This window comes from Serinus canaria, chromosome 3 (genome assembly GCF_022539315.1).
Source record: "Serinus canaria isolate serCan28SL12 chromosome 3, serCan2020, whole genome shotgun sequence".
NCBI classification, from domain to species: domain Eukaryota; kingdom Metazoa; phylum Chordata; class Aves; order Passeriformes; family Fringillidae; genus Serinus; species Serinus canaria.
The window spans coordinates 96,697,693-96,841,871 of record NC_066316.1 but is presented as its reverse complement, the minus strand read 5'-3'; the positions used below and the strand labels follow the sequence as shown (position 1 = coordinate 96,841,871).

Here is a 144,179-nt window from a genome sequence, read left to right as displayed (position 1 = left end):
ATAGGAAATTGCTATATAATCATTAACCCATCAATATCTGGTAAAGTAAACCTGAAATAAGGAAAAACAGATGTTGTTTTCTGTGTTTAATGAAAAAGGCTTATGCATCCTCATGCTGTGTTGTCTGATCTTTCTTGGGTTTGGACCTTATGTACCAGACAGAGGTATTTGCCACATAATCCATGTATTTGAATGCTGTTTACAGATTACCCAGAATACATCTGGAAAAGCAAAACAGCAGGCCCTGGCAAATGTGCTGATGAGCATAACCTTTGAGGGAAGGGAAGCAGGACACCTGAGAGCTGCAGATCCTACAATGCAACTGCTCACATGCCCTGTCATCCCCTGGAGGCATATGGAAGCTTCTACCCTTAACGAGAAGCCAGAACATTTCACTTTCTTCAAAATTTCCCAACTAGGTGAAGAGGAATAAATATCACCCCATCACCAGTGCACTTTAATTATTTCATTCTGCTGTGGGAACAAAAATGCATCATTAAAAGTTTTCCAGACAGAAACAGTTTCTGACACATCCAGAGTGAATGGCAACTCTTTGTGGTTGAATACAATAAGGACTTAACCCAAAGGGCTGATAGTAAATGTGAAATTGTGGGATGATTTCTGCATAAATCATCCCACCATTTCACATCCCACATCCCATCTTCATAAATGGGGAGCACAAGCTAAAACTTTTTTCACAGGGGGCAAATCACCTTAGAGATAGCATTGACATGGCCATAAATCAAGATGCAAAGATATCTTTAAGGGTGTTTGACCTCATTTTACTGGTATAACTGAGGTAATTTCCCTCTTAAGGCAGATTTTATAGCCTCATTGAAAAAATTCTCCTATGGCAATAAAGGCTTCAACAGGGCCATTAGTCTCTGTGTGTGACCCAGTCACCTCTGGAGGGAGGGTTTACCCCAAAGAGGCAGGAATAGCAGCAAGAATAGAAGCTGCCACACCCTCACTTCAGCACTGAGAGTGTTACTCAAGTGCAGGAGGGCACGAGGGATTCAATCCACTGCTATGATTTCCAGCATTAAGCTGCAAAGTCATATAGATATGCTAAAATTAGTGCCTTTGCTATCAGAACTGTATTGAAAACCACACCTCCACCCTCTCCCTTATTGTCCTATAGGAAACCAACACCTTTCCTCTCAGGGGAAGTCTATCTACATGACTTTGACCCTCCTTATGTTGAGTCAGATCAAAGGTTCATCCAGTTAAAAACTTGACTTACAGTGAGCAGCCATGGACACTCAGGAAAGAATAAAAGGAAGTCACATGTAGAGGGATCCCTGCCCTGCTGCACCCCTCTAGTTTCTGATAATCTAGATTGAATGAAATACACAGCTTCTTTCTGTTGCAATGCAAAGTCATAGTTTTTATTTTCAGCTTTTTGTTTGCTGGCTTGTTTTTAATCTGACAATTTCACTGGTTTCCCTCATTGTTTTTTGTCTTACCATGGTCCACAGGTACAAGTGCAGCAATTTTCTAACTATGCCAGTTGCTCTAATTAAATATACAGTGTGTCTTCCTGTAAAATTTGTTTTGCCAAGGGCTACTTTCTAGTTCTTGTATTCTAAGAGATAAGTATTCAATGTATTATGTATACATATTATCCATGGTTTTATACACCTTATCATATTTTCTTCCAACTGCTCTTCTGTGGATGAAGAGTCCATTCTAATGGAAATAAGAAGGATTTACTGGTATGGCAGCTGAGACTCTTTGTCAAGCTAGTCAAGAACACTTCAACAAAGCACTTATTCTTGGAAAATGTCAGTGTTTTTCCAGGAACATTCCAGTCTTGAAAAATCTTCAGTGAGAGGTTTCTCTAGTCAGGTAGGTTCTCTCACCAGACTGAAAGCAGACAGGAGAGAATAACTGCACTTAGTTGCTGAGATGTAACACAATGGAAATGTAAACATCATTCAACCTATCTTCAGAACCACAGTGCTTATACAAAGTTCAAGAAATGATCACTGGATTAAGTAATTTGCAATTGATCCAGGTCAAAGAAGGAACCAGTAGGATGGTATAATGAACCAACAAATTTTCACATTCTGGTATTACTCTAAGCCCTCTGACACAATGCACTCCATTCCCCTTCACCCTACAGCTCTTTTACCAAAACTAGCAACATAAAGAGCCTTCAAATTGTAAAGTAAAAATAAATTATTAGCCCTTTTCATGTAGTTCTACACAAACTGTGTGTTGCTGCCCAAGAAACACTAAATTGCTCTGAAATTATAACAGAAAGGAAAATCATTCACCAGAAAAGTGGAATTTGCCTTTGCCACTGAATAGTGGCTTAAGCTGCATATGGACACCAGGCTGCGTCTTTGGTGAAACTTGCTACCATGTTTTCCTTTTAAAGAGAGCAGTGTAAGAACAAATCCATCATTTTTCATTTGGGAAGCTGAAGAAGGAGGCATCTAAGGGTCATTTCTGGTGAAAGGCAGGTTTTGGATTGTGTACCACTGTTCTCAGATACTCAGCATGTTGCTGCCTGTTTTGCATGAAGTCAGCTCTAGAGCCAGTGAGCATCAAGAATGTCATAGCCAACATTTCATTTCTTGGCTCAGTTAACAATTGCAGAGTAGATGCTGCTGACTGTGAAAAGTAGGGAGTGAAGTATTTGTGCATTGAACTCAGTCCTGAGTAGATGTTTTACTTAATTTAAAAAAGTTTCAAGATTTTCTTCTTTTGCCAAGTTTAATACTGATATTATTTCCAAAGTAACAACCAAGGCTGATTCTTCCAAGTGCTCAATCTTCTCAGCAGCAGCTGAATTCCACATTAAGCTGGTGTGTGCATATAGTGCCAACCAGAGCAATGCAAAGATACCACCTAGAGTTGTACAGCAATATTAACAGTGCTGCAGTTCCTATCAGCAAGGCAGGCTGATACATCTCTTTCAGCCCTGGATGTGATGTGGGTAACTCCAGAGCAATAGGCAATTTCTTTAACCCACCTGCCTGAAGGTATAGTGAAAAAGAAGTATGTTTTGAATAAGCACCTCTTTTCTCTTTTGGCTCCATGTAATTCTCTTTCATATTGGAATAGTTTTCTTTCCCATTCTACTGCTAGAAAGCAAGTGAGCTTTCAGTGAGGCTGCACAAAAGTGGGAAAAAATCAGTGAAACATCAGTGTTCTTTACTATTTAAGCACCATGTATGAATACAGCTCTGAACAAATGTACATCTGCTGACAGGTGGAAGAGATAGACTTACTTGTGTTGATATAGCTGTATGAGAAAGGAGCTAAATTATCACTTTTCCCTACCATTCAGTATCCATGCTGGGAAGAGAGCTTATTATCTCTATGACAATGACTCTCCTGTGCATTGCAATGTGGAGAGTGGTTCAGCTAAAGCATGTTGTCTCTGCTGAACTAAAAATGACAAATTTCACAAACTCATATTCAATGTCAGCTTCTCCTTTGTTCTTCAGTTTTTGTGATGCACAAGATTAATCTCCTGGTTAAATCACTTAACAGCCACAGTACTTACAGCTTTATTGTTTTCACATTATCCAGCACATCAAAACCCAAGCCAAAATACCCAGGCCAAATCTTTGAACGGGTGTGTCTAGGAAAAAGTTTTTCTTTGTGAATAAGGAAGCATTTATATAAGGTTTTGATTGAGAGTGAATACTGTATAACCAGTGAAAATAATATTAATTTTGTAGTGATTCTTTGAGCAAAATGTTTCCTGTTCTATGCTGCATTGATGACAAAAGTGGGGAAATGTGGTTTGTACTCTTATTTTATCTGTTTTAGTGTCCATAGTTTTTCATGTTGTAGTGTGTTCACAAAAATCCAGGGTCAGTGGAAGAAAGCTCCAGAATGATGGATGTTAAAAATATACCCTTAAGAACTGTCAAAGATAAAAAATTAATGATACATGCAATAAAAATCCTAAACTGCTCCAGAAAACAAATGAGAGAACAAGCAAACAAAAAAAAGTAAGGAAAGAACTGTGTGAAATTAATTTTTTATCAGAACTTTATAAAAAATGTACTTATATCACTAAAAAAATACTTCTTCAACCTGCTGAAAAGACCCAGTTCTTCAAGACCCAGAGATTGAAGGGTTTTTTTCAGGATAATATTACTGATTTTCACTATGACAAACATAAAACACTTATAATTCCAGTTTTAATTCGATTTTCTCAATCTAATTAAAAAATTTGTATCTGTATTTTGAAATCAGATGTTTCCATAGAATTAGAGGCTCTGCAGAAGGCCAGGTAGATTAGATTCCCCAGATTTTCTTTGTCTCAAAAATCAGTGTCTTCCCTAAGCAAGTGAACAAGCTAGTACATAAAAATTACCTTAAACTGACTTTTTTGTTCAGTTTTTAGTTGCATTTTCTGCGCTTTCCTTTGAAGTTCGTCCCACAATCTCACCTGCATTTAAGAGCTTGGCACCCCAACAGCTGCCAGATGGAGGGGAGTCCTGGCCCAAGCCCTCTCTCTGTCCTGGACTTTTGCAGAGACCTTGCATTATTTTATGTCTGTGACTCCAGTGTTATCTCTGAAGTGGAGCTGCCCTTCCTTTAAACAAGCTGTGAGGAGATTTACAGCGGTGCTCAGCGGCACCCTCGAGCTCCCCCCCAGAAACAGCTGCCTGCAGGCGTTTGCATCTGCACCCAGCTCCCTCCTCATGGGCACCCTGCAGCTTTCCAGCAGGACAGCACCAGGCAGCTTTCCTTCCCTGGCTCTGTGTGAGTGCTCATGAGGCCCCTACACACACACCTAATCAGGTACCAGCCTCTCTGATAAAGGTTCTGGATGGCCCCTTGGGAAGGAAACACGGCTGGCAAAAGGTTTCCCCCAGTTCTGCAGAGGAGCGCGCTGATGCCTCTGACTGCACTCTCTACCGGCTATTGCCTCTGCAAAAGAAGGGAAAACGTGAAATTCAAGGCACTTCTGCCTTAGAAAAGACACTGAAGAAGCAGAAGGAATAAATGTAGCCAATGTAGCTGTAGGGGATAAAGCTATCCTCCTTCCACGGAACATGTCTGCAGAAAAACACTTGAGATAAGCTTCATTATCTTTCTGTAGACACCTTGCTAACACAGGTGGGAGGCACTTAGGTAACTAGCAGATGAAGGGTTTGCTCAAGGTCAAGCAGAGTCTGTCAAAGTCACTGTTTAACCCGGTGAAAGAACATATACTGAAAGCCTCCCACAGATAAAAAAGCTCTTTTTCTCTTCTCAAAATGCAAATTTTCTCAGAGAATTTTTTTTTTCTTTTTTGTTCAGTTTTTTTATACAAGTCACCAACAAATGTTTGATTTTTTAATTGTGATTTTTAAGACCTTGCATTTTTCATGTATTTCCAATGTTTTGTGTGGACAATATTGCATCCTTCTTAGCTGTAGTTGGTGCCAGTTGTGGAATCTGGAAATACTGATTTCCAGACCCTTGTACTTAAGTATTTCATTTTATGTTTCAGTATTTCAGAAATACTATGGGAAAAAAAAAAAAAAGGAAAAAAATAAAGAAAGGAAAGGAAAAAAAGAAAAAAGAAAAGAAAGAAAACTCGCAAAATATAGCTCCAAGTGATCTGCATAAAGCAAACAGAAATGTAGATGCTGGATTGTGTCCAGAACTCCTGGTTTCCTGCGACACTTACAAGACAAAAGTTAGGGCAGTGTGCTGCAAAAAGATACCATGCTTTTCCAGCACTGATAGGCTTTCCACATCTGCAATGCCACAGCTATAGAACTCCTTTTCAGACCAAAATTATCTCTCTTGCAGGCTGTACTGTCTGGGTTTGCAGGGCCATAAATCAAGGCTGTAGTCTGGCAATTGGAAAAGGAAGGACCTTTTAAATTAATATATTTTTTAATCTATTTATTTTTTTTAAAGTAATTCCAATTAACTTTATTATCTTTCTGATATTTTGTTTGGTAGTTTGGGGTTTTTTTTTCCCCCTTCCTCTGTAACTTTTTTGTAGCAAGCAGTGGGTTCATTCCATGAGAGTTGCTGGAATAGGGATTATAGGGGAAAGACAAACATGCCTCCAGAGATTATTTTTTTAATTAATAGCTGAGGATAGTCTAGGAGCAAAGATAGACTAAAATGAAAATCTGGATTGAAATACTGCTGAACTGACCAGCTCATGCAAAAGCTTCAGGTACAGAACCTTCAGAAGCAGGTCAACCAAAACAGCAGAACTGAATTCAAATGTGGTTTGATACAGGTCTAAATTAAGCAGGTTGATCTTATATCTCATTCCTTGATCCTTGTCTTTCTTATTCCCATATTAATGGCCAGACAGCATTTCTGCTCTTTTTCCTTGATTTTATTTTTTCTTATGTAAAATAAAATGAAGGGTTTCTTGGGAGGAGAAAAAAAAAAAGTGTCTTTTAGGTATGGGGCTCCTGCTTTTCTGAGAAATCACAGTGAAAAATGAAAATTTTTGTCAGAGTTGGAAACCGGAACATGAATGCCAGCAGGAATGCAGTTGAAGTGCTACAGCACCATCTCCTGGAAGTCAGACATTTCTGAATTTCTAGACCTGATTTAATGTACAGTCACGCAGTGAGATAAAATTTACCTTGGGGTTCATTTAATACATTTCTCTTCACAAAAATGTGGAGGGTAGTAAAACCGATTCCCATGACCTATAATATTTTCAAGTAAATTTTTCTGTATATGGGTTTTCTGCCATCAGGCAGTACTTAGTCCTTAAATTCAAGCATTGCAGGCTAAATCATGAGAAAAGGGAGTCATAAAATTTGACAGTAAATTTGGTTAGAGATTGTCCTTCAACTAAAAATTCTTAGTTTAGTTTTTAGTAATTTATTCTGAGATAGAAATGAAAATATCAAACTAATTCTGCAAAAACAAAAATAAAAGTATCTAACTCTGGAAAAAAAGCACTAAAAGTAGTACTTAAAATGTTGAGAGTTTATAGTATCGATTTCTGCTGTCCTAGAATCAGCTTTATAACTCAGTAGCATAGTCTTCAAAAAAAAAGATAGTGTGTAAGTATGCATTTTTTAAAAAAATACAACTGTTATATCCTTTTGTCATGAGTATTCTTGATAATTTCCTCTGAAATATCTACTGAAATTTTTTAGCTGATCATAGAATGTCCAGGCAAGCTTTTTCCAAACCCAGAGGTTTTTCTTCATGTTAAGAGAGCGATTTCCCACTCTGGCTAAAGATATGACTCCCTGAGTAAACGTGCTGCTTCTCACCTGTTCTGGCCTGGAACCTGTCCCCAGTGTGAATGGCCCAGAGCTGCTCTCAGTTTCTGGTCCACATCTCCCTGAGCTCCTGCTGGCTCTCAGGGCACGTGGGATGGTGCAGAGCAGAAGCTGCAGTCTAAGGAGCCCGGACTGAGGTCATTCACAAACAGGGTTTGGCAGGTCAGCTCTCTTTTCCAGTTCAGGTGTTTTGTGTTGGGACTAAATCTTCTCTTACCCTGTTTTTGTTCCATATGCATTTTTTCTGCAGAGGGGTAGATCCCACTTTTGGAAAAGTGATGTCCGGCAATAGTAACTAGAGAGCCCTGGAAAGTGGTTTCCTTTGCTACAACTCAGTTCAGCAACACTGATAAGCATAACAGGCACTCAACAGAGCTCAATAGGCTTCAAGACAATTTGAACCACTCGTGCACCACTGCTGAGACATATTTTGGCTTTTTTTTCTCTGAATTCTTCCCACTTTTCTGCCTGTTCTCTGCAAGAAGCCGTGTCTTGTTGAAACACATCCAGAAACAGCTTATGGTTTTGCCGTATTCACATTTCTGTTTTAAATTTACAGTGCGAAATATCTCAGCCGAGTTTGGCAGCCGGGGCAGCTCCTCCATCCCGCGGAGCTCCGCTCCTGGCAGCAGCGCCTCCGGCCTCCCCGGGGCGGCCCCAGCCCCAGCGCCGGGCACCGCACATGGCACAAAACCCCAGCGCCGGGCACCGAACATGGCACAGAAACCCCAGCGCCGGGCACCGCACATGGCACAAAACCCCAGCGCCGGGCACCGCACATGGCACAGAGCCCGCAGCGCCGGGCACCGCACATGGCACAAAACCCCAGCGCCGGGCACCGCACAGGGCACAGATCCCGCAGCGCCGGGCACCGCACATGGCACAAAACCCCAGCGCCGGGCACCGCACATGGCACAGAGCCCCCAGCGCCGGGCACCGCACATGGCACAAAACCCCAGCGCCGGGCACCGCACATGGCACAAAACCCCAGCGCCGGGCACCGCACATGGCACAGAGCCCGCAGCGCCGGGCACCGCACATGGCACAGAGCCCGCAGCACCTGCCAGAGCCGGGGACAACGCGCCTGCTCCTTGCTGCCATGGGCAGCTCGTCTGCACCACCGCCCTCTTCCCCTACAGAGCGAGGGAGCGCGGCACCTTCCCTCCCGGAGCGCATCCTCTCTCCTCTGGCTCGCTTCCTTGTGCCAAATTGCAACATGGTCTGGATGCACCCCTTGGGACCAGGGAACACTGCCCGTAATGATGGGAGAGAAACCCTCAGAGTGTCTCAGGAGGAAGGGCTTCAAGTTCTGCTCCTCTGAGCATCGCTGATCCCATCTACAGTCGCCAGGAGAGGAACTCAAACGGGGCATAAAAATGCAACAGTGCTTTCAACATGGAAAGTAAACTCCTGTACAGACGAATCATGAAAAAATCACGTTAAAGATACCATGTAGCATAGGGCTTCTCCAAAATTATTCCACTTATGAGTGAATCATGGCTAAACACTAAACTGTTTCATATTAAAAAAAAAAACAGGACCATAAAAAAAAAAGATTTGAAGGAATTTCAAAACCCTACTGCCCTGAGATCAGTTATACTTTCTAATTATACCCTAACTACTCCCTGAAAGTATAAATATATAATATGTATGCTAAAATCTCCTAATCATCAATCAACCTCCTCCACTGGTTCACTAACTTCTACTTTATTTTTTTAATTTCAGTAAGCTTCCACAGTGTCTGAACTGAATGTCTTCTGTATTTCTTCAATTCCCTTGTTGTTCAGGATATCCCTACTGGATGTGAAAAACATTATCCTTTTGCTCTCTGCATTAGCACTTTACATTCTTGAAGCTTTAGTTGTTCTGTCTTCTTTCAGGTTTTTCTTCAGGTCGCCCTGCCCTCCCCTCCCCTTTAGCTATATATGACAGCATTTCCTCATTATTCATGCTCTTCAGACCTCGTATTCATTTCCAGACTCTCCAGAAGGTCCACTTAATTCTTGAAGTTCAGTACTCATGGCTGTGCTACTCAGCAATAGCTGTAGTGGTCCAAATCAGCCCTTAGCAGCAAGCAGAAAACTTTAGTTTGCAGTATTTATTTCTGCCTTGTTTCTTGTGGTTTTGGTTAGGTTTTCTTTTTAGATATAAAGGTATCTCCTTTCTTTTGTCTTCTTGTAGTATTTTGTCATCAAGTGTACATTCTATTTTATTATATTGTTCAAAATTCCAGAATGGATAAAAGCACACCCTCCACTTGGAAATCCAGTCTTTTTTGCATGTGAGCTCTTCAAAGTCAAAACCCACTCATCCTTGAAGCACAGACTGGGGTCATGTCAAATGTATTCAAGATTGACTTCGCCATGAATGTTACAGTCCAACAGGAAGACAGAAACCAAATGGGCTGGGAATTTGGTTCCACTTGGAACAATGGCAAAACACAGTTGGCCTGAGCTTCTATCCATCACACCTGGCTCAGAGGACTTCTAAGCTAAACAGTCATGCCGCCATCAGCTGTAGATTACATTTTTTATTATTTTTGTGAAATTCCAGGAGAAAGAATGTTGAAACACTGCATATGTTACATATCAAAACCACCTGGACATATGTTGCTTCAACTATTGACATTACATCATGACAACTGAAACAGCATTGCATAAATCTCTCTAATACCCTTCATGAAGGCCATCAATAATTTTTAAGTGTTCACAACCCTGAAGTGTAAGATAGAAAAGATAGTGTTGTTCCTTTGGATGTAGGCATGCACTGCACTTAACCACAGCATTTTTAATAAACTGTCCATAATGAGAAAGCACATAGAGACACGGTGATGGTCTTGATTTATACCTCAGTTACCTCTGACAATTTAAACATCTTATCTTTAAGCAACTTTACTTGTACTGCTTCTCATTCTCTACTTTCTCACATTTGTAAAATAGACTTACTTCAAGATGCAGTTTGAAAATTGCTTCCGGATCAGAAATATATGAGAAGCATTGAAACATATCGTTTTTATTTTCACATCTGTGTAATCAAGATTGCAAAGATTAAAGTCTTCCCTTAAACAAGTAGTTTTATGAAATTTATAGCCCACTATTTGCCTGTTTCAGGAACAGCAGAACAGGTATTACTTGCAATTTGAAACAGACTGGTAAAGGGCTTTGGGCTATCTAATGGAAGATATCAGGAAGAATATTATCTGTTAGACACGTAGTGAGGAACAATATTAAAATTAAAATTACATATCATTATATTTGTAACTTATTTCCCCTTTTTTTCTTCATCTTGGAATTTAGTATGGGAACTTGTTCCCACACCAGAGAGCCTTGCCAGCCATGGACAGACCCAAGAGCACCGACAGATCCAAAACTCCAGGTGCCACATGTAGGCCACCACTGTGCCATCTGATTCAGGATGGGAGAAGCTGGCCCTGCTTTATTCTGTGTGCAGCTGCAGGTTGCTGTGCCAAGCAGCAGGGACAGGTATTTCTCCTCAACAGCCTAGTCTCTCTTATGGATGTAAGGAATCAGGAGATGGGAGAAAAGCAAAAAGGAAGAAGAGGAACCAGTTGAGGGTGTGGTAACATTCTAAAGTTAAAGAAAACCAAAACAGCAACCATTTCTGGAGTTAAAATTCCACTTTTCCCCTTGCTCCCTATGAATAATATTTAGTAACAGCTATCCTGGTCTCATAGCAAATTTTATTTTGAGACCACTGATAGCTCTGAGAAAACAAAAGATTTTAAAATATACTAATTCTCATCACAAAGGAAAACATGTCAGCAGGAAAAAAAAGCAGAAGAGTGAACTGCGTCTTGTTCTGGAAAATCTATCATACCATGAGCATTGCATTGCTATAGAAAAATAGTCACACAGCAAGCTGGAAAATAAGGTTTGCCACTTTCCTACTCTTTTTTTTGCAATCTTTCCACATATTTCTCTAGCATCACATCTCCAGCATTTAGATGATGAATGAAAGACCCATGAGGACTTTTTAAAAACTGAGATTTTAAGAACCTTTTAAAGTACTCTGCAGAGTTTACTGACTGAAATAATAATAGTCTTAATTTTATGCCACATTTTTTGGTAATAGTTATCTGAAGATTTTCTTTTATAGATCTGTTCCTTTTTTTCTATCAACAATTAAGTAACACCTGGTTCACAGGTGGCTCTTCTTTAAAGGACTTTCCTTTAAAACTATATATATATTGACATAATATGAAAATATAATAACAGCTGACTAACTATCAGTTTGCTCTGAATATAATTGAAATTAGTATAAAATATCCCATTAACTGCAATGGTTTATGTCAGACTCAGTGCAGCTTTCCTTTAGATCCCTTTTCATGTCTCCTGCCAAAAGCTATTGACCTTGATTTGTTTAGTTTGTGTCAAAAAGGTGTCAACATAGGGGAGTTCTGGTGTTCTCCTGGAGATACTGGAGGGTGGAATGCTGCTGGGCTCAGTGAAGAAGTCAGTACCAGAAATAAATGGGGCCCTGGTCAGCCCATTGTACTTAAGCACAGAGGTTTAATCCAGACTGTTGGTCTGGTCTTAACTTGAGGCTCAGAGGCAGCAGCTGGGAGGGTTAGCTACCATGGAGAAATGCTGATTAGTAAAATGTGACTAAAAACCTCTTCAGAACATCAGCTGACATTTCGACTCAAATTTCAGTTTCATCTTTGAAGTATTAAATCAGGGACTTAATTAGAAGCCCCCTTTCCCATAGAAAGGTTGGGATCACTTAAACAGCAACAGATGGCAGCAAGAGAGACCTTCATAAGGAAATTGGAATAAACCAACAGTTTACATGCTATGGAAAAGAAGGCCATGTGACTTCTCCCTGCTAGAGCTGTCTCAGCAGCCAGCTCTTCCTCCACCTGCCCTCAGGGGAGCTATGACCAGACTAGGATCCCAACTGGAGATGCTTTTATCTGGGTCACAGTCTGGATTTTCAGGGAATGTGGTTTACAGCAGAATCCAGAAAGACAGGAAGTGCAATTTCCTAGAAATCAAATGGAAGAACTACAGGAAGAGAGGGTGGGCTGAGAAGTATGAGGGAAAGCAAAAGCTTCATAGATATGCTAGACATGGAGACTCCAAGAACAAAGAAGCTGAGGTCTGCAGAAGCCCCAGCAAAAGAAAAGGAACACATTTCTCCACAGGGAGAAAGTTGGCTGTGACCTACTATTGCTGGCAGATGGAGCTTCAGCCTCAGCTGGCAATCTATTAGGCTTTAAAAAAAGTAGTAAACTGTCTTGGCAATGAGAGGGAAGCCAACTGCATTGCTGAAGGAAGGAAAACCACATGCTCTGACAGCTTAGTAGTTCATGACCCCTGCTCACAAAAGAAGCTGGATGGTGGCAGTGGTTGGTGACTCACTCCTCTGCGTAGCAGAGACATCAGTTTGTTGGTATGACCTAATGCTTATGGAGAGGCTTTGCCCAAACCAGAGCTATTGCACAAGTTTGCCAAGCCTCATCCAGCCCTCTGACACCTCCTCCACATGGCTCAGTCACTTCAGAGCTAATGCCATTGCTCTAGGAGCAAGCAAGGGAAAACCATAAAAAACAGCAGGGATCCTGAAGCGATGGCAAGAGAATTGGAGCCTCAGCTGGTGTTCTTATCAATCCCATCAGAGAGGGTAAAAGCCCAAGCAAGGACAGACACATCCTGGAGATAAATATATGGCTGTACAGATGGTGAGGCTTAGAGTACTTGGGTTTCCTGAAGGGGGAGGCTGTATTCATAATAGGGTCATAAGAGGGATGAGAAGGAAATGACTGAATCGGTTGTAGATATGTGTAAAATGTTTTGCCTTATATGATGCAGGATGCACATGTTCACTCTGAGATCTGGAGTCTGGAGGGAGACAGAACACTTAAAATTCCCCAGGGTAATAACAGAAGGAGGAAAGGGCATATTTGGGAAAAAAAAAAATAGGATGCAGAGAATGCAAACTAGGGTGTGTTTAAATTTATTTTAGTATTTTCATAATTAGGTATCGAATTCAAACTAGTATTGTAGGCTAGTATCACAATCAGACCCTTTCACCTGTCCCAGACTGCTATTTTATGATGGGAAGGACTCCCTCTGAAGGAGTTTGTTTCTCTACAAGGACTCCTTGTTTCTCTACAAGGACTCCTGAATGAAACCTAAAAAATTGAGTGCCTAAGATAGCTGAAAAATCAGAATAAAATATTGTCTCTTTAACAGATCCAAGCGGAATCCAAATCTCTTCTTGACTTGAATCTGATCAAAAAGGAAAATAAGGAGGGGCAGGTCAATTAAGGAAGAATGAGGAGTGAAGTGGTAGAATTGATACATCTCGGAAATGGAGGAGAAGGGAACACTGGAAAAACAGGACAGTGAGCTTCAAGAAAAGACTTTCATAACTTGGTGAAATGAACACATTAGGCAACAATTATAGGGAAGAGTCTAAGGGAGTTGCAGCTGGCAGTTTCTTCAATAAGATATAAAAAAGATGAATGGCAAAGTGTAAGGAAGAGTGGCCACTGCAGGGCTTGATTTAACTTTTTTTCAGCAGCATTGGAAACTGAAGTGAAATCTTTCACTACCTCACAAGTCCCTTTCTCCCTTGTCTCTTAATTTCCCCTTAGCTGTAATGAAAAATATTCCTTATAAGTTCCACCTCAGATTCTCCTTGAAAGAAAATGAATGAACAAAACAGTGAAATGCTTTAGCTACCTCTTCAGTATTTCACTCTCAAGAAAGAAATAAATACAAAATACAAACTGGTCAAATTCTTAATGACAAGCATGACAAATGACATAAATGTGAAGAGCCAATGGCAGAAAGAACAACAAAAAAAAAAAGAAAATTTCAGTATACTTGTCTCAAAAAAAAAAAAAAAAAAGGAAAAGAGCAACATTAAAGCATTCCACAGTTTTTTTTAAGTAGTAAGATCTACTCTTCTGCTTAATGGAAGGGGAAGGCTAATGACATGTTGCCAATGGATTTGAAGAGATTCTTGGGTTTTTGGCTTTAGTCTTCACCAACTGTGATTAGATGGCTAACACAATTAGCATCAATGTCAAAGGAGTATGAAGTCTGCTGGCATAAAAAAAAGAGCATCTTGGAGGCTACCTAAATAAGTTACCTGCTTTCAAATAATTTTAAACTCTCTTTAAATTCTGCTCAAAGAAGTTAGGGCACTGTCTAGGGCAATGCCAGAAAATGTAGTCATGGAGAATAGTTGGGTTCCAGAAGACAGAAGAGAGAAAATACAGTGTAATGTGTATAAAAAGGAGGAGTCTTCAGTCATTTACAGACAGTGGAGCTTCACTTCCACTGTACAATGACCCTGGAATAAATAAATATAAAGAAAAAGGCTATAAGTGTTTGAAACATAGATTAGCAAAGAAGAAACACTGTTGAATCCATTGAAAGACCTTTGAAGGGGCATTTGGATAGGAAAGAAGATATAACCAAGTGTGACATAGCTGTGCTTCTTTAGGGTTTGACTGTCTTCTATTCCAATTTTATAAGTAGGTTAGGAATTTATGGTTAAAAAAATAAATGCAACATGAAGATGGGAAGATGCATGAAGATGGGATCTGCGAGGTTCTATGGATGGTCTGGTAGTCTCTAGATGAACATTTAAATTATTTAAACATTAAATAACTTGGACAGGTTAAGAGAAATGCGCTTTTTAAATCTGAGGCTGTACAATCCTGTAATGGTAAATGTAGTAGACAGCAAGATAAGAACTCAATATGATTTTGATAAATTGAATATTTTCTTGATGTCAAGAATGACATTAAGGTTGAGTAAATGACATGCAAAAAATGGGACACAATTCAACAAGGCTGAGTGCAAAACATGGCACTGTGAGAGATAAACAAAAGTGAAGTACAAATACCTCACTAAATTAACTGGCTACAGGTAAAGCACTTGAGGCTACAGTGAATAACACAGCACATAAACTGATGGTTCACATAAAGTGTGACTTCAGCCAGATCTTCATTCTAAATGTGTTTCTGAAAAATAGGACACTTATGGAGAGGGTCCAGAGGTCACTGACAACTCTGATCAAAAATTTGAAATGTAGAAGACCTAGCAAGGACACTTGAAATCTTTGTGTTGGGATTTTTGTTGGTTTTTTTTTAAGTCAAAGAGAAGTGAGGGAGAGACTTAAAAGTAGTTTTCAACTACATCAAAGTGTTTTGAAAAGGAGGAAGAAAGTTTTGGCATTAGTTGTTTTGAATTTTATTTTCATTCACACTGGAGACAGAGCAAGTACTACTAAATAGAAACAGTAGAAACTTTCACAAAGTTTTCACACTGTAAGGAGAAGGAAATTCCAGATTGTTTTGTCAAAGATGATTACAGTATTCTCAGAGTCTGTTGACCAAGTTAAGCAAACAGGTATTATACACAGTAACAAGGGAGGGAGAGAAGGAGGGATTTTGCTTTAGGTTTAGGCCTTTTGAGTTACTTCTTTTAGGCTTTTTCCTTCATACTTTCTTTGAACCCATAATCTTAGAAAATAAAACTTTGTGCAGTTTGCTATACAAAGGGACTGGAACTGAAAGTAAAATATGAGGATAATAGAATCTTTATAATATATCTATTGGATAAAGTATTCTGTACCAAAGTTAAAAAAAAAAAAAAGTATTACTTGGCACTTGAGAGAGTCTGTGGAATAAAAGGAAAGTCAATCCATTCATTGGTGTCTCTCAAGCATTCAGTCAACCAATGTCAGTGTTTACTAGAAGTGTGTTGAATGCATTAAACCTGGTTTCTTCCAGGTTTCTTGTGTATCTGACCCAAAACAAAGGTAAAATTCTGAGCAAATAAGAAATTCTGGGCACCTCCACCCACAGAATCACATTCCCACAAAATCACAAAATTGTTGAAATTTGAAGGCACCTCTGGAGCTCACCTAGTACAACTCAAAGCAAGGTCAGCTAAGAGCAGGTTTCCCAGGACTGTCTCCTCTCAGGTGTTAGATGTTGCCAAGGCTGGAGATGCAACAACCTCTCAGGGCACTCTATTATGGTGTTAAACCAGACTCACATTAAAAAAAGCTTTTCCTGATGTTTAAATACAATAATCAGTATTTCAGCTTGTGACATTGCCTCTTGTATTCTCACCAGATACTCCTGAGAAGAGCCTGCCTGTATCTAATGATCAGGTATTTATATACATTGACAAGATTCCCCCTAAGCATTCTCTTCTCTGGGATGAGAATCTTACTCATGTGTCAGGTGCTCCACTTCTTCCATCATCTTTGTGGTCCTTCCCTGGGTCTGTTCCAGTATGTACATGTCTGTCTTGGTCTGGGTGCAGAGTGTACTTGCAGTCTAGAGCTGAACAATGCACTCCACATATTCAGAGCTCAATAGAGAGGAAGGGTGACTTCCCCTGACCTGCTGGTGATGCAGCCCCTGATTCAGGCCAGGACATTCTGTGAGGGCATATTGCTGGCTCATGGTCAGCTTGGTGTCCAAGGGTAAGCCCAGGGCTGCCTCTGCAGAGCTGCTTTCCTGCTGGCTGGCCCCTGGTGTGTCCTGATGCACTGGGTCACTCCCCCCCAGCTGCAGGACTTGGCATTTCCCTTTGGTGAACTTTATAAGATTCTTGCTGGACCATCTCTCAAGCTAGCTGAGGTCTCTCACTGTAGGGCAAGCACCTGGTTGTGTCAGTGTGGTAACCCTAACCCTAACCCCACTCTTCAGGGTTTTTCAATGACATGGATGCAAGCTGACACCATGAATTTATGCACAGCACTGATGGTTCTTTACACAGAGACATACACACACACAAACATGCACATGATGGACTGGAATATATAAACAAGTGTCTAGGCATTGGACTGGATGAACATTCTAGCTTCCTTACAACTGAAATATTCTATTACTCTATATATATAATATATTATATATATATATATATATATAAATGTGTTATGTAAGGGGTGTATATATATCTTATATATATATTATCTATATATATCATCTATGTTATATAATATATCTCACACTGATAGGTATACATGAGGTGTACTAGAAAAAAATCATGGGGTATGAGTAGCTTTTAGGTAGATGACTGTCATTTAGAGCACATATTGGAATGTGTCTGTCCTATCCATAAATCACAGAAAATGGAGAACTATGATGGTGGACAGTGAGCCATCCCAAATCTGATCACCAGAATGTGCCAAGCACAGCACAGGGGTGGCACCTACCAACACTCTCCTGGACCTGTCAGTTCTTCAGAAGGGTGGAGATTGTTGTACCTACATAATATCAGGGTTCATTGAAGCACACACATCCTGTCTGTCATCCAGCTGAACAAAATATGCCCACCTTGGCAGCAAATCATGGAGAAGATGGCATTAAAATGCCTCTTTGCCTGCACCCAGGGCAAAACTCCTTTTAAAATTCTCTGTGCTGCAAGAACTGTGCTAACTGTAATATTCAAAATTCAGAAGTTAGTTGCATTTTGATGAGTATTTTAAACAACTTAATTCAATGGTGCCTAAAAGAGAGCTTACATTCTTAAATGTCCTTTAATAGGACATTCCAATGCCAAATCTAGAAAACAAGCTGTATTTAATGTCTTTAACAAAGGCTTTGGATGTCACAGCCACAGCAGAAAGTAAAACCTGGATTTAGAGAGAAGCAAGCTGATATTTAGATTGAAATAGATTTAGATATGAGATTTAGGCAGAGTGGACAGAAAAAGATGTAGATGGGAAGTCACAGTGCAGAGATGGAGAGATGAAGAGATAGATACAGCAGATAGATTCTCATGAAATAGCCTTTCCGTGTTTGGTGTGCAGCTGCATAGCACCTGCCTGACATTTACAGCAGATAGCTTTTATTCATTTCATGGGATATTCATCAAAATGTGGTTGAGAGATGGAGAAAATTCCAAGTATGTGTCATCACTTTACTGGTTTGTGCAGCTGTTTCCTAAAGCACACAATGATGTTGTGTTGTTAAGGAAATACACTGTCACCCTGCTGAACAAATAAAGCATTTAGTTTATTGAGTAACATTACAATAAGGATGGGAGATAATAGACTAAAAATACTGTTTATTCAGTAAGAATGGACAAAAACTTTACTGTCCATGAAAGAATCACTTCATGTACAGAAAATAAAAATTGTGTTGTTTATTTAAGCTACCTTTTTAACAGCCCTAGTGCAAAATACTTCCTGACATAAGCTTTGATCAAGGATAAGAACCAGCAAACATCAGACCAGAGCTCAAACTGGAACCAGACAGGGGACTGTATCTGCCACATGTAACAGCAAATAATTATGCTGGCAAATACATAAGCCTAAAATAGATGAGGGGTGGGGAGTGGGGTGTGTGCTGTGCTGCTGTTGGGATATTGAATGAATAAATTTCTGATCATAACAAAGGCTCATGTTATCCTTTCCTGGGAATAAGCCTGTCTTGATTTTACAACTCTTTTTATAGGATGCTGAATATTTCTCAAAACCTTTTGCTTTCAGAAATATTTATTTAAGATATTTCTGATGAGGATGATATGTCAGCCAAATCACCTGGGTCAGTTACACAGGGCTAGGCTGTTTTTGTATGAGGCTCTTTTACACAGGCAAATCTAGCCCAAAGTCACAGCATTTTATTCTGTCCTGTTTTGTTTCTTTTGATTTTGCAACTGATGCAGGAGAAAAAAAGAAAAAAAAAAAAGAGAAAAAAAAGAGAAGAGAAAAAAGAAGAAACAAAAAGGAAAAGGGAAAGAAAAAGAGGAAGAAAGAAGCAAAGAAAAACGAAGAAAGCAATAAAATAAAAAGAAAAATAAAAAGAAAGAAAGACAAAAAAAGAAAAAGAAAAGAAAAATAAAAAGAAAAAGAAAATACCGAAAAAGAAAAAGAAAAGAAAAAGAAAAAAGAAAAGAAAGAAGAAAAAGAGAAGAAAAACGATGAAATATAAGTCTCATAATACTTCCTTTAGAGAGGCATGTGGGGCTAATTTTATTTTCACTGTTTCATCTGTAATAGATTTTTCACATGTTTCCTATGTTTGAGCTTATGTTTTGGGGCTCTCACTTGATTTAGGCAAACGTTCACAAAAAAATTCAGGGACAAGATGCAAGTATTTTGTGTTTTGAATACAAGACTGTCTGTTGGTCTAGACTGGATCAAAATAAGACTTAATTTCAAGCAAGGCTCCTTTCATATGCTTTGCCTACTTCATGCTGAAGCTGTCACCACCTTCTCCTCTGGGATATTCCCCAGAGAACATGAGAAATGTGTGTCACCACACATTTTCCCCTCTGGGATATTCCCCAGAGAACACCTTACCCCTCAGTGCCCCTCAGCAGCTCAGCAGGGCTGCTGCAGAGCACAGGGACAAACTCCCCCCTGGGCTGGGGAAAGCACTCCCATGAGGACAGTCCTGGGGTGCACACAACCCACCCCATGGCTGTGGGACGGGTGCAAAGGCAACACTTTATGGGGCCAGGATTACCCAGCAAACCAGTCTGAGTTCCCCTCACATGGCCAGAGGAGATGTGCAGACAGGAATGACACAACTCTGCGCTCTGCTGGACCTGTCTGCTGGAGCAAGGGACTGGAATGGTGCTGGGAGCCAGGAGATATAAAAGAGGAAAGCTTCTACAAACAAGAGAGACTGCAGGAAATAGTGTTCAATAGATTTATTGAAATCTAAAAAAAAAAATAATTCTTCTGTGAACAAGTTGCTGCGGAGGGCTGGATGCTGAGCTACTGACGTAAGCCCTCAGGACAATCCCTGCAATCAGCCATGGTGACACACAGTTCCTGAGCTGGCCCAGGCCATCTGGGGTGGCAGCTGAAGCAGGGAGCTGGGATGCATGGCTGTAATTTATGGAGAAAGCTTCAGAGTTCCCTGAGACCCCTCCCTGTTCTAGTGGCAACCCCAACCACTGCAACCACAAGCTTTTCTGGCTTGAGCACTCAGCAGCATCCTCTCAGCTAAGAGGAAAGATGATTCAATTCATAATGCAAACTGTCTCCTGAAGCCTCCTGGAGTTAAACAAGAAACTCACAAGTGTTGGAACATTTTAGACTTGGTCCTTTGAAACAAAGTTGTTAAACTGTGATGTCATGGTGCCTCTATCTTGGCCTAGATCCAATGGCAATTGAAGTCAACTCCTATTGGCTTCAGTGGGCTTTGGAACAAGCCCCCTTCCACTTCAGCACAAGGCTATTTTCAATTAATCAGGACAGCCTCATTGGAATCCGTTCTGGCCTTTAAAAATGGAGTGCACTGTTGCCCTGGAACTGAAGGTCTCATCATGATGCTTGGCTGTGATATCAGGATGGAAGCAGAGATAAAAGCCCTTTTCTTGCATCAAGTTGCTCCTGCTGGAGCTGCTCTTTTCTTGTTTCTTGTTACTAAAATAGCAGTGCTATTGTTTGCTTCACTGGTCTCATCCTTAGGGGTTTGGAAATCCCTTTTAGGGCAGGCAACCTGCCCTAAAACACACACATGCACCCAGACCCCCCTACCCACACAGACACACACCACTCCTGTGTGCTCATTGCTGCCTGTATTTCTGCAGAGGTATTTTAAATTCATGGCCTACAATTCACTGGTTACCTATTCAAAATAATTTATTTTTATTTATGTATAATCCAGATCAGATTTTCCAGAAGAATCTGCTATCATATTGCTATACACAAGCACTTTTTCCATTTCTTAAATATGCAGCAGAACAACTTAGGTATTATTTTTTTGTGCTCAAGGGAAATTTTTTACTTTATTTCCATTATTTTTCATAGTGTGTTATCTTGCCTTAAAGAAAAAAAAACTTGTAGTAACATAAACAGAACACATTGATTAAAAAAAAGTAGAAAAAAAAGGGAAAAATAAGATATTTCATTTTTTGCTATGCTACTAGACAGCAGTCTTCTCCACAATCTAAAAAATAAAATATAAAAAAATGGATTTTTCAGTCATATTTCTATCACATTATGATTGTTAAAGACAGTGATAATTTGTATTTCAGACTGTAATTAAGGATAGATGTTGACTGTCATGTATAAAAGAAGAAAATTTCATAAGTAAAAAAGAAGAAAATTTCATAAGTAAAACATAAAACTGAAGAATGATCTCTGACTTGGTATTTCAAAATGTGAATAACTTCTTAGGTTATTATATTTTATAATATTTGTGTCATAAGGAATCAAATAATTATAGAATATGCTGAGTTGGAAGGGACCCACAAGGATCATCAAGTCCAACTCCTGGCCCTGCAGAGCACCATCCCCAAGAGTCACACCATGTACCTGAGAGCATTGTCCAAATGCTTCTTGAGCTCTGCCAGACTTGGTGCTGTGACCACTTCCCTGAGGAGCCTGTTCCAGTGCTCAAACACCCTCTGGGGGAAGAACCTTTCCCTCATATCCAACCTAAACTTCCCCTGCAGCTTCACAACATTGGATTTTGTAAATGTAAATCAGAATGAGTCAATCTTCAACATGTTACAATTTCTACCAAAATAATTACAATTTTAGGCTGCCTCTGAACTGTGAGAAGGTCAGAAGACCTGTGCTTCAAGACAAAAGCTTTTTATCTTGCTTGCTATTAATAGAACTCATAAAAGGAAATATTACAAGCTTTCACTGAGCTTTGTGGATGTAAGTTACCACAGAAATGGAAAGTATTGTTATTAAAAAGAAAAACAGTGATTTCAGGTCCTGTGCCAAAACGAGCCAGGATATGGAAAGATCCACATCCAAAACCTTCTGGAGTTAATCAAAGTCTTTCCATTGCTTGCTGTGGAACGTTATTCAAATTGTGAATTTCTCATGGTGACATCTGTGCGTCCTTCAGTGATGGATGTGGTGAAACAGTGCTGGAGAGGATCACAGATAGATGCCATTGCTGCAAAATGACAATTTCCTGGCTTTGTGTAGTATTTCTTCAGTTTTTTTTCATGCCATTCTTTGGATGTCATCATTCATCTGTTTCCCATGACTCTTTTCTGTTTCCTACTTTGATTTAATTCTCTTCCCTTTTTTTTTTTTCCTTTCACAAGGTAAAGTAATAACATATAATAACATATACAGTTGGATGTAAAACATAATTCTGGAACATGACGAATCACACTCTCTACTTTCTGATTTACCCTATGGCATCTGAAATATAATACAATACAGGTAAGGGTGGAAATGAAGTACAGTATGGCATTTGTGACTACCTGAGGAATAACACCACCACTCCTTTCCTATGTGAGATAAAATTACATCATCTTTTCATGCCGCTTCTCCATGTGTAAGTTCTGATGTCATCTTACAGTAGAAATATGCAGGAAAAATGAAAGTGCAGTTATTTCCTTGCTTTCTCTTTCATAGGAAAACACATTGATATGATTTTGTTCCATTGCTTTGGGACTAGGGGAGAGTTTAAGTCCAGTTTAGGTCTCCTAAACATGTTCAAAGTTATGTGAGCTCAACTTGTGTAAGCCTTGCATGAGTACTACAGAGCTGGACTACTGTTCCTCAGTGCAGGCCTTATCCTGCAATACAATTGTCCAGCTCTTAGCTCATAGCTAGCCCAAAGGGACTTAGGAGGTATACAACACACACCTAGAAAACAGTGCATTATCAATATGTGGGGATGGTATCTCCACTTTGATCTACACAAACTGGGAGCAGGAGCAACTTGGGTTTGTGCATTGAGGATGTGTAGGTCTAGAAAGTTTCTCTAGAGTCCAGAAACATCCTGATATGGTAGGCTTTTAAAGATTATTCCACTTCAGTAAAACAATAAGAAAACAAAGAGAGTAGCGGTTTAACCTATTGACTTCCCAAATAAGTCTGATGAGGAGAACATCACTGCCTGCTATTTCTTTCCTCTCATAAAAAGCTTAAAAATCTTTTTTGAAGCACATCAGCTGATACCTGCAAAAACCAGCAAGTCTTGTCTCCAACCAAAGTAGTATTTTATTTTTTTTTTAATCTAGTTAACCTGGCAGAGCTGGTGGGCCAACTGTCCTACTTGTGGTTATCAAAAAGGAAATAAGGTTATTGAATGTGTCTGCATCACATCTTGCCTTATGAACAAGCAAACTTGGTTTGACACAGGCCTTTGAAACAAGGATTTCCTTCACCATTGTTCTTTCCTAAATACCCTTTTCTTTGTCCTTTGTTTCTTGTACTTTCTTCACTCCCAAACTTATGTTGAAACTATTTCAAAGCCAGATACTTTTCTATCTTACTGTCTTTTCTCAAGGCCTCTATAAAACTGACCTCATTATGCAGGGTTTCATTTTAGGCTGTTGCAAGGGCAAGCAAAAGCCACTTGCATTTGTTAAGCAAGACTCCTCCTTTGCTGACCATCAGCCACTAAATGGTGACATGGGCACCTACATCCTGGTAATCATGTGAAGCAGCAGCTAGGACAAACTCAGGCTGCCTTCTCCATGTGCTGTCTTGAGTATTTGCCTCCAGGGAAAGAGATTTTAGTAGCATTCCTATGTTATAAAATACCTTAGTGACTTGCCCAAGCATAGGTCTGAACTTTCCTGAAAATTGGGAATGGGTACTCCCTGAATCATTGAAGATAACACAAGGTCTCATGGTGGATTTAAAATCACTGAACAACAGAGTTCAGGTGTTTTGTGAGGTCCCAATCCATCACCAGAACCATGTCCTTCCTAGGAAATATTTGTCCAATCTCTTATAAAAACTTCTATCACAGAGAAATCTGAAAATCTTTAGCCTGTTCTTGGGTTTCACTGGTTCTGCAATTAGTGAACTTTTGTTTCACTTCATTGTCCTTTTCTGCAGGCTAAAGCCACTGTTTACCTATCCACTACAGACAGAACATGCTTCAACCATTCAACATCTTGCTCTGAGGAAAGCAAAGCAGCTCAGGTAGTGCAGGATAGCCTGACACAGTGGGAAAAGTTGACAGGAAATTATAATTAACCCCTGCCAGAAGAATTTCGAGATAATCTTTGATTTAGCCATGTGAAGTACCTATTTTAAAATTACTCCATAACTATTAGTTCATAACTTGGAAAAGTTATAGTTGACTTCCTGTACATGAAGAGGGTCTACAAGAGAGCTGGAGAGGCACTTTCTACAAGGGCATGCAGTGCCAGGACAAAGGGCAGTGGCTTCAAACTGAGAGTAGGTTTAGATTAGGTGTAAGGAAGAAATTCTTTACTGTAAGAGTGGCGAGACACTGGAACAGGCTGCCCAGAGAAGCTGTGGATGTCCCATCCCTGAAAGTGTTCCAGGCCAGGGTGGATGGGGTTCTGAGCAACCTGGTCTAGTGGACTATATCCCTGTCCATGGCAGGGGGGTTGGAATGGGATGATCTTTAATGTCCTTTCCAACCCAAACCACTCCATGACTCTGTGATTCTGTAAGATTACTGTTTAGGTTTTCAGGGGCTGCATACCTGCAGATGAAAAGAATTGGCTGAGGGGTGACCAGTCTTCAGATGGGAACTCAACATCTATCTGGATTTTCAATGAAATGCCCAAACAGAAGAGGGCTGATGAAATCCCTTCCTCTCTTCATACAGGTACATATCTTCTCTGTTCTGCCAGGAGCTGGGGTGTATTCAGCAGACATCTCATTTGCTCAGCTCAGATTCTGGTGGGGGATGTTGCAGAACTTTTCTCAAATGCCACATATACTTCAGCAGCCTTGAAGGCCACTAATTACAGAATCCCCAGACCAAGTATAAAAAAATAAACTATTTTATATAAACTTAAAATATAAACTATTTTAACTAAACTTTTATTTTTTTATAAATATAAACTATTTTCTTTTTCATTCTGATACCCAGAACCTTGTTACTTTGAGTTAGGAAGGGACTTAGAGCACAAAATATAATATTAAAAAAAAAAAAAAAAAGAGGTTTCATCCTAGGTCTTACTACTCCAGAAATAATATCTATCATTGGTCATGGCCTTCAGATTTAGATTATGCTTTCAAACAAAAGTGAATATAAGACACAAGCAAAACTTAATTTCAGCCAAAATACATTAAGAGGTAAGACTTGCCAAAAATAGGATAATGGCAACAATAAGGGAACTTAGTTTGACCTGCATTTTTTGAACTTCATTTTCATTATAAAATATTATTTTGGTATATCAAACTGCCCAAAAACTACTTAACTTGTGTTAAGCAAGTCTTATAGAGTCACACCATACAAAGAATTATTATTTAGGATTTTTCAGTAAGAAAACATCAAAGCATTCATCCTTCATTGCGATTTTTGAAAGCAACACACCCATCTATTTTTAAACTGATGAATTGCTCTAAAAACAAAGATCAGTCAGAAACAATAAACCAGAGGGAACTATAGACTACATAGAAGTATTCAAAGTGAAGACATATGGCTTCTGGCACCAGTGTTCTGCAGTTATGCTGGAAGAGAGAAGAGAATAGAAAGAAGGAATATTACCCAAAACTGTATTGATTTAAAACGTGAATGTCCTGATATGGATCTTCTAATATGTGGGCTACACCTGGATTTATGAAGTAGTGAACAGCTATGTGGAAAAGGTACAAACCTGGTAGATATGAACAACTATAAACAGAAGAGCCACCGAGATGGCCCCATGTGTTTTAGGTGAGTTTAAGCAAGTGTCCCCCACAGATAACTCATATGACTGTTTCTAATCACAGTTCAGAACAGGCACAAAATCTTAACTATTTGCATCTTTACTCTTAATCAAATTCACTTTGAGTTTCCCACGTATGTCTGTATCAAGTTCACTGTTTTAATTTCTCCACTATCAGGTACTTCCCTCAGGAATTCAATTGCTGAAATACAGAGCATGTGCAACACCTTGTTTGCATTTCCCCAAGAGATTTCTAGACTTTTTTCCCCCCACAGAAATAACACTTGAAAACAGCAAGTCTATCCTGTCAGCTCAGAAATGAAAAACAACCTCTGAGGCAGGGAGTCAGGACCATAACCCTCTAACCTGTTCCACAAAAACAAACATACAGAACTTCTCAGAAACAATTCTATCTCAGGAAGTTTAAGAAGCTAAAACTTATTCATCTCAGACTGCAATTTTACGGAGACTCCAGTGATACTTCCAAGGGGCTGCCAAATGTACGTGTGGAAAAGTATCCCACAAGCTCCAGTGTTGGTTCTTGGGAAGAGGAAACCTTCTGTCAGGCTTGCCTGGGCTGTGGGAAACCACCCCTATGGTTCTTCAACAGCAGTGGACTGAGAGAGGGAGCATTTAAACTCATCTCACTTTTCTTAGATACTAACCTAGACACAAATCTAAAACTTGCCTAACTTGTGAGATAAGCCTCCTCTGGAGGGAACTGTTTCTTTCTGTTGGGTGTAATAGGAGGCTTTGCTGTGTAGCTCTAAATCACAGACATCCAGTTTGGGTGAGATAAAAAATGTGAGAATCAGTGTGAGAAACTCAGTTTTGGGCTCCTTATTACAGCTTTGTGAAAGGAATGAATGAATAATTTTGCAGAATTTAGTAAATAAGCCCACCAAATGTAAATGCTAGAAATTTGCAAGTTTGCCTGTAAAAGAAAGAGAGTAAAAGATTTTGAAGTAAGGCTGTCTTGTATATCTTTATTTCTTTTGGACACATTTTCACTGTTGCTATTTATATCCTAGCCCCCAGACTAAAGTGGGATGGAAACTTGCTGTGCTTCTGCAAGGTTTTGTTGCATGTTTTGCCACCACTACTAGAGCCATCACTGTTGTTTGATGTAGATTCCTTTACTGTTTTTAAAAGTCAGAAGTTTCTTCAAGATACTTAATGTTTTGGTTGTTTCATTGAAAAAAAAAGTAAAAGGAAGAGAAGATGCTGAATAATATAAAACAAATTACTTCTCTGTTTACCTTTTGGGTCGATTTCTTGACTGGTCTCAGTATTTGCTTGCAACACTGAATACAATAAAATGTTCTTAGAAAGAAAGGATGAGAAAATCAGGGTCAGAAACTTTGCAAAGGGGGAATACAAGTGTATTTCTTTGGAAAGATGTCAGGTACTATCAGCAAGGCCAGCAAAGACTGCCACCGGAATGTCTAGTCTACAAAAGGCAGCAGTTTCCAGCCCTGTCTCCTGAGAGGTCTGACCCTTTCATCAGTAGCACATTGTTTGGTTGAGAATGGTGTCTCTGGCTCCCACCAACTTCCTACTAGGATTGCTTAACCTCTAACTTGGGCAGGAAAAATACTGACTGGAAAAATACCCTTGAAAGGGTGCCAGTCCCTGATTTCACTCCATCTTCTGCCAAGGTCAAATTCCTCTCAATTTCCAAACTCTTTTCATTTAGTATTATTCCCTGTGGTTGAGAAGGATTTCCCATGGACATCTTTGGAACTGCTTCATCATTCTTTATACTGATCTAACTCTCACTAAATGTTAAGCTATAAGAAGTTAAAATTACAGTATTACAAAGGTTAAGCCCTTGAACTTGCCCAGTAGGATGATGAAAAATGACTCTCCTCAGTGACCCTGGTTGGAGTGCTGAAGGAAGGTGAGTCAGTCTGTGCTCAGCCAGGTGGGAATGCTGCTGCCATCATGGGAAAGGTCCTGCCAGCAGTCCTGCCTTGAGCAGATTTGCATAGCACAAGTAAACTAACCCTGATATACACTTTTCTACACAGACAGTTTATTAAACACAGTAGAAATAGTTTTTTACACAGGTTTTCTATGAAATAAAGAATGTCTTTTCACATAAATGTTTTACACTTACTTGATTTGGTGGTTTTTTGCTCCTTTCACTTGTATTTACAAGATGGGCTTGTGAGGTGGTTTGGTTTTGTTTTTAATTACACTGCAGTGTGTTTCCTTTTTTTATTAAGTACAGCATCCTCTTGTACCCTGCTGGACAATTCTCCCCTTATACTTTAAGCTTTTGTCCTTGCCCCCACATGAATCTGCTTTGCCAAGTTTTCAGCTGACATAACATTGTTCATATCCAGGAAGCTGCTGAGCTCCTACTGCTTTCCCACTTCTGTTTAGCTATGGATTAAACAGACAGCCTCTCTTCAGCTGCCTGCAAGGTCTCACTCTTGCTAGCTGGGACTTCATTTTTCAGAAGTGGCTGTTTTGGGAGCATTTTAGGAGAAAGGGTTCACTGGTATACATCAGGACTCTTGATTGCTGCCTGCTTGCCAGTCAGTATGGAACAAAACCTGGGTCTCATTATCGCCATGCATAAAAGAAACAGAGTAATTTAAAACAATATCTGAAATAAATAGCAATAGTAAGTTGTGGAACTGTCTGAAAACATGCCAGAGCAATCCAGATGTTAGAGGTCCTCCAGTATTATCTGTAACTAGGGCTTGGTGCAGGCAGTACAGATTCAAAACACTGAAAAAGAGCCACAAGGAAAGCACTACTCCTCATAACTGTGGACTAATAAATCTGGTTATTTCCTTGTCTCTTACCCACTCTCCTGGAGCTTCACAAATTTCTCCAGAAACCTGAAATACAAGTGGTATCACATACCAGAATACATCCTTCCTGCATTTTGGGGAATTGTCTACACCCCCAAATATTTCTGTTGAATTGAGTAACTTTCCATTTTCAAAAAATATGAGTTCACCTCTTTGATGCTCCATATGCGGACCTGGAGAATCAGGAAACGTGCCTGGCTTGTCTCTCCCATCTGGTAAGTGGATCAATTCCTCAGCACTGCATGAAGGACATGTCAAGACGTTGTTCAGTGCTTGTTGCTACTTTTCCCATATGTTCTTTAGCTGTTGAGTTAGGTGTTGTTCTGACAGAAATCAGTCACAATATTCAGAGGTTATTTATGCAATACCACTGATCCCTGATGCCAGTCTGGGAGGGCATTCGTTTCTGGAATTTCCAGTCACCAGCACATATTGTGCAGTAGCTCTAGAAATTGTGTTGAGACCCCAGATGTAAATAAGTGTGGAGAAACTCAGGATCAAACTGTCCTGTAAGTAACTCTCATGGCATGCAAAGGCTTGAACAACAGTGATGTTCACAAGCTGCAGGACTGCTGAGAGCCTAACTTCTGTGGGTGATCAGCCCAGTTAAAGAACTCTTTTACTCTTCACTAAGTCAAGAACTAAATACACTGTGACATCTGAATATAGGTTGTTGGGGGGGTTTTTGCCCCCCAGATAGATATAGTTTTTCATTCCAATTAAAAAAGCATTTCTCTTTCTCATTAAAAAAAAAAAATAAAAAAGAGAGAATATTCTGTTTAGTCAATGGTAGGTTGTTTGTGGGTACCTTATACCTGGAACATCTAAGTCAGACTGATTTGGCACAAAGGAACTAATCTGCATGCAAAATATTTTATACAAAACACAGAATAAATTTCAATACCTTGTTATCTCTATTATTTATTCCAAAATCCTACTTCTGGAGATTGTGCTATAGCTCAGATTTGATTTTTTTTTTTTGGGGGGGGGAATTTTATAAAACATATTGGTTCTGGTGATCAGAGTGAATGAAAACTTGCGGACACGGATGTTTATCATTCAAAAGACAAAAAAAGATGGACACAGATAATCCAGAACTTCCTTTTTCTTTATGATTAATGCCTTTACACCTCCCATGATTTTCCAGAAGCTGCCTCATAAATGGGTCACTCACACATCACATGAGAACTATTTCTGCATTCTGCCAAACAGAGGCTGAAGGAATCTGCTGCAGGGTCTCTGTCTTCATTTGGTCCTTCACAGGATGCACAGTATGCCTGCAGATGGAAGTGCAGAATAGACTAGCTGGTACAGATTTGCAGGTTTGCCAGAGCTGGCAAACCAGAAATGGCTTTCCGGGGTAAGAATTCTATCTAATGGTTAAAAATTGAATTTGGTCCTCTCTATGTAAAAACTATAAAATATATGACTCTTTAGCAATGCAGAGCAGAAGAGAAAAATTAATTTAGTACTTTGACTTTGAATGAGGAAGTAAAACACTTGTTAGACTGGAAAGTCTAACTGAATTTTTATTGAGTTCCCTTTGTGTTCCATCAAGGTATCTTTCAGGTTAAGGCATCACTATGCCAAAGCAGGTGCTGAGCATTTCTCAGATGAAATGCATTCTCATATCTGATTAATAAGTCATAAATCAAATCTTTTTAGGGAAATTGTCAACAGTAATAGTTTTAGAGCTGTTCCTGTTAAAAAGAGCATGCTTTGTTTTACTCCTAGAATTTACTAAAGTTTAACGAGATCTGTTTCACTTAATCACTTACTACCTCTTCCTGCTTTTCCCTTTGAATATTTTTTGTCTCATCTCTCTGTAATAATTCAGTTTTCATTGGCAGCTTGCTACATATTCAAATTAATGACTACAAGATCTTTACCAGACAAAGAAAAATCCGTAGTAGCAAAGAGCACCTCTGATATTGCTTTGTCAAAATTAAATCAGGAGGCCAAGCTAAATCAAACATAATACAAGTAGAGCCCATCTTGCCTGGATTATAATTAATTTTGAATTCCTCCTGTTGCCATGACACCATGCATGAAAAGAAATAAGGCAGGCATTGTGCAGTACTCAGGAGTGTGTTGAAATTTGGGGGTTTGCTTCTTATGTTTAAAATAGGAAGAAAATAGTGAAACAAAAGCCAGCAGTAACACAAGAGATGTTTTCCTCTCTGTAAGGTGGGAGAGGGGTACATGCCAGCTGTCTTTTGAAATTCTGCTTGTTGAAGGAAATAATAATGATTTTGAGATATTTGCTTAAATTTCCTGATTCTACTCCTGACAAATCAAGTGATTATCACATTTGCTAATATTTGTGGTCTACCTTCATTTACTATTCCTCTGTGGCCACCTCCTCCCAGCTGCTTCAGGGGCAGCAATTAGCCTGAGCACTGCACACAACCCACACACTTTCACAGAAACCTTATGTTGAGCTTTCAGTAGCTCTTCAGAGAAGCCCAGAGAGAATGGGTTCTTCAGGTGGAAAAACCTATTGTACACAAAGGATATACAGGATACTCTAGAGAGGAATGGAATTTTTTCTGAACCTCATGTTGTCACTGTATTTATGGCTTTTAAAGAGATTATGATACTTTCTTGTTAACAGAAAAAGGTTTTCTTCTCCCTACCAACATGTTGAGTGCTCCTTGTATCCAGGAGCTTTGTTTGTAGTGCTTCACATGTGGTTGTTGAACACTCAGATACAAAACCCTTCCATTGGAGCATTTTTAGATGTTTTATTGGCAAATCCCACCTGACACAGCCTCCTGAGCAAGACCAGAGACTGTTGCTTGAAGAAACACCACGATCATTTCCGTGGGGCTGCTGCCCATGCCTGTTCAGAGATGGCCATCTCTGAGCAGAGACAGTCATGACCATTGCTAGGGAGTGCTCCATGGTGCTGTGAGCTGCATGAAAAGGACAGGCAGGTAACTCTCAGCTGCTTTGCTGGCACTGCATAGCAGCTAGAGCTTCTCTGCAAGCTTCATATTTGAGTTGGAGTAAGGAAAGTCACAGTCTATGCAGCTGAGAGCAGGGCTATAACCTTACTGAGCTGTGCTGACAGGCTGCACATCTGAGGTTGCTGTCAAAACCTTTAAATACTTTAAGTACTGAGTGTCCTGAAGGGTCATTAAGGTATCCTGTGATTCAAAACAAGTGTTGCTGCAACCTCAAGCATATCTCAGTTTCCTTTCCTTCACAGCCTTCCTTTTCCCTGCAGCTTCTGGCCAGATGCTGTGGCTCAGGTTTTCTCAGGCTTAATGTTAAAAGCTATGAAAGAGAGATGGTTGCACCCAACAGGACTCTAGGTTTGAGGAGCCCTGGGATATCTCTAGAAAGAAAAAGGATGTTGCTTGCAGGTGCTGTAGCTTTTTACATTCAGTTTATTTCCTCAACACAATGGCAGAGAAAACATCTGGGTTAGTTCTCTCAGGGCACAGGAGGAGCTGAGTCAGAGGGTCAGCTCTCACATAAGGCACTCACATTTTAACCCAGTCACAACCTTCCTCTGCCTCCCTTACCCAGTCTTAGCTGTATGCTAGTCCTTGATTGCAGAACCTGCAATGCAGCACATCCTGAGATCACAAGTAAGGAAAGGATAAAAATTGCTGGTAAGGATGATTGCACTGAGCACCAATGTACATTTAGTCACAGTGACAAAGAGAAAAGTGCAATTTCTCACAGCCTCTCCCTTCTGCTGCTCTGGATGTCTCTGCTTTCTGATTCCAGTTGTGGGAAACAGCAAGATAGCACACACCCCCTTCCCCCCCTGATTTGTATCTTTCAAGGGCTTCAATACAGAGTATTCTTCAATACTCTGCACCTAGAACCACTACCCTGCTCCTGGGGAGCCAGGAAAAGCTGCAACACTGGAAGGCTGGAGGCATCTTGCACCTTGAAGATTCTCAGTCTGTAGCCCCCTGACTGATGGTGAAAGCTGGGAAAATTTGCTGAATAAAATGTATGGATATGGTGGGGGGAAAGTTTTAGTGGTCTGTAAGACAGACTGTGTTACCCCAATCCTCTAGCTGCTCTGCTTCACCTGAGAAAATTTCAAGGATATAAAAAGGAGAAACAGATTCAGCTGAAAAACATGCTCCAAACACATCCCTAACAGGCTGTAATTGGCATGAATTCCAGGAGTTCCTGGAATCCTGTCAGGGAGATGGTGGCAACCAGGACTGCACATTATATCTTTTTTATAAAAAGTTAAAGTTTGTGTTAGTATTGGCAGGATCCTGAAACAAACCTCTAGTCCACAAAAAATATGAGGAACCAACTTTTCACTTTGATCTACTCAGATGTACTTGGTGGCTGGGCAGGGGTAGGAAGACACATGAACTTTGGAATGCATATAAACAGAGAGGTAAAGGCAGAAGGACTCACAACTTCCCTGTTGCATCTGGCCTCCCCTGCCAAACACGTTGACTGTTGAATGGATGGCTGGAGTTATTGTTTGGACAGTTGCATTGTTTCTGCTGAACATCTGTATTAAAGAACACAGATACAACAGCAGGCGTGGGTAGGAAGAGAGAAAATAATTTGGCTGAGCTACAATATCCGTCCATTATAAAATATAGAGAAGATGCAGTGTTATTAGCCAAATTTTACTCTGTTTGTAACCAACTGATGTTAGTGTTCCCCCTCTTCTCCCAGTGAAATCAGTGGTTTTTGAATTTGTCATTTTGAAAGTGACCTCTGGTTTGCTCCTCTCATTTTACATTTGTAGACTAGAACATCTCTATATCTGCTTTTTAAAGTTCAACACTTGGTCTTTTTCCCTGTCAGAAAAGGTTTATACACCCTCAGAGAACAGGAGCAATAATGTATGTTAATATCCGAGACTAGAGCAGCCCCAGCAGTGTCAGCAGGCCCATCACAACATCGTTATTTTTAGCCCTATCTTTACAATTAGCTCTGCGGAGGCTTTGAAACGCAGACTTTCCAAGCTCGAGGTAGAAATCTGGCTGCCAGGGATTTCTCCTGCGAGGCAGCCCACGCCGAGCTGCGCTGATCGGCGGCTGCTCCCTGCTGGCCGGCGGCAGCACCGCTCACTGCCCGAACACCCTTCCCGGCACTCTGCTAAAGCAGCTGCAAGACTTTATCCCAGCTCCAACTCAGGAATCCCGCAGTCGACCCGTGGCCCTCGTAGCAATTACATGGGAATTCAACAAAACGAGTCCAGGCCTGAAAACAAAGAAACGCTGCGCTCTGCTCATCTGCCGAGGCAATTTCAAATGCGATTTTGCACAAGCTCATGCATTTCTCCTGTGGCCAACTCCTAAAATGACAGTGGCATTCTCAAAACAGAGTAAGACCTCAGGATTTCGTGGCAGCCCAAGTATTTCTGCCACCCACCAAAACATCATTTTCAGGGAGCAGAGAGGAAAAATAAAACGTGTGCTTGTTTGTAATTGTTCTCAAGAATAGCATACAGCAGTGAGATCTCAGGAATGGCTGAGCCAACATCTTTAATTTAGACTGGTATGAGGAGGTCAGGCCTACAGAACCTGCTAAATTATTGCATTTCCTACAAAATTATGCAATAGAATTTCTTCTTCCTGTAGTCATATATGAGTACACAGACTAGAAGACACATTTGGCATTAAAGGAGATGCTGTGTATAAAAATTAAGTACACATCAGCTAGACACAGATATGTAGATCCAGATTTTAAAATACTGCACTGAATTAGGACACCTACAATTTACTCCAGGGGCTCTCTTTATTTGGCTTACAGAGCTTATTCATTTTTGGCCTTAAATCCCAAACAAAAAACAAGGAACATGGGAATAAATTCACAGACAGCACACACAACTTGACATTGTTTTCTGTCACGCACCACAAAAGGACTCTAATCTTTTAAGTGCATTTCCATTTGTGAGTTGGTTTGTATGATTTACAGCATCTAAACATTTTGTATGTGGCACATGTGTTAAGCTATGGTCATCACACACAGAGCCATCTGGAAATACAAAGTAACCTGGCTCTGATTTGCAGCACCAAGTTCTGCCCTGGTGTCTGAACACAGTCCTTGTGATAAGGCACTCTATGACTGTGGTCCTCAGTTTTAGCCATGTAAAAGTTAGATGCCTGGACAAGGACAAGTTTGGACTTCTGTCATCAAAGCATATGGGAAAAAAACCCCACACCTGAGAAGCAACTTGAGAGGCTAAAAAAGCTAATTTGTCTAGACAGCCACCTTAGTAAAAGTGGTATAGGATGGGAAGGGAGAAAAGATGTGTCTTTGCATCAACTACCACCAGTTGAGGCCAGACACACATATGTCAAGACACCTCATACTTAAGTGATATCAGATACTACAAGCTGGTTGTAGTTGGTTCCCAGAGCACAGAATCTGGGTAGCAAAGGCTTCCTTGTACCAATAGCCTTACCTTTCTTTCTCAAAATCAACGAAAATTTCATTGGTTTCAATATATCCCACATAAAATCTTGATATAGATGCAGTGCTGACAGGTCAAGTACCCACGGCACAAAATCTCACATGAAGAACTTCCCACCTGATCTTCAATTTAAAAAAAATAAAAAAAGAAGAAGAAGAAAGGTGCATTGTAGATGCTGTGGATGCACTGTGCTCACAAGTTGGTAGTGGCAATATCTAGCACTATCCCCCATGCATGTGTGTGTACACAATACCAAATCCATTAGTACCACTGTACCTAGCAAAATGCTAGAACTAGCACAAAAGGTTTTGTGCTGTGCAATTCTCTTGTCTCAATCTTTCAGCTCTTACAGGACAGTTTCTGACATGATTTTCCATCCAATGCCCAAATACACTTCAGGAGTTATTCTGGGGCTGTGGTCCCTCCTAACAGAACTTACTAGTATGGATGTGGTTCAGCTCTGGCAACTGAATGGTCCTGGACACTGTTTACTAGAACATGCATGTGTTGTAAGTTTGCCACTGGAGAATTCAACTCAAATTTTCTAATTTTAGACAGATGACTGGTACTCTACCTAATTTATGCAGTGCTTGTCATTCTCTGATGACAGACTTGCAATGCAGAAAGCCAGTCACACAGCTGAAAGGCACAGGTTAGAAAATCCTTCTACAGCAACAGAGGCTCAACCTAGTAGAGAAATAGAGGGACTGCCCAGAAGCTAAAGGTCACTAAACTACACAGTTACTGCACTGGACTGAGAAATAATCCTACTCTGCAAAAGAAAACTGCAACACCAAACATCCGTTCATTGGAAGCAACACAATGTGGGAACAGCAGAAGCAAATAGAAAGATCATTATTAACAATACCTGCTCCTAGAAGTCAAAACACCTTGTGTCTTTTAGACACTATTTTCTGCCCAATTAATTGAACAAAATATCTAACCACCTCTTACCTTTATAGAGAAAAATCATTATGCTCCATGAAAATGAAAGAAATTAGTTAGTAGCAGCTATTACATGGCTTTTTCTAAAGTTGCCAGGTAGAAAGCACATATATGCATATTCTTTATGCACACCATTTTCTTGAAGAAATTGTGCCTCTTCTTTTTTTACAGGTATAGGCAAATGGTATCCTAACAAATGAGAAATAAACTGTGGGAACTAAAGGAAAGTCTGCATTCTCAATTACATTTAGGCAAAATCCAAAGTGCTTGTTGATGGATTCAAGAACATGAGAACTCATTACCACTGTCAGAGAGCTAAATATGCTCAGTTAGTCAGGAGATTTGGCTTCACTTTGTGGAAACCCAGGGCACCAGGAATATTTCCCTGTCTGCTCTGGGTGCCCTGACCCCCAGGGGAACACTGACTTTGACCTTTATTCATGGAGAAAGTTTCCTAAACTCCAGAATAGACTAGAATCCATTAGAGTGTGAAGTAGACTGTAGAGAGTAGTGTAGATGCATTACTTAAGTGGGAAATCTAAGGTTTAAGATTTTTAGTATGTAGTGGATGGAAGCAAGATGAAGGGCACAGGGTGTCATCCTGGGCTGCTTCTTCCTCCTTCTTCATGGGTTTGGGTGGCATTTTGTAACTGGTTGGAAAAGTTCACATTGCAGGCTGTTGGGGATCAGGTATTGGGTTAAAAGGGAAATAATCTAGGTGTCAGCTCATGGATAGTTTAGCTTTAAAAGACCTTGTAACCATAGACTGTTTGCCATTTTTGCAGTGCTTTTCCAGTGTGCTGAGCCTTGTGTGGACAGCATGCAAAACTCTAGATAAGATAACAATAAACAAGAACCTGAAGACTGAAAAGATCCAGTGTGTCTCTCTTTCCTGACACAAGACCATTCCTGGAGGGTCTCCCCCAACAGGGGAACCCCCTGGGAGAGCCCAGAGTCCCAGAAGTCGGGGAATCGGCAACAGGTACCCCAACATTACTTTTAAGTTTCTCTTCCACACCAACAAGGGGGAGTACAAGGTGCTCACAGTCACCTGCACCTAAACCGTGGTGCAAAAACACACCCACACCTCAGAGTGATCCTTGGGGCAGCACGTCCACCTGCCCAGAGTATCCATGGACTACAAACGGGAGCTGGATCAAGGATTCACTTAAAAGATGGTTAAATTTAGATAAAAGGCAGTAAGTGACTTGGCCAATGTCACACCCAACACTACTACCACTGAAGATGAAGTGGGCTGTGCTCCTGATCTCTCTCAGGACTGGCTTCAGCCCAAAGATCCAGCTGTGTCCTAGAGATATTCAGATTCCCTCTTCTAGCTAAGCTAGAGGAGATGGTGTGTCAGAAACCACAATTATGTCCAGAATTGTGGCAGGAGGTTTCCAGGTTGCAGGCTGTGCTTTCTCCAAAAGCCTAAGAGGCAGAGAAGCACAGAGAAAAGCCACTATGAAGAATCACAGGAAACACATTCATTTAAAATATCTATTGAAATTACAAATTAAACTCTCCAATATGATTCAAAGTACAAAACACCACATTAAAAGGCATTCAACAGCTCCTTTATACATCACAGTGTTAGTGGCACAAAATGCACTTACATTTCAAATACATCAACAGAACTATTTTTACACTGATCAAATACATTATTTATACATATGCATGACTCCTTCATGCTTATCCCTATACAAGTTTAAAATACATCATAATAAAATGATCAAGAAAGGTTCAGTTATGTACCATGTACCTGTACCTAATGTTCCCAGAATTCTTGTAAGATATACACAAATCAAAGCAATAATGAAGACCACAGGGCTCTAAACACAAACAGCATGCCTTACTTAGTACAAGTGCATTAGCAATTAAGGGCTGATGCAGGCTTTTTTGATGTCCTCAGTATCACTGCCATCAACAACTGTAATTTACTTGTTTTCCTCAGGCTTTTAGATTATGTACATGAAATGTACAAACTTTGGTCTTAAAAAAGCAAACCTGCACAAAGGTTTATGCATGCTGCACGTCACTGGAATGATAATGGCCTGCATTAAAAATATTTATTCCTATACAGTAAAAGGCCTACAGATGAAATGCACAGAACTTCATTCTAATCTTCCTGCCCGTAACAATATTTTTTTTTAAAAACACTTAGTATTTTTCTCACCTATGGATATTTTATTCTGTCAGCTCCATAAATGAGAGCTATTCACTAATTTTGATTGTTTTCTGCATGTCAGGAGCTCAGCTGTAAACTGAGAGTTGATTCAGTCTGCTGTTATTTGGGATTTTGCCTAATTTATGCACCAGCGTATCTGAGGAAAGATCATGCTTCTTAGTATGTGGGGGAAAGTATCCTAAATTCTTGACATGCTAAAGTCAGTAGTAGGAGGCTTCAGGATGAGTGCCAACATGAATAAAACTGAAATATTAACATAAAACTACAGTAATCTTTTATATATAATTGTTCATCATTCACAAACTTTTGAAGAGCCTCAAAAGCAATGAATTTGTCATCACAGCTCTCCTGAGGTAAGCACTGGTTCATTCACTTAAAAGATGTCAAACTGAGATAAAAGGCAGTAAGTGACTTGGCCAATGTCACAGGGGAAAACCCAACACTACCACCACTGAAGATGAAGTGGGCTGTGCTCCTGATCTCTCTCAGGACTGGCTTCAGCCCAACTAATGGCAAGGCGAGGGAGATGCACAGTCTCTGGAGTGGGACTCCACACTCCCTAGATGTGACACCACATGATACCCCAGAAGAAAATGCAGATGATGCACCAGTACAAACTCCATTAAACAGTATTAACGAACACACCATTCACTCAAGAGCTGGACTTGATCCTTGTGGGTCCTTTCAAATCAGAATATTCTATGATTCTGTGGGAATACAAACCCCCTAAAAAATAGCATAACCATAAAAATGCAGTAGAAATCATGCTGTGATACTTATTTTTCTGGTGCAAATCCGAAAAGCCATAGCTGTTGTAACAGATTTTCATTTGAAAGAAGGAAACAAACATTCCCTTTCCCGTGGCAGGGGGTTTAAATGTCAGAGTTTAAAATTATGTATTTACAATTGAGTTTTGGGGTATTAAATGTCACAGTATCAACATAATCTGTAACATAAAAGCACCCTGAACTTAATACATCACTACCAAAAGTTGCTACTTTGGAACCAAATCAGCATTAAAAATAAAAATAGTCATAATAATAAGAATAATATTAACAACCATAAAAACAAGCAAAAAATCCCCGAGAATACAGATGGAATGACATTTAACAAACCTGAAAAGACTGGGTGGGTATTTGGTAAAAATATGTAGGCATATAGTCTGTTCCAGCTGCTGGGATGTTAAATGAGCTGTCATAAAAATCACCAGTAGCAATTCAAGTATGTTGAGATCAGAGATACACTGACAGTTTTCTGATTGCATATAATGTTACCTGTGAGTATCAATTATAAATTATCATTTTAAAATTTCTGTATCTGCAAATAACTTATCTTTCTTTTTTCTTTTAAATCTGGAAATGCATTAATTCTGACATGGATTATTAACTGGCTGCACAGCACTTTGGAAAAGGCAAGTTTTGCTGGATTTTGACAAATTCTCAAAGAAAGGCACAGAGAAAATAAACCTCCTCATACCAGGGCACTCAATACTGTTCACAGGCCAGTGAATCTCTCCTGTTTACTAAGATCCCAGTAGGAGAATTGGTCATCAGTCACAGCCACAATACAGCAAAACCCCTCAGTGCCCCAGCTAGAAAATTAATAGCCCAAGAAGTCTTTACATCTTATTGTCCAGGGGTTTTTCTCCAGCCAAGCAGGAGTACAGGGCCAGGGAGGAAAGGTCATAGTTCAAGCTAACCTTCAGGAAGCTGTCCTTTGCAGAAGGGTTTCCACTAATTCTGGACAGTGAAGCTATGACTCAGGACAACTCAGGGGCGTGTCTTGAGATCCCTCTGAGAAATGGACTGAGCTGATGTCAGAGGGAGAGAAGCACCTCCCTGCCTGCTGAACTCAGCCGTGCTTCACACACCCCTGGAAGCTGGCAAACAGGGATCAAATGCACTACCAGCTTTCCCTACAGGTATTTTTTAACAAGCAATTTTTAATAACCAAGATAGCCAAAGTACTAAAGATACTCAGATAACAAAAGATCTGAACTGTGCATTGCCATAAACAATCTGAAGATATCATGAGTTCAGATTTGCTGGAAACAAGCTGTCCTTTTATTCACATTACAGAAGCTGAACTTATTAAAATCAAACCAAGTAAGTGAATTGCAGACAATCTCCCGCTCCTAGAGGTAAAACCTATGGTTAGTTAGATACAGTTTGAATTTGGATAGCACTACACTTGGAAGATAAGGGAGAACAGTTTTATAAAAAGAAATTGACCTTTTCAAAACTGTGCCCTACAATATTTTTATTTAACAGATAGACAGTATAAACCAAAAGCCAATAAAGAGTAATTTTTGATGGCTTAGCTATGAAAACATATTCCCAGTCTGTGACAGCAGCCAGAAGCAGATGCATTAAAGGATCTTAAGATATTTTCAGTGTAAATTTATCCTGGTTTTAAGATATTCATCCACGTCAGTACATTACTAAGGGCAGAAATAAATGATGAACAAAAAATGCAGTAGAACTTCAGTCCACAAGCAATTCAAAAGTATGTTTTCCTTCATATTACAGACATACACATTGTTTCAGGTGCTTCACATTTCATGGCAAGAAGTTATTAGTCAAATTCTTGTTGGCTTTAAAATAGAGCAAAATGGTTTTCAAAAAAATATTTCTAAAGAGAAACCTCAGTGATGCAGTACGTTGAATAGCACACTTTACTACCCTGAAAACAGAGCACTGAATTCTGCAAAACTATCAAGTGATTAGTTCTCAAATAAAAACTTATTTTGTCACAGTATTGTTATTAGCACAATACACCACATATCATACAATACTATCTCCGAAAATGGGCTAAGTAGTTTAAATGCAAAGCACAACGTCCACAAATATCCCAGGCATTTTCATATTAACTACAGGGATAACCATGATGTATTTTTGTATTTAAAAGGAAAGACTCATTGATAACCCAAAAGTCTGCTAAACAGTACAGTTAGTCCTGTATTTTTTATTAATTGTCCTAAAGACAGAAGCAAGCTATTCTGAATTTCCAAAATATTTCAATAGCACAGCTATTTACACATTTGGTTTAAATAGGATTTTATATATATATATTTATATATATATGTATCTATAAAAAGATTAAGATACCTGGATTAGAAGTTACATAGCCCTATAAGTGTAGCAGAACCCTAAACAATAGCAAAAAAATAACAATTCAGAAAAACACTAGTGGTCCAGGGGTAAGCAATACCATCAATGTATTTTTAAAAGAAACTTGATTAAATAGTTTTGTGTCACCACTCAACCTTACAGCTTCATCAATTAATTTTAAAACGTAGCTTTTAATCAAACAAATTTCTTATAAGACTTTATAAAATTCATGGAAGGTAGCAGGACTAACTTTGTCCCTCTGATCCTCCCCAAACTCTAAGAAAGGCATAGGATGGCCTATATGCACCTTACTAATTTTGTTCCACTGGGAAAAAAATAGGTACTAAAAAGGCCATTGTGATGGCCTTAACAAAATCAGATGTGTAATAAAGTCACACGAAGCTGACTGTCTGATTTAAATGATAGTCAACTCAAACATATGCAGGAATAAGACACCAGATTTGGAAGCAAACAGATATGCAGAAGTTTGTAGGCTTTTTCAGCTTAGTTTGCTGATGTTATTCGATACAGTCCCCAGTCCACCAGCAGGGTAGCACCAACCTTTTGCATTATTTTTAGCAGTATCACCTCTTAATTTCAGATAGCTACCCAGGTCTGTGATCTCCTTTTAGCACCAAACTTGCCTTCTATTACCCTCCTTGTCTGTTATCACGTGATCTGCAGAACAGTAGTAACAACAGTTCCTGGAATCAAGACTGTGTCAACAAAAAGCAGAATGGGACAAGTAAGGCTACAGCAATGTAAGTGCAAGAAGGAAACATAACAGCAACAGTAAAATCAAAACATGTTGTCATGAGTCCAATCTTCCCTCAGTCTAGGTAGGTAGAGGGTCATCATCTCCTTTATTACATTTGCACTTGCAGCACAGAACAAATGGTGTAGCAAGTAGAAGAAAAGGGGAGGCCACCAAAAGTAGAAGACCAAATCCTGCAAAAATGCCTACCACCTGTAAGAGAAAGGGATAGCATTGTGTCAGGACAGCATTGCCTGGATTCTGTGTCTGCTACACCACTGCATCATCTGTTCTATCACAAACAGCTCAGCAAATGCCACTGACCTTATCAGAGCCAGAACTCCCCATGTGTATACTACAGTCAGCTCCTGTGACCAGAAAACATGAGTGAAAGTAGTGTGAATGTTCATGTGTTGTGGCTCCTGTCAGAACTGTGCCACAGAACCCTGTTTTATCACACAAGGTGATGGAAAGGGCTATTTGCCTTTTTGAGTTTTCTTATATCTCAAACAACTAATGAAGCAAATCACTACTTCTTTTCTAGACCAATCCTAAATACTAAATATTGAAATCAAGGCTACAAAAAAAGACTTCCACTTTCAGGTGCTCCCTTTTTTTCTGGAGAAAGCTTCAAGAAGAATTAGTCAAGGTGTTGGCGGTTTTCAGAGAATCTGGGAAGAATCCCACAGTGTCCCACCAGCATGCACTCAAGCTTGGGAATTTCAGTCACAGATTACTAACATCAAGGGCTATAGGAAGACTTTGCATATGCAAAGGCTTTTTGCAGTCACACCTGAGCTCATGCTGCTGCTTCAGGGCAAATGATGTAACTCTAAGTGCATCTTTTTCACTTACATTTATTGATCACCTCCTTTCCAGCATGAGCAGAGGATCACAGATTATCTAACTGGTCAGTGTGACAAAGCAGTTAATTTCTACAGAGCTTAAATTTGGAAAATTATTTAAGAAACATTCAAGTTGAGCTTCATCACCTGAGAAAGTTTCCCATTTGCCACAGGCAACTGTAAGAGCAATGCTGCAATGATATGCCCACAAATTATTTAGGAGAATAATTTAGATTTATTCACATGAGAGTGTCTGTGAATAATTTTGAATAACGATGGCAAGAGTGGAATGCTAATGCAATAGCAAAACCTCACAGCAAAAGGCAAAATGAAATTAGAGTGCAGCACTCATTACGGATTCTTCTAGTCAGGGCTAGATACGCCACTTCAATTAGCTGGCAAACATTAAATTAGCCACGGTATAGATGGGACGATGCAGGAGCAATTTGCTGGCCACGGATAATCGGGTGTGGATGATCTTGCACAGGGCTGTGGGCCGTGCGGCCGCCGAGCTCTCCCGGCAGCCGCGGGAGATGGCGCTGTGGGACAGCGCTCCGGGCGCGCACCCGCCCGGCCCGGCGGGACCGGCACCCGCCTGGGCTGCCCGGCCACTGGGAGCCCCCGCTGCCTCCCCCTAGACGTTCCTTTCTTTTTCAGCTTCAGAGGTGGGTACGTTTCATAACCCATTCTCTTTTTGTTTGGTGGTGCTGACAATCTGATGCAACTTCTACTAATCTTTGCATTTATTTCCCAGAAACTAAATTCTCATCTTTAAAAAACATGAGGTGCCAGCTATAGCCATGCTGCTCTTTGCAACCCAGGCTGAGTGCACTGGTCAGACAAGCTAGAAGCTGGCAATTCAATGGACCAGACTGACTACTGGTAATAATTACAAAACATCTATTTACACCTTCCTTTCAACCTCAATATGCCATCAAAGAAATCATCAAGTTTCAGGTTTTTTTTGTTTTGCTGTTTTTGTTTTTTGATGTGGCTTTGTGTGTGTGTGTGTGTGTGTGATGGGGGGTGTTGTTTATTTTTGAGTAAAACTGCCTGCTGAGTATTACTTACTTTTTCCTTGGTTCTTTTGCTTCTGAAGAAATTGCTGCCCTACTAGGCATCAAGCCATTTTCTCTGGCCAAAACAAATATTTTTTTAAACCCACAAACAACAAACCAAAGACTCACCTCAATTTGCTTTGGATAAATCTAAGAAGAACCTTAACAACTTACTCAAAGCTAACATAAGGAAACAATTGCAGTGTTGATTTGGCTTCAGTGGGTTTAGCAGAATTACATCCTGACTAGAAGTGAATTATCACCTTCTTTCTCAACAATAACCAGATCAAACATTCCATATATCAAACACATTTGTACAAACTGCAATGGCTTAGAACAGATTCCAAATATCAGATTAATCACTTTATACTACAGGTTTATCAAGTAAACTTCATGTACCCACACACCTCCTGAGATACCATTGGCTAATCCAAGCAAAAGCCAGTCCACAGCTCAGACACCCCATGGTGTGGGTGAAAGGAGAAAGGTGAGATCCTTCTTTTATTTCAGTTTAGCTGTTTATTCAGACTTGATGATTATTCTATGGACTTGGGGTTTATGCTCACATGGAAAGAAATCTGTACTTCAAGAATGAAGTACCTCATCTCAAAGGTAGCTTTTTCCAGGCACACAGTTAATTTAGGAAGAGATGACTCAGATAACGCAGATGTGCCCCCTATCTCTGACTGTAAAGGAGGTGGATTGGACCAAGTCACACATTAGCATTTATACTGCATGCATCAAAGTGCTGCAGAGAGCTCTTTTATTACAAGCATTCTTGCTGAGTCAAGCAACACTGAATCTAGACTACAAGAGGTATTCCCACACTCTCTGCAATTATCAGTTTGAATCTGTGTTTGAAACTGCTGATAAACCCTCAGGGTTATTTCTATCCAACCAACAGGAAAGAGTCAGAGAGACACCATAGCAAGATAATGTCTGTACTCAGGTTAATTGCTTTCCAGTTCTGGATCCAGAGCTAAAACTGCCTTGCAGAAAGAGCTTCCTTGTAAATAATACTGACAGTGGCAATCTAGTTCATCTTGCAAGTTCAGTGAGAACAATCTGGACTGGCACTGAACTGGCTCTGCAAACATACCTTTTCTGGTTCTCAGTGGCATTTTGCCAAGGAGGGCCCTTCTCTAGGAGAACTAATTGTTCCACTCCAAGCTACTGCCCTCTTTTTATCTGCTACAAAAATCACTTACCATTTGGCACAGAAGTTAAAATGAGACACTATGACAGTAGTAGACCTGTAGAGAGCTTTCAAAGATGTGAGCTTTACCTGTGTCCTGTGCCAGATAACAGATGCCCTGGAGTGCCCCAGCTTGTTTCGACAAGGTCCTTTGTCATAATGTATAAGGAGAAAATCATCCTAGAAATATTAAATGAGAAGGTAGGCAATAAACAGAAGTTCTTCAAGTTACAGAACACTATATTCTGACAACTTAAACTCAGGAATCACACAGGAAGATAAAAGCAAGTGGATATGGCCATGTCCAACCTTTCCAAAGTGCTTTGTTTATAGTTAGGTGTCTTCACACGCAGGTTTGTTTGGTGTGCGTTATAGATACATAACAAATTCTTCTCCCAAAGGGTCTCAAGCTACATATTTAAATGCTAGCATGAAGTTTAGCAAGAGAATCCAAGAAGATAAGCTGACCACTGCATGTATTTTGCACACATATAGCAAGAGCAAAGGAAGATCACTTCTTGTCCTGCAGACTTCCCAAAGCTGATTCCTTAATCTAGCTGAAGAACAGAATGACAAAACAGATTTTTGAGATATTATATCCCTATCAGTTCTATCAGCCTCTCACAAACCAGACAAGATATCAGGCCTAGTTCTAAGGCAACACTGCTTTTTTTATCTGTGAAAGCATGTGAGAAGCCTGTGACTTCAGGATTGTTAGTAAAGTATTCAAATGGAACAACCACAAGATTTGAATAGTTGGAGTAGCTCTCAGGAACCTAATTTCCTTTGCTATTGTTAACAAAGTTATAAAGTAATACTGATGACATGGAAACAGATGTTGTGTATTGTATATACTCTGATCTGTGGGCATGATAACAGGCTGATTTTTAAAAAAATATAAACATATGACAGTAGCAGCTTATAGACCAATAAATTCCTGCTGTTGGGAGAACACTGTATTCCTTCTCCTATGTCAGAGCTATTTCTTGTCCCACAGAATACAATGAATGGTAAACAAATTAGACTGCTAGTGACATACCACATCTAGTTTGTTAAACATCCTCAGACTAAGAGCATTGCTAGTCTCATACTGTAATGCCTTCAAGAAAGGCAACATTGAAAAGTCATCAGTGAAAAAAAAAAGCAACACCCTTCCCCAAGTTAGGAGCCATGTAAAGATTGCAAACAAATCACTGTCATTAAGATTTTACTTTTTAATAATTATTTACTGACTCAGACCAAATGCTAAATTCACACAGGTCAGACAAGTAAAACAGAAGATACAAATCCTACCAAATTCCCAGCACCAGCTCTGGTAAGTTGTAGCCAGAAGCTAGTGAGCTATTTATTTAACTGATTAAAGAGATAGCTGGATGGCAAAGCAATGAACTCCTAAGCTTCTGAGAGCCAAGAGTGCACAGCGTGTACTCACATCAAGAGATTCCAGACAGTACCAGCAAAAGGCATGTTTGCAATTCTTACACATCATTTGGGCACAGCCTTCATCTCGTTCAATGTAAACTTTACACTTTGGACAGCGTTTGATCGGAGCATCATCATCTTCCATTTTGAAAACTGAACTGTGGGAGAGAGTGAGAAATTAGTAAAATGCATGACCACATTCAGTTTAGAAAAGACTGTCTAAGAACTGTGCTATGAAGGCAAGCCTGCTTTTTTTGCTTAAAAAAAAAAAAGAGAAATTACTAGAGATTTAGGAATTCAAGTGGTTTTATTATTCAGATATTATGCTGTGCACTACTTTTCAACTATATCTTTAGAAATATGCTAATGACTAGAGTGCCTACATAAAGGTAGGACATTTTCTTAATCATGCAAAAACCAGCTTTTTTGTTATGTAGTGATACTAACAGATATTAAAGAGTTTTCTCCTGTAACTTACCAGATGAGCAGCAGGTAGCTCACACCTAAATATTTTGTACATCTAGATTATTTTCCTTTTCTCTCCTTTCTTTCTCGGATGAAGAAACAATCCCTGATTGCACAATAACGCCAGACCACACTCCTTTGGACTGGGGCACCAGAGGGACAGAGGACTTGTCTGTGTCTTCCTTAAGCACCCTGCCTAAGAGTTTCCCTCCAAATCAAGAGCAGTAACATTTTGGATGCATGCTGCTCTTTCAGTTAAACTTTGTCTCTGTAGACAGATTCCTAATAAGTCACTGTTCATGAGTTAGGGTCGCCACTGACTGTTCTTGCACAAGTGTGCAAAACAACAGATATCCCCTGATACAATCAGCACAACACCGAGGTCTGTTGAAACAGTAGAAAAATTTTTATTTCCCTTGGGTAGCTTTCTACTGTATGCAGGTTTTATGCTCACTAACAACTAAAATGTACCTTAAATGCCAAATCCTGCAGCTACTGCCATTGTGAGATACAAGAATGATGGATGGAGAATCAACAATTTGCTGCAAAACAGGACTGATGATTGATTGATTGATTTGCCCAATAGCAGGATAAAAGGACATGCACTAATTATTAACTCTAGGGGTGACTGAACTAGAAAAAAATGCATTGTATACGTAAAATGTATATGAAACGCCTAATGCTGCTAACAGGCACATTATGCTCCAGAACAAAAAAAAACCCAATTTTTACTTTTACTTGGTAGAGTGAAAAAATTAAACATGGTATAAAAACTAAAAGCAACCAAAACACTAAGCAAAAGTAGATAGTTTGTTACCTTGCCATGAAATTTAGCAACCTTCAGTTCTTGTCACACACACACAAAAAAGCATGTGCCAAAGTTAGTGTATTTGATCACGAACTCATGACAGCATCCTAGCTAGTCAGCTGTTACAGCAAAGCTTGAAAGAAGACAAGGTATGAGTAACTAACTCCAAAACTGGACAGGGCTGTAATGATGCCTTAGAGTGCAACACAATCTTTGAAAAAGCCCAGACACGAAGTGGAACACATGCACAATGGTCTTTCTTATTCGGTGGCTGCAGTTTGCCACCAGAGACCACTTGAAACAGAACTTAAGATCATATGGCAAATGTGCAGCAGAGGGGATGATTGACAGGGCATCCTAAAAATCACTGTCTGGCATGATGTTAGCAACTCTCACATTGTCCAGGAGAGCAGTAGTAACAAAATCATCTCTCAAGTGAAGCTGATGAGCTGCCTGGATGTCATACTTTTCCCACTGGGGCAAAAGGCCAAAGGCTCAAGCAGCTCTTTTGTGCTTTGCTGGGAATGCTGGCAAAGAGTGAGGCTGCCAAGAGCTGTTCAGTTTTAGAATACAGCATAAAAAGAATAGGAACAACTAAGTGAAGGAAACAGCTTTAGAACAAAACATCAGGAAAATGCCTCTTTGAGTTTTCAGCTTCTAAATACTTAATCTTTTGCAATATCTTACCTTGTTTCTCCTGGAAGAAAAGAGATTGGCATGTTCTCTTGACAGCCTTGACCTGGATGCCAATTAGATTTGCAAGCAGAGCAGAACTCAATGTCACACACTTTGCACTGGACCAGCTGAGGGTCCTGTGGGCTTGATTCCTGGAGCTGGCAAACTGCCTGGCACGTAGAGGATGGACACCAAGTCCGGCATGGATCCAAAAGCACTTCTGCAAAGGGACATAAAGAACCAAATTCAAAGGCGGATACAAGATCAGCCTTCCATAACAATGCATTTCAGCTGAGGTTGACTGGCAGGGCATTTGAAGACACAAATTTTCAAAAGGAGCTTTTTAATTTATATGACCCACACTGACATAAACCTGGCCTGCTTTGCAAACAGGCACCAAACCAAAGTGAGTTCCATGAGTCTCAATTAATTGCCCACTTTCATTCACTGACCCAACTTGTTCTGAGAATGAGATGTATTTTTCTCAGTTGTACTTGAAGTTCAATACAGCGTATACTATGCAGTTAAACCTACCAGAAAGTGTTTTTACAATACCTTGCCCAGTAGGAAGCTATTTAAAGTTGACCTCTACCCTAATGGAACAGCATGCTTAACAACAGCATAAGATACAGTTTCATCTCTTTTTGGATACTCAGTACAGGTAACTCATTTCATGTTTCAAAGCCCAGTGAAGGCAATAAAAACCTACCAATGATTGCAGTGGTTTCTAAGCTGGTTCCTGCCCCCAGCAAAACTTTACTGTAAATTCTCTATGGCCACACCATTTCATATCTCCATAGGCACACAGTCAGCTTATGCTCTTAAAGCATTTGTGTCTTACACACTTGCTCATTAATTCTGTACCAAATGCTAACCCAGGAAATAATCTTGGCTCTGTGAAACAGGTCAGTATTCTTCTCCAGCCCCTACAATACTAGTAGTCAACTTAAACAGCAAAGCTCAAAATAGAAGTCACTCCCTCCCTTAGTTATTTAGGAATATAATACATAGCAATTTTCTTTCCTTAGTTTATTCCCAGAGTGCTGCAGTTCTGGGAATCATGCAGGCAAGAACAGTAGCAATTACTTTTTAGGTTTTGGGGTTTTTCTTTATGATGACCAAGCAATTAACACACAATGCTACTGCAAGAACATATGCAGATTCTGATTTATGGGACTGCTCTGGAACAAACCCGTTATCACAGCCTTCAATGGGTAGTGTTAACATGTGTTACCTCTTTCAAACTGTAGCTTCTTATACCTTTGCATGATTTCTGACGCAACCATGCACTCAATCTGTTGAAAAAAGGAAAAGAAGAAAAAATTCCAATTAGGAACAGTAAGAATCTGTTAAACAGAGTATTTGACCTTTGAAGAATTAATAAAAGCATATGTTGTCAACAATGAAGCTGTAACATAAAAAGCAAGACAGATTTAAACATCCTGTAAGGAAAATAAAACACTCTCTTTGCAGGAAGAGTGTACCTCATTTTCTTGGAGATGACCTCGCTTTGGGCAGGCAGCATCAGGGCAGCTGATTGCTGTTTCTAGACCTTCTTTGATCAGAAGTTCCACATACTGTTTTAGGCACTATAAGAGAGCCAAACACTGAGTTAGCTATTCTGCCAAGGTTAAATCACTCAGTATTTTAACAGCTTTAGTCTGAAAATCTGAAGAACTCAAACTTTGAAAAAAACGTGTCTGTTTTATAGCCATGAGCCACATTCATAGCTTTTGCCACAGTTATACCTCTAAGTAGAAAACAAAGTTCTTTTCCCCACTAAAACTACAGAATCATTCAGATTGAAAAAAAAACTTCTAAGACCGCTTAAACCAAAATTAACCAAATAGCTGTTCATCAATTTAAAATATGCAGCAAATTACAAAATAACAATGGGGAAAAGAACAAATCAAAGAGGATGCAGAGGCGGAAAAAACAATAAAACACCTCCATGATACAATTAGATTAACCACACTCTAAAGAAATGTGCGACTGGAAGCCACAACATATCTTAGTAAGCAATAATTCCCCATAGACAGGCATCTGTCAAGCATACTAGAACACAAAGGAAGTAGAGTATCTTGACACCTATTCTTGGAAAACAACTATCTGAACTTCATGGTTAAAGAAGTAACTTCCACAGAAAGGAAAAATGTGAGAATTAGGACTCCCTGAAGAACTATAGTTTCCATGGGGACCAAATAATAAATATTGGTAATACTAATACTTTTCTCCCCTAGCAACCACAGCATTTTACCTAACTCATAACTGCAAATGTAGCCTCCAGCACAGCAGTGCACAGCACGGCTGTCAACAAAGCAGAGAAGAAAAGTGTATCTTTTTGACCAAGGGCAAATTAAAATTAGACCTTGTTATTCTTGATGAGCAACAACTCCCCTCCACCTCCATATTTCTTACATCAAGCTGAGAGCTAATGCATAGATGTCTACTGGAAAGACAGAGGAGTGATGAAGAGATCCTGCTTTCTGCTGCTACCATGCAGCTTCTACCAGCCCAGCCCTACACAAAAAGAGCAGACGAGGGTCTGCTTCCCAGTGGATGGGGCACCCTGTGATGTTCTCACCCTGCCCATGTGCTCAGCTGGCATAAGCAAACTGGAGACAATTACAGAACGAGGTCCCTAACTCTCTGCTTGCAGATGTGTGAATAAAGAGTGAGGCTAGACCAACAGCAGAGTGAAATAAAGATATAACACCAGCTCAGCATACAGCTGTGTGGGAGGCAAGAAGGATTACACACTCTGCAGCAAACTGGCAAAACAAGGATTTCAGTCACCATTTCCAGGCATTTGCTAAAGGTATGCAGCTGCTGACTAACCACCAGCCTAGGAAAGCAAAGGGCTGCATTGATGGTGCCAAGGCTGGTGTGCCTAACTTCAGGTCAGAACACAAAACTACTTCTTCCAAACTGCTTCTTCCTTCACCCTGTGCAATCAAATAGCCCATCAACAAGCACCTTCCAGGCTAACCCTCATGCATGTGGCTTGTAGCTGGTAAAGTTCAGACACCAAACCTGATCTCTTTCTCTTCTGCCTCTCTATTTGTCTATTCGTCTCCCTTCAGACACCTCTGTTACCAAATTATTCTAGATTTTACCTCTCGCAGCTTGACTGCAGCAAAGACTGTACTTCCTGCCCACACAATCTCAGGTGCTCTGGTCCAAAGCATTTCTGGTGGCAAGTTGCCACCACCTTGATCGCACAACAAATCATTTCTGTTAGAGCTCCCTGTGTCTTCCACACATTAGAGAAAGCGGGTCAATTTTTTGGAAAAAAAAACCAGATCAGATAATTGATATTTATAACATTTTTAATTGTGCAAAGAAATCCATGTGTAACAGACTACACAGTCTTTGTCTTCCTCAGTAGGGGTTTAATGAGGACAACTGCTCATTTAGTAGATGTTGACTCGCAGAAGGTTTCCAAGCCTTTGCTCAGAGCTCTGCAGGGCAGGTGGTGGAACACTTTAGGAGAACCCATATCACTAAGCACAACAGGCTGAGCTCTGCAAGACCCAGACCCTAGGCTGTGTGTCTTGGCAAACTGTGATTTCAGCTGTGGTGAGGTATTAGTGCTGCTATAATGACACTGCTGGCTCTTCCCTTTCCTCTCCATTTGCAGATGCCAAGTGTGGATTAAAATGAAAATGCATACATTTTTAATGCCAGCACTTAGCACTTATAGAAGAGTACTTTTCAAGCTGAATGAGCTTTGCTATCATTAATCATTAATGTGGCTAATTTTCCTCCTCAGCCTGTTTAGGACTATTGCCAAAGCCTACTCAATTTGCTTCCCTTTCCTCTCATTTTCCAAGAAACTACACAATTCATTCCTGGCATGAGCAGTGTCCATGGCCTTTCCCTTCCCCTTGACGGGGCATTGGCTGCTGCCTTCTCAAAATCAGCACGGCCAAGTGCACTTCTCATGCTTCACCATCTGAGAAATGCCTCAAGGCTACAAAATATTGCTGGAAAATAGGTAGAGGATAAAACATGCTATCCACTCAAGACTCCCCTGAGACTTCTTAGGTAGAGAAAGAGGAATGCAAAGCAGTTGCAAGAGAATTTGATGCACAGGGTACCTGTGGCTTCTCTTGAGAGCAGACACAAGAACTGCAACTTGTATAGGATTGGCTACAGTACCAGAAATGCAGCAGTGTGCAAGCAACACAACAAAGCAGGATTAGGTATTCAATCATATACTATGTAAAATTAATTTTAAAACAATTAGAAAAAGATGACAAATTGTTGCAAATTTTCTGTGCAACTGGATTCAATGCTGGAAGAAAGTATTTTCATAGTTCTTCCATTAAGGCAATAAAGTACTCTACAGCATGAACAAAAAACATGGGAGTGTAGGTCACCCCAAACAACATTCAAATGAAGTCTATTACATAACTTTTCTCAGAGAAAACAGGAGCTAAAATTAGATACCTAAGGCAGGAGATTGGAGTAAGGTTACAGGAGTACACTGATGTGTATAAAACTAATATGCTGAGGAACATCTTCATTATTCCTCTGATGGATGTGTATCAGAAGAGACCAGTTAGCTCCCCTGAGCACTACTCCTGTATTGTTCCCTGTGTATGCATACTCCTTGTGCATCCCTGCTCTGTCCTCTTTCCATCCCTGTTGTCCCTTCTGACACATGCATAACTTTTTCTGTCACCTGGTAACACATGAATCCTACAGGCATTTGCTGTCCTCATGACAAAGGGCAGAAGTACATCCATTTTTTAGGAGTATTGGCCCAGATCCATTTCCTCAAAAAGATCAATTGAGACCCCAATTCAGCAGCAGTTTTACTATAAGCTGCCTATATAAATTGGGAACACTTTTTTTTCTGTTGCCTCAGAGACAGATGACTAATAAAGGAATGACTTTCTGAAGCTGCCAAGCACAGTGCAGTATTTAAAGCTCAGCAAGATGTGTTGTACTTCTAACCTCTATACATCAAGGATTGTGCCACACAGGAAGGTATGTACTGTGACTACTGAAGTGACACAGCTTTAGAGCTTCATATATTTTTGCTTAATGTTACAAAGATCAACACACTCTATATAGGAATCAAAATGCTTATTTTTTGCCTAATTTCAAAACCACAACACAATCTTGCTCTCCTGCATTTAGCTCTAACAAACCTGCACAGGCCACAGCAAAATTTTTGGATTTTCCTTTTCTTCTAGAAGAATTCCAGAAAAAATCATGCTTACTTCTGATGTTGGTGCTTTGATTTACATCTCCTGACATGAAACCCCAAATAAACCTCATCATAATTCCAAAAAAGGAATCCTGACTTTCACTGTTTACATGGGGGGGATAACACTTATCTACCATCTACTTTGACAGAAAAAAATGTGTTCACTTGGTGCCTGAGGTCATTTTTTGATACAAAATGCATGTAATTAAGAACACCTGGAGATGGTTTGGGAAAGTTACAACTAATTTATTTTTAAGAACATGTTATTGCTACCACTGCAGCAAACAAGGAGTGGTTTTCCAAGATACCACCTTTTATTTGAGTTAGGCGGACAAAAAGATAATCCTGCAGGTGGAACTTGTTAAAATGTAGACTTCTGATTACACTAATGGTGAGATGCAAGTGCCAAATCATATGGGAAATTTTTAAATCATTCCATGGATTTGGAAAGGCGAAAAACACATGACAAGAGTGAGGTATATCATCACTACATCATTTGACTTATTTCTTAAACCTTCAAATGTATTTTAGTGCTGGCACTAGGCCATAGCCATCACCATATGAAGTGTGCGCTACATGCAGAATCATCACACGCTGGTATTGGAAAACAATTTTTAAAAAACCAAAACACATGCACCGATAAAATTGAAAGGGGGGAAAAATAAAAATAAGAAATCTAGCATTTACCAAGTTCTAAAAAAACCCAGGAAATAATTTTTTACAATGTATTTAGTAGCAATAAATATTACAGTTAGGCAAAGGCATTTGCTATTGTGCACAAATATTAACCTTGGAGATAACCCTGCACTTTGGGCAGACAATCACTAGGAGTTTACACTGCTCTTCAGAAACACAAGGAAAGGCTGACATGCTTTTTCAACAAGGGAGATTTTTTAAAGCTCAAGCAGAAAATCTTTTCAAAGAGGATAATATTAACATGTAGACTAAATTGCTGGTCTCAAATTCTATATCATCTGCAAACTAGAATTAGATGAACATCTAAAAATATCATACATAAATACACACACACACACATATAATTACATAAACGCGCATTCAACCACATGAAGACTCAGGAAAAGCTGGTTGGTATTCTGCGACCCATGTTACAAGTGACATCAGGATAGGTGCAAAGATCCCTTTGGGTGTTGCATTCTAGGGTAAGAAGATTCTTCTGCATGAAGAATATGAATGTATATTGAGTGAGAAGCACTTATTTTGTGTCTTGTAGCTAAAAATCTACAGTTTGGTCTATGGGTCACTTTTATGCTAACAGGACACTAAGCCAAAGCTCAAAATTCATGTGATGGGGCTATACAGATGACCAAAACTACTACAGCATCAACTAGATTTGGTAGTATTTTTATGCTGTACATACTGGGAATTTTTCTTTACATTGATTTAAAATTAATTCTAAGAAGGTAATATCTTTTCCTTCCATAAGACAGGCCAATACCATGGTTATTCTGCTGCTCTATGCATATTCCCCTAAGCTAATTCTGCAGTCAGTCTGGTGAATATGTACAATTTATACTCGTACACAAACTGCCTGTAAATCTTTTGGGTAAAATGATGCAATGTCCTATTTTAGGTTCAGTTAGAACAGCGCAGTGAGGTAGCGTGCAATACTCACTGGGGCAGGAGGAGAAAGCATGTGTGAGAGAGAATGAATTTCTTTCACTACAAAAAAATCAGAGTGTCTGTGTCTTGGGTGAAGACTAATACTCTAGGAAAAATAGCTCGCTTCCTTTTGTCCAAATAGCAAATTCACGCTGAATGTCATTTTCTAAAAATATTTTCCATTTAGACAAACCTGAACAATTTCAAAAAGAAAAACTCTCCTAAAACAAGCAGCCTGCATCTGGGGTGTTCTCTGAAAAAAGAAGAATGATACAACGAGGCTAGAGCCCTCCCTATTCCTGAAAGAGAGATTCTTGTATAACTATCATATGCTACCTTTTTAAATATTTCAGCGCATAAACTAACAGGAATGGTTATCTGGTAATAGGATCAATCACAGAATCATAGCATAGCTTAGGTTGGGACATACCTTACAGATCATATAGTTCCAGCCCTTTTGCCATAGGCAGGGACACTTTCTACTAGACCAGGTTGCTCAGAGCTCTATCCAAAGTGGCCTTGAACGGTTCCAGAGATGGGGTACTCACAACTTCTCTGGGCAACCTGTCCAGTGCCTCACCACCACCATCATAGTAAAGAATTCCATCCTGGTATCTAAATCAATTCTTTTTCAGTTTGAAGCCATTCCCACTTGTCCAATCACTACATGCCTTTATAAATAAAGCCCCTCCAATTTTCTTGTACAGCCTCCTAGTTGGACTCCCTGTAGCAAACCCCACCATAAAGTTACCTGCCCCTGGCCTCCCTTTAATCCTGACCCATAAGCTTTTGGTTGTCTCCTTAGTCCCCAAGCGTAGCTCCACACCCTCCAGCTGGTTACTGACATACAGAGTGACACCTCCACTTCTTCTGCCTGCCCTTCGTAGAGTCTATATCCTTCCATTCCAACATTCCAATCATAAGAGCATTATAATTTAATCTTAGTGTTTTACAGAAGAAAACTACTTTCTGAGAAATTGCCATGGTATACTTACCACACACAAGAAAACACGTGCAAGAAAAGAAAAAGAATGGTAGGTTCCTCAGAGAGGTTTTAAGCTTCTTTCAAATTTACTACATGGCCTTTTTGTGTAAAGTAGTTATAATACTGCCTCAAATCTACTGTTGTTTAATAACAGGCTCAACTCGAAACCACTCCCGCACTGCTGCTCCAGTGTGCCCAATTCTCTACAGCAGACCTACAGCCTAGCTTTTTAATATCACCCTAATCCTACTTTGTTAACAAGGGACTTACTGGAAAATATCTATGCACACTTAATCACAGATCTCTTTGAGGCATATGCCTGACTGTGGGAGTGATTTTTCTTCTTTACTGGATAAACTGTCAGCTATACTGACCAAATCTGCAAGCACAAGCTACATTCAACTTCACAAACCACATAGATCTGAGACAGATGCACAATAGAAGCGTTTAATGTTTGTTATAATACTTTGAACTTAAATAATTTCCACTTCTACAGACATCTTTTCAGAAACAATTATCTACTTGCAAAGAAGTCTTCCCTATTAGAACTCAAATTTTTATTAACCCTAATTTATCATCTTAAGAATAAATCACAGGAAGAACAAATTCACTTATCTTGACATGCAGTACTTCAAATCTGAAAGCAGTACCAGAGAACTGTCTTACATGTTTATCCTTTACATCCTTTGTTTTGTTACAGAGACAAAAATTCTGCTACACAAGCATACCAAACTTTGCAAGAGAAGAACCTGCAAGGCACTCCAGAGCTACACAACAGGGAAATACCTAGAGCCTTATGCTGTGAACAAGAAGGTACACACAAAGAGAGACTTTGGCCAGGACCAGGGAGAGATAACATTACAGCTGATACATGTTTTTCCCAAATGGCAAGCAATTTGGAAGACCCCTGTTTGACAGGTTTCCTGCCTCTATCCTCCTGATACTTGGCCTAATTTAAAGATACTTTTTGTTTTAAATTGCCAAGGGTAAATGCCTCTTTTTCCCATGTTGTCAATGTTTAAAGACTCCTTCAGCTGTTCTGTAGCCCTGTTATAGACTATATTGTCAGTCTAAATACAATCACATCATCTTCCCTGTGGATGATGGCCAAACAGGATGAGGGCTGGGAAAGATAAACACAACCCATGTGCTTCCATGTTTGAGAACAAACCATCTGAGCATTCTTTCCTAAGCTGTAAAAATTATTGTTGTCCAAGAGTCATTGTGCTCCCAGCAGCTGGTATAATCTTAATATGGGGACTGGCTGCTTCCTGGCAGAAGCAGGCACTCACCCATTGCAAATTCTGCTGTAGCTAGAGCAGTGGTGGCTGTTGATTCCTCCTGTGGACAGCAGAGTAGACTTTGCTGCACTGGTTCTACCTCTGTCCAAATGCCTTCTGACAGTACACCCAAATATCACAGCAGTCCCTGCTACATGCTTCTTAATGAATGCAAACAACAATTCACAGACAAGATGTTTATATCAAGGATGAGGTGCATCACCCCCTGAGTCCAGCCCCCAAATCCCTTCTCATGAGACTGCACCAGTTTGAGTACAGGGAGCAGCACCATCAGGCCATCAGTCAACACATGATGAAGTAAGGCAAGAAGAAATGTATTATCAAGAAAGCAGAAAGAGGAGCCCTGATGACTACTTCACCTTGAGAAATGTCAGGACATGACAAATAGACTTTGAGACACCACAATCAATGGCTGCAGAAATCACAAGCAAGACCAAGCAACCAGAACTAAAAGTACTGGAAAAACAAGTGCCTTTCTCCAGCTGAGTATCTTGAAAGAGAAAGACACACAGACTAACAGCTGCCTAGCCTTTGAAGTGGTGGGCTTATTTTTTATATACACTTTTATAGCTGTGTACTGTAAAATTTATTGAAGTTGAACAATTTTTCTTCAGAAGAATCAATCACAGCAGTAGACAGCAAAAAATGACCAAATGACACAAGGACAATACCTTGTGATACCTCTTCATCTTTGAATAGGTATTTCAAGCAGATGTACATGTAAACTTTTTTCATTACAAATTTTTATCCCTCCATTACCTTGCACAAACTTTTTGTTGTCACCTATTTAGGGCTGCAATTGGTAAAAACACACAAACTTTACAAAAAATAATTTATATTCAAATGCCAACATATGTGGGATGAAAATCAAATATTCAGAAGGAAAAGACCCACAAAAATTCTTGAGAAAAGTTTATTCTATTTCAGAACAGAAATAGAAATTCTGAGTGGGAGGAAAATACACCTGCAGCAAACAAAGGCCCTTCCTTTTTCACATGCAAAACACTATGCAAACCAAAATGAGCTAGTTTTCCCAACAGCCTGATGAAGACATTAATCTCACTTAGTGACATCACACAGGAGAGGAGAGCAGAAGGCTCTGGATCAAGTTTAGTTTTCACCTAGGGTTCTGTGGTACCTCCTAAATAAAGCAGGGAGTTCTGCCATCCCACTACCTACAAGACAAATGAGAATGCAGCCAGCCATGTGAACTGCTATGCAAACACACTGGGACCTCTAACCATGAAGCCTCTCTGCCACATCACATGTCAAGATCAGTATCAGTTCTCTGCTAAGGTTGTGGTATATGAGCACAAGCAAGCTCTAAACTTTGATGGTGGGAAAAAGAAACATTACAGCTGCTAAGAAGGACCTTGAACTCCATAAAACCTCACAACCCATTAGGTTTCCCCCTCCCTCCTGTCTCCAAGCAAGTGAGGCATTTCCTTTGGTAGAGGTGGGGAACAGCCTGGTGTTAGCACAGTGCTGCCCTGCTAAGGTAGGCTTCTTTTGGCAAGCAGAGACAAGCTAACAGGAAGGCAGCCAAGCCCACCTGTTTCCATCCATGTGGCTCTTGGTGTCTGCCTTGCCCTGGGGGAAGGAGAGGCTGATGCTGCCTCTGCCTCATTTGGAGTGAGGGATAACACTAAGTAAATCACTTTTTTCTGTCCTATTCAGAGAAGCTCCATGTGCTTTACTTGTCAAGCATGACAAGAAAAAAAAAAAGGGGTGCCTGTTATCAGTTATAGGCATGAGAATTGCCTTGCTGATCATCAGCCTATAAGGAAGCTCAAATAGCAGAATGATTAAAATTAAGAAGACCTGTAAAACCGGTTATTATTAGGCAAATTCAGTAATCTTGTTTAAAAAGGACTAGTGAAAACAGCAGTCTGTCACTATACTACTGTCAAGCTACTTGGGACAGAATACAACAAACTTAGAGGGACACCTAAAGGTCCAGATAAGATTAACCAGCTGGATCAAGTGCTTAAGGCAAGAATCAGAGTATGAGTATCTACAAAGCAGTGTTAGTTTCAAACACCAAAGTTGATCCACATGTGCTATGTGACCAAAAAGAAAGCACAAACAGGAAGCAGAAGGCAGGTCTTAACCTTAGTTTTGTTATTTTCTGACTGTTGGTGGCCCTCTCCTTCATGTACCTGACTACAGTTTCTTCTATCAGAAACAAGGTAGGCTACAGAGGAGTAATTAAATTTTTTCATCAAAGACAAGTTTTCTGACATACTTCATATTTCTTCTAGACATTTGCTTGTTTGGACTGCCTACTTGACAGACTTTGGTTTTAAATTTGAGTAAAGTAAACAATGAATCCGCTAGTACCAGAATGATCAGTAGTGCATAACATCATGAAGGGAACTAAATAAACTAATGTGAGGTCAAAAGGAGCTTAGCCTGTCTTGAGTAATAGTGGCATCACTGCACTTGGAACACATTGACACATCTATGAGTGTGTTTTATATGTGTATAAATTATACAGTATTTATGTACACAGGTGTACATGTAAATCATGAACCAGAAAACATTCAAGCAACTAACTGCTTGACTTCCATGCAATAATATAAACTGCAAAAAACCTGTTGTAACTTCAGCACATATACAATTGGTAACACATCAAAGAAACATCCTGCTCATTAAGATGCACATTAACTTCATCACAGATTACAAAATAATGCAAATCTCAGACAGGAACTGGATAAAATTGCGCCCTGCTTATCTCCCGTAATGCCCTTGAAAAAGCAAAAGCTACTATGTAGTAAGTAAAAATTCAGTGCAGCAAATAATACCAAAAAAATTAACAAAAAGTGGTGTTCTCTGCTTTACTCCCTTTTTCCTTCTCTAGCTTTCTGAAGAAAACATGCAAAACCAATTACTTCTTCTGAGGCAAGCAGCTGCTAAGTAACTATCTAAGTATGTAAGATAAATAGCACACAGTACATAGCTAATAAAGTGGGGAAAAATTTTAATAAAAAGATATTTAGGTGTTTTGGTCCAAAATTACACAAGCAGACTTAAGACTGGTCCTATTGTTAACATGACTCTCTACTGGTTTGCCCCTTCAAAATACTCAGAAAAACAAAGAAAAAGCTAACAGCAGGTTAGCTTGTTTTTCTCCCTATTCTTTAGACTTATGTTTCTCTGGTACCTCAAGCAATCCAACAATGGATTTGCTTGATGTACCAGAGAAAATGCATTCTCATAACATTCCTAATGGATGAGATATACAAAACTTGAGAGCTCACAGCATTGTATGGGCATTAATGATCACAATGATAAAAACAATAATGGAGTATTGTACTAACTGGCAAAATAATACTATGGGAAATTGTAATGCCTGTGCCTTATCAGCAGAAGAGTGGCAGTCTGCTCTATTTAAACCATGCACAGCTCTGCTAGAAAGCAAATGAAAACAGTGTCCCCATTCTATCTTTCTGAATAGAAATGCTGTGCTACTGTACAAGTGTCAGGAAGAGACAATCCTTCATGGTATCTTTACTACAGCACTTCTATGATTATAAAGAGTCAAGACTTGCAAACAGAAATACAGGACTGAGAGACCTGTACATTGTTCCAAATGCTGCCAACATAGCAGTAGTACTACACTTGAAAGATCTCTTTGTGATTCATATTCATGTTATTTCAGCTTGCTGTGATTTAGACAGAAGGGCTAGAGCTAGTAGTAAAAGCTGTAGTAAAAGTAGTCCTCACAGTTTATGGACATTCCTTTTTCTTTTTTGCTCATATTCCTGGAAAGAACACTGTTAAGACCACAAAAAAAAAAAAAAGCCTGAACAAAACTACATATTGGTCAAACAAGAACAAAGCAGAGATGAACTGGATCTATTGTACATAGACTCCATGCAAAATCTTGAGTCAAAAGGCTACTCTTTTTGATTGTTTGGCCATTTACAAAGCCCAATTCATACACAGTGTCCCTGATGCTTCTGGAAATCATTGCTGAAAGAACACCAGTGGAGGATTCTCCACTGGTGTTGATATATCTGTCACACTCTTCCTTAACGGCTGTCAATAGGCCAAACAACCTTGCTAGACTCATGGGAGTATTTTCTTTAGCAATTTATCAGCCTTCAGGCTGGCCCAAAGGTAGAGATGAAGGCCTTGGGTTTCAGGTGAAGGCCTGGATGGCAACAGGTTTATAGCTATTGCCTCTTGCAATATTGGGATTGATTCTTAATACTTCCCTCACCATCATCAAGGAAAGCAAGGGTAATACTATCTGTTAATTCATGAGAAAGCTTTAGGATAAAAAATTTTTTTCAGGGCACTCAAATGTCACTGTATATAAAGCTTATTAGTGGCAAACAAGAGATAGACCAACTACAAAAATCTCTTTAAACAGGACAAAGCTAAAGAAACTATTCATGACAATCAAATAGAAGTAGGAAAAACTGGCTTATGATTCCTCCTGAACAGAGTTCAAAATGCAAACTCCATGTCATCAGTCAGATTACTATATCAGCTGCTAAGAACAGGTTATCGGTAAAGGTTACATATCTGATGTCTGCAACTGGTTATATCTTGCAAAACAGCTGCAAGAGTCAGCAACCACATTCTAACCAAAAAATCAGAAGATCAGGGATGGCAGCAAACATTGAAAGGAACAAGGTGAAGATGAAAGTATGTATTTGGTAACCCAATCCTTCTGCTGCCATGGAAATGTTACTGAAAACTGACATTTAAATATTATTTGCATTCAAGCACCAGGGAGAAACACAACACTCAGCTGTAAGCACTAGAAGAGTTTCCAGGGAGCCTATTATTTTATATGCTTTTGCATGTTGAGCAACATTTCTTTCACAGTAGATCTACCTGTTCCATTGATTGCCTCCTATATCTTCAATAACCACCAGGAAAAATGAAATCTAGTATTAAAAAAATGGTAATATTTCCATGAAGAAAAATCAAATAAACTAAAATCCTTGATCTTATGTATTAAAAACACACACCAAAAAACTTTTCTGGGAAGGACTTTTTAAATTAAAACAAAAGTCACCCAATCCCATGTCTGAGTCTATAATACCATATCATAAACTCTTGGGAAATTAAAGCCTGAGCACCACATGTCCCACAAGTCATATTCTTACCGATAATACTCAATTTTTCCTCTGCTGAACCATCATTACAAGGTTTTTGGTGCAATTGCACCCATTAAAATATTTAATGAACTAAAATTTTAATTTGATTCAGTATAAGGGATGGAACTGACTAGTAGTTTCCTTTGTTCCTAAACAAACAATATTCATTAACTGTGATGATGATGTTCTTTGTCAAATACTACACAGTTCCTCAGTGTTTTGTATTTAACTGACAAGGTTCTTGTTATTCTGGGTAGGCATTTGCACAATATGGTAATGGAAGCCTGTTTTGTGACTGTAATTATGATACAGTGAAATTAGAATCTATAATACATTAAATACCTCCCTAGTTACAAGTGTGTGCATGGCTATGCTGGGTACTATTGAAAGGCATTTAAAGAACAAGGCAATCATCAGGCACTGTCAACACAGGATCAAAAGGAGAAAGACTGTTTAACTAATTTGATAACCTTCTATGACAAGGTCACCTGCCTGGAATTAAGGATTAGGCAGTGGATGTAGTTTCTCTGGATTTTAGCAAAGCTTTCAATGTTGTCCCTCTCAGCACCCTTCTGTATAAGCTGTCCAGCTGCGAGATGACCTAAGTGTAAAACGGGGCTCCAAGGGTTGTAGTGAATGGAACTACATTTGCTTGGCAACCAGTCACCAGCACTGCTCCTCAGAGCTCAGCTCCAGTGTCAGATGCGTTCAATGTGTTTATCAACTGTTTGGACCCAAGAATCAAATGTAACATAAGCACATTTGATGATACAAAATTGGAAACTGCTGCTAATTCTGTTGAGGGGCAAGATGCCTTGCTGAGAGATCTAGATAAATAGGAGCAGGGAAATGATTAATGGAATAAAATTTAACAAGTTGGATTGCCAGTTTCTGCACCTGGTATGGAATAATGCCAGGCACAAGTATGAATCAAGAGAGGAGTGGCTGGAGAGCAGCCCTGCAGAAAGGCATCTGGGGTGCAGGGTGACAGCAGGCTCCATGTTAGTCAGCAGCGGCCAGCAGCCAGGAGGGCAAAGCCCATCCTGGGATCACCAAACCCAGCATTGCCAGCTGCTCAAAAGAGGTGATTGTCCCACTGTGTTCAGAGTTCAGCCTCACCTTCAGCATGGGTGGGGTTCTGGGCCCCACCACTTCAGGATGTGAAGGCCCTTTGATGCATCTCCAGAGGACAACAAAGCTGGTGAAAGGGCTGGAAGGAGTGTCCTGTAAGGAGCAGCTGAGAACCTGAGATTTGTCTGGTTTGGAGAGAATGAGACTGAGGGGTGATCTCATTGCTCTCTAAAGCTTCTTGAGGAAGGAAAATAGAAAGTAGAAAGCTGAGCTTTTCTCCTAGTATCCATTGACAAGACAGACGGGAATGGTTCAAAGCTGCACCAGGCAAGATTCAGACTGGGCACAAGGAAGCATTTCTGTACAGAGAGGGTGACAAAACATTGGAAAAGGCTTTCTAGAGCAGCATTTATGAGGTATTTGGACAATGCCTTTTAACACCATGCTTTAGCTTTTGATGAGCCATGAAGTGGCCAGGCAGTTGGATCACAGAGCATGGTTGAAGTGATCCCTTGGACCACAAGAGCATGGTTGAAGTGATCCCTTTCAGCTGAAAGACTCTCTTTTCAAGTTAAAAAAAAAAAAGAAACACCTCAGCACCCAACAAAAACCCAGTAAATCATAAAACCACTGTCAGTAGTCTTTGATATTCAACTAATTGTGGGCATGACTCCACCAAGGTCTCTAACATTTCTGAAAGAAAGTGAAGATTTTGTCAGCCCTCCCATTCAGTCCAACTCATTAGAAGATGTCTTTTATAAGGTACATAAGGAGTACCAAAACCACCCTCAGATCCAAGCCACTGATAGATAAACGGGAAAGTGTGAATAAACTTGGTAAGCAGGTAACTATACAGTATACCGAAGTGCTGAATAATTTATTTTTTTATTGCAGGTAAACAAGGGTTTACTTCCTAGCTTTTGTGTCAAGTACACAGCAACAGTATTTATTTCCACTGCAAGATCAATACTTCAGGGTGAGTCCCTCCCAGCAGAAACATCCTATTTCTGCACTTAAACCCATGTCTTGTTTTTTATGTCTAATAACGAACACAAACTCACCAGGGTACAGAAGATGCATTGGCATTGTGCTATTGTTGTCATCTGCTCCACGGGGTATTCACCAAGGCAGAGCTTACAGGACACTAATGGGTCAAGTACCAAGTCCCAGGTAGGCCTGTATCTTGCTGTAGTCATTGCAGAGCAGTCTGAAGAAGAGCACAAAAAGTAAAAATACTCCATTATTTCCTTATATTGATAGTCAGTACACTTTTGCCATTGAAAATCACATTGCCAGGTATTGCCTGTTGAGTTTGTTTTTTACAACAACCACACTACCCAGCAATAGTTAACTTGACAGTGCCAGCACTTGCATTCCCTCAGATATCCCCTGCCTGATAGAACTTGCATATAGAAAGCAGAAGGAAAAATAACCCCACACACAATACACTACACATATGAAGGCAAGCAGGAATACCCTTAGGTCACAGGCTTTTGTCACACATTACAAACACAAAAATCCCATTTCCAATTCCTGAGATTTTCATCACTAGTTACAAGCTCTCTCTCGCAAACATTAAAATTTTCTCATGACGTTCCTTAACCTCAGCTACCCAGGCAAGACTCAAAGGGTCTTTCATAAGCCAGGCATTTATTATGCCCTTTTCCAGCATGATGATATTTCAACTCACAGAGCCAGATATTTTTGTTCCCAGGAGCATGACAGATCAATCAGTTTGCTGTTAATTTTAGCAAGAACAATAAATATTTTGAGTACACTGCAAGTTTTAGCCTGCAATTTCCTCCAACCCGTTCAATATGCTGAGAACACAACTTTGTTGTAGCAACAACCATCTGGGGCAAATAAGAGCACAAAGTGAGCTACAAGAAGAGGCTAAAATAACCTATATATCACCTTCAAGACAGTGATAGGATAGGATCATGCAGAGAATCTTTATCCTGGGCTTCAGGGCCCAGATGGTGTGTTGTCAACTGACTAAGCAGAAAGAAAATCTCACACGTAAGAAATGAATTCCCAAAGAGAAAAGCTAGTTTATGAATTTTACATGAAGAAAAACAAAACAAAAACCCACACACTCTCCCCTAACATCTAGGGTAACTTATGGAGTACATCAAATTTTAACAACATATTTACTAGTAATGTTTTATCACTGTGACATTGACCTCCCAAGCATAGAAAATTCACATCCCAAGCTGTTGAAAGGTTCACATTATCATGCCTTTCTCCTTCCCAAAATTAGATGGTTCCTTACCATCATTACACCAGCAGTTACATTACTCAAATCACGGTTACAGTTTTTTTGGGGTTTGTTTTCTTTTTTTTTCCTCCATTTTTCCCCCCTCTGCCTCCACCACTCCTTGCAGGAACTGCTAATTTTTAAGTCATATCTGTTCACTTTGCAAGCCTCCAGGACTGCAACAAACTAATGCTTACTAGACTAGATTTAGGCAAACGTTCAAGAAAAGTGTGCTTTCTGTCCCCCAAGAAATCACATGCAGACTTCACAAACATTTCTTTGAAGTCCAAGTCTTTGATATCCAATTAATTGTGGCACTCCACCAACGTCTCTAACATTTCTGAAAGAAAGTGAAAATTTTGTCAGCCCTCCCATTCAGTCCAATTCATTAGAACACGCTTTTTATGATGTACATTAGTACCACTCAAAGATTTTTCTTCCTAGTGCAGTCAACAGGGAGAAGAAGGGGAAAGACAAAGGTTAAGCAACCCCATTTCCAGGGCTGCTCTAGAGCATTTCCTCTGAAAGCCCACACACAAAACTCAACACTGTTTCAAAGCAAACACATGGAACAGCCCCATAGGACAGCACATGAATAATGGCTCCACTTCACAAAATACAACTTGTGCTGTGCAGTCTCTTCTGAGACCTCAACATGAAAGTCCAACATGGTGATATGAATGAAAGCCCATGATTTCTAAAGCTACTGGACTGTTTCTATACTTCACCACTACTTTTTCATTTCACTCACAAATTACTAGCAAAACCCATTTCCATCTTCCAAACTTTGGTTTATCTGACATACACAGACAGATTCATGAGATATTTGAGAAATAGTGACCAAACACATCTGAACTGTCTGCTATTAGTTATTTGCTTGTCCTGGCTAGTTTATTGCATATCTGATGCTTATGATTGCAAGTAGATGAAACCAGGAAATGAACAAAGGATAGATTACCTAAAGGATGCACTTGTGTACATCAGGCAGATGAAAACCACAGCAAGGGTCAAAGAGTGACAACAAAGGGAAAATACCAAGCTTTCAGCCCCAAGGCTTAGCCTCATTTTCTAGGATAGAGGCTTATTCAATAGAGGCTTACTGGTATCACTGTGGTAATTCCACTTTTGCAGAACAACTATACTGGCAATAACACCTCACTGGCAAATATTTCTCCTCTTTGTCTTTTGCAAAGCAAGAATGAATCAAATTAAAATGCCTTTCAAGTTGGTTTTCAATAGACCAGCAGAAATCAGCTGCCCCATACAGCTGGCATGTAATCCATGCTGAATTCAGCCATGGTGATAACTGAGCAAAATCTGAATTTAGCCCCAAATGGTAGCAGAGCCATTCCTTCTCTCCCCTCCTTCCAAACACCTTCTTTTAATGAAGAAATTTTACATTCATTATGGGGCAAGGAGAGGACACAATGTCACTGGTGCCATAAAGCAGGGACCAAGAAATTTGCCACCTATCCTAGAAAGGCTTGTACAAAAAGCTTCCATACCCCATTGAATCATTTCTCCCGAGTGCCCCTGTAAAGGAACAGAGAATGAAGTTTTTCAATGCATGGACCAGGTCTTGTTTCATGATCATCCAGCACATTGCTGCACTAAATAATAAGCTTCTCTGTTTACATCACAACACTTAAAAAAGCTTAAAAAAATAAAGCATAAAACCAAACAACAAACTTGTAAGAGAAAAGTGGAAAAACAAACACCTTCTTTCAAAACCAGATTAAAACTCCTACTGTTCCACAACTGTGGTCTCTTATAGCTTCAGACTGTATTCTCATGCTTTCTAGTGATGTGTAACATGTCAGAAAGAATAAGTAACTGCAAGAAAGACAAGGTAACTAAAAGGATTTCTAGAGGAGGAACAAGACATTGAAAAACAACTTGGTGTGCCATTGTATTGAATGACAGCACTAGGTTACACAAACAGCCAGTAGAAAACATTACCCCATGGTTTGGCTATTTACTAGGAGGTCCCAAGAAATAATGCTAGTGAAGGTACAGCTCAACAGACCTCAGCACACTAAATATATAGTTCACTGGAGATTGTGTTGCTTGCCAAAGTCAGTCCAAACATCAATACTGCAGCAGATACACCAAATCAGATTTAGAGGCACAAAAAAAATCAGAAGTGAGGTTGGTAATCAGTTCAAACTCCCAATTCTACTGCAGTCAAGGTCAATCCCATTTATATGTTTTTGCTGACTGTGGTCAGCCAAATGGTAATACTGAATTTGTAATATATATGGTAAGGCAGAATGTGATTTTCTGGGACAGCATTCCAAAGCAAACTCGAAGTCAGAAGCATAGGAAATAGCTTTAGTAAGAGTTTGTTCAGAGCAGTCTTGTCATAAATAATTAACAACCTGACTAATGACTGTTTAATTCTTCAATCATGTGCATGTCCACACTGAAAAGGAACCTCTGCATAAAGAGAGAGAAGGGACTGAAGTCTTTTTACTGTACTAACACAATACATATGAATGCGACTCTTAGGCACTCCTGCAGATGTGCATGGAATGAAAAGGAAATTTCATTCTTTATTTCTGAAGAAGAATTAATGAATTAAGTGAACATGAACTGTATATTTGAACAGTAATCCCTCAGCTTTTGGTCCACCTACACAGACTACATTTTCTAGTGAGAACAAGTGGCTGATAACATCTGAATAGAACAATTCTTTTTAGGCCTCAAAGAGTTGCAGAAAACAGTGAAGCAGAAATACTGTGAAAACTTCTATGAAAGCAGAAAATAATGCTACTTTATTCATAAAAGTCATTCAAGAAATCATAAAACAACATAATTTTTCTTATTGCACGCTAGTCAAGTGTTTCAAAGCATTGTACATTTAAACTGCAATTGCATCATCAACACTTAGGATACGTGACTGCCTATGTGAGATGAGTGACAAGAAAATAGGGATGAATAGAAGTCATATGCAGCACACTAGCTGGCGGGTCTTTTCCACCAAGTGAGACTCAAAATAGAGATTTCAGCAGAATCTCAATTTCAGCTTCAGGTCAGGGATGAGTTTAATTTCTAAATAAAGGGCTTCAGTCCCCACTCCTACCAGACAGATAATTAATCAGGTACACTTAAGTCATCTGCCTTAAGGAGTTAACTCCTTGACATGATGAAAAGCATGAAAATAGAAATCAAAGGAAGGCACTTAAATGGGATTTAAAATTTGGTCTCAATCTTCTTGTCCTTCTTTATCGAAATAATTCAAATGAAAGTAATACAGGCTACTAGATGAAATCAGACATCTGCTATAGAACAGTTTTAGTATTGTGTATAAGTATTTATAGATTAAAAAAGTATATAATACAGACTGCATTTTCTCTTATATAAAGTCAAACACATCTGTTAGTACAATTTTATGGGTTTAATATATGAAGTATGCTTCTATACGATACATTTATACCACTAATATTTATAAAAATATAAATCTGTACAAAAACCTACATATTTTTACTTACATGGAAGAAGCCCACAGATGTCTGAAGTACAGTCATGTGTAGAAAGGCTAATACACTGCACACTGGAACTGACACTGCCTACCACTTCTTTTAAGTCAATATTTTTGACTTTGAGCTTTCAGCCACAGCTGTGGCTCATCACACAATCTCACAGCTATGGGCATAGCAGGGCAGCAGGGACTACCCCCCAAGATCCAGGTGGCTGAGGGCATTCAGCAACAGTCCTGGAGCTTACATTATTTGCTACCCCTCTGTCAGAGCTAGAACTTGATCCCATTTTTCACTGCTCCTAAGTTTTTCCAAAGATCTTCAGAAGGATCATATGAAAGAAGCCTACATGACATAACTGACCACTTTACAAATATTCTGTGGTGGTGGCACCAGTTTTTATTATGCAACTATATCACAGATAAGGTCATTTTAAAGTCACTTTATATAGCAAATTAATTATTTCATCCACTCACCACGTAGATTTTACAATAACAAACTGGCAGGAAGACTTCATATCTCTCACTTATCAGTCACAGTTAGTTACTGGCATCTATCACTGTAGTAGCTGTGTCTCCAAGTCTGCAGCTTCACACAACTGCCTGGTAAAGCAGAATCACTCTCTGATAGGTGTCACTCACACTAACACAAGACTGATTTACATGGATGTTTAGGGATTACTAACTTGAGTTTTGATGCCTGCCTTCCTTACGTTCTTAAATCCTGTCAACCTGTCAAATGCCTACTGAAGTCTCCAAACTCATTCATAAATCTGATCCACAATCAACTGCACAAGTCCAGCAGATAGGTATCATCCTTTGAATTCCAGAAAACCCCACTAAAGCCACATTCTTTATTCCAGCAGTATAAGAGACTGCTGTTTATAGACATAACTTTTTTCTACATGTACAAAACTTCAACTTAGAGTAGTGCAGAAAGTCATGTCAGCTTTGTCTATTGAGCTTTGTCTATTGTCATGTGAGCTCTTCAGACCTAGCCTTAAAGTCCCTACACAGACTAACCACCAACTTCAACCTCTCCAGGTTCTTATCTTCAAGCTATTCCAAGGCCCAAGCCCAGAAGAGATTAAAAAACCCACGTGTAAAAGCTTTAGAACACGGTCAGCAACTTCAGCCTCTCGGACAATAAAGAGCATGGGAAACAAGCTCTTACTTTGAGTTGAAACAATTATTCCAGAAACTTTAGTCCACTCATGAGTAGCTACTATGTTTCTTTGCTTTACCTCCCTGACTGATATCATCCTGTATTTTAAATATTTATATATGTATCATATACACACACACACATTTGTATATACATATATGTGTACAGATAGAGGTGTATAAATATATACATGTATAAAGATTACATTGAAACATTCCAATGCCAAGAAAAAAATAAAGAATGTGTCTTTCCACTGATAAAAGGTATATCTGAACAGTAACATTGAGTGCAAAACAGAAAAAAATCTAGCGAATTGCTTCAGGGACAAATCACTGTTAAAGCATGTTAAAAGAAGAAAAAAAAAAGCCCCACAACAATTTCTTTGGTAAAAACCTGGGTAAACTTTTTTCTTGTTTGTTTTCTAGAGAAATTAGAATATTATATACAGCAACCACCCCTGCCAAAACGTTACACAATGGGGTTTGATTACTGCACAGACCATGAAAGATTTTAAAGATTAGAAAATCAATGGACAGTTTCTAGATCTGTGGAAATGAGAATACTGCCTATCAAATACATGGGTGGGTAGAGAGGAAAAGATATTATCGAGACAAATGCAGAAAACAAGAAATTGCTAAAACTCCTTTTTCAAAAGAATACTACAAATAGACATGCCATAAGCTGTCCATGCAGAAGTGCCCCAGAGAGCTAGATCCTTGCACATATTCCAAAAAATACATTCAGCAAATGTGACAGAGCCAAAGACTTTCCTGACCTTGCACTTTCCTATGTTTGTCACCAGCACTGGTGCCACTGTGGCTTCTTGTAGCACTGCCAAACAGCAGCAACCTGAAATAAACTGGGTGAGGTTGTTATTCAGATCCTGTAGGCAAAGGTGAAAACATTTCAAAGAAAAAAAGAAAATCAGTTAATTTCATCTGAAAGAAACTGTAGATGGGACAGGCAAACAGGCAGAAGGGAAAGAACTGAAACAGAGTCAAAGGTAAGGAAAAAGAAATGTAATAAAAAGAAAAATGGTGTAATAAGTAAGACAATTGAAAACATAGGAAAGACGGGAGAAATCTCAAGAAAATAGCTGAAACAGATCAACTTCCCAGCTCATCTCAGAAGTAGTGTACTTCTATACAGAGTAAAATAACTGAAATGGAATCCCACTGCAATATGACCCAAACATTCAATATTCCCAAAAGAGGACATGAACAAAAGGACAGGTGTGTAACTGCTAAAGAACACTGCTCAGAATTCATGCATCTAATCAATGTTTGCTATCCAAGAGATTATAAAAGCATTGGAGCAGATGACCTCAGGCAAAAACTGGGAAGCCCTTGCACTATGCCATTTCCCAGTAATAGAGCTCTAGATTCTGCACACCTCAGAGCTCTCTCAGCAGTCAGAGGCACAAGGCTTAAGGTAATTTGAAACAGTGAGGTCAAGATGATAGGCATTTTAAAGGCCTCTTTATCTCTGCTGGATGGGAAAACTCCATCCTACATAATATGGGAGAAAAGCCTGGACATTGTAGAACTGGTTTTGCGACTGGATCTAAAACTGGCATGAGTGCAATACATTTTGGTCTGGAGTGAATGAGCCTGTCTCATTTTCTTGCTTGAAGAGTCATAAACCTATTAGATCCTTATTAGAGACTTCCACAAACTTTACTGCAGAACCATTGCTTTTGAATACTGGGGCCAATACCAAGGCACCATCTGTGAGTTACTGTGTACTGTAGATATAGGTGTATAAAATACAATATAAAAATATATACAAAAGTGGGGAAAGTCACAGGTTAAATCAGTAACAATCAAAATGTTTAAGCTCTGAGTATTTTAGAGAAGGGCACATCAGCTGCATACAGAACAGGTCTTAAAGTGAGGCAAGATGAAGCCAACCTAAAGCAGACTGATCTTAAAGTCAGTTATAACCTAAGCACAACTGCAAAAACCCCTCAATGTAATCTGGCAGTCAGAAGTGATCTGAGACCAAATAGTGTCCTAGCTTGTAAAGGCCACAGATAATTCCACTGCTTTCTAGGGAAGCACCTTATTGTTCTCCAGAAATTCCTAGACCACCCACTCAAAAACAACCCCTTTGTCTTTCCTCCCATCCCTTATATTTCTCCATGTTTTTATTTTCTCTTCCCCAACTCTTTTCCCCTCCACCCCATTTCTTGTTTCCTCCTATTCTTTCCCTCCTCTCTGCTTACCAGAACTGATGAATTAATACACTCTGGGCTGTCTCCACACAAGCAATAAATCAGTAAGGAGCAGTCTGAAGCTCTGACATATCACAAGCTTTTTCCTTCTCCACAGTTGACTCTCCCAGAAAAGCAAGAGCTATGTTTACACTAAGTCCAAATAACAACAAGTTTGAGCTCTGTAACAGCTTTCTTCCTGGGGGAAAAGAGAAAAGCCTTAGAAGCTTCAAGCTAGAAAGCACATTTAAAGCTATGCAAAGTTATTGGGAAACTGAAAATACGAGCAAGGGGAATGGAGCCCTAGTTCTGACTGAGACACTTGGACCACCTCTCAAAAGGAAATCAAAACCGTTCTTTTACTTGCAACTATGACAAAATGCATGCTTAAGGCATGCTGTATCTCCACTGTGCTTCACAAGTCTCAAATGAGGAACAGAGTACCTGGGATTGAAAAACCCACCACAAACCCTCTCTAGGTGTCACTTGCATACTAACAGTGGAGCTCAGGTTTGAGCAACAGCTCCTGCACTACTTGTAAGGCAGCACATATCTAAGCACCATCCCTTCCTATGCTTGATCTGAAATGGAAAGCAGATATGCTGCTGGCTGAAAGCAGCATTCAGAGTGGGGTGAAGTATGGTTTACTTCCCTGTAGCTCTTTGTTCTTTTGACTCAGTAACAATCACAAAATTCCAGGTAGGTGGGTACTGATAAGAGACAGCAGCTTTCGCACTTCTCAGTATGGACAAGTTCCTGGTCTCATGTCCCATGTCTACCCCTCAGAGATCAGAGTAAAGGTTTCCCTTGCTCTGAGGGTTATCTTCCACAAGCAGCCTTAAGAGGGAGAAGAACCAAGAGAGCACATTTAACCAATAGGAGTAGAAAGAACATATTGCCAAAACACAGGAAAAGAGAAAGATTCTTCATAGAGTAAATCTTTATAGGTGTGTTTTGTGCACTCATTACAATCACATGGAAAATTACTTTTACTTTTTCCAAAACTATTCCTAAAACTGGAAACTCTAGTGAGAAGTCATCTTCTCTCCCAAACCACTAGCTTGTGTCAAACCATTTCAGCCTGTGAATTAGATGGTATGGTACATGCACTCATTCACCACACAGGACTGAGCATAAGGAAAAACTTAGGATGGGATTTAGACTGCCCAAGATAGTTATGCTGCTGCTGGTGCCTAAAGAAGCAGATTTTCAGATAACTGCCTACACTACTTATTCAGAGAGAGGAAGGAAAGTGATTCTGAAGACCTTCGGAGGTAGACAGCATTTCTAATACCAGACATCTCAGCCAAGGGGAAAAAACCCACCCAAACAGGAAAAAAAAAAAACAACAAACAACCACAGATGTTTCTGTAAGAATTCTGTCCCCAAATAATAAACCAAATGGCTTGAGCTATGCAGTGGTCTGAATTATATATCAGTATATATACCCTTCCAACTGAAAAAACTGATACAGCCTGCTCAGTACATCCTGCAGAGAGGATCTAGTCTGATCAACACTAGCTGCTACTCACTGTTTTTCTTAGTAGTAGTCCTAAATTTAAAAGTAGATAAGAGAACAAAATATTTTTATCATTATTCATATAATCTGATGCTTTACATGACAAAAATTACAACTATCAGCTAGGACATTTTACAACAAATCTCTGGCCTGAAACACTGATGACTCTGGAGTCAAATCTCTTTTTGCACGGTTCAAATCCAATTGATTATTCCCCAGCATCCTCCTAGAAGTTTTGTCTTTTTATCTCCCATTGTTCTAATTTCCTCCTGCTCAAAGGAGCCTGCCCTCTTCCCATCATATCATCTGTAGCACAATCCAGCTCTTCGTTCTCACTGTCCTCCTAGGCAACTGGCTGTTCCTTTCCTCTCTGGCAAAAAGCATTTTGCCTCTAAGCACAGTGCTACAAAATTTAATTATATTTTGGTCTGTGTCAATATCTCAGCCATGTTAGAGTGATGAATAAAGTGGTGCTTGTTTCCAAGTTTCTTCTTGCACATCCAGAATTCCATGTTCCAGCTATGAGTCTCCATGTCTTTGTATGACAGCCAGCACATGCCTGTGCACAGATATGTCACACACACAGGCCAGAGAACTTAAAGACAGATGATTAATATACAACAGTGCTTGGATTAGGGACAGATGCTTAGTTTCTCTCTCTCTTCTAAGTGTAAGTCATTTAGCCCACAGGCACACTGGTCAAATCATTTAGCACACAGGCCTTGCCAGACCTTCAACAAACACATTCAAAGTTCTTATGTCAGTGTGAACCACTAAGTTTGTAAGCACCACAAAAAAAAAAAAAAAAAAAGAATCTGATGATTAGAACATCACCTAAGTTATAAGGAACAACTGATAACCTCTTCTGTCCCAAATTTACTGCATAACTGAACAGCTCATGCAGCTTAGTCACACAGACACTTCAGATGGTACCTACCACACCACATGGGCTGAGCAGAGGATGGGGGGATGAGCAGTGCATTAGCTGCCTGAGTACATCTTTTCCTGCACTTCTCCCTCTGCAGAGAATCAGCATGTAACAGTACTCTCAGGGGTACAATATATTAGCCTCAACATCAGCCCCAGCCCTAATTCTTCACAGTAATATTACTATTGCACAGTAATGCTTCCAGCTTTGTTGCTGTTTTTTCCTCCCTCCTGATCTTAAAACAACATTTGCAGTACAACACATATACATAACCCTTGTTTACTGCAGAAAGCAGCAGCACATGGCAGAGACCATGCCTAAGGCCTCTGGAATCACACAGGCAGAGATACCAAAACCAAGGGCTGAAGTACTAAGGGCACATACCGATAACTGAAAGCATAACAGGGAAGGAAAAAAGAGCACAGAATCACTACAGTGATGGAAATGCTCCCTTCAGGGCTTCCCTTGTCTAGGTAATAAATACAGTAAGTTACAGACCTCTTGATTTTGGGAACATATGCAGAGAAATTCTATTGTGATTTCCTCTGTACCACTTTCTACACTTGAGGACAGCTCAAAAGTCAGTAGTCTGGTTTATTACTTCTAGTTTACATTTAGTTTTCTCCTTTTACTCATGAATAATTGTAGCAAATTAAGATCAAAAATGAAATTTTGGCTCTTGAACTATAGTTTCCTTCCTCATTTACAACAAAATGTTAAGAACAAGCTTCTGAAAGGTCTACAGTGGCAAATCACTTTCCCTAGCGATTAATTAATTTAGTAAAGATAAGAGGCAGTAGGCAGAAACTTATGCACAGAAGATTCCACCTGAATATGAGGAAGAACTTCTTTATTGTGGAGGTAACTGCAAAGGAACAGATTTCCCAGAGAAATTCAATAACTGTCATAACTGTGCTGCAGGATGATCTTGCTTGACCAGGGAAGTTGGACTGGATTATTTACTGCAGTCCCTTCCAGCCTGACGCACTCTTATTTCAACCTTTAAAATTAAGGTTGGGATTTTAAACCTTTTCTATTATGGAAGAGACTTGGCTTTTGAGTTACACAAACAGAAGAGATGCTAAAAGTTATTGGAACATACCAATAGAATAAGCTATCAAAAAAAAAAATAAAGCTTTTCTAACATGGAGTTAGCAAAATCAATTTGAATTGCAATAAAAATATAAATAAAAAAGGAGGCTACCTTACTGTAGCATAACACTCATAGTACTGTATTGCTATGAAGAGAAAGCTGAAGGTACTTAAGCCAACCCCTTACATCTTCTACATACTCCCATAATTCATCCTGTTCAAGAGGGAACACCTCAGGTACCAATGGTGCAGGCATTAATACCAAGTGCACCAGAGTACTTAACTGTGCTGTAGATTAGGTATGCAGTGAATGTGACAGCCTACTCAGGACAGAAATTGCCTGCTACCATTTTGCATCATCTCCTAGCACTCCTAGACCATATTAACCCCTTCCCCAAATTAACACAGATGTTGTAAATGATGGTCAGTCCTGGTGTTCAGGATACACCCCATGCTGAACACCCATTGGAGGACTTTTGGGTTTTGTGTCTGTACAAACCACCTGCATCCTGCTCAATCTGTAACTTTGATGTGCTCATGCACATGAGCAGGAAGGATGCTGAAACACAGCCCTCACTGCTTGTCTTGAGGGTCATAGTGCTGACCTGCTTACTAGCAGAAAGCACTCTGGGCACACAGATGGAAAACACCTACTTACTCTTCAGTTTCCCAGCAGAGAGATCTGGATTGCTGCATAAAGTGACTGGAATTTGCATAGGCTGATTCTGGCAAGGAGAAAAGCATTTTTAGAGCAGCTTAAGCTTGTGGCTATTATTCTAGGGGTTTATAAAAAAAAACCTTTTAAAACAAACAGACAAACAAAGAGCTTTTTCAGTGAGTCCTGATGGTTTTTAGAAGAAGTCAAAATTATCAGAATTAAGTACTTTTATTTCCTAAAGAAGGAAATAAAATAAAGCAGTGATACTTTTATACAAAGCATTTACATACACAATATTTTCCCTAAGCCACTTCATAAAATGAGCTTCTTCCACAGGTAAAAATGATCAGTCTATGTCCATTACCAAAAAGGTAACTAAAAAGGTAACTAAAGCTTGTCCCATGAAAACAATATCCAGGAAAAGGCTAAGAGTTCTTTGAAAACATACTTCTCCTTATGGAAAATAACTATGTCAAACGTTTTACCTTGGACATTGGTTATGTCTGCAAAAAACCTTTTCAGGACCTTGACATATATTCATATGGGTACTCAGAACAGCCCCAAACAGTTTAATAACAGAAATCAACTGCAAATTCCTCTGTGGGTAAAAGATCCTCTCATGTTTGCATGGTGCACACTGCAGTGGGCCAGAGGTTACAGAAGTTTACATCAATACAAACAAGCTGAAAGACAATTCAACTAATATCAATAGCCTTGGTACTAAATTCTCTGCCTCAGAAAACATGAGTGGCTGAATTTAGTAAGCAACCTTTTTTTTCTTTTTTGGTTTGGGTGTCAGGAAGTATCCTGATACAGTATTTTTCTGAGCAGTTCTGATTCCTGTTGCTTCCATCCCTTTGTATGCAGCCCAAAAAAAGTAGACCAATCAAGTCAAGTTAACACTGAAATAAGGAATAAAGAAAAAAAAAAGATTTTTTTTCTTAAAAAGTTATGACTAAAAGACTGAATTTTAAAATGGTAGGCAAAGATACTCTACACTTTCCAGAGGTCAAGTGTATACTTCAGATAGTAGGAAACTTTCCAAGTTCAACTCATGCTTTCCCAAACCAAACAAGACACAAACCACAGAAGCCTGCCTTCTTTCCAGCTGCTGGGAAGATCACAGATGAGGTTGTTCATTATGATCCCAACCAAGTAACATGGCACACACACCACCACCCACCTCTTCAAACATACCTCTCTATTTAAAGGGAATCCACTGCACTAAAAAAAAAATATATATATATTTTTTTAAGTTCTTTAGTTGTTACTTTTTCGTATTTACTTTAATGGTCAAAATGTTTTATGTTCAGGACATCATGAAAAAACAGAGAGAGGTCAGACATACTGGTTTAAAATAGACACTTAGAAAGGAGTTGCTGAAGGGGTTCTAAACCAAACAGCATGGATTACAACCCACTGTTTAAAATTAGGTTTTGTGGTTGGTTTTTAGATATTCCTAGTAACAAACTCAATCTGATTGCTCTTTCTTGGCTGAAGTTATTGCACCTAGCAATCTAGGAGGCCAATAATAGAAATTTCATTTTAAATATGGCTATTAATGTTCCTAAATACAGTCTACCACATGACTGACCTGTGTAACAGGCCTTAAGTCATTCTCTAGGTTTTGTTGGGGGTGTTTTTTGACTAAAGACAATAAATGCCTGACTAGAACTTAAAAATTTTACATGCTATTGGGATTAAATAGTTTGTCAATATTAAAACTACTCATTAAAAAAAAGCTTTCAGAAAGGAACTAAACTTGGAACATGTTGCATGTTTGATGACAAGAGCCACCACCAAAGAACTGCTGTTCTTTGAACAAAACAACTGTTAAACCATCAAAGGTATCACACATTTCTTAAAATGAAATCCTTGGGTAAATCCTACATTGTCTTCTAACAGAGTGTTTTGTCCTAGTTAATTGGCAAAGGCAGTCCTTGAGTTTCTTTCCAGCAGGAAACCAATTAAATAGATGCAAGAGCAAAGCAGTGCTACTCTAAAAAAACAAACAAGAGGGAAGAGCACAGGAGCTGGCTGCTGCTTCTCCACAAGAGTTGGAACAAGCCATTCCTTTAAAAAGAGGAGTCACAAAGCAGTGCATGTCCTTTATAATGGTTAGCACAGATGGGAGCAAGAGCAACTCCACTTGAACCAAGGCACTTGGTGGCCTTCAGAACTCACTGTGCTGGGAAAGGCTAGAGCAGAGCAGTGTAGGAAGACCCTATAATGCAACAGAATAAATACAGGGTTGTTTTCAGCCACACCAAACTCTGTTCTAGATGGAGAATAGGGAGGATTTAGGATCAGACACAGGGGATCAGCTGTAAGCCAAGGCAGTGCTACATAAACTCTAAACCCATGAAGTCTAATAGCTGAAGTCATGCAGTTGAGTTAATGAGGAGTTTGGGAATATGACTGACAAAACAACTAGGTCAGTAACTACCAGCACATTCATAATCTATCTGTACTTGAAAAGAACAAAAAACCCCAAACCCCAGTAAAGAAGGCCCATGGGAGACTGTGAAAATGAGAAGGATATGTAGACCAGGAGTCATCCAAATATTAGATTTAAAACATTAAGCAAAAGCTGAGCACATGGGACTTCTAACCATGTGGTAGTTGGAAATTAATAAAAGCAACCAACCATTTGCAAAAATAGCTAGTAAAGATTTAAGAAGTTTAAAAAAAATTGAAGCACTATAAAAGTAACAAATATGGACACAGATAAATGGAACTAGAGTAAGAATTCAGAGTGCTGGGCAGAGACCCCTTCACCCAGGTATTGAACAGCAATACAGGCTCTCATACTTGGGCACAAAATTTTAATACTGGGCAATGAACTGATCTTAACTTCTAACCACAGATCTGAATCACCTGAACTGGCTTGAGGAGGATGCTACAATATCTGCTAGTGACCTGAAATAACCAGGAGGTCTGGGTTCTTGCAAAGACAGCAGTGGTTAGAGAGTTAGCAGATGGAAAAAGCAGGCAAAGTGGTATGTAGTGCATAAGACAATATAATTATCCTGTGACACAGACAGTTTGTGCTCTCTCCTGCCTTCCCTACTAACACTCAAAATGAAATGTTTTCTTCTGTGGAGACTGGCTTTGCTGTTTGGTTAAAGAAAGTGGTGTTGAAAAGTAGCTGTTGGGCTTGGAACAGAAAGAGCTGAGGTTTGAGAGGGCTCCCAAGTGCTTGGAGAAGTTCTTTCCATATCCCCTGAGAAAACCAGCTTGCTTGTGTAGTTCAGTTTATGCCTGACAGACCAGCCACCAATCTGCTTCCTCCCCAGCCCTGAGCTCAAGGCTTGAAAGAAATGGCAACCAGCACCTCAATTTATAACAGAAATATTAAAAGGACTGTTGAATAATATGGCAAGCTGTAAATCAGCCTTTTACTATAACAGAAAAGGAAAGGGATTTTGGGCAGTTTCCCTCTTTGAGATCGCGATCTCTCTAGCAGTTTCACTCCCATTATCAGTCTTTATTCTGCAGTATTACTCCAAGCCAACCAGCAAATTTTATAGAAAAGTAAAACTGGAATAAGATATGCAAAATGCAAGAAGAAAGTAGGTAGAGCTGAATTTGTAACTGCTAGGGATAGGAAGAAGATTTAGTAATACTGACCCAACACAGAACACCAGAAAGAGCTATCAATTCTTGTTAGGATCAATACCTTACCAGGAGAATGGAAACCTGATCAGAGAAAATTAGAGGCTCAACTGTAATGTCTGAATCTAGGGACAAGAAAAATTCTCACTGCTGCAACGGAGTTGTGTACATTGCATATAAAAAAAATATAGAAAAAGTGGAAGAAAGCTCATGAAAGCTTAGGAACTGACTGTTATGCAGCAACGAGATTCTTTTGCACAAGACAAATAATTGCTGAAAGGTGTGCAGTGGTTACTTCACTTTATAACGTTCAAAACACACAACAGCAGACAAGTGTCTTGACTTGTGACTCTTTCACTGCTTCATGCATTGCCAGTACATTCCATTGAATACTCTGTACATCTGCAGTAGTCAGTGTCCACTATTTCCTTTCTCATATGCTGAGCTGGAGAAAATTAACCATCCCCAACACACTAACTCTTGCAATCCCCTCTTAACAGAAAGGTGATCAATTTTCAGAACCTGGAACAAACTACAAAAAGGAAATGTCACATATACATAGCACCCATGTAAAAAGTAAACATCCGCAGCCAGACTTAGTTCTACAAACTTCAAAAGAGATGAGAAATAACTCCTAATCAGGTTTTGGTATCTGGTATGACCCCAAAACATTCCTATGTTAGAAGCTAATACTGGTTTGAAAACAAACCTGCCTGCAACAACAAAAATGAAAAAAAATAAAGGAAAAAAAATCCCCAACATTTGAAACAAAGCCTCAGAAATACAATCTACAGCTATTTATTTCAATAGGATGTTAAGTTCTTCTTCAGCACTAGACTGCAGCACTAGACTGCAGCACTAGCATTCAAAACTAAGAATTAAAAGCAATGAAGGCTGAGAAGGCCATGCCTGGTCAGAACCACTTCCGTGTCAATCTGAGGTAGCCACAGACCCAAACACAAACGAGCAGGTAAACAAAGAAACACAGATGGATTAAGAATGAGCAGAGATAATTTACTTTTAAAAATTTTGCATACTGATAAATATTTCCCATCCTCAAACCCTTCTTTATTAGAGGGGAAGTGTTTTGTGACTAAAGCAAATAAATACATTTAGTTTTTCATCTTGTTTCATCACAGAATGAGTTTGTCACCTCCACAATGTAATTCTTTCTTTGTGTCACAGGCTGAAAAGACACTTTGACTTTTGTATACAGATATTTACATCTTTATCAAATTTTATTTTAGTTACCAGTTTCCTATGCTAGACTGAGCTAAGTTGTCTCTTTGGCTACTGCTATAAGACAAAAAATAATAATGATGATTATGATAAGAATTCAAATTATTTCTGTATCACTAGATCTTGATCACACACTTGTCACTAAATTATGGTACAATGATAAAGTCTATAAAGGTGACAACTGCCATTAAGGTTACAGACAGCTACTTAGAAAACATCTTTATCTGAAGCAAAGCCAAAATATTTTGATTGTTTCCTTCCACAGTGAAATGAAACATTAGAAATATTAAGGTTATAAACAATGGAACAGAAATTATCAACTCTAATAGAAAATCTGACAATTTCAAGTCAACACTAGATCATTAGAGAAGAATTTTGCATTTTACTGGCAATCTCTGGCTTTCCCCATCTGCTCCCTTCTCTCCCTATTAATGAGCAGCAGCAAGCTATGAAAGCATGTCTAAAGAAGATGACAAGAAAACAAGCCTCTTTGGATACCTAGGAAAGATCAGTGAGCTGTCCCCCTATGTTCACTATCACACAGACAGGAGTGGCAGGATCCTGCCTGCCAAACGAGGAAAATCAGAGGGCAACGTTTCTCTGCTTTGTATTAATCATCTCAGCTATGTATGGTATGTTCTTGTTCTTTACACAAATACCTCATGATCATCTGTATGCCACAAATATTTTCCAATACAGATCTCTGCCAGGACATGCTCCATTTCAGTAATCCCTCAGAGCCATTTCAGTGAAATAGGGTTGGAAAACAGCAGAATGATTCAAGAAGTCAAGGCACATTTTAACCGTCTATGTTCACAAGATGTCAGAGCTGCCCTCACACTGATCAGAGACCAGGAAAAATCATACAAGTTCACAGTTGTTTGACTTTTGCCAGAACATAACACACTCAACTTCGGTTTCCACTTGTTTGAGGAAATGAAAAAAAGACTGACCAGTTATGCATGCCTTTCCAAGACCATGGACGCAGATCCTGAGAGTACATTACACCTGTTTTTTCCCCTTGTGTTTCAGAAAATGGGACATGGTGCCTGGAGAAGTTTGAGGATCTTCAGAGGCACCTTGGCAGAAAACTAAACAAACAGCAAGGTGAGAACAGAACAAGCTGCACTGCTAAAAGAACACAGTGGTGAATGGGTGCAGAGATAGATGACTATGACAGGACTCTTCAGGAGAGGGATGGAGAGCTGAAGGAAGGGAGAGAGAGGCTGAGGGACCTCTCATTTACCTTCCCATAAGGAGATCAAAAAGAGCTGTAGTCACTCCCTGAATACCCATGATGCAGAGTAAAGCACATCACTAAATGGGAGAGGAACTATTTCAAGAAATCCTTGACCCCAAGGACAGACATGTATAAACTTGCCATTTCCCACCTCTTATAAGGATTTTCTTCGAGTTTCTAAGTATCAGGAATGAATGATATGTTTCTAGCATAGTTTTCTAAAAGTAGGAAAAATGCTGATTACTTGTAAGCAGAAAGTTTACAAAAGGCATAGTGTAAACTATAGCACTGTGAGAGACAAAAAAATACAAATCTTTCTGCTTCTTTGTATTTAAATTTTAAATGAACTAGTTAAATTAAAGAAGAAAACAATAAAACTGTAGATTTACTTTTTCTAACCACAACGTTTTAAGCTAAGGATATGAAAGACAGTATCAGACATTTTGGTTTTAAGATACATGTTATCTCTCTTCTTCTCCCCTCCCATTTAGATTTTCAGCTTGTAAAAAATATGTGGAAATATAGACCTTTCCACTTAGTACTAAAAACTGGAGCAGAAAAAAACCCAGATGAAAAATACTTAAACTAGATATAGTTAGGAAATACTTCCTTATATTAGGATATGTTACTCAAGCAGAGCATACAGTCTGTTACAGTAAATCTTCAATACTTAAATACAAGCCAATGAGGGTATGATTATGCTTTCATAAGAGGTTTTTCCTGTAGTCAAAATGAGTCAAGAACACCATTACACTTTGATAACTAAGCCAAGAATATGAGCTTCAAAGAAAAGGAGGGAAAAATATTGTACAATCTGCTAGTCCATAAGTATGACTTCTCAGCACTATTTCCAGAAAAATCAATGTGTGCAAAAGTGACATTGCTTGAAAAATGGAAAGCTACTAACAGCAGGTCACGAGCTCAAGCAAATAAAATCTAAAAATGCCATAACTTCTGCATATAGCCATATATTAGAGCAAGCATAATGCAGAACTTGCAGCTGTAGTGAAATTAGCAGGATGACCTTTTTCAAACCACAGAGAAACAGATAGGTTTTCATTACTTAAACACAAGTTCTGCTGCCTTCTAAAAGACCTGAAACTAAATATGTGCTATGATTTTGACTGGACATACATTTTCCAATTATATCAATAATTTTCTATCTAGTACATATAGAACTGTAGCTATCTCAAAAAAAATCAATTTATTATCACTCTCCTTTATTTGGAGTATGAAGTATTTGGGACATATGGAGTACATAGGAAATGGAACTATTAAATGAAAAACCATATATGAAAGCACCACAGGCTCTGTTATAGAGATGAAGATACATTTTTATATGTGTTTTATACATGTGTGTATATATATGCTATGTAGAGATTTCAAAATGAAAGCCAAGTGAGCCCATTTTAGGTGGTACCATTAAACTGAGCTTTGAGGATTGCTATCAATCAAGTCTCTGTGACTTGGATTTTGCTAGGAGGCTAATTAGAATGCAGATTTGGTTGTTTTCCTATGTTTCTTTGGTAAATGAACCAACCTTTTTCATAGTAGAGCTCCACAATTAAAAGCAAATTTTGACAAATTCCCTCCTCTTACACTACCCCAGGCTATGTGGCTTCCAGTTTTATGGGGAACCACAAGAGCAATTCCAAAGATTGTAAAACCCATCTCTCAGGCCTATTTTTCCCCTCCCACAGCTTCTGCTGGCATAAGAGTCCTATGAAAGTGTGGCTGCATTGAAAATTGCATCCGTCTGTGCCCCGGCCAAATGTTATCAAGACAGTCAAGGCAAACACCTACCACAACAATCTCTCCTTGTTCAGTCACAGGGATCCCATGAGATAGCACCAACCAGTCTATGATTTTGGTAGTATTAGACAAGCCTGAAAGACAAAAGATAAGGGTCACACTTTATTTCAACTGACCACAGAAAACCAGAACTGAGAGTTCCATTTTGCCAAGCAGCTTTTAAAATTGTGTGATAATACAGTCTTAGCAGACAAAATTTTGTGGACTTGGCAGTGCTGGGTTAACAGTTGGACTTGATGATCTTAGAGGTCTTTTTCAACTAAAAAATTGTATGACTATGAATTCAGAAAACAGCAACTGGCAGGAGTCCTACTTTCACTGCAAGCTAGTTCTCATTTTTCAGATTTATCCAATAGTGTTTTTTCTCAGAAATAAACTATCAGCTGAGTTCCTTTCCAACTAATACTCATAAAACTTATTTACACATTCTGAGTATGTAGATTTTAAACATAAAATCTGTTTTTTTGTTATCAAAAAAATGCAGCTTGGAATAAGTTTATAGCCAAACACACAGATTCGCATCTTCCTTACTCATCTTAAGTTTTAAACAACATGCTATTTAAAAATATTTGTAACTATTGAAGTATGCCTTAACATTTAAAACTCCAAAAAATAAGAATTTTTACATTCTCATTCTGCAACACTCTCATCCTCCACTGATTTCCATTTAGAGGGAGATGTGATATGGGAAAAATATCTGCCATACTTCTAGAAAAAACAAACAGTAATTACTGTTACTCAGGCAACCAGTGCTCAAAAAAAGCTCAGATACATGTACTCCAAAATTCTAGGCTACTGATCAGTTATGCAGCCAAGAGCTCTGTCACCAAAACAAGGTTCCCCCCTCACTTCTTCCACATCCTCCACACTTCAGCCTTTCCCTCCTACTTCTTTAAAACAAATCCTGCTTGAAAATTAGGAAAACTGAAAAAAAATGTTATTGCCCTCTTCCTAAATTATCCTGACATTTCAGGAGGAAAATAAAAATTTATTTTCATTATGGTTTATCTACTTGTAAAATAAGAAAACTGTTTCTTGTACCTTGGAGTCAGAATGTCCATGGGATGTATTAGATTGCTAACCTGAACACCACCAATTATTACACATTTTCCAAGTACCCTGACAGCAAGGTAAGTAGCTTTTACATAGATAACAAATACTTCCTAGGCATACAACCTGCCTTGGGCTGGAAACCTCAAGAGATTCACCACTTTCTCTCATGGCAGGAAGGGCAATTTACTGGCTTGAAGAGCTACAGCTGTTCACCTTTCCATGTAGCTCTTCAGACAGTGTTCCTAATTATGTTTATCACTCTCTAAATGGGAAGAGGAAAATTAATTTAAAAAGGAAAGAATTGAGTACAACACACTTTCTTGTCAATGCAGTCTCTTGTACAGTCAGGGTATAGTTAGTGTTCAAGTTGCTTTCAAACTCATTTCCTAAAGCTCTACCACAGATGTTTTTCATCTCTTCTGCCAGCTCTCCTTTTTAGCATCCAACTTGTCCTGGGCCAACACTCTCAGTCATTGCATCAGCTTCATCTGACTTATGCATCTCCTAATCTCTTTCTTCCTCTGAAAACCTTGCCCTGGCTCAGCACTTCACTTCCCGCTCTACCAGCGCTGCCTTCCTGGGGCCCTCTCTCCCATTTGTATCTCTCAAAGGTGGGAGGCATCCTGGGGAAACAAACACTTCTTTATCAGCAGTGTTTGTCACTCCTCCTGTTTGCTCCTGGGCAATCTCTTCCAACTACAAAAATTCAGTTTACCCTCTCCACAGAAGGACCTCACAGATTTACCTCCTACTCCCAAGTCTCTGCCCTTATCCAAACTGGAACTTTCAACCCTTCTCCCTGACATTTCCTTGGAGTTATCCAGCTATTAGGTTAAGCTCCACACAGATGGACAAACCAATTATCTCCCCTCCCAACACTTTCCCAAGAGGCTCTTCTTAAACAGCCAGCATCCTGCCAGTCCCCCAGCCTGCAGGCTGATCATTATATTCAACAAGAAGCTGTATTTCTAAATCCTGTAGAAAGAACATGCATATAATGTACATAAAATGCAGTCTTTTTTCTGATCTCTTAGAAAAATAAAATGGTTATTCTGGTTTATAAAATGGTATCCTTTTATCCTGAAAGATCTTTCTCTTTTTCTCAAGCTTCAACCAAATGAATCCAACTTCAAGAATTTCTGAAAGGACAATGATCATCTCCTGTGCATGCCACTGGGCTATTTTAACTCTTTTATTGTTATTTAATTCATGCAAACTGCCTCCCAAGTGCTTTTCCCATAGTTTTAATAACCTGCTCAAATCTTCTCAGCCTTTTCTCTTGATCATTTTTTACTGATGTCTTATCCTGCATCAGCAACTAAAAAATTTATTTCACAAAAATGACCTGACTATCAACATTCAACATTTTTTAGACATTTATCTTTGGATGACATGAAGTCAGTATTACAATTATCTGGACAGGAATCCAGTCACTACTAATAAAAATGGAGGTGGAAGAAAAAAGCAGTTGCTCACACTCTACCCTTTCCATATTACATAATTTCCAGGAATTTTTTTCACCACTAATAATTATTGTGGCTCTTTCTATCCACCTGGAGGTTTTCAAAAGACCTTTCAAAGATGTAAAAACTAGGATCAGATACAGAAGTTGAGTGTTATTGTCATTAGTTACACCTCTATCATGCCAGGAGAAAAATGCTTATTTTATAAATCACATCAACCAAGGATTAAATTAGTCCTATCTTTCCCTCCTACCAGTGCACTGATATCTTAAGAGTCTTGTATCCAGCTTGATCCCAACACTTTTGCAGAGTTGTTGCTCTCCAGGATGCAGCCCCTCGTGCTTCATGTCTGGAAAGCTTTTCACCAAGAAACCTGAACAGCTACATCCTGTACACATACCTTTGGTTTTACTCATCAAAAAGAAAGAAATCATTCTTTGTGGCTACTTACTTATTATTACAATCTGGTAAACAGCATATTTGCTGATTATGAATGTTTGTTGGTTTTTTTTTAAGCTTCTGTCTTAGAAATCAAAATGTTAAATGGCACCTTGCCTAGGCCCAGTCCTGGAACATTGTGATTCTCAGTTTATTTCCCACAGATACCTATCTACTTGTTTATACTTTACAGCTGGCTGCTGCTCTGTTCACCTGGTAGGCTTTTGCTGATGTGCTGTAATGGTTTCCCAACAAGAAAACTGTATTGTACAGAGCCACAAGCTGACTGGCAGAGGAATTAAAAAACCTGTGTCAGCCTCAGCAGAGGACTAGTGGCAGATGTGGAAAGAAAGGCTGTGGGATGTACTCTATATTTCTGTGACAGCCCATGGGTCATCTGTTTTTTTGTGTCAGCCAAGAGTAGCCAGGAGGCACAAACGGCCGTGAACTCATCTCTCTGCACTCCATCCTGTCAGAGCTTATGATGCAGCTCACAGCCTGGCAGCCACCGGGTCCAAGGACAAACGCTAAAGGGCACACAGGAAAGAGGATGAGGTTTGACAGGTTATATGCACAAGAAGGAATTTCAGCTTTAGATTCTCACTTTACTTACAGTGGTGACAACTTGTGATTATGCAAAACTATCCTCAGCAGCCTCCTTAGCTTTGTCAGGAGACAGCATTTCATACAGTCCTACACTGTCAGCCCTAGTCACAGGGGGAAGGGAGCGAAAGATGAGATCCCTCAGCAGCACCAGCCCCCACAGCAGCCAGGGACACAACACAGTTTCCAAAGGGAAATTCTGCTGTGCAAGAACAGGCCACAAAAAAATTGAAGCCCTGTGCCAAGGAGACATAGAGCTACATCCTGGAAACTTAAGCAAAATTTAGGCATACAGCTTAGGGAGAAGCCCTTATGAACTCTGGGTAAAGCTCCTTGCTGCACAGTGCCAGCTTAAGTATGCTGTTGCTCAAGCCAGGAGATGAAATTCCCATGGATTCCCTGAAGCAGAGAAGCAGAGTAGGAACCTACACACCTGCCACATCCCCTCCCCTCCTTCCCTCTGGTTTACATATCCCACACCATTTTCTCTTGGCAAGCAATATTCAGGTTACCACAGCTGAACAGCTACTCGACTGCCTGCTTCCCAGCAGTGAGGTGCTTTCCATCAGATCACATGTGGGAAGCTCTTCAAAGGCTTTTTAGAGAAAGCAGCTACATGATTTCATGAAGACAGAAAAGCTCAAAGCACAGTGATAAAAGGCATTTTAATAGATCCATTCAAACTAATACAGGAGATACAGTGTGCTGAAAATAGGGAAATTTAAGACATTTCTAGCATGTTAGGCCAGAAGATTTAATTGCTAGCTTTGCTTTGAACTTGACAGCTATTACTACTCTACTAACTCTTGGATGCACTTCTAAAGAAGCTCTGTCATTTTAGATTTTTTTTTAAGAAGAGATGGTTGGATTTAAGTATCAGGTTTATTATAATATATATAATAGAAAAGCATACAGATTTGAGTCTTTGTGAGAAGACAATTCCCCACCACATACACACCTGCTTATTAAAAAGCTGGAATGGAAAATGTCTTCCCTGTATATATTTTTCTCTCCAGTGAAGAACAAACAATCAAAACCTATGGTTAAAATAATGAAATCACAATTACATATTCATTTTACCGGATAAGCTTTTCTAAGCCTTTCAGAAGATCCCCAAATGTTGCCTAACTATGTATGTTTTCCTATAAAAAGGAAGAGTAGGCATATTACACCACTTCAAAAAATAATATAATTTTTTGGGAAAAAAATACCTTTTCCACATGGCTAGTCTAATTTCCTAGGGAAAAATATTAAAATAATTTGACGATAATTGGGATCTGAGTGAGGTATAAGAACAGTTTAAATTCTGTAACTTTCTCATAATTGTGTGAGAACATAAACCCATTTTTAATTCCCTCATTAGCAAATATTTTTAAAGTTATTGTTCACTTAGAAGTACTAGAGAGAAATTAAAAAAGGGTCTAAGGTTCAGTCTGACCTAGAAATCAACACAGACTTTTAACCTGACCTCATTTTGTCAGTCAGTCACAAATGGACCAAAGAAGTTGCCTGTAATTTCAGATACACTGAAACACACAAGGTATTTAACTAAAAGAAAAAAAGGAAATACTCTAATTTTGAAGACTGTAGATTCACATTCCTTCCCTCTTGAAACTTGACCACACAGAAGACGTACTGGGTGAGGAGAAACACACCCGGCAACTCCTTCCAGGCTAAAAAGTGGCCCCACAACACAGGAAGAGGCACAGATGTGAACTGAGGTACAGCTGCATTTTGCATAGGCTAAGCCAGATGGGCTGACTTGGCAATGGCTCCATCACTTCAACTAGCAGTGAACTGCACAGCCAAAATAAAGGCAAAACAGAAGGCATGAAGAAATTGATATAATGGCATCATCCCAAAGCATATACTCCCTGTAACCCTGGAACTTCTGGGGATAGTCTGCCCATGCCTGTTGGATGAGAGCTGTTTCAAGGTGACTGTCAGTACTCTCCTATATCTTGTACTATATCAGACATTTCCCAAAGGCACTCTATCAGTTAAGAGAGGATTGTGGTTCTTGGATGTCAAAAAGGGAATTACATATGCAAATTATCTTCAGTTGTCTGCCTCAAGTTTCCCATAGAGTGTCAAAATCAAGTCAACTAACCAACATCCCTCTCCTAACACAAACAGGAGAACACAGGGACAGAGTGAAAAGAGGGGAAAGATCCAAATAGGAATTATCGTGAAAGAAAACACAGTTCTATATACAGAGCTGCACCCAGCCCCCTTCCCTGTGTGCTCATTTATGACAAGGCATGCAATGCTGAAATGCATAACACCACAGTAGCCAAAGGCCCACTCAACACGGCTGTCTTCATGGCTAGCACCAGACAACCCTCTGAGAGGATTCTGGAAAAACTCACATCTTTCCCATCACACAGCACTGCTCATTCAGTGGCAGGCACATCAAGCCTTCAGACATTAAGAGTTCATACAGATTAAGCTGTACCATCAGATGCTCAACATTTGGTTATTTTGGGACACACTGCCCCAAAGCCACTCTTTGCATCTGCATACTTTGCATTTGTGGTACTTTCCCAGAATAGATGATACCTACAAAAGTATACTGCATTGAGAGGAAAACCACTTTATTTACATTATTGCTTCCTGAGGAATTCATATTTAATTTGACAGTTTCATTATACTCCTTAACTGTTAACATCCAAAAAAAATGTCAACATTCAAATCCAGCAAATATTTTTGGAAATAATTTATGCAAAGTATCTCTATTTCAAAATATCCTCGTTTCCTTATTTCCATGTACTGAATGGCTGCTGAGTAGGAAGAAGAACATGGAGGAGAAGAAACTGGAGAAGGGTTTTTGTGTTATTATGAAAAGTAACTTGTTTTAAAGAAATATGGACATGGCATATTCAGGAAAAAAAACCTCTCTGCTAAACGAGGGAATCTTTTCTGATCCCTGCACACTTTCCAAAACTGTAGGTATGTAATAGTTTTAAATGTCAGGGCCCACCTCAATTAAAGAGAAAGTCAATTTGGCACTTAGACTCCTGAAGAACATAATGATGCAAATCACAGAAGGTTATGTTACAAAGCCCTTTTGAGCATTCAATAAATGCATGAAAACATGATGTGCTTTATCTGATGCACATATTCAAAAATTAAGTGTCTGCATAAAATAGGAACACAAGTCTTTAAAAATATTCTTTATTTTCTTTTTACAGCATTTACTGTTTTCAGGTAGTGGAATTCTACATATTTTCACTGAATGGAAAAAATCAAAGCCTGACAAATGCCTGGGAACAACCTTGTTGAGTAACCTCCGATTTTCTCCCACTCAAGCACTCAAACAGCTGGACAGCAAACACAAAGACTTCAGCTAATATGAAATACCTAAACTCAGGTCTACAGCTCCAACAAAGAGCATTTCCTACACATTTCTAGGAAGACCTAATTGCTGAGGGACAGATACTAACCTTTTTCAGCCTTTCAGCAATTTCCAAGAGCTTGGACACAAACTGTCTTTCATTTAAGCCTGTTGTTTTAAGTTTCTTTGACTGTAAAGATTTTTTTTTCTTTTAAGAGAATGATTTCCTCTCTTTCCTGTAAAGCTCCAGATACTGCAAATTCTTCATAACCACTAGGGATGAATAAATCCCACATTAAGGCAATCACATGGAAAGTCCCTTGGTATTGAGAAAACAAATAAATTTTCACCTTAGTTGAGGTGATTTTGATAGGACATCCTTATGTGCGTGTATTGTTTTACCCTGGAACTCTCCAGGTTATAGTTTTAGTAACATCCTGTCCAGCATGGCACAAATATTGTTTTGTTTTGCAGGGTTTTTGTGTTTGTTTTTTTTTCCCCTCCAAAAATAGCACCATCTTTGCCCTTCCACAGTTCAAGATCAGAATTGGTTGATAGCAGAGTGAAAATACACTGTAATTTCAATGAAAAGGATGGGCTCAGTGTCATGGAGTGAGAAATGAAGCTGCATGAGAAAAGATCTTAAGGCAAAAAGCAGAGATCCTCACTGCCCTTGCAACAATCCCTTCTGAAGCTACCACTAATAGCAGTGCTGCCAGCCAGCAAAAAGGTACATCACTATTATTAGCACAATGAAGGGGTACAATGTTTTGACTCTTCCTTATATTGGCAGCCGTGGTGAATCATCCCATCCAGAAGCAACTATTCCTATTAATAAAGTTACAAAGACATGCCTGTGCTGGTCTGAAGACCAATACAGTAGAATGATGGAGGACAGGAAACAAAATCAAACCAAATAAAACCCCCAAAAACCCCATGCAGACTTTTCAGAGAAGACAGAGCAAAACAGTAAACTTTCCCAAAAAGAGCAGCCCCTGAAAACACATTCATCTGTAACTATAAGAAAGCTTCACAACAGTAGTCTAAATTGAAAAGCAAGGAACACAGTCAAACATTATATTTCATTCAAATCTGTGAAGTTCACCTTTCTAAGGAATAGTGGAAATGCAAAGTGACTGATGCAAATATTTAGCACTGACAGTTTGCCAAAAAGAGATCACTTTTTTGGATTTATGAGTTGTCTATGAATTTGTCATACCTTGATTTTTGACTAAATAAGTAACATGAACTGAAATTAGAACTACCCTGTTGCTCCCACTGAAGTAAGATTTTAAGACAATGACAAGCTAGAACAAAAGAGAACAGAAGACAGAGAAATGGCTTATCACACTCCTAGTGACTCTACAGATGCAAAGGGGTTAAGACATTAAAGCCACTAAGAACTATTATGTTTCACCCTCAACAAAAGCCAGTGGTAAAACCTTTAAGAATGGATTTTCAGACACAAATCTATGCTAAGTAAATGATATGTCCCACTGCTGCCCCAGTGGGACATCACATCATGCAAGAAAGGAGATAGGTGACTTGGCATTACATATTCTGAACACCACCACAGCTGATGCCCAGTGACAGCAGCAGTTTGATAGAGCCAAGCTGTTTGCCTCGACAAGCAGCAGAAGTGAAAAACTACAGTGGAGAGAAGGATGAACCCACACTTGCTCCCTTAGAGCCACAAGGATCCAAAGTACAGGGCACAACCAAACACAGAGCGAAGCCACCTACAGCATGGAGAGGTGCCAGGGTCAGCAGCACTGCTTTGAGCAAGCTTCACACAGCACCAATTCTTACAGCACAACCTTCCCCAAGGCCAGACACTGTCACATCACATGAGAAAGAGAAAAAACAAGCTTGTAGCCTTGAGATAAACTTACATCCTGTGGGCGAGTATGAATGGATGAGCACCCACAAACTTTGAAGGTTTTTAAGTGTTTACCATCAGAACTACAGACAGTACATCCTGCACCCTTAGGAAGCAGCTGGCTTCAGCTCCTGCAGCAACTACGAGGTTCACCACCATGTTGTGCTTAACCTGTATCAATTTCACTTCTCAGTGATTAACAGGAAGAGAGAACTGCTTTGTTTTACCTGAGACACAAAGCTTATGAGGTCAGCTCAGCATTTGGAGCAAGCCAGAGCCCAACAGGCTCCAAGTGTGGTCCAGAGATCAATGAGACCAAACAACAAGATGGAACAAACATTAACAGCCCATCTGAGCTGGCACATGCATCCTACAGCTGTGACTGAGGTTATCCTAGCTCTCACAGCTTTCCAGTGACAGTGAGACCTAATGAATACTGTCACATCTTTGTTAGAAAGCCACACACACTCAACTAAGAAACAGTAACTGACACCAGCAAAACCTGGTGATTCAAAGTAGAGAGAAATCACCAGCAAACCTTTCAAAATACAAGTTGCCAATAAATATCAGAAGTATAAAGGAAAAAAAACAGGAAGCTCTAATAAAAGTTGGGGCCTGGTTTGGTTGGTTATATTTAAATATGGTCTGCCTTTCCACAAATCTAACATACCTTATACACCCTCAAAGTGTATCTTTTGGTCAGCATTTCTTCCACTAAAGTAAGAATAAACAGTACACATCAAAGGTAAAAGTAATGCATAATTAATCTAAAAAAGTAGGTGTAGGTGTCTTCTCCTCTGGGCTCCAACTGCATGACAGGAAATACATTATTCATGAAGGAAGATGATGGTACAACATTAATCAAGTCAGCGTGACAAGACAAACAAAGACCACAAGATGTATTCAACAGATAGCAGTGTGCAAAAGTGATCAGCTAGCTGAAAGGTTCACACAGAGTCTGTTTACAGAAAACAAACACAGAGAAGAAATACAGAAATAAGACTGAACTGTTTCAGTTTGCATCCCATTAAGTCTTGTTCCATTTGGGGAACAATCTTTATATGATACAACTGCAAAGAAAGTTTCTGGGTGTCTAAAAAGTAGCTATTGTAAAGTAAAATTAATAAAAGAGTTAAAATAATTATTCTTTACAAACAGGAATTTACATAAGCAGGACATGTATGAAGAACAATAATAAAATAAAATCTTATAAAAAAACAGTGTCTCTTTTCTCATCATGCACTTTTTGCCATATTATAAAGCTACTTGGGGCTAAAGACTAAACACTTGCTCTTCTTCATATTCAAAACTGTTGCAAAAAATACTCAGTAACCGTATAATTTGAAACTGTGTCAAAAAATAGGAACACAATGTAAGTTGATTTGTAAGCCACAGGGGCAGCAAAACCCAGTTTCCTAGGAATGTGTGTCAAAGTTGCAGGAAGAGTTCAGATTTCAATCTGTCCTTCAGCAGGCATCTTTCCATCTGCAGAGGCTACCTACTGCCAGAAAAGGTGTAGGTTTATCAGCCATAAACTACCACCATCTCACAAATGCAACTGGAATTACTCAAAAGGTTTAGAAATTAAGAGCAACAATGAAAGTCAGACATTCACAGAGTTGCACACAATCTCTATTTTCTCAGAAAACCAGGCTAGAAATATATATATATAGTGACTGCACATAGCTTGGTCTTGAAGTTTCTGTTACCAGACTGCACTGGAGACATGAGCCTGACCACACAAGTCGCAGGGCATTGCTCTCATTCTGTCGGGATGGATGTATTTCTTAACAGGGAATAGAGAGATGAAGGGAAAACCGTAGTAATAGAAGGAAACCCAGACTTAAAAAAACATTCATTTTCCTCCTAAGAGGACAAACACTGTCTGAAGCATCAGCCCCAGAAAAATACAGCTGCTTTAGAATACAGCAAGACCCCTCCTGTCACCCCAGGAAGGGGGCATTTCAGCAAGGAACACTCTGCTCACCCATACCACCACAACCATCCTGTGTGGTCACTGCAGGGAGGCAGCCCTGACTGAAGATATTGCGTAGGAAGACAGCAGGCAACCACTACTGATGCTTCTGTCAGACCTGCCCCCATCAGAGAAATGAAAAGTAAGAGATATATTTGTATACATACATTGCATAAAATACTCTATATAGCATATATTTTATATACATACACATAAAAAGTATATATAGAAGGAAATTAATAGCTGTGAGATTATAAAACCCACACAGAGATCCTCATCAGTGATCAAACATGAAGCAAATCAACTGCTGAACAACACAGAAACAACAAGCATAGGAAGAAGCTGATCACATACCTGATTATCAAAGGCTAATAACAGATTTTTGCCTTAATATATTTTCTTAATTAATTTTCATATTCCTGGCTAAATATAAGAGTTGTCTGCAAGGACTGGATGTGTAGAACAGTATAAGATTCTTGTGCTATATATGATCTATTTAGTAGAGAGTAGAGTTGAGACAAAGGCTGGTCAGCTGAAACTGTCTCCAAGAACCATAAGCGATAGCTTTCATAGCCTGTAGTTCATACTGGAGTTTTATGGTTACAGAAAATAACCCAAATACTCCAGCAACAGAACAGTCAGTAAAATTTCCAAGTGAAATTCAAGAATAAAGACTCCAAAACTACAGAATCTGGTTGTTCACAAGAAAAGCAGTGATCAGTGCAAATAAAGCTGAACATTTGTACGTAATGAAAAAATTACACCTGAACCTGGTAAGTTAGAACTTTATTTTCCAGACAACCTGAAAGACCTGTCCTCATTCGGAAGTATTTCAGATGATCCACTGGACATCATGAAGAAGAAAAAGTTTGTATTTAATAAGCTTTAGTGCATTTTTTCAATCACAAGTAATTTCCACTGGATATAAACAGGATGAAGCTGTATTAAACTGTCATAGTGAAACTTGGAGGATAACAGTAAGGTGTTTCAATGCAACAAACTACCACTCACTTGATAGTATATGAATGAAAAGGTGAAAATGTTGCTGTAATAAGGAAGTAATAGTTATGTCAAAACTAGAACAATCTGACAAGATATTCCGTCTTCACAGTAAACAAAAAGTTACCAGACATACTGATTCACTTTCTCTGTTCCTCTTTTTCTTCAGCCTTTTAGAAAGGACACTTAATGGTATTACCACTTTAAGCAGCACCATCAGCAAACAAGTAAGCTATTTGAAAATCCATTTTATACTATCTTTGCCGGCTCCACAATTTGCTGTCTACATATGCAGAAAAAAATGTAACCATTTCTGATCCCAGTTGATTAGGAAATACAAAAAAAAAATATCACTTTGCAGCAAGCAGCCAGAAGAGCAAGTCTATTTTCAATAGCTTCTTCCGCCCAGGCATCAGAAGTGAAAGCCAGACATTATGATTATGATCTTTTTGTCTGATTGCTTTCAAAATGAATTTTATGAACTTGTTTCCACAAAGCAATACAGAAAAGGATCATGCCTTATAAAAAGAACAGCTGACCACAGCCTAAGTTAGACACAGCAGAATCACTACGCCACTCAAAACGAGTGGTGGGTTAGTTTGTAATTATTTTCCATTTCCTAATTGTAACCCAAGATGCAAAAAGGAGCAAAAGGAAAAGCAAGTCTTCTAATCAATCCACAGACTACTAACTCAACTGCATAACTATTGATACTAATCCACAGAAAGTATGATGGTAAGTATAACAGGTTCCAATTCCCCTGCTGCATCAGGTCTCTAAGAGAGAGAAAAGGTCTGTGCTTGCCGACCAGGCTGCAGGATGATCAGAGCCATTATTTTTCCCTGAATCAGCACTGCGAGGGCAAATACGAGTTTTCTGCCAGCCTATGAGAGAATTCCTGTAAATACAGCAGATACACTGAAGCCATTCATACCCACTGCATGACACTGCAGCCAAAACTCATGTTTAAGACAGCAGCTTTGTCCTTTGGCTTAACTGAAAGAAAAGCTGTCAGAAGTTATAAAAAAAACCCACATGAAATCTTACAAATACTTGGCATATAGTATTGGGGGAAAAAAACACAACCCAAACTTAAAACCAAAGAACTTAAGCAACTGTATAGTCTTTTTTTCCCCTACAAATTATTGCCTTAAAATACTGAATCAGGCAAAAAAAAAAAAAAAAAAAAAAACCTAAAAAAACTAAAAAAAAAACAGTCTGTGTTACCTCTAATAGTGTAAAAGCATAACTTTCAAAACTGCGCTTCAAGGGCAAAAATCTACAAACTGCAGACAACAAACACATGATTTGATCTAGCAGCTCCTAGGATATGAATCATGGTGATTTAGATATGAGGGGAAATCAACCCTCTGTTTTACATAAAGGATGGCTTATTCAAAGCAGTTATATCAAACTAAATACCTATCATTGTAGTATTATTTCAATCACAAATGTTTTTTCCCCTCATAATACACAGATTGCACAAGAGGACAATAACAATGAGACATGATCATCAGGGAAAGGAGGGGAGGGGGAGTGTAAAAATAAAACTTCATCCCAGGGAGCAAGGATGGCAGTGGGGGAAATCCTGTCTTTTTCAAGACCCTCCTAAACAAAAGGAACTGTTTTTTCCCTTTTGCCACGACTCTTTTCACTTGATCTTGCTTCTCCTGGGCTTTTAACAAGCTTCAGGTCAGGACACCTTGATACCTCAGTGCCAGGAAAAAATAATCTAAGTTTTCCCACACTGTAAAGTCCCATGACACTAACCATTTTCATGAAAAGGCACAAATCTCCCCCTCTCTATAACCCCACACACAGTTTCACCCCCCCCAGTCACCGTTTCACTAGCCTCTGATGCCTGTGAGAGAAGCACACACAAGCAGACAGGCCAGCCACCAGAAGTTTACACTACTGATGTAATCTCTCCAGTAGCACTCTGCCCAAGAGCATGTAACTTCAGTTTAGCCACTCCTGGGCCAGCACTGATAAGCTAATGCGAAATGAAGCAATCCATTTCCCAATGTAAACAGTTGTTTGGCTACACGGGGAACAATATAAACAAACGGCTCTATTTATAAATCATCGTTTATGCTTGTTATAGAACAGGAATATTATGTTCCAGGACAGAAGTGACACTATTTCCAAGAACATAGCAAAAATTCAAAGAGCTGGTATCTTCTTCCATCAGCCTGCCCTGCTGACACTCCCAGTTCCAGTACTATAGAAGCAATGAACACATGATGCAGGGCCTGATCTGTTAAGGAACAAGATACCCTTGATCCAGCGGGTGGGAAGACAACCTCATTATCGTACCTATGGGTTCTTCCAACAGCTCTAAAAAAGTCAATGGTAACATCACTTCAGCTCCGGGAAGGAAAACCCGAGCCTTACTCCTACTTCTTCCATCCCTGCAACCCAAACGATCCGGTTTCTCCCTAGGCTGCACACTCCGCTTGTACTGAGAGCACCGGCTGGGGCTGGCACTCCACAGACCCCTGCACTCGTTATCTCTCCCTCTCCGAAGAATGGCTGCTGCACTCCAGGGCACTGGCTGGGCCCTTTCCAGACGTTTTCGCTCGTTTATGGAAACCTCAAGACACTGCACACAGGGGACTGAGCTGCCGCTGTCATTACGCCCCCGACGCGGCGCTCCGCCGGTGGCAGCGCTTCCCGCCGGCAGCCTGCGCCCCGCCGTGCCCGCCCCGCCGCCGGGCACCGGTCCCGGCACAGCGCCCTGCCGCCGGGGGCTCCCGGCGGGCGGCAGCGATACGGCCGCCGCGGGGAACGCCCGCCGCAGCCCTTCACGCAGAGGGCTCGAGGGTGCCCGTGCGCTCCGGCGCCGCCTCCCGCTGCCCCAGCGCCCCGGGAGGCGCCCCCGCTCCCGCCGCCCCGTCCGCCTTACCGTGCCGCTACAGCCCGTGCCAGCGCGGGGCGGCCCGCGGGCGGTGCGCGGCGCTGTCCCGCGCTATCCCGCGGAGCCGCTGCAGGACGACGCCGCCGCCCCAACCATGGTCTCCACCCCCCGCGGAGCCGGAGTGTGCGCGGCGGGCGCCGCTCCCGGTCTTTTCTCCGGCGGGGGAGGAGGAGGGTGGGGTGAGGGCGGGCGGGGGCGGGCGCGCCCGCGGCGGGCGGGCGCCATTAACGGCCGCGCTCGCGCCGCCGCCCACTTTGAAGCGGCCGCGCCGCGCCAGGCACAGCGGCGCCCCCTGGCGGCGGCGGGAGGCGCCTCCCGGGCGCGGGGATCCCGGGATTTCCCGCTTGGCAGCGCCGCCGGCCCGGGCGTGCCGAGCCGAGCCGAGCCGCCGGTTGTACCGGGAGGCTTTTCATCTGCTTGAAGCTGTAGCACTTCGGGTTGCCTGAGCGTGATGGGCCGGGCCCAGCAGGTCCGTCAGCGGCAGAGAGAACATCGGGGCTGGTTGTGCCGAGGAGGCGGGGGGTTCGTCCTGCCTGCCAGGGAAGGAAGGAGGGGAAGGCACGGGAGCCATGGCGGGCACGGCTGTGCTGCGGGAGCTGTCCGAGCCTCCCTGCTGTCGCTGTCTGTGCGGAGCAAGGGCCCGCGCTCCTGCGGCAGGCAGGAGCCGCACGGGAGCTGTGTGGAGGATTGGTGGGGCACAGCCCAGCAGCCGCCCGGCGTGACACACACAGAGCGCAGCAGCCCCGGGCGCGGGGCACACAGCGGCTCACTGCGGCACGGCTGCTGGGCCCCGCACGGCACCGCAGTGTGCGGGGGATGGCAAAGCGAGGTGGGGGGAAAGCTAAGCATCCTCTCACACACGGCCAAACCCTGTGAAAAGCTCAATTTGAGGTTGTCTAGTACAAGTTTACACCGAGGGCGAAGATGGAAGATGAGCTTGAGAAGCTGGTTGTCTTCAGTCTTCTAAATAGACTGGCTTTTCTCCCTTATTTACCATAACAGAAGATAATCTTATTTTTGTCCTCGGATATTTATGGATAGCTGTGCCTTTCGGGTCGGCTGTCATCTGAACAGCACAAGGTATTTGAGCTGACTTCTCCCAGCACAGACCAGTCCACCCAGGCTTGTAACAAGTGCCTTTCATCACGAGGAGAATCACCACCATTGTTCTCCATTTCGGCCTCGATGCTGCCCTTGGCACCGTGCAAGCAGCCCCCCTGCTAAATACAGACTAAATACATCCACATCTCTTGTGAATGCAGCCACACATCCTGCTAGTATGGCTTGTACTACAGAAAAAAAAATAAAATTACAGACAAGCTTAGGAAAATAGAAACATTTATTGAAAGGTGCAACACACTCATGAAATACTTAGCACTAATTATTTGACACTATTAGTCCAAAATTGATCATTTGTAACATTCAAATATATCAGCATCCTTCACACTGAAAAAGAGGCCATCCTAAAGTGCATCTTAAGTGACAATTTGACTTGTTACCCGAGGTATAGTCACAGTTATATCAGAAGTCATCCTTCCAAACATTCATTCTCTGCTTTTTTACAAATAGAAGCAATTGTATAATGTTAGTAGAATGCAGTGTCAGTTCCTTCCCAATTCAGCACCTTTAGAAAGAGCTTAGCTGCAACACCATGATATTATACACAAAGATACAATTAAGCATATCTGTGCTTATAAGACGTAAATTTAATCCTGACTTTTTTAGGATCACGACATAGCAGTAATCACTAACCTGGGAGTAACCATGTTGAATTCTGTTTTATTTTTCTAGTCCCATACCGGAAAGTAGCCCCTACTAATGAAAGCCCAAAGTCCCCTTTTGGTCCAATATGAACTGTGCTTATATTTTTTTTAGAATAAACTAGACTACTAGATTCATCAACTGTAGCCTAATTTTTGTTGTTTTGCACAACAATAAATTTTGCATATAAAAATGCCAATAGCTGTTCATTAACTTAAATTACTCTCAAATTGTAATGTGAGAGTTTTAATTTCCAATGTACACAACTCATATTTCCTTTGAAAAGGAGTATCACACAGAGCAGAAACCTTTTACTAATTATGTAGGTGAAATCTCTAACATTTTAAGAAGATAAGCACATAGAACCTTCTAACAAAAGCCATCTTAAATGTCTGTGCATTATTTACTGGATTTTGACATTTTCATCTCCTTCTTGTTTCTCCTGCAGTTTCCTCTGTAGGCACAGAGGAAGCAAAAGAATAGCCATTTACAGGGTAAAATGCAAAGCAAAGAATGGCAGGACTTCTGGATCTGAGCAGGAGTTTGTGTACCTCACATCTGTGTGCTGTGCTACAGCTGGCATTTTCTGCAGAAGCTGCAGGGTGGTAGATTTTTTGGTACATTGATGCACTAAATCTTTCCCCATCCTGGGACTGAGACAGCAACAAAGGAAAATGCTTATTTGCTATCAGTGTGGTGTAGGTACTGAGGAAGAGACTAGATTTAATATTTGGGAAGGGGAAGTCAAACACCAGTTACATAAATTTGCACTGCCCATAGAGCCAGGGAGAACTCCAGCCAAGGTCAGTGAAATAGCTGCCAAAAGACTGTTGGGTTACTGTGTGTGGGCCACATTTTAAATGTCACTTAGTGTTAATACAAGAAAAAAAAAATACTGAAATGTCAGTGTCTAGGAAATGTTGTGACTGGAAAATGAAAAATACAAAGGCACAAAAGAGCACCACTGAGTATAGTTACAGTTACGATAGTAAAAATAGACACTGAAGGACTTATAAATGGAACTATTTTCACAGAGTACTCAGAGGAGCACTTTCCTTTACACAGAAGTAGCAGCTCCTACTTAAGCATTTTCCCCCTTCAACTTTAAAGATACGTTAGGTAAATGCAAAACATTTCTTTCAAAAATTTCTCAAAAAAATCAACTAGCATTTCCAAAAAGAATTAAATAAGGTGTCATTTTCTCTATGTGGTATATTTAATGCATGCTGGCTCCCAGCTGCTGCAAATATTTAAATGTGTGAGACAGTCCAGACATTGAGCTCAGTGGACAGGATGAATGAGTAGTGCCATCTCACTTCTGCTCTGTGCAGTGCCTATCCCCATGCCCTTCAGACAGAGGAAAGATGGGACTAGTTAAATTTGAAAACTTGCAATTATAAAGCCATAACAATTGCCAGAAACCAAGAATGAGGGCAGTATATTAGATTATTTTTCAGGTTTGGGGGATTTTTCTTTTAATTTTTGTATTTTATATTGATGCTACCTGATTTTAAAGTCAAAGGTAGCTCTCACAAAACCAAATTAGTTTCATTTAAAGTCTGCAGGTTTATAACCAGAAAACTAATTAGTTACTGAGATAAGCAACCTTTAAAACAAGGTGCTTAATATATGAACTTTGTTGTTTGTAGTCCCATAGCTTAGCAAAATAAAAAGCTAGTATGCAACAGAAAATATATGTTAGGTTGTTCTACATGGTATTAATTAGTTTAAGAAGGAATATTAATCAGAAATATATGCCCACAATTTAAAAATAGTTTAAAATAATAAATCAATATTTGCAGATTAAAGGAAAATTGAGATACGAATAAAATGAAAACATTGTTTCCCTGTAAATATTTGTAAGAACAAATATTTTAAGGACATTTCCAATGTGAAATATGATGTTGTTTATCATTAGGTAAAATGTACCTGTAGGTTTTAGGATGAATGAATATAATATTTTTTCATGACTAAAAATATATTTTCACAGAAAACTACATGCCCCAACATTTTTGTCCCAAATATCATGTGTTTATACAGAGGAGAGGGAGAAGATTCTCTTACAATTAAGTCTTAAAAAATAAAAGCTGCCAGTTTTTTCTCCTTAATTTCCTTTTAAATACATTATTACTGAATGATTCCTGGATTCTGACCCTCTATTACCCCTGAAAAAAGCAGAAGGTGCTTCCGGAGGCCTGCCAGCTGGCCCTCCAGTGATCTACCCAGGAACTGCAATCTCTCTTGCCCTGAGAAACAGGCAGAATGCGTTCCCTGATAAGAATTTTGACTTCTCCGTCATTACAGCTATTTAGAATGAATTAGAATTTTGGGTGGTTTTTGTTTATCTGGCCTGCACACTCGTGTAGTATTTTATAAAAATAGTTTGCCTTTTAGTCCTTGGTGCAATGGATGAGAAGGTTTATTTCAGAGATCTGGTCATGTGAAAGCTCTGAAAGTATTTGGTCATGCTCAAGAAAGTAGTAGACAATGTGATCTGCATTTAAAAAGCATGTAACATATTCACATGTAGAGTTATGCTGAACATCAGTCTGTGTAAAATACCAAGTGTAGTTAAGAGCATTAGATAAAAGTATACACTCACCTATAAAGATACACATATTTTTACAGAATGCACTGCCCTAACTCAGTATATTGAGTCACCAGTCCAGTTTCATATCTGCTTTACTCCACACATACTTTCCTCCTCTTTTTAGGAACATCTTCTCATCAAATCCACTGAATTTTATAGCTGCTTCTACACCAACATCCAGGATAGACTTGGAAGGTTCTTTCCGCCCATTTCTACAGTTTAGAAAACGCATCTGGAACGTAAGATAGATAAGATAATAAGATGTTAAAAAGTCAATTTGCAAAAGCCTAATTTTTCTACAGACTTAAACAAGTTGCACTGCAATTCCACCAAAGCCTATGTAAATGCATGAAGAGGTTCACTCTAGTCCTTCGAAGGCTCAAAAACTTATGGTTAGACATGTGAGATATCTTAGCAGGAGCAAAGCAATATGATAATTCTTGAAAATCAAATGCTGTCACTTCAGTTACATGTAAGCTAAGTGGGAACTCTGAAACTTACCTTTCAAGGCAAGTTATGCATTTTTATATTAAAGAAAAAAAGCAAAGATGTCCTGCAAAAGTAGACATCTACACCTTAAGATTTGTGATGCAAGGATTATGTGTGCAAGCTGATGGCAGTGCCTCCTTAGGTCATACTATATTGTAGTTCACAACATCTGATGGGCATAAATCACATCTGTTCCTTGTACTACATGGTAAAATTGTTTAATAGAATGCAGAGAAAATTAACTGGTTATCACTGTTGTATACATACATACATATATTAGCATACAAATACCTCGTATCAAAAAAGGACTTACATATTCATCCAGAATGAGGTATGAATCCCTCATCTGTAATAGATCAAAAGAAAAAAGTAAATTCATGTACAAATCAAAATTCCATTCCACTGAAAAAGAAGGGACAAAAGAAACAACTAATTATTCAAGGTCTGATACAAATCCTTAAAACAGTTGCTGTATCACCACTGTTTCAGTGAGCTTGGATGAAATTTATAGAAATAAATGACAGAATTACTAGAAAAACTTTATGTATTAATAAACTAATAAGTTCTCTCCAGTGTCTAAGTGAAATGTGGGTGCCCAACTGGACAAAGTTGTTTTAAATAACATCCAAGTTTTCTATTAACTTCTACACCAGAAGAACTTAGAGTTTTGCATGCTGGAATAATTATGCCATTTTCCAAACAAATGACATGGCCATTTTAACTGGAATGTTTAATTATAACCCCACCAAACAAAGGTATTCTACCGGCTCAAAGGTAAAAAAGCTCTCAGGTCTCCACAAAGAAATATGCCAACAGGTGAAATAAGACATGTTTGCTTAGCTAAATGGGCATCTCCTAAATCCTCCTTAAAATTCTCTGTGTTGCTGCTGTGTAGAACAGGAAATCTGATCAATTTGGTGTTCATCTTTCACATAGGTTTACCAGAAATCAGAATCAGTCTTCTGGAACAAAACCTATCAAAAAAGGGAAGCCTTTTTTGTAGGACTTCCATTATGGAAGTCCTACAAAAAAGGCTTCCCTTTTGAAAAAAAGAAAAAAAAAGAAAAAGTAGAAACAGTTCTGGGTTCTCATCTTAACCCTTTCTCTGATGAGTGCTCCCTCTCACCAAATGCCTTAAATGCTAACAGCACAGCCCCACCTTTAAGTCTTACATAACAAAGGCAGCCCAGTCTGCTCACTTAACCTCTACATACATTAAGAAATAAACTGTAAATGGAGTCCTTATCTGTGGAAAGGAAAAGGAACACAAGACAGGAGATTTAATGCATTCCTGAACTTGGTTCAACTCGCTATTTCTTCACTGAGTTCATAAACTTTCCCAACAGTGAGTCTTCCAACTGTCCTCATCCCATCTTTAGGGTCTCCAGGCATTTACAAAATGACCTGAGCTCCACTCTTAGGCACCAAAGTCCTTTACTGTGGTTATGTGAGCTGGATGGCAGCTGATCAAGTTAACTGGTAGGCTCTGAAGTAGCACAAGGAGTCTTCTACTGATTAAAGAGCCTAAGTGTGCAATCCAAAGGAGTTCAGACAGAAAATGTTAAAAATGCCACTTTATTGTGAGAGGGATTACCCAAAAGTACTAGTAGTTGGGTACTGTTCCTCAGTACCCAATATAATGCTGGTTGGGATGCTGTCTTATTCATGTAGGTTGATGGCACTGGCATAATGTAACATCACAGTCAATCTCTATTAGGAAACTATTCTTAGACTATAAAGTGTGTTTACATTAACTCTGAAATTTTCAGGATCTTGTGCCCAAGTCAGGAAGAGTACTCCCATTGGTGTCCACAGGACTGAGAACAATGGGGTTTTCCTCTTCTGCTAATAACTTTGTTGTCAATGAAAAGCCTTAAGAAAATTTAACATCTTGGATTCCACCATAACAAAAGCAGTTGCTGATAAATTGTACTGCACCTCTTCTAAGCCACTATTAACAGGGAAAGTATTAACTGCCATTAAAGTTTCTTGTTCCTTTCAAATATTCTAGCATTATTTAAAAATAAAGTTACAAAGGGGCATTTTAATTTTTTACCTTCTGATTAGATTCAGGTACCAAGCAGGAGATGTCTTTGTGGCGATCCAGGAATCTGTCAAAGTCTTCATCACTGATAACAAATTTTTCTGCTTCTCTTAGGGCATCCTCACCACTGTTCTCCCCTTCGATAAGCAGGCACTGGAATACCTGGACAAAGAAAGAACCTGGTTAAGAGTTTATGTTTTCACCTGCCTTGATGATAAGAGAGACTTCAGTCTCAGTAGCAATGTCTAATTTTTATGTCAGTGGAGCCAAAATGACACAACTTGTGATAACTGAATACTCCACAAAGGACATGGTGCAGATTTATTTTTTGTAAATTAACATTAAAGAGCTCTAAATGTTATAAATGATGATTTTCCTTACTATCTGAGATTTCACTTACAGTGTTTTTTGGGGTTTGTTCTTTTTCTGAGTCATTCTGTGTCTCTAACAATATCTGTCGTAATAGAGTACGACACAGTACAAAAGTACACGACTCCATCAAAGGTGCAAGAGAGCGATTTATTTTAGCAACATTGCTTTTTATACTTTTCAAGACACTTACACCCATCCAGCATACACAGTCAGTGCCCATTGGTCATATGAGAGAAACGAAGTTCCCAGTAGGTTACTGGGGAGCCACCTCACTCTGTGAGCTAGCCAGAGTCCGTATCTCCTAACTTTCTCTCCTTCATCCTATCTCCATGGTGACAACCTTGGAGACTTCCTTCAGGAGAGATATAGGGCTTCCTTATCTCTTCTGGAGGCCTTTGCTAGCTCACAAAAACAGCACAGAATGTCTTTCCTACAATATCCATGAGGCAAGTATTGAGAAATTAATCCACATGTTCTCCCATATTTATGTCACATTATATCTTACCCATTTTCAAACTTATTTCTAGTAAAAAATAATAATATGTGTACACTGACCTCTAATACTCTGTAAGAGAAAATTAATATACACTTATATCTTACTAACAATATATTGACTTTAATGTGTCATTATTCAGTATATTTTCCTAATTTTCTCTACACCATAACATATATTCACATGTTAAAGGCTTTCTGTGCTAATTTTAATATACTAAAACAACCTGGATCTAGACACACTGAAACAGTAATTTTCTGTATCTAACACAACCAAAAAAAAAAAAGATTCTTGACCTACTGGGCTCCATTTAAGTGCAGAATGAGATAGGACCTATCTCAGCACCATGAAACATTGACAAGAAGGCTCCTAACACCAGCCCAAGTTGGAGCTGGAGATAAGGCTCTGGTCAATAGAGGTTCAGACAACTCCAGGACTTCATTATTACTTTTCTTTGAACAGGAAACATGTGTATGTATTACTTTCTTACCTTCCAGCGCACAGGGTTCAGTGCCTTGATCTGCTCATTCATATCTTCCTCAACATTAAATCTGTTGATGACTGAGTTTATTTTAAATGCAACAGCATACTCTCGGCACCACTGCCTCAGTTTATGGAGATTTTCCACATGATTCTTCTTTCCTTGACGACGGCCAATTAAAACGTTGACATCCTCATCAAAACTATCGCATGAAATTGCCAGAATATCTAAATATTCACCTGAAAACAAATTTTAAAAATTGATTAATATCCAGTCCATCAGCTAAAAGCTGTCAGGACTCTGGTCACTTTCACTTCCTTGTCATCTGTCACAAAATGCCAAGTAAATGCAGTTCTGTGGAGTCATCCCATCAACCACAAAAGCCACATCAACAGCCGCATTGAAACACATAGTTTGTGTGTGTGTGTCCCAGCATTATGGAAACAGGTGGAACACATGGAAACATTTGGTATAATGGTGTAATAATTGTTTTATTACACCATTATACCAAAAAGTTTTTGTGGTATAATGCCTACCTTTACAGAAGATAATCAACACTGTTTCACTGGTATTTACATTTGATTTGCATTTACTAAAAATTAAGCACTAAGAAACCATCTCCCACTTTCCCCCAAGCCCATCCATGGGTGAGACTGCCCTATGGAGGCTCCCCAGCCCAGGGCTGTGCCCAGGGCTCCCTCCTTACCGTACTTCTCGAACCACTGCTTTCTGATCAGGCTGCCGTTGCTAACAATGCTGACACTTGGGAGCTCCAACTCCTGCTTGCAAAACTGGACCAGTTTGCCTACAAATTCGCCTCTGTCCTGAAGAAACGGTTCTCCTCCAGAAAAATTGATTTTTTCCATTCCTAGAGAAGGACCAAAGAAAGATGCTATGAACCTCTGCTGCCCGTCACCTGCTCCTGTTCAATGTTATCAATCCCTCACGGCAGCGGGACAAGGGACATCTTCGGGATAACTTTTTCCACGGCACTTGGTCCTGAGGGGTCCCCCTTCCCTGGTTCCCTCCGGACCCACCTCTACTGTACTCACCTCCTTCCTTGAGCATCGCCAGCCCCCGCTTGGCCTCCTCCAAGGGCAGCACGAAGGAGGTCTTGGCCGTGTGGAAGCAGAAGCCGCATTTGTAGTTGCACTGCCGGGTGAAGTGGTAATTGACGCTGGTGGGCGTCAGGGGCGCATCGTCCCGTTCCTGCTCCCGCTGCGGCCGGGGGGCCGAGTCCCGCCAGCCGGGCAGGGACAGGGGCAGGGACAGGGACAGGGGAGCCAGGCTCCAGCACAGCGCGCCCAGGCGCCCTCGCAGCGCCGCCAGCACCGCCCGCCCGACGGACAGCAGCCGGGCCAGCAGGACCAGTTGCATGGCTCGGCTCGGCTCGGACCCGGCGGGATGCGCTGCGGTTTCGGACCCGCCTGGGCACAGTTCGACTGGACTTGACTCGGCTGGAGTCAGTTCGGCCGGTCTCGGTTCAGTTCAATCCGACCCGGCTCGGCTCGGTTCGGCTCGCAGGCTGCAGAGAGGGGTCCGGCGCTCCGCACTTAAATGTGCGGTGACCGCCTCCCCTCCCGTCCCGTCCCGTCCCGCCCCGCCCTGCAGGACAGCGGGGAACAGCTCAGTTTCGTTTTCCCTTCTCCCAGAAGCGAAACTTGGCACCGAGACGCGGTGTTTTCCTTCTCCCTCCTTCCCCACCCGTGACTCCAGAGTCCCCACGCTCCAGAGCCGCTTCTCGGCCACGGCCACCGCAGAACCCGCCGACTGTCCGGGGCTGGGAGCAGGTTTGAGCACCTCGGGGTTTCAGTGGGTCTAGCACCTGGGACCCCTTTTGGTGTGTGAGGTCTCAGTGACTTTGGCTCCTGTTGTTAAACTCGTGTAGCAGGAGGGAAACTGAGCTTGTATAACTGCACTGCACCTTTGTCAGGCATGCAAGAGCTCCTTGGAGTTTAAACAGTTTTGCATGGAAGAGCAACCCAAGTGAGGGAGCCTGATGGCTTCAGATACATGAAAAGAAAGTAATTACAGGTTCTTTGATTCCTGGTCTCAATAATGCTCCTCAAGCAAAGCTACTGCACGTAGTTGAGCACATGGTTTGAACAGCAGGAACAGCTGGCAGCCTGAGGTGAGACATTGGTGGCTCCCCACTCATGGTAACACCAGGAAAGACCAGGACAAACCTGCCAGTTTCCACATTCCTCAATTCCTTGGTGGTACAACAGGAAGGAACTGCTGGAAGAGGAACCCCTCCATGATAATATCGGTTGCTATCTTCAGTCTTCCAGTGTGTCCAGACACACCAACAGGATTGTCACAAATTTGCTGCCTCATTTTGATCACTCAGCCTGTCCTCACTCTTGTGTGGGCTGTTTAACATTGCCACTACTGCCAAGGTGCAGTCATACTCAAATCTTAACACCTTCCACCTGCATGTTGTCAATGGTCTAAAATGGAGCTTCCCTCACTTCCATTGACCGGCCCAGCCAGAACTGCTGATGTAGCCAAGCAGTCTTGCCCTCATCTTCCCTTCTTTTTATTTCCCTTTTTTCCCCCTTCGCAAAAAGGGGTAGAACTATCTTCATCCTGTGCAATTTTCATGGGAAACAAAACCTGCTTGTGAATAAGAAGTGTTAATTAGGCCTGTCATTGGCTATCATCAAATTCTCATCATCTTTCCTTCACTTTCCTGGAGGTGATCTTCTGGCTGAATAATGTCTGGATCAGCAAAAACCATTTTGAGCAGTTTTTATTGTTTGAATGGTTTTTATTGTCTCTATCAGCTGTTTCATGCTGGAACAGGCTCCTACTACTAGGGCAGGATGAGAAACTTCTTGCTGTGTCTGGCTCCAGTAATGCCCCCTCACAAAGGTATTGCTGCAGCATGATGTGAAACATCTCACTTCTGAGGCTTTCCAACATGGTCTCAGAGGCTGTGAGCTGAGATTATTCCAGCAGGAGTTAACTATGTGCCCTTCCAGTTCCTTGAGGTATATGTAAAACACAAGATTAAGGATAAAAGCAGGCTATTCTAATAAATAAAGAGTTTTTTGATCACAAACTTGAAAATATGATTGGAAAGGGAGGTGGACAAGACAACTCAAATTTAAACTGAAATCTGACATTGGAGTTGATAATTGGTAGCTTCAATGTTTCAATTAATTTGGAGAATTCTGATATGCCCTGTTTCCTCCTCATTCCATACATCCCTTCTGTTGCATGGTAGGAGCCCTATTTCACGTGTTACCTTCTCTAGCCCCAATTCAAATTCCTTTCTGTCCTCATTCATATCCCTTGTTCCTGTCAAGTTAAGCCAATGCAGGTGTAGGAACTATAGTCTTTCTCTCTTCTTTGAGGTGGAAGGCTCATGACCAGCCCTGAGCTTGTTGCCTAGTACCTCAGCTGGCCAGAAAAAGTAGGTTCAAAATACTTAATTTCCAAAGTCAGTAAAGAATCCTTGATGATTATCAATTTCTCTTGACACAAAAATTACATCTGATACCCAAACACTCCAAAAACATGTCAGAAAAATATTGCTCAATAAATCAGAAAATGAAAACATTAGCATTTTTGGACTGTTTTTCTTTGAAAACACACATCTCTGTTTCAAGGAACAAAACATGCAGAGAACTTTGCACCCAAGCATACTCAAGGCTTCCTGTTCTTTGTAATTCTATCAGTGCTTTCTTAGAAAAATGGAAATTATAGTTTTTACTTTTTGCCTCAACTAAGTATGTTTTCAGATGACACTCTCTGCTTTACTGTAAAGCCTCTCAAAGTAAACCCAGACCAGGACGTGCCCTCTACCCATATACAATCCCAACAGCATCAAGGACATTCACATTTTACATCCCAAACTGTCTTAGCTCACAGGCTCTATGGTGAGACCTTCAAGAAAACACAAATGTACATTTTTATGCACAAGATTTTAATCTACAGGAAATATTGGAAGCAAAAGCTGTAATGAAATTGTCTGTCCTGATGCCTTCTGGAAGAACCTCAGAAAAGCAAGCATAAATATTCTTTGAAAATTCTAGGAAGTAGGATTTCTTCCTCTAGCTTCCTACAGAAGCCATCTTACAGTGGCATGATGGAGTCTCAAGTCTGTTTTCCAAATCTGTATCTAAAAACCCCTTAAAGATTAATATAATTTTTCAAAAATTACTGAGTAATGTTATTAATGGTGCACTAGATAATAAATAAGTACACAACTAGCATGGAAGAATCCAAATGGATAAACATAGATAATGCTCTTGTGCCTAGTTGCTAGGAAAGCAAAACCTTGAAAACAACTATATAATATTTATTGAAATAATCTAATTTTATATTTGAAATAAATGTATTGTTTTCTCCAGAGTGGCCATTTGGCAGTTCCAGTCAAACAGTATTTTGCTAGGCAAACCAAACTACTGATAGAAACCAGTAACATAAAAAAGGTTAAAGGAGGAGTCATATCATGTCACCTGGGAGCACCAAAAACAGTCCAAGGACAACCAAGCAGCTCATGCAAATCATGCAATGTCAGATGCAATTTTAGCATTTGGTAAATGCCTTACTTCTTGCTCTAGTTTCATCTGGAAACTATCTCTTTCTCATTGCATCTGCAGCACTATAAATGCAAATCTGTCAAGGACCTTGTCCTTGAAGTGACTCAGCTCTCCTTGGAATGAAAAAATCCAAGGGGAAATTACCAAACAGAAAGCTCAAACCCACATGCAATTAAGTTATGAAAGACATATGAAACACAATATGAATATAGATACAGATTAGGCACATTTGAAAGAAGTACACCATGGGCCCTTAATAGTGCCTATGGGATTTCCCATTTAGGAAGTATTAAAAAGATGGTTTGTATGATCTAGGAAAAGATCAGGGAGGGATCTAAAGGATCATCAGATCCTTTCTTGACAAAAGTATGTTGAGAGAAGGACACTTCTGTGTCCTTTCTGTAGCCTTCCCCAAACATCTGACAGTGGCCACTGTCATGGGCAGAAGAGGAATCTCTCTTGGCCTGACACTGTACTGACTTCTGTGTTCTTATGGTCTTATCCCCAGATCTTTTTCTTTACTGGAGGGCCCTCTATAGATATTCTTTAAAGTATATATCCTCTAAAGTATATTCTGCATTAAAAGAGCAGTTTTATTTGTGTGTATTCTGTGTACCCATACATTTTATGGGCCTTTGACTTAAGTTTTTCATGCCTGTGTATCAGACAGCTGTTTACAGGACTGTACACTTAGATATATTTTTAAGTTACAGGCTAATGAATTTCCATGGTTTGGTTTTGTTTTTTTTTCTCTTTTTACACTTTGTGTGGAATAAAATTTTTTGAATATTCATGTGGCCATATATTCAATATTTCTTGTTGTCTCTGTATCTCATCCCTATAGCTCTATGTACGCACAGTGGACACTCAAAGATGTAAAAATGCTCCTGTTTTGTACATAATTAGCACATTTGTTCTTCAACATTGTTTCATATTATACAGATGACAAAATTATAAAGGTCCTTGTAAAGAGGCTGAAAAAGTCATACTGTCTCCACTGATTTTAAATACAACAAAACACCTTGGGTATAAAAAGACAACTCTCTTTTCCTATACTTTTACTGGAATCCTGAAAGAGGGTACTTTAAAGTAATTAGGCAGGAGAACAGGCATCACATGCCCATTATGAATGATCTCATAAGCATATTATAAATGAAGGAATCACCACCAGCTTGGCTCAGGAATGGTTGTGATAAGGTTATATAAAAGCAGAGAGATGGGAAAAAGGAAAAGAGAAAATGAAAGTAAATGCTTTCCATTTGTTCAGCCAGCTTTACAAGCACTTTTGAAATGAAACTTGGCTACAAGTCAGTTGGACCTCAAGTAAACAAATGAACAGAAAAGTGACAGGTAAGTTTCAGTATAGATAAAGGGGAGGCAGTGCAGATGCAAGAGTCACTGAAACCTTGTGTACCTGATGCTGAGCTCAGCAGTGGCATTTGTGCTCAGAAAGGACAATTAGTCACTGTTGCTTCTCCTCTGAAATCAATAGCTCTGCAGAAGGCAGCACAGAAAAAAGTCAACTTAAAGCTTACTATCACCCAGAAACAAGGTAGATTGCGTTACTCTCCTGGTCTGTGAAACTTTGGTAAGTGTAACCAAACCCTGACTAGCGGTCCAGTTCAGGTCTCCACATCTTGGCAGGACCTTACAGTTAAAGAAGTTGTCCTTGTTTCTAACTGATCAAGGGGATGAAGCAGCTGCCTAACCAAGGGATAGAGGCTGTCATTTCTGACATGAAAAATCTGAAGGGGAAATCTCTGTGATCTTTAAAAAGTCCTGTAGGTAATAAATAAACGGAATGCTGAACTGTTATTCACCAAAATCAGTAATATTATCAGAAGGGGCACTTGTTGAAATAAGGATGTGAGTTTAAAACTTATAAAATTTTTATGCAACAGTAGCATTGGTGGAATTGAAGACCACAGGGGTTTGTGGAGGTAGATTGTATCACATTTAGCCAACTACAAGGGTCCACAACAGGTGCTGAAAGAGGAGGATGTACTGTTAAACATTCCTAATTCAGTGTGGAGGCTAGAAGAGCACAAGGTCTAGGAGACGGGACCACGGATAAGCCAGGCATGTACAGCATGTCATTCTGCCAGACAAAATATTGGCTGAGAAGAGCCCCTACTCTTAATCAGTGCATATTATTATGGTCTTAAAACTATCTGTTGGCTTCCTGTAAAATGAACCATGTTTTGCCCTGTGTCTTCTGGAATACATACCCATGTGTTTGAGGCATGTGGAATGGTGCCGGAGTTCTCAGGTATGAAACAACCTTAAAAAGAACCAAATGAATTTTGGTTCATGATGCTGGGACTGTATTGAAGAGCTTCCAAGGCTATGCTCCCAGTTGTGGCTCTGGCCCAGACTTCCATTATCTTCTTTGGGATGGGCAGTTTCCTACTAGTACAGATGATTTGCAACTGGCACTGCCTACCAGCTGCTCCCCTCTCCCTGCAGTTACACTAACTAAAAGGTATTTGTGCAGGCATTTGAGATGACCAGAGGAAGACAGGTTTCTAAGGAATTTCTTGTAGAGTCTAATAGTTCAAAAAACATGTCAGAAGTTTAACTTCAGATATCTCTGGCAATTCTCCAACTATTGAAAAAGAGGAGTTTTATAAAGAGATGCAGGTTCTTCAACAATTTAAGTTACATCTTCTGAAAACTCAAAAACTACATTTTAGGCAATATTACTCACAGCAGCTGTCATGAGACTAAGTCTGTGCTATTGCTATTTGTTCCAAGTATTCCAGGTTCCTACATTTGAGCTGATGAAAGCTGAAATTGGCCATTGCAAAATTGCTTGGAAAATGTAAACAGGCTTTTAAAAGTCCAGTTTACTCCCCAAATTATTTGTGTCTGTTGGAATCATTATAAAGGCACTGAATTACCAAATAATGGGGTCAAGTTACTGATATGCCTGCTTGGGCACTGGAACATAACAAAGTAGTTCAGTTTGGGTTAGGACTTGTTTGTCATTTTGGGCCAGTCCTAAGCAGTGGAGCATATTTTGCAATTCTATTTTTTTTTTTTTTTTTTTTTTTTTTTTTTTTTAAGAAGACCGCCGGGATTCAGCCACGAGAGCCCGTGGGAATGCGACCCTTTGTTGCTGGCGGGCGGCCAGGCCAGATCCCGAGGCTGGGACCTTACATCCCGTGATTGCTGGCATCCGTCCGCGCACAGACACATTCCCCGCGGGACCGAACCCGTTCAACCCGGTGCCAGTGACGCGGGGCGGGGAAGGCAGAAGGGCGTTCCGAGGAGCTGTCCCTTGCTCCGCGCTGCTTCCCGCAAACCAGCGCTTCCCGGACGGCCGGGCCAGTTTCGTTTCCCGCTGGCTCCTCCTCCGCCTCCGCCCGCCCCTCGCTGTGCTGCTGGTCCGGTTCTGGGCTCCCGGCTCTCTGCCCCCGGCTCTCTGCTCCTGGCTCTCGGCTCGTTACTCCCGGCTCCCGGCTCGCTGCCCCCGGCTCCCGGCTCGCTGCCCCCGGCTCCCGGCTCGCTGCCCCCGGCTCTCTGCTCTCTGCTCTCGGCTCGCTGCTCCCGGCTCCCGGCGATGCTGGGGCGCTGCGCCCCGGGCTCCCCGCGCCCCCGGCCCGTGGTCCGCGCCCTGCCGCCCTCCGCCAGCGCCCTCCGCCAGCGCCTGCGCCAGGTCAGCCCGGCGGGCGCGGAGCCCGCGTTTGGCTCTCCAGCGCCGTGGGGCGGGCGGGTTGCCCCGAAACGCGGGGGGTAATCGTTTCAAACGAAGGTAGGGCAGGTTCTGACCAGATGTAAAGGAGAAGTTTTTTACGATGAGGGTGGTGAAACACTGGCATAGGTTGTCCAGAGAGGTGATGGATGTTCCATCTCTTGAAACATGCCAGGTCAGGTTGACAGGGGTCTAAGAGACCTGATCTAGTTTAGGATGGTCCAGTGCATCGCATGGGGGTTGGACTAGATGGTCTTTAAAGGTCCCTTCCGACCCAACACATTCTGTGATCTCTCCTTTCAGTGTGCAGAACGGATCCCAGAGGCTGAAGCAGTACTCGACCTGCTGGAGAAATGCCCAGAGCACCAAAAAAAGGGAGGTTTTCCCGTCATAGTTTTTGAGGGGCTGGATGCCACAGGTAAGAGCAATGTGTGGTTGAAGAGCCACATATAAGAAATTGTTCAAAGGAGCAACTGCTATGTTTTTTATTAGGCATAAGGCTTTAAAATAAAATTTAAAAAATCTCGGAAACCTGTGACAGATATGGAATTAATAATTGCAAATGCCAGTCTGTCTTCTCTTACTTGTAAAAGATTAGTCTTTACTAATTTACATTCAGTGGTTTAATTCCTTACCTATGCAAATGAAAGAATACAGAGTGGAGTACTGAAAATTAAGTTTCTTGTGCAGATGATGAAACATACTTTTACTGGAGAGTTTTCAAATAAATAACTAAACTAGTGGTAGTCTGGAGAATTGTCAGCAGTTTGTCTAAGAGAGAAATATTACTTGCTTCTGACTAACCTTGTTTTCTGACTTTGTCAGTTAAAGAGAGCTAAAAATCCTCCTTCCTAAAAAGAAGGAACTGGATGACCAGCATTCACATAAATTGCAACCGAGAAAAATATTATAAATGAATGGATAGGGAAATTGCCATAAATATATAGAGAAATTGCCATGCACCTAATGCATTTAAGGGAATGAAAACTGAAAGCTGGCTAAAGGAAGGGTTGGAAGAGTAATAATTCCCAGAGAGCAGGAAGAGGAGTAATAATTCCTGCCACCAGACAGAATCATTTTCCACTGCAAACCTTATGACAAGATGCTCAGGTTACATATTTAGATGTCAGAACCTGCACTCCACATGAACAGACAGGAGCGTTTTTCAGTTTTTAAAACTCAGATGTATCTGGTAAATAATATAATGAATGTTTCCTTCTGTAAATGAAATGCAGGCAAAACCACAGTGACCCAGGCTGTTAAGGACGCCCTGAATGGCATTCTGCTGCGGTCCCCACCAGCCTGCATCAGCCACTGGAGGACTGTATTTGATGATGAGCAAACACCCATTAAACGAGCATTTTATGCTGCGGGCAACTACATTCTGGCTTCAGAGATAGCGAAAGCATCCACTCAGGCACCTGTGATCATAGACAGGTTTGTGTGTTTAAGAAGCCCTCTTATATCAGTGCCATCATACAGTTCAGTGTTACAGGCAGTCAGTGATGGTCTATGTGTTTCTTCAGGGGTTTTGTTTTGGGGTTTTTGTAGTTTGTTTAGGGGCTTTTTGGAAGCACTCTGCAGAGAGACAGATAAATATTGTATCTTTTAAAGAGTAACTCTTGTGATAACAGTAAAATAGGGAACTTCAATCAGTGTAATGCTCATAACTAGCTTTAGGACACATGAAAATTGTTACATCTTCAGTTAGGAATAGTGAAGGCACAGACTGTGCATCCTGACCTAAACCAGGGCATTGTGACAAACCAAAGGAGACCTGTCTCTAAGGTGTGTCTCATATAGGGGTGGATTGGAATGACTGAGTTTTAGGTAGACTTACTCTTTGTGAATTTAAACACAGATATATACTTCCTACTTTTTTTTTTGGGGGGGGTTGTGTTTTTTCTGGTTTTCACTAACTGTAGGCAGCTTTCATTATTACTGTTCATAAAAAAATCTAGATGTACTTTGAACCCTCTAGCTTATTTCAGTAGGTGTACTGTAACCTCCAGCTACAGAACACACAGACACACATGCACACATTGTTTGCCTGTGAGCGCTGTTTTCAACCAGCCCCAAATCCACTGAAATCTTTCAAACGCAGTGCCTTGTAGTAGGGAGAATGTTAAATGCAAGTGAAATTAGTAACATTAGTAATGCCTGTGTTCATTCACATGTTTGTGAAGACTTCATGTTCTCTACCAAATCTATTGCATTAAGTAGGATGGGAACCACAAAAAAGGGGACTCAGAGTAAAGGATTTTGAGATATATTGTAACTCTTCTTTGACCTGTCTCAATATATGAGGAGACTGTCTTTTGTTATGAGTATCTGAAACAGTCTCTGCATAATGTTGTAATTAACAGTTCACATTAGCTCTGAATAGTGCACTGACTATTATTATTGTTAAGAAATAACGGGTAGCAGAGAACTGTTATTTGGATTTCCCTTCAAAGCCATGGTGTCACCTATCTCATCATTAGTGACTTGTTATAATGCTGTCTCCTATATTACTGAAGAATTTCTCTCCCTCCATTTTGTATTTTCCTGACAGATACTGGCACAGCACAGCTGCCTACGCAATTGCCACTGAAACAAGTGGGGAAGTCCAGGATCTTCCACCAGCTCAAGACGAGGTGTATCAGTGGCCTGAAGATCTGCTTAAACCTGATCTTGTTCTTCTCCTGACTGTTGACCCTGAAGAACGAGTCCGGAGACTTCAGCATCGAGGGCTGGAGAAAACAAAGGAGGAAGCTGAGTTGGAAGCTAACAGCTCGTTTCGCCAAAGGTAATTCCTTTAATGGGGAATAAGAGGCTGGAGGCAATCTTGGCTCCTGTGGGATCAATAACAAATGTGCCTCTCACATTATTGCTACAAGAATTTCCACAAGAATTTCCTTTGTGTAAGCTTTTGTTTGGTTTTTGGTTTTTTTTGGAAAGACTGCATGGCTGTCAGGGAGGGTAAATTCTCTCACTTCTAACTGAAAGTGTTTGAAAGATGCAGATGTATAATTTAATTGTAAAGGAGCTTTGAGTTAAAATACTTCTATTTTGCTTTGCTGCTTTTTTTTTATTTTGCTTTGCTGCTTTTATCTTTCTCAGTGAGGTCATGAAGGAGATGGACTTAAGAGTTCTGGTACTGGGAGGCAAGAAGCTGAAACACACAGCTTCCCCAGGAATTTCTGGAATTGAGCTCCAGATTAAGAGAATAAAATTTAAACATCCTCTTGTAGATGTCTTTAGTTGTACAAAGTGTTTCAGGTACCAGTATAGTCAATATATTCAATGAAGCCTTCAAAGTGATTTATCTCACCACTCGTTTGGAGCTCAGTGATCTAAGCTTAAGTATTTAAAGCCTTTTGATATGAGATATGATGCAGCACCTGTGGAAGACTTCCTGGGCTAGGAAGCTAAATGAGATAGTCCAGAGCATCTCAAGCATTAATATAAGCAACTGAATGGCACCCTAGGTATCCTGCTTCAGGGTGTGCTGAGTTGCTGTCTAGGCTCTGCCAAATGTATTGATCAGATCATCTTTGTCTAAGGTAGAAACTCAAATACCCAGTGTTCATGCAGACACCTCAGCAGAGACACTGAATATTGGTTTCCATATCTACAAGCAAGGCTGAAATCTTCCTTTAGGATTTTAAATTTCTAGTGATAGTGTACCTTCAAAATATTGTAGAATCAAAAGTGGCTATAATTTGTAAAGCCAAAGTGGCTTTACAAAGGGGAGATTTTGCTTGACAAATTCAACATTGGTGAATGGAGCAGAGCAACTGATGACATCTGCCTTGGACTTCTGCAAAGTCCAGTTTGATGGTGTCTCACATGACATCCTCATCTTCAGATTGGAGAGACATGGATTTGATCAGTGAACCATTCAATGAATGAAGAATTGGCTGGATGGCAGCACACAAAGGGTTGTGGGCAATGGCTTATTGTCCATATCGTATACGATGGCAAGTGGTGTCCCCTAGAATCGCTGCTGGGGCTGATACTATTCAGCATCTTTTTGCTGACATGGACAGTGGAAGTGAGTGCACCCTCAGCAGCTTTGCTGACAAGACCAAGCTGTGTGGTGCAGTGGACATACTGGAGGGAAGGGATGCCATTCAGAGGAACCTGGACAGGCCTGAGAGATGGGCCTGTGTAAACCTCATGAAATTCAACAAAGGAAAGTACAGTGTCCTACACCTGGGTTGTGGCCATCCCGAGCACTTCTACAGGTTGGATGGAGAAGTGACTGAGAGTGTCCTACAGAGAATGACTGTGATGGTTGATTCTCGGGACTCTAGCTGGTCAGAGTGACCATGAGATAAGTTTGAACGTCTCTTTTCCCAGCCCAGCGGTCGAAGAAGGAGTCAGAACTCTTCAGTTCTTGGTCTCAAAGTTGTTTATTGTATTTTATCTATAAAATTGTTTTCTCTGTCCTGCTGAGGTCCACTCACCAAGACAGTCAGAGGCACTCTGCCTCCTCCGGGCAGTGTTATCTTTTTATACTAAAAACTATGTGTACAATATTTACAGTTATTTTCCAATACCTATCACCTATGTTAGACAGTGAGCTTCTTCTCTAAACCAATCTAAAAGTGCCAATATCACAGCAGAAGATGGAGGCCAAGAAGAAGAAGGAGAAGGAGAAAGCCCATCTTCCCCCCTGAACCCCATGCTAAAAACCCCAAAAATCTATTTTTCACCCTATAAGTTCACTGTCAGTGAACTTTTCTATAAGTTCACTGTCATTCTACTTAAACTTTTGTGGCGTGTAATTCTTCATGTAACATTGGTAATTGTTTTTTCCAAGGACTAAATCAAAGGCACAGGCATCTTAGGCTCTGTGCCAAGGTCTCTGAGCCCCTTGGCAGGGGCTCGAGTCCTCCAGGGCAGCCAGAGGAATTTCCTGGGTTCTGACAGTTGATGAAAAACTCATCATGAGCTGGCAATGTGCACTCACAGCCCAGAATGCCACCTGTGCCCTGGGCTCTGTGCATCATGGCCAGCAGGTTGAAGGAGGGGATTCTCCTCCTATACATTGCTCTTGTGAGACCCCACCTGGAGTGCTGAGTCCAGATTTGGTGTCCCCAACATAAGAAGGACATGGAACTGTTGGAGCAAGCTCAGAGGAGGATCACAAAATTGATAAGAGAACTGGAGCACCTCTTCTACAAAGAGCCTGAGGAAGGGGGCCTGTTCAGCCTGGAAAAGAGAAGGTTGAGTGGACACCTCATAGCAACCTCCCAGTATCTGAAGGGGCCTACAGGGAAGCCAGAAGAGGGACTCTTCATCAGGAACTGTAGTGATAGGACAAGGAGTAATGGATACAGATGGAAAGAAGGAAAATTTAGGTTAGCTATTAGGAAGAAATTTTTAACTATGGGTGTGGTGATCTACTGAAAAAAGTTGCCCAGAGATGCTTTGATGCCCCAACTCTGTCAGTGGTCAGTGTCAGGTTGCATAAGGCTTTAAGCAACCTGGTCTGGTGGGAGGTATCCCTGCCCATGGTAGGGGGATTGGGACTAGATGATCTTTAAGGTCCATTCCAGCCCCTTAACATTCTATGATTCTGTGATTCCTTAATTTTGACAGAAATTCTGTGTGGACACATACCTCATATAGAGTGACCTGCAGAGGGATGAGTTAGCTAGGGAACAGACTACCATTTAAGCATCTTTTACATATAAATCCTGTTACTGCCTATTCATTATGCAGTAACAGGATTAAAATGTTTATTATGTCAATCTGAATATGAGGACATCCAGAATCTTCCTTGATTTGTCTTGTGACTTCTGTCCTGAATGGCATTATGGGAACATAGACAATAATATTCACATCCACATTCACGCCCTCAAAGGCACAATGTGGGAGGGTTCTGATTTATGCTTATAGCCTAAGTGAGGAGGTTTTCATCCTGTATTTTATCCTGTTATTCAGCTGGTTAGTTAATCAGAGGAAGGAGTTGAATGATATGTCAACTCTGTAATCTAGTGAGTGAAAGCTGAGATCCGTCAACGAGCACAATACACAATGCAATGCCATATAGTTCAGAGATACCTTAGCAGAAACGGAAAAAAAATTAATCCAGGGGCTAGAAGCAGACTTCCACTCTACTGATATGCCAAACTGTATCCAGTGATAAGCTGTAAGAAAGAAATACTTTATGCCATGTCTTGTTAATATGGCTGGAGCTCTGGGGAATCAATGTCGAGGAAACTACTTGGTTTGAGATTTACATTGTAATAGTTACTAATGGTTTATTGCTCTTTGCTGGAGATTTCACTCTTAGCTTCATATTAGATTTTCTGTTCTCTGTCTCTGCAGTGTGAGCGCTGTCTTCTGAGACTGATGACTAATTTCATTTCATATCCCTGCATTTTGAAGTTTAATTTCTCTTGTTTTGTTTTTAGAGTTGAAGAGTCTTACAGAAGAATGGTGAATCCTGCATGCCAAGAGGTTGATGCCAGCCCCTCCAAAGAAGAGGTTCTCAAGACTGTTCTACAACTAATTAGGAAACACTTTGCTTTTTGAAAGCAACTTTTGTGTAGTAGCACTTAAAAGATACTTTGAATACCCCACTATTTTGGTACCTGCAAAACACAGTGATGTGTTTTGTCTCAAAGAAATACTGAATACGGTTTTATTCTGTCAACAGTAATCTGTGCAGGTTATCTGTTTTGTGGTTGCTACTCTACTTTTCTGTATAAGGCAAAATGCTGTTCACATCATTCAGCATTGTTTGTAAAGAAACAGGCATACTACAGTCATGCATGAAGTGCCTCAGAGTGCTTTCTGACACCAGGACATTTTGAGATGCTATCATGTTGCATCTTCATCACCAGGAGAACCTATTCCCCAACCCATTGTGTACCAAAATTTACTGCACTGCATCAGGAGCATTAGCTGCCCAAGGAGAGGCTGAAATATCATCAGCACTAAAACCATAAAATGATTATAACATTTAGGAGCAGAAAATCCAGTGCCCAGTGTTAAGGTTTTTTATGGAATAGAGGATGAGCAGCTGTTGCTGTGATGGGCACTGGAAAAAAAAGTGTTGTAAATGAGTGCCAGTAAACCAAGGGCTCTAAGTAATAAAGTCCAAGCCTGTTTATATATTCTAATGAAAAATCAGTTATTTTCAGAGGGAACCCAGACAATGCCAGCAAATGAGAAACAGAGACCTGAGGAGAATCCGAAACTAAAAACTTATAAATGATCACTAAAATATTTTTTACAAAACTTTTTCTTTATCCTATTAATATTTGTTAATGAGAACTAGTATTCTTTTGAGAGAATGTGAAATAAAAAACCACAGAGATTCTGAGCAGTGGGAATGATTGCACTTTTTCAGTTCATCTTTTTTTCTTGTGTGGGTGTTCAAACAGGTTGAATGTGACTGCAGACTACATCAAGACTTCAGATCTGCTTATTTTTTAAGCTTTTTAAAAAGCTTATTTTTGTGTACATTAGTTTAACTATTGTTACTCCTAAGTGTGAAACTAAACATATGGATAAGCCTTTGTGAGGTCAGAGATAAGGCCGCAGTTCCAGAAAAAAAAGTCTTAAAATGTAAATTTGATTTAAAACACTTTAACTTACTTTCCTGTTTTAAGCAAATGCAACTACCAATGAATCTGTCTTCTAAATAATAATATACTCAGTACTGTAGTTCCTATGTCCAGTCTGTATATACAAGGTGATAGAAAGAAAAACTTCTAAAATTATATTTTAATTATGCACTGTTTAATGGTTTTGATTATGTTATTAATATATAATTTACACAGTCTATAAATTTATAAATTCTAGAAATAGATACTGTTTTGGTTCATATATTATTTTTATTTCAGCAGCCTTTGGATTTGTTATACATGCAGACTGAAAATGCATACTTGTAGATGCCTCAATTATTTTAGAAATTATAAAGCATTCAGGTACTCAGTCCTGGATAGAGGAAATTCTTATATGGAAGACACTACTGCATATGAATGATCAGGGTGCAAATATATGCCTGTCCTAAATATTGTGTAGCCTTAGCTTGTCCAGGTAAAAGATCACTCATCCTGAGAAACTCCACTTTCCTTTTCTCCTTACACAGACTTACACATGAAGCCAGACTTTCTGGGTTTTGATGCTGGGTTCTTAGAAGTTTAGGTTCATATTTGAAATAGTGCAATTAATATATATCTGCAAAAATTGACATCAGACATTATCAATTGCACACATGCAGAATATATTAATAGTCTAAATTTTTCTATAACCCAAAGCTACTGATGCAGACCTGGAGAACAGCAAAGCAAGGCAGATAAAACAAACATTCCCTTTCTCAAATCCTTGTTAGAATTAAAGGTCTGCAAGTAGCTCTGTGCTGCTGTGTTAATGTGCAGACCCACTCCCATGCTTCCCATTTCTGTGGCATTTCTGCCAGGTTTTTGTCTATAGTGTCTAAAAAGACTGCACTTCATTTACATTTAGGACAAACCACAGAATCAAAAAAAAAAAGGCTTAGGTTAGAAGGGACATTAAGGATCATCTGTTTCCAAACCTCCTGCTGTGGATTGGGATACCACCCACGAGATCAGGTTTCTCAGGGTTCCATTAAATCTGGACTTGAACACAACCAGGGATGAGCCATCCTCAGCTTCTCTGGGCAACCTGTTTCAGTGCTTCAACGGTCACACAGAAAAGAATTTATTCCAATTATCTAATCTAAATCTCCCCTCTTTTAGGTTAAAACTATTTTGCCTTGTCCTGTCACTATCTGCCCATGTGAAAAGTCTTCCTCTTGTTTAAAAGATCCTTTTAGGTACTGGAGGCTGTTTTAAGGTCTCCCCAAAGCATTCACTTCTCCAGGCTGAACAGCCCCAGCTCTCTCAGCCTGCCTTTGTAGGAGAGGTGCTCCAGCCCTCTGATCTCATTTGTGGCCTCCTCTGGACCCACAGAGATGTTCAAATGTGAGGTTTGTCAATGACTCCTGGCACACAGGCAGGTCTGGGAGCAGGAATACACAAATGGCCATCCTGCACCCAGCAAGAGCATCACCTGGGTTAGAAACTGACAGAAGCTTTTGCTGGACAGTTTGATGACCACGAGAGGTCAGGATTTTAATGTTTCAGTGTTTGAAAGACCTGCAATCTCCCAATCTTTCCATGCAGATTCAGAAGTTGGTTCCTGGGCATGTGAATGTTTTTCTGCAACTTTGAGGGTTTAAGACATCCTGTGTAAGGGAGGTTAAGCCACGATACAGTGCTGGCCCATGGCCACCAGCCTCTGCCAGCCAGTCCTGGGTGTGGTCAGCCCAGAGAGCATCCCTGCTTACCTGCAGCAGCCCATGCTGGACACCAGGAGTTTGCTAGTAACAGAGAAGGGCTGCTCTCTGTCTGTCACCCTCAGGACAAAAACATGCCAAAGCCTGTTTCATTTATTACTATTATTCCATTTATTACTATTAGTAATTTATTAATTTATTCATTTGCTAGCTTTAGGATATGGTCCTGCAAAGACTCTGATGCTACAGCCCTCAAAGCATCTGGGGAATTAGTCCAGTAAATTACACAAACAGGAAGTGAATCTCAAGCTTTGCAATAATTCTGTTAAATTCAGTTAATTCAGGCCTCACTGAATAATAAATGCAATTTTTAAAATTCAGCTGTTTCTTGAAGGACAAAACAATACTTTTGTTGTTGTCAGATTAAGCTTTGTATAATGTTTAGATTATTTTAAAAAAGAGTTTTAATTAATTTTTCAAGAAATTCTATTTTTATTATTTAATTTTTTCTATATTGTGTATTTTATTTCATAAAACACACCATAGTATTTCAAGCATCTGCATTCTCATTTTTAATCTCATTTGCTTCAATTTTTTTGGTCTAGAGGGGAATAGATGTTAAAAAAAATGGTATTCAGTTGTCTAAACATAGACATCCACAGCAGTTAGTCTCCCTAAGGTATCTGAGATGTCTGCGTGGGGCTGCCAGATATGACACGAGACATTTGGTTGAGCTGTTGATCTGCAGAGTGGCAGCTGGAGGCCTGCAGGGATACCATATGGTGCCTAAAATGGCACAATTCACCCATTTAAACAGTGAGAGGGTCAGAAAGCAGCAGTGCAGCCTCTTTGGGTTGAGTCTACTTTAGCAGGTGGCCTGGAACAAGTAGGAGTGATCTGTAGCACAGCGGAGCTGGCGCAGGGGACCAGTGTGTGCCCTCTGTGTATTTCAGAGATTTATTTTAGACCAGCTCTAATCTGGTCACATTGACTGGCCTCATGTTAGCAGCTGTAGTGCAATGAGTGCACTCTTACACCAGATTTTTTGTGTAGCTTTGTCTGGATGGAGTCCAGTTGATAGATGCCAGGGCTGTTTCAGCACGTGAAGCAAAGCATGGTAAGGAGGGGTGGTCAGGAGGAAAGCTGCCACAGCACTCTGCTGATCCAAGCTGAAGTGCTAATGTGGATGTATTGTGTAGGAGACATAGAAGCAACCTCGATCTCTGGGAAAGGTTTCCTTGGAGTCAAAACAGACTTTGGGACCAGTTTCCTCAGTATCCTAATTAGGGCTAAGTTGGAACATGCTACAGTTCCTTTTGGTCCATGTTCCTGGGCTGCCTGCCAGATATAACCTATGGACAGGCACAAAGAGTGAATTTTGGTGTGTGTTTGACCCCATCCTGCTATAGCATGAGGTGTAGCCACGGGCTCACCCAGTGTATCAGTAGTGAGTGCTGCTATCAGTCTGGGAGGTGAGGAAGCTGCTTGCAAGCAAATACCAAACTTCAGGAGTGAAATGTAAGGCAGGTTTAGCCATTCCTCTCCCAAAAATAAGGTTGCAAGACAATTTCCCCAAAGTCAGATGCTAGGAGGTGACAGGCAGGCTCTCTCAGAAGGCATGAAATATTTATCTCCACTACAGCTACAGTTTCAAACTCATGATTTTTACTATTATTTTCTGTAGAGTTTCCAAGCAATTTTATATACAAACTGATATTTCATCAGGTAGGACTTCACTAGTGCCTGGAGCTAGCACATGGAAGCTAGAGAGGCCAGTTCTTTGCTAGATTTTCTTCACTATACTGTGCCTTTTTCCCACAGCATTACCAGCTTCTAAAAATTTGTCTAAAACCGTGCATGGTGTTTCTGCTATCAATTCCTGCCTTCTCAGGCAGGAGAGTCAGGACACTCAATGGGACTTTGATGAAAGGAAAAATGTCTCTCTCAAAGCTCATGATAAACAAAGCCCCAAGGAGCTTTTTATTTTTATTTTCCTTTTTTTCTTTTTCCTGCTTGTTCAGTGCCAGTTACCGTATTTCATTAATTTGAATAGTTGAAGAAACTTTTAAGTTCTTGCTGCAGGGGACTGCACTGACTTTGATCTTTTAAATAGAAAGCTTTGTTCAATAAAATTAAATCAGCTCTTTTGTAAAGACAAAGATCATCACCCTCTGGCTTAACTTAACTAAACAGATGTAGGGTTTATGTAAATACGCAGTCAGTGCAATTTTATGAAATAAAAGCTAGAATACCTTGCCATTAGTGTAAAAATGTATTTTGTGTTACCAGCTGGCCAGTCATGACCTTTTATTCAGCCATAAAGACAGTGCATGTCGTGTACCCCAAAGCAGGGGAAATATGATGAAAAATGCTATGTCTGCAACCTCATTGCTTATGAAAATACCCAGACAGAAAAGCTGCACTTTAAGCATGTGGCAAGTACAGAAAGACTTTCAGCAGGGTTATTTACTTTTCCGGCTGCTCTCCCCTCACTGGAGCCAGCTACACTGGTGAAAGCGTAGTGCAGGCTGCAGAATTGCTTGGGCTTTCAGTTTTATTTCATGAAAGATGTTGTTAGCAAGTAGGCACTGCTTTCCCTGAGAAGACAGGGACTTCTTTTTTTTTTTTTTGCAATGACCACATCCCACAACTGTGAGTCTTCTGAGCCAGTGCTTAGCTTTTGTTGGTAATACAAGTGCCACACCTCGGGTACTGTGCTCAAGAGACCCTCACCTCTCTACAAGAAAGGCATTGAGGTGCCAGAGGGTGTCCAAAGAAGAGCAACAAAGCTGGTGAAAGGTTCAGACCACAAATCCTGTGAGAGTGGCTGAGGGAGCTGGGGGCATTTAGCCTGGAGAAAAGGAGGCTTGGTGGATATCTTATCACTATCTACAACTACCAGAGAGGAGGTTGTAGTGAGGTGGGGGTTGCTCTTTTCTCCCAGATAATAAAACAGCAGGACAAGAGAAAATGCCTTAAAGTTGTGCAAGGAAAGGTTTAGATTTGATGTCAGGAAAATATTTTAATGGAAAGGTTTGTCCAGCATTGTAACAAGTTGCTCAGGGAAGTGGTGGCCATCCCTGGAGGTACTTCAAAATTGTGTAGATGGAGTATTTGGTGGTGGGCTTGGCAGTGCTGGTTAACAGCTGGACTCAACGATCTTCTAAGAGGGCTTTTCCAACCTAAACAATCCTATGATTCTATGATTCTTTGGCCATTTCCAAGTAAGTCTTCCTTGACTCTGGTGCTGGTCAGACTTGGAGGAGGTTGGAGTGATGCACCAGGTTAAAGAGGGACCCTCATCTGCTGATGGAAGCAGATTCCACAGTATTGACACACAGACAATATTGTGCTGCTGTTGTCTCTGAAGTTTGGTCTGTATCCAGCTGCATGTTTTCCTTGTTCCCAGCCAGCAAATTTTTGGGGTGAATACTCCAGTTGAGGACTACAGCTACCAGAAACTTGCTTTTCCCTCCTATATTCTGAAGTGGTGGCAGCATAAGCTTCAGACATGCCTGATACCAATCTTGTGCCTCCAAAAAAGAAAACCTTAAACATTTTAAGACAACTTACTGTTTTCTTCCAAAATGTGATGCAATGTTTCTGTGTTAGGTTGGCAAAAATATCTCTGCACTAATATTTTAATTTGAAAAATTCATTCACTCTACAACAATATTTTACTAAAGTTGATTGCCTAATTGTGAAATAAGCTATATAGACATTTCTTTGTAATGTAGTTTGTGTATCATGTTCATGTAATATGTATGTGTATTGCCCAAACAATATGGGTTTTGCTTTGCTTTTCCAATTTCCACATGAGATTTACTTGGTAAATGGAACATGGGATATTTTAGTAAAGGAAGAGTACTTACAGTTAGCTTTTATTTAGCAGTTCCCAGCTTAAGAACTGCTGTCAGGCTGAACTGTGATATTTAAGATCAGAAGCCTTGAAGTGGGTGTGACTCTGCTTCCCCATGGCAGTGCAGCTCAGCTCCAAGCAGCATTCCCATATGACTCTGGTAACCCAGCAAAGAGTTCAGCTCTAGAGCTCATTTACTTTACAATTACAGCTGCCTCCTCAGAGGATGCATCATCTGTGCAACAACTGCTCCCAAAGTGCTGTGAAAAGCCTCTCCTTTTCCTGAGTGGGAGTTTCACTGAGAAGACAGCTCCAAAATGATCTAAATGTGGGCTCTTCATAGGAAATTAGGACTTAGTTATCTGCAGCTGCAATTCAAAGGAAGCACCTATATGTAGCTTTGCCAGCAATCCCCAAAATAGATTCACTTTCTCAATGTCATTGACCTTAGGAAGAAATATCTTGGTGTTTTTACAAACTTTTTCCTATAAATTAATTCTGTTGAGAGAAAACATGTTGTTTTTGTAAGTCTCCAGAACCACTGGATCTAGAATGTGGATTTTCAGGACAATTTCACAATTATGAGAAGAGACAGATGTTGTTACCCTCATTTTTTCAGGGCAAAACAAAAGAGCAGCTGTAGAGCTGTCCCAGAGAATGAAGCAGAATGATCTGCAGCCAGTTGTACACACAAATTCACCAGCCTGCCCACAGGCACTGGGGCACTGCCTTAGAAACCAAATCAAACAAGACTGCAGGAGGCTGCAGAAAGCCCCTTGAGGAGGGCAAAGGCAAACAGGAAAAGTATCCCAACAGAAACAAAACAGCCTGGGACCTGCTCCAAGTTTACAGCCCACCAAGCAGAGGGGAGATCTGAGTTACAGGGCAGCCAGCGAGTGCTGCACTCAGCCCATGTCATTACAAAGAATGAGAGAGGAAAAAGAATGACAGGAAAAATGAGTATTATTCTAACAAAAGGCAGGTTCAAAGGAACATAAATTCAAAGGAACAAAAGTAGAGGCATTTTTGCTTGAAAAACCTCATCATTTAGGATAGAATCACACTGATGCAAAACTGGAAGGATGCAAAGATGCAAGGCTGAACTGAATGCACACCATCCTGAGCTGTGCACATGTGTACCTGTGTGTGGGTATGTGTGCACACACATGTGCTGTGAGAAGGCAGAGCAAATTTCATCTGTCTCTAACACGTGGCTTAGTTATATTATGGGTATTTTGTTTCAAGTGTCTCCTGCCTGGAAGTTTAATTTACATCCCCAAGAAATGGCAACTGTAGGTCAGTGGATCCCAGATGTTTCCCTGGGCTGCCTCCCCCTGTATAGCTGACCAGTGGGGAGAGATGATCCAAGCATAACCTGATCCGTCCAAGAGATGCTCCAGTGGGTGCAATGATCTGCATAGACAGTTTTGGCTCTCTAGCTCTCAATGCCAGGTAGCACACTTCTAAAACCACTGCATGTCTTCCTCAGAAAGCACTGTGATCCCTTAGTAAAGCATGACTTCTTTCACATACGAAAGACAAGGCTTGTGATTTCCTAATCTTTTCCCCACAGGGTTACAAAAGCAAAAACTCTCTTATTCCCAAAGCAATTTCAGCCTGACTCTTACCAGGGAAAAAAGACTAGGGATTGAACCTTTGAAGGCAGAGTAAGGACCTGACCTGTGTTTTATGTCTTCTTTGGAGTGTATTGTGTCAATCTGTTGTAAACAGGAAAAGCATTTCTCTCTCTGTTCCTTCAAGATAGGTGGGTGAGCCCTGGACAGGATTTTCACTGGAGGGTTAACACCAAAGCAAGGTTGTGCTCCTGGGCAAATGTGAGTGGTGCATCTGCTGATGAAGTGGATCTAATAAGGGCCTTCTTATCAGTCTTTCCACTTTGATATTTTTGGAGACCTTTAAGCTGTGCATAATTTTTGTAACAAATTCCTGATCAAAATCTACACTTTGCATGTAAAATGTAGATACCTATTTAGATTTCTGACATCATCTTGGATGTCAGAAATCTTTGGAAGACAACAACAAAAAAAAAAGATGTGTTGATTAGTTTTTAGAGAAAATCAGCAATAGATATAGGAGATGTATTCTAGAAAAAATCAAAACTCTTAAACCAAAATTGTAGCCCAAGAAACTAATCAAGAAGCGTCTAAGCTAAACATCTCTTATATCTCTCCTTGCCTTCACCCAAGACTATAAATGTTGAAGCAGTAAGACATCCTGCTCACAGAGGGGTATGTATCAATAAAAACACAGTAGGCTTGAAAGCTTTGCAGGAGGCTTGTTCTCACCATTGTTTCACCTCTCTGTTTGAGGGTTTGTTTTTGTTTTGTTCTTTTCCTCACAGCTGCACTTACTGAGAGAGACATGGATATATTGAAGATAGTGTTGATTCATATCCCGCAGGAAAAATTGAAGAGGTGAGTGATTTTAGCATTTCCCACTGCCAGGTTAAGGAGCAGAAAATAACTGCAGAATTGATATAAGAAGGGGTATTGACATAAGAAGGGGTGAGGAGATGACCAGTGGGAAGGAGGAGTTGAAAGATTTCTATAATCAACATCTTTGTTCTCATTCCCACTCTGCAGAGAAACAGTTTTTGCATAAATATCAACCTTGCTTTCCTTTTGTTTACAGTATCAAAAATAAGCAGGAACAGACTAGCACGCTGCAGGAGAAAACAATCATGTCCTTTGCTTCCAGCCATGCCAGTGGTACAGCCAGTGGTGATAGGGAAAGCCTGTAATCCAGTTTCAGTAAATCAAGCACAGCTGGGGCATCAGCAAGTCTGTGGTTTGCTTTTGTCCCCTGGGACTGCAGTTGTGTTAATGTTGCATGCACAGCCTGCGGAGCTGGGCTAAGTCACAGAAGTCTGGATCTGGGTCTGAGCTCTTTCAGAGGTCACAGCTGCTCTGGCTGGGGATTTTGGGTTAGGCTCATTACAGATTATCACTCTGAGCTCTGGTATTCTTTCTCAGTGTGGAGTTAACAGGATCCACATGGTGGATTTGGAATCTAATATTCAGATGTGGAGAGCCCTGGGCACTAAGCCCCAATCTTTAACAGGAGCTGTGCACATGCTGAGGCATGGGCTAGCAGGTCCTGCATGTTGGTTAGCAGTGAGAAAGGGTCTCATTCTGATTCAGACAGTGGAAGGGGTTTATAGAGTGTCAAAATATACTCATTTTCAAGAACTTCAATAAGAAGAAACAAATACATGAAGCAATAGAGCATATGGGAAATACTTAAATGAATTTCAAAAGACTTCCCCTCATCATAATCTGTTCTATAGCATAACAGGGCATGAAGGAACAGCATTTTGTTCAGACAAATACCTTATTTCTTTTGTCAAACCTTGTCTTTTGTAAGGGCTGTCTGCCCATCACTGACAGGAGCAGAGATCTCAGACTGCATGCTTTTCCCATCACTGGCTCTCTGCCTGCATGCCTGACCTATTGATGTCCATGGTGATCTGTGCAGAGACTTGGACAGAAATGAACACTGTCTCTTGACATTGGGACCCTCCATTTGGACCTCTGGGAAGAGGTACTGTAGAGTGAATTTTGCCCAAGGCAGGCTCAGGATAATGAAGTCCTCTCTTTGCAGGACAGTGGGGGCCCAAAGGGAGATGCAGGGAACTGGACTCTGCTCCACAAAGTCTGTGAGGAGGTGGGGAGGGAGGGCAGAGCCCAGAGACACACAGGAGGTGACCGGGGTTTGGCAGGTGCCCTCAGAGATCTGCAGAGCCTGAGGCTTTATCTGCAGGGGGGCCAACATCTGACCAAACAATCTGCTGGGAGGCTCGTGGAGGGAACCTTGCAGACTTTCCTGATGCTTGCCCAGATTTCCCCACGCAGGGAGCAGACCTGGCACGAGCTGTGGGAGCAGTTTGATTTCCAAATGCACTGTGCCATGAATTCCATGGAACAGGGAAACACTGCAGAGGAGCTGGCAGGCTGCAAACCCCCCAGCTCGCCCCATTTGTGTGCCTAAACCAGCTGGGATGCCAGCTCCTTCTCTTTAAGTCTCTTTCCTTTATCTCCTTCTTTAATCCAGGGTACCAAGCACGCTTGTGCATGCAGGGAATCTGCAGCACATCAGATAATCTGTCTCCTCTGCAGTGTTTGTGTGAAGCCATCTCTTGGAGTCGGTGTGCGGGGAGCACAGAGCCGCCAGAGGGAGCGAGAGCACCGAGCAAGGCAGCTCGGGATCCCAGCCAGGAGGAGAAATCACCCCGGCCGGCTCATTATCTACGTGGTTGCGTTTAGATGGAGAAACCTCAAAAAAATTTTAAAGCCCATTTTGATTGGTTGGGTTTTTTTTGGCATTTGGTTGGTTTTTTTTTTTTTTTTTTTTGGTATATTTTTTCCCTAATTCTTGTTTTCTTTTTGTAATCAACACTCGGATTTTTGTGGGGTTTTTTTGTTGTTGTTTATATGTTTTGGGTTGTTTGTTTGTTTGTTTGTTTTCCTTCTTCTTTATATAATCGTTATTTCTTTATATAATCAACACTGGCTAAACTGTATAAGCTGCCAAATGGCATAAAGATGTAGCTATTACAAGTATTTTATGCCATACCTCCAACAGAAAGGCAAAAGTAGAGCATTAAATAAAGTGATTAAAAAGACCCTCAGTTGCACAGAATTTAAACACAATACCGTATCTTTACAACAGGACTGCTGCAGCAAGGTTTGCTCTTCTGTCCCTTCTTCCTTGTGTGGCTGTGTGCAAATCACCCAAACCCAGATCCTCATTGATAATCAGGAAAACTTAACACTCTGAAAAAACAGCAGAACTCAAGTACCTAAATAATACTGTAGTCCTATTTCCTCTATGCCCTATTTGCTCTGTGCCTGAACTGCAGCTTCCTTCTCTCACAGGAAAACAGACCACGCTGTAAGGAGTGCACTAAAGAGTGCAAGATTTTATGTTTCAGAGACCTGGGGCTCAGGAGTCTGATTGTTACAACTAGCATAAGATAACTGGGACTTTTAACAAAGTTATTTTTTGTTCAAGGACGTCCTGGGCTGGTTTTCCATGCAGCCATGCAGAAGGCATGCTGCTGAGGCTACAAGCCAGGCATTCTGATTAAAAACTCAAGATCTCCAGAGCTCTGCTGCATAGCACACACAGCATTGGTCTGTCTTGCTGTTACAGACGTGACTTTTGTGTCTCCCAAGTTTTATCAGTTTCCTTTATTGCACTAGGTTCATTCAGGATGCAATAATTAAGGGTGTGTCAGATTTTTTCCATTGCAGATCTTACTTTTCAACGAGTTACAAAATTTCATTATTGGCTGCAACCTGACAAATGCAGTTGAAAAGCTGCTGCTTTTAAAGCATGCCTTGAAGAATTCTTTGAACCAAATTGGGCTATTAAGAAAAAGGGGACTGCAATCCATAGAAAATTGGTTCTAAAATTGGCATTCATCCCCATGCTTCTCATGATATCTGTTAGGCCACACATAATGGTATTATTAATGTGCATTACTGGTGTTAAATATCACAGGAACATTTAGGCTGGAAAAGAACTCTAAGTCCAGCCTTTACTATAAAACATATAAATCCACCACTAGACCATGTTCCCAAGGGTCACATCTACACATCTTTTAAATACCTCCAGAGGTGGTGACATAACCACTTCCATGGCATGTTCCATTGCTGGAAAAACCCCTTTCTGTGAAGAAATTTTTCCTAATATCTGATCTAAGGCTTTTCTGGCACAACTTGAAGGCATTTCCTCTTGTCCATCACTTGTTAACTTTTAGAAAAGGCCAAGCCTCACCTGGCTACAACCTCCTTTATGGTAGAGAGCAATAAGGTCACCCCTGAACCTCCTTTTAGTCCAAGCTAAACACCCCCTGCTTCCTCAGCTGTGCCTCATATGACTTACTCTCCAGGCCCTTCACCAGCTCTGTTGCCCTCTCTTTCTGACACAATCTAGGATGCCATTGGCCTTCTTGGCCATCTGGGCACATGCTGGCTCGTGTTCAGCTGGTTCTCAGTCCCCAGATCCTTTTCCACCAGCCAGCTTTCCCCTCAGCCTGTAGTAGTTGTGATCCAAGGGCAGGACCCAGCACTTGGCCTTGTTGAAATTTCTTACCATTGGCCTTGGCCCATCACCACTGTGCACCTTTCCAACTCTCCAGCAGATCAACTTTCCAGCACTCCTGGACAACTTGGTGTCATCTGCTGACTGAGTGTGCCCTCGATCCCCTTGTCAGGCCATTGACAAAGATATTAAACAGGACTATCCCCAAAAGTGAGCCCTGGGGAACATCACTAGTGACTGGATACCAACTGGATGTAACTTAATGCACCATCACTCTCTGAGCCTGGATGTCCAGCCAGTTCTTCATTGTCAACATAACCTGTAAGCTCCATAGGTAAGGCTTTATAGAATTTTGATTTCAAAGCAAGGGAAAGATTTACTGTTGAAATATTAGTTGTAGTGCCTCAAAAGTTACAGGTACTGTGTAAGTCCATGCCTTTTCTAAACCACATAAATAGTGTTATTTTTGGTGAATGTTGTTGGAAATGTGTTCTTTTAAGACACCCTTTTTAGTTTCTCATAATTTTGCCAGTTTTTCTGAGTTGAAATATTGTCTGCATCATGCTTGCCCCAGAGTTAATGCTTTTTGGAAAAGTGTTATCAAAACATTCAGGAGAAATGAAACTTTGCAAAACAAGTGCACCGACTTCCCAGCATGGCACATAGGAAAGACAAGCTGCATCACCCACTTTAGAAAGTTTTGGCCACCATTTTGTTGAAGGATGCTCATCTCCATGATTTGCACTGCAGCAGAAATCTGGGTTGTGAGCCACTCCTGACTATGTATCAGAAACATGGGGGCAGCACTCACAAAAAAGCCCAGCCCAAAGCCTACCAGCACCAGGGCAAGTTGTCAGGCTCTGCACTGCAGTGACAGCAGGGCTGTTCAAGAAATCTGACATTCCTGTTGGTGACCACGGTCTGGCAGGGCTGAGCAGAGCTCTCCCTGCAGCCTCACTGCCCACATCCAGCACTGGGCATCAGGCACCATGGCACAGGGCTGCTTCCACCAGCTCTCCCAGCTCACTGGGGAGAAGAGCTCCATGATATTAGCCAAAGGATCAAAAAGTTTTGGGATGACCCAAAAGTGAGGAGCTAGGCACTTGAATGTGCACCACAGAGGACCCCTCTCTATAAGCAACCACAGGGCAGATCACCCTGTTTGAGGCTCGTGGGCTGGGGAATGAGACAGGATTCACCAGATTCAATCTGTTTTCTGAAACAGAAAAATGTTTTCTTCTCTGTTTCCTCTTCACACGCTACAGGAGGTGGATGGGATTCAGGAAATGGCTCAAGATGGTGTTTTAGCAATGCCTTGTTAAAAAGGCCCTCATCTCACCATAGAAATGGAAAGCAGTGAAGGTCTTGCAGCCGCAGGAAGGTCGGATGGGTCACTGAAGTAGTGTGTCCTCTGACTGTGAAACCCTTTGCCATCCTTGGTGCAGGCATAACAATTTCCTCACCAGCCCCTCTAGGGAACCAGGCTAACAGCAGATCCAGAGTGGGACTGATTTTTGCAAGTATATATCAAATTCAAAGCAATCTGCCTAGATAAGACACAGTCCCCAGAGCTGTCCCCTGAGGAGCAACCTCCTTCCTGCAACACATGCGCCTTGTCCCCTGCCCATCACCTCCATCCTTCTCTTTGTACAGGCAGGTGGGCCAAGGCTGGGGCAGGTCCAGCCGAGCACCAGTGCCCTTGCAGGGTCAGGTCACACCGTGTCCCTGAGCAAGTGGCACGGGTCACTTTTTTACACAGGTGATAACTATGTGTGTGTGTGTGTGTGTGTGTGTGTGTGTGCGTGTGTGTGTGTGTGTGTGTGTGTGTATGTGTGTGTGTCTGTGTGTCTGTGTGTCTGTGTGTGTCTGTGTGTGTCTGTGTGTGTCTGTGTGTGTGTGCTCCTCCCTGCAGTGCCCTCCGGGGGACACCTGGTGCCTGGCTGGCAGCAGCGCCGATCTTTCAGGGAGAGTCTGAGTCAGTGGGAATTGCACTGGGGGTAAATGAAACGCTCTACCATAAATACAGCACATTTTAACAACACTGTTTGAAAAATCTTGGCAGTTAAAATCAGGATTTAACAAATGAGGATGAGGTTTTGATGTGCATTTTGCATCATCCATAGCAGAGAAGGGGAAGGACTATTAATGTCATAAGGATTCTATGAGGACAAATCCATTTGGCAAGCATTTATATACTGCTGTGATGGACCCAAAGACAAATTTGTCATGAAGTGACTAATTTGTCTCCCATGACTGAAGCTTTCTTCAGAATTGTTGCACTAATTTTTTCTTTTCAGGACAAAACATACAAAGTTTTTGCAACAACAAAAAAAGAAAAAAGGGAAAAAAAAAGGTTTTTATTTGTTTGAAATGGAAACTTTGCTCTATGCAGAGTTTTTTTTTTTTCCTCATAATTAATAGGTTTTTTTCCCTTCAATTCGGGTAGAAACAATTAGAAATGTCAAAAGCTTTGTTTAATTGGAAAAAAACCCCACCTAAACAACAAGCCAAATAATTCTCTAAGAGATCTATTATTTTGAGAAAAAAATCTAGGAGCTCTTTTTGTCAATAGCCACCTTCAGATGACTACAGTGGGACTAGAATTTTGTTCTTTGATCTTGTAAATACATCCCTGTCATCAAAGTATGTGGAGTCCTCAGTAGCAGCATTTCTGCTTTCCTATTTGCATAAATCCAGGAAAGAGCATAGCATTACTGCTCAGTGTCAGAGATTAACAAGGTACCATGCTTAAGCAAAGTGTGATTATTGCTGACCAAAGTGGATAAAGGAATACATGTGAATAAATCAAAGGATTATATATAATAGTGATAAAAGAAAAAATATAGCATAATTCTGACTTTCTGAGGAACGAGGGTCTATGATTCTGCTTTAGATGAAAATAAGGATTAAGTCAAGTAAATTAAAATGGTATGGATGACGAGAATCAGACACAGACTTTTTTTTTAGATCAGCTAGAAACAGCTTGTAGTAAGTTTAATTTCAGTCAGTACTTCAAAACGGTGCAACAAATTTCAGTTAATTCTTATATGGAAAAAAAAGTGAATCTAAGCAGCAAGAATGAAAACAGTTTATAATGGACAGTAATTTGGACAGGGTGATTTTCTTCAGTTGTCTTGTTCTGGCATATATGGTTGTTTTATTGAAAAGAATACACATGGTTTGAAATCATTGTGTTTCCCATTGAAGACAGATCTGACAGAATTCCTTATAAAAATATTTCATCTATTTTCTGAGCTCTTTACCGCTGCCAGAATTGGCTAGGGTGCATTATCTAGAGTGCAATCAAATGTCACGCAAGTAAAGCACTAAAGCCTTTTTAATTAAAAACGTCATAAAGGATTAAGTAAAATTATAACCACTGGTTACTGTAACCTTCTCAGAGGGGCACTTGTGTCTGTGTGCGTTTCTGTGTGTCTGTGTGTGTTTGTGTGTATGTCTGTGTGTCTGTGTGTGTGTCTGTGTGTCTGTGTGTCTGTATGTGTCTGTGTCTGTGTGTCTGTGCATGCCTATGTGTCTGTGTGTGTGTCTGTGTGAGTGTGTGTGTGTCTGTGTGTCTGTGTGTGTGTCTGTGTGTGTGTCTGTGTGTCTGTGCATGCCTATGTGTCTGTGTGTGTGTCTGTGTGTCTGTGTGTCTGTGTATTTGTCTGTGTGTGTGTCTGTGTGTGTGTCTGTGTGTCTGTATGCCTATGTGTCTGTGTGTGTGTCTGTGTGAGTGTGTGTCTGTCTGTGTGTCTGTGTATTTGTCTGTGTGTGTGTCTGTGTGTGTCTGTGTGAGTGTGTGTGTGTCTGTGTGTGTGTCTGTGTATTTGTCTGTGTGTGTGTCTGTGTGAGTGTGTGTCTGTCTGTGTGTCTGTGTGTCTGTATGTGTCTGTGTCTGTGCGTGCCTATGTGTCTGTGTGTGTGTCTGTGTGAGTGTGTGTGTGTCTGTGTGTCTATTTGTCTGTGCGTGTGTCTTTGTGCGTCTGTGTGTGTGTCTGTTTGTGTCTGTGTGAGTGTGTGTGGCTGTCTGTGTGTCTGTGTGTGTCTATGTGTCTGTGTCTGTGTCTGTGTGTGCCTGTGCAGGCAGGGCTGCCGGCTGTGCTGGGTGCAGCGGGAGATGAGCGCTGCCCGGCCCCGGGGCTGCCAGGCTCCGTCCGGGCGCGCAGCTGGGCTCAGGCTCGGGCCGGGCTCAGCCCTGCCACCCTGCCCAGCCTGCCCGGCCGGCATGCACGGAGGCGGGGGGAGCACAGGATGGGAGTTTTGCGAGGAATGAAAAGCTCCCAAGGGCCGCTGCAGCTGGCGCCGTGCTCCAAGCGCAGGGAGCCGCTGCCGCTCCGGCTGCCAGGGCTGCCCCAAGGAAGGCGAGGGCGCTCTAAGTCCGCGGAGCTCCTGTGAGAGACGGAATGCAGGCAGGGCATCTGAAAATTGCTCAAGGCGGGGTCAGAGCAGGCAGCTGGCCCGAGACAGAATATCCCGCCTGGCACACTGCCCAGCTCCAGCCTCCACAGGAGGGCACGGGACAGTTACTGCTTGGCATGCGCTGCTCCCGCCCAGATGAAGTTGCTGCCTCTGTTCCCACCTCTGAAGCGTCAGGAAAGGAAAGCATCTCCACCTGCAGCCTTCTACTGCTTTTCCTTTCTGCCGCAGTTTATTTTTTTTCCTTCAATACCCTCTTTCTTAGCTCCCTTCATTGAAACTTTTGAGCCCTTAAACCTTCCTTTCCCGTTTTTCATTTCCTCCTCACAGCCCCAATACAGACTGTGCCACCACTCTGAAAACAATAGTAGTACTGAATTTTGCCTTGAAAAACTTAAATTATAAATATTCTGCTGCAATATTCAGAATTCCCACTTTACATATGCTTGGCCACTGTATTAGTCAGCACCACCATGAAACTTCCAAAAGTAACCTTTGGTATGTTAATGCTGACAATTCAAGCATCATATAAGCATGAAGATTTATTCTTTCAAGGCCAAACTGTGGGTTTTCTGGGAAACCCATGCAAAGGGCTGTTCCAGTGCCCCAACAGCAGGCTACAAGCTGAGTCACTCACAGTATAATTTTTTTTATGGAGTGTCTAAATCCTATTGTTCCCTTGCATGGCTCTGGAAATTGCACCACAATCTAGCCCCAAGGAAGTTTACATATTTTGAGAAACAAATTACTGGAGTAACCTGTTGTTTTGCTACAAATTCATTGAAACACAAGTCAAATGTGTCAGTAGTACACAGTCACACAGAGACTGGTACTCTTTGCTGAGTGTGTATTCTGAATAGAAAAAGTGCACCTTGTCATCTTTCTGCTATTGCACTTATTTGTAGAACCTTTTACTTTTCTCAGTTTAATAAAATCTTGGCCAGGCTGACTTCATCCAGATGCCTCACCAGCATGTTCCCTCAATGCATGCTCATCTGCATGATATCAGATGTTCAGTGTAGACTTAAATTTAAAAAAAATAGTTCTTTCCCCAACTGTACATTTTCCATTGTTCCATTATAAAAAAACCCTGATGGCATAAATGTGTGAATTGGACAAATTTCACTATTACTATTACTGTGAGACAAATACTGTTTTTAAGCAGTTGTATCTTCCCTTCTACAGTAAACAAGTTCTTCTTTTGCCACCAAAGTAGTTTTAAACCATTTTGATATGCTAGGGTGAGTATATAACTGCTTGTTACTTCTGTTCAGGTTCGTCACCTATTACAGTCCTGTTTTCTTGCAATTTGTGAATTTAAAATTAAGAACTCCTTCTACTAAATGCTTGCAATGAAGCTTTTGCTTCCTTTCTTCTTATCCTCTGAAGGTAAGCAAGACATGCCACAATGCTTGGAGTCAATGCATAAAAAATTAGCAACATTTTAATAGCCCTTACAGGGTAATACAAGACTAAGATTTTTATTCAAACTAGGAACATTTTTTGTGCTTTGATAAGCAGGAAAAACTTTTTCCCGGGACAAACTGTGCACAGAAAGATTTGTGATTTCTGAGCTGATCCAGCTTAGCTTGGAGAGAATGGACACAGCTCTTGGAGAAAGTGAGGCAGAGACTTTATCTGGGTGTTGCAGTGGTTGAAAGATCTGTCTATAGCTTGTACAATTCAAACAGTTACAGTTTAGGAGCCTTTGCAAAGCCCCAGAGCTAAAGGTTGAAAATATCAAACTCTGTTTTTTGGAGTGGCAAACGGTGTCTGGTAACAGCCAGAGGAGGGGTCTCTACAGCTTCTTGAGTCATCTGCTCTCCTCCTGGAAAGAAAATTATTTTCTATTAGTCCATTTAACATTCTCAGGACTGTGCTAAGAATTTAACAGCAGCTCAGCTCAGACCCTATTTTGGGGTAGCAGTCTCTGCTTTCCCAAGAGGTACATGAAAAATATCTGAATTCAGCATTTTGGGACACAAAGCATCTGTTGGTCAAACTAAGAATGTGCTTTGGATTATCCCAAGTAATTTAGATTACCTAATTTAAAATCCAGGTTTATAAATCTTACATCACCATCAGGTCTTTCAGTTAGTGAAAGACCTTTGAATTTTACAGGAAATGGAGAGAAACTAGAATTAAAAGCTGCAAAGTTTCTCTGTACATGATTAGGTGAAACACCTATACAGTCTCTGTCATCAGAGATATCTGAGCACTTCTTAGTCACTCCAGCACTGAGAGCCAGCCCCATTCCACAGAGTAGAAGCAAATGTCTTGTGCGGATTCATTTTTCTCATATAAGAATTATTTTAAGAAATTAACCATATTTGAAGTCTTAACTATCTTAACAAATGAAGATAATTTCTGTTTCCTGCTCTAGTGAGATTGTTGCTGATACTGCACTCTTTCATTGCAGTAAACTGTCACTAAATCATAAATAAAACAACATACCTTTGGTATATGGAAAATGCTTTTCCGTTTGACAGGACTGAAACAAATTCAGTCTTACAGATAGTTGCCCTTCTAAAGCCAAATACCCTCCCCAGGCTGCTGTGGCTGAAGCATGACAAAAGGTAGCATCACATCTGAGCCTCCACAGGCTGATAGATTTCCTCACTTGTCAGCTATCTCCTTGGAAATCTCCTGACAGCAGGTGAAATTCATGTGCTGATTGTAGTCTAGACTTCACCTGAGCATCTGAACCACTTCCAGAACAGTTTACCTAGTCCTTGGATTTCTGCCAACAGCAGCCAATCCAGTGTAGACCTCTCCCTTGGCTCAGTCTATGATTTTTTTTCATGTCTTCTCAGGTGAACGATTGGCTTTTGAAGTACAAAGGCTTTCGAGGAGCTGCAGCAGCAGAACCCAGAAGCTTTAAACACAAGTGTGGCATTTTGTACCTGCTGTTGAAATGGAGGCACAGACATATGATGAAGGGACTGTCTGATGTATGGGAACATGTTGGGTGCACTACAGTGATAAATTGCTTCCCTGTTATGCCTAGGAGACAGAAGTGATGCACCTGCAGCATCCTGGCATATTGTCACTTCTGTTCCCAATGCAGTAGGAATCTGTGAAACTAACAACTCTTCTTATTTGGTTATGCCAGTGGTGGTCAATATTAAAATAACAAAAAGAAATCATGACTTTCCTCTTCATTATCTAAGTTTTATTTAGACAGGGCCTTATTTCATTTTATGACTGTTTCTCTTTGAACCAGTTATAAACTTTCTAACCATAGGTAACTCTGAATGAATTTCTAGACATTATAGATAGTGAAAATACACAATCTGACTAGAAACTGGTACTGCAGGAAATCTTCAGACAAATGCAATGACCATTTTGTAAGTATCTGTAAATTTGAGGTTTGCTTATGCTGAAACAGAAAAATGCCCCTTCCATCTTACATGAAGAGGGTATGAACACTGAAAGTTATCAGGTGGGTAAGACGGTTTGTCTGCTCTAACTTCATGCCCTCACTCACTGTGTAGGATTGGATTGTTCTTTAATGTGAGACTTGGAATATACTGTACCATCATTATCTTCCCCTGTGTGTCAGTGCAGAACATTAATAATATTCTTTTTTTGTATGATAATTCAGCACAGAGCATGGACTAATTTTTTTATAAGTAATTATATGTTTAGAAGCTGCCTTCCAGTTGCATGATTAGACTACAACCAGTATTGCTATCTATACATAATCAATACCCCAGCTACCATCTGACTGTGGAACAAATACCAGCAATGCTCAGAGTAAAAAACATCACTGCCTCCTGGCTCAGTGCTGACTCATCAACCCAGATGTGTTATCAGTCCTGTACCATAACCTTTGAGCTTCACCACACTGATCAAAAAAAGCTTTGGTTCTTCATATACTTTCTGGATGAAATAATAATGCTTTTTTTCCTGTCTTCCCTCTCCCACATTCCAGTGCAGTATCAACCAGGCAGAAATATTTAGCATTTTTCCAGCACTAGGCTGTAATTTTAATTTTTGTGCTGCATGCACATCTCTAGACAGGTGTTTTGAAATGTAAATAAAAAGCAGTGTAGTGTGAGACTTGGTACACGAACTGCTGCAGAACTCTCTAGCAGGTTGAGAAGCACAACATCTATCTGTTTAATAGGGCAGCAAGCTTGGGTAATGAGCAGAAACCACTCATTTAAAATCTTTACTACAGCTCCCCAGCTAAAATATAAAACACATTCTGAGGAAGCAGGAGGTGGAATAGCAGAGCTCCAGCATAATGTGGAGGGCAGTGCAGAGCAGCTCAGTAAAGCCCCCTGGATGATGTGCAGAGGAAGGGTGTGCCAGACTCTCCAGCAGGGCAGGAGCCAGCAAAAAGCAGCAGGCAATGTCTCCTCTGTGCCATGATGCTGAGCAGCCAGAGGCTGTGCACACTCTGAGGAGGTTTCTAAGC

At 40.4% G+C, this 144,179-nt stretch overlaps 3 protein-coding genes and 1 long non-coding RNA gene across 7 annotated transcripts; 2 read left to right on the top strand and 2 right to left on the bottom strand.

Annotated features, from left to right (window-relative positions):
• Positions 1-37,460: 37,460 nt before the first annotated feature.
• Positions 37,461-99,839, bottom strand: RNF144A (ring finger protein 144A). Of its 4 annotated transcripts, none has more exons than XM_050972219.1 (10): positions 99,668-99,839; positions 85,010-85,092; positions 77,113-77,179; positions 64,865-65,010; positions 49,979-50,083; positions 49,729-49,789; positions 48,507-48,714; positions 46,557-46,704; positions 45,215-45,304; positions 37,461-42,239 (listed from the first exon to the last, which is right to left on the bottom strand). In XM_050972219.1, the coding sequence occupies exons 3-10, from the start codon at positions 77,168-77,170 to the stop codon at positions 42,108-42,110; spliced, it is 948 nt and encodes a 315-aa protein (XP_050828176.1). In that variant the 5' UTR covers positions 77,171-77,179; positions 85,010-85,092; positions 99,668-99,839; the 3' UTR covers positions 37,461-42,107. The 4 variants fall into 4 exon arrangements, with proteins under 4 accessions (XP_050828176.1, XP_050828177.1, XP_009093262.1 ...); XM_050972220.1 differs by lacking the exon at positions 77,113-77,179 and adding an exon at positions 86,199-86,333 and having other exon boundaries at positions 99,668-99,838; XM_009095014.4 differs by lacking the exon at positions 77,113-77,179 and having other exon boundaries at positions 99,668-99,838.
• Positions 99,840-101,000: 1,161 nt separating this feature from the next.
• RSAD2 (radical S-adenosyl methionine domain containing 2) lies at positions 101,001-109,430 on the bottom strand. The gene is made up of 6 exons (XM_009095004.4): positions 108,962-109,430; positions 108,616-108,777; positions 107,919-108,148; positions 106,576-106,725; positions 104,833-104,865; positions 101,001-104,262 (listed from the first exon to the last, which is right to left on the bottom strand). The coding sequence occupies exons 1-6, from the start codon at positions 109,284-109,286 to the stop codon at positions 104,098-104,100; spliced, it is 1,065 nt and encodes a 354-aa protein (XP_009093252.1). The 5' UTR covers positions 109,287-109,430; the 3' UTR covers positions 101,001-104,097.
• A 6,263-nt stretch (positions 109,431-115,693) lies between these two features.
• On the top strand, positions 115,694-123,963 carry CMPK2 (cytidine/uridine monophosphate kinase 2). Its single transcript, XM_030236444.2, has 5 exons — positions 115,694-116,117; positions 116,457-116,571; positions 117,389-117,590; positions 118,708-118,941; positions 122,561-123,963. Exons 1-5 carry the CDS (start codon positions 116,022-116,024, stop codon positions 122,679-122,681), a joined length of 768 nt encoding a protein of 255 aa, XP_030092304.2. The 5' UTR covers positions 115,694-116,021; the 3' UTR covers positions 122,682-123,963.
• A 7,389-nt stretch (positions 123,964-131,352) lies between these two features.
• Positions 131,353-133,578, top strand: LOC127059419 (uncharacterized). Its single transcript, XR_007777182.1, has 4 exons — positions 131,353-131,523; positions 131,637-131,709; positions 132,659-132,835; positions 133,346-133,578. It is a non-coding gene; the product is annotated as an uncharacterized LOC127059419 (long non-coding RNA).
• The last annotated feature ends 10,601 nt before the right edge of the window (positions 133,579-144,179 follow it).

Excerpts from the sequence above, each read along its gene's own strand:
- RNF144A (XM_050972219.1), bottom strand. The coding sequence starts at position 77,170 with ATGCAAATTCCAGTCACTTTATGCAGCAATCCAGATCTCTCTGCTGGG. Across the intron at positions 50,084-64,864 it reads AATGCATCTTCTGTACCCTG|TGCCTAAAACAGTATGTGGA; the intron begins GTGAGTTTGTGT and ends GCTCTCTTATAG. Across the intron at positions 49,790-49,978 it reads GTCATCTCCAAGAAAATGAG|ATTGAGTGCATGGTTGCGTC; the intron begins GTACACTCTTCC and ends TTTTTTCAACAG.
- RSAD2 (XM_009095004.4), bottom strand. The coding sequence starts at position 109,286 with ATGCAACTGGTCCTGCTGGCCCGGCTGCTGTCCGTCGGGCGGGCGGTG. Across the intron at positions 108,149-108,615 it reads GCAGTGGTTCGAGAAGTACG|GTGAATATTTAGATATTCTG; the intron begins GTAAGGAGGGAG and ends ATTTGTTTTCAG. Across the intron at positions 104,866-106,575 it reads TACCTGAATCTAATCAGAAG|ATGAGGGATTCATACCTCAT; the intron begins GTAAAAAATTAA and ends GATCTATTACAG.
- CMPK2 (XM_030236444.2), top strand. The coding sequence starts at position 116,022 with ATGCTGGGGCGCTGCGCCCCGGGCTCCCCGCGCCCCCGGCCCGTGGTC. Across the intron at positions 116,572-117,388 it reads TGAGGGGCTGGATGCCACAG|GCAAAACCACAGTGACCCAG; the intron begins GTAAGAGCAATG and ends AATGAAATGCAG. Across the intron at positions 117,591-118,707 it reads GCACCTGTGATCATAGACAG|ATACTGGCACAGCACAGCTG; the intron begins GTTTGTGTGTTT and ends TTTTCCTGACAG.